Below are 144,179 nucleotides of genomic sequence, written 5' to 3' on the forward strand. Positions count from 1 at the left end.
TATTATTATTACCTGCTGTTCCAGTAACTAGCGCGCATTGCTTTGGTGAACAGGATCCCACGTTCGACGAGCCTTAAAAACTTTGAGCATATGACGATGGCTCAGATTCTACCTTCAAGTATGGATCCAAATCTCATATATCCTCGGTGCTGAGAGGAACGCAAACTCCAAAACAACCAATCAACCAACTCGTATAATTGATATCTATTCACGTCACTTGTTAACATCTTTTTTCTTTTAGTTTGTGCAGCAAGTTAAGCCTTCTCCTCCATCAAACTTATTACCTCATTGACATGATAAGTTGAATAATGTCACTTGACGTTAAACTTCTTTAGTAATCTCTTAATATTTTTCGACATAACATCTAATAATATTTCTGTCTTCAACGAAAAAGTACAAATCTTCCCATGAAGGGTTGAATGAACTTGGGATTGGCGATTTAAGCTTGGTTTTACATAAGCGGTCTGGTCCACTGAAACCTTTCGATACGACGTCACGAATATCAAAGTGGAAATTGAATTGAATTGAATTGAATTGAATTTCTCTTTATTTCAGCGGGCGAGGTTCAGCCGGAGGCTGCTCTGCCACCTAACCCTTGTCATAATTACAAAGAAAAGAAAGGAAAAAAATAAAGACACAAATAAGATACAAGATACAAATAACAACATAAAATGATACATTCAATAATACTAATGATAAATAAAACACTCAGTAAATGTAAATGAAAAAAAAAAAAAACTATACTCATACTGCTAGTCCAATTTCAAACTGTAGTAAACTTGTCATGTGTGCCAATGCTTTGTCTCTGATCTCTAAATAATAATGTTTGGAGTGATGATTTAAATAAATTATACGGTTTGTCAGTGATTGACTTTGGTAGGGAGTTCCAGATTCTTACTGCCGAGATTGAAAATGCCTTCTCTGTTATTTTTAAAGAATGCCGGGGCATATTCAGCTTATTACTTCCTCGGGTATTGTAACGGTGAATTTCTGATCTACATGTTAATTTATGATGCAAGTAAGATGGTGCTTTATGTGAATTTATTTTGTATAGTAAACAACAGTATCGGAGATATCGTCTTCGGGACATGGTTAGGATATTGTTTTCATTAAGTACCGGCAGAATATGCTGAGACTTCCTGTAATTGAGAGAGAAGCGTATAGAGTAATTCTGTATTTTCTGAATTGCTCTAGTATTTTGAGTGGAGAGAGAGCTACCATATATTGAATCGCAGTAATCGAACAGAGGCAAAATCAGAGTGTTAACAAGGTATAGTCTTGTTTCTTGCGATAAATAGCCTTTCAATTTATAAAGCTGTCGTAAGATGCGCTTAGCTTTAATACACTGTTCAGAAATGTGTTTATTCCAGCTAAGCCCTTGGTCTATTATTAAGCCTAGATCTTTTACAAAGGGAGAAAATGGAATACTGGAATTCACTACAGTTACTTTTAGGTCATCAGGGTTGATTTTGCTCAACTGATGTGATGTTCCCAATACAGTGAAAACACATTTTAATGGATTAAGTAAAAGACCATTCTTAAGGCACCAGTTGCTAACAGCTGAAAGATCCGTATTAAGTAACCCTATTGTGTCCATAATATTTTCAGGCGTACTACTGATGAAGATCTGGGTATCATCCGCATAGAAGTGAACTGATGAATGTTTTATGACTGTAGAAAGATCTGCTGAAAAGAGTGAAAATAATAGGGGACCTAATATTGAACCTTGCGGAACTCCTGCCTTTATCAGGGATGGGGTAGATACCTGAGTCTTTTCTCCTCTTAATATTACTTGTTGCTGTCTACAAGAGAGATAGCTGTGGAACCATTTAATACCTGATTCCGAGAAGTTGTAATATTTCATTTTGGCCAGTAGGAGTTCATGATTTACTAGATCAAAAGCCTTCGAAAGATCCAACAAGACCAAAACTGTTACCATTGAATTTTCTATTGAATTCAAAATTGAATCTGTAATTTCTAAAAGGGCTGTGGTTGTGCTATGTTCTTTACACTGATGTTACTTTGGCGCTTGTCTAATAAGAACCTTTGGCAGCTGGGTGAGCAAATCGACTCAAGAGACTCTTTCAGACGAACAGAATTCTGAAGCTATATGTAATAGGTAAATGAAGACTTACTAACTGATCAACGCCTACGCCAAATTTCCTAAGCTCGAAACTTCAAATTTAGACAGTGTATAGGGTTTGTGACACAAAATACTACTAAGGAAGACCATTTTGGAAATTCTATGTAGAACAAGGGCAAATGGAAGTTGCAATTAATATATGTTTATATCGGAATCCCTTAAGTTTAGAGATATAAAATTTGGTATTTAAATTTTTCATTTTTCATAAAATAGTTAAACCCATATTTAAGAGCTTTTTGATATTTGATCTTGAAGGAAGGAAAAGAGATGGAATGAAGAGGAATTGGGACTACAATTCTTATATAAAGATGTACATATCTTGGAACCCCTTAAGTTTAGAGACATGAAATTTCATATTTAGACTTTTCATTTAAAAAAAAAAAAAGTTAAACATGTGCTTCACCTTTTTTTTTTACATTTTACGTAGAAGAAATAAAAGGAATGGAAAGAAAACCAAAAGAGTGGCTCACTTATTTAAATCAAGTATAAACATCGTTGAAACACGTGTTTAATTATATTCTAATAGAAAAGACGAAATTGCAAATTTTACGTCTCTAAACTTAAGATATTACAAGGTATGGACGTTTTATTATTGGAATTTTGACTTGGAAGGGAGTGAAATGAAAATTGCAGTTATTATGATAAGATGTCATTATCTCAGAATCTTTTAAGTTTAGAGATATATAATTCCGTATATAAACTTTCCATTTAAAATAGTTAAACACATGTTTGAGCGTTTATTATTATTTAACCTAGATGGAAGTAAAGGAGTTGGATGGTTCTCTGAGATGCTCATATCTATTAATTCTTTAGGTTTAGAGAAATGAAATTTGGTATTTAGATTTTTCATTTAAAATAAATAAACAGTACCTAAGTAAATATGCATTTCTTGTATATGTTATAGAAGGTTTAATTTCTAAATGAATTCAACGTAGTATATTGCCTTTGCACGAGAATACAGGTGAACGTTTAAAATGGATTTTTGAACATGGTTCGTACTTTAATCGAGCTGTTTTCCTTTCACTTTCATTAAAATAAGAAGGAAAAATGAGATTCAAATAAGTCTTTCATTGCTCTTTTTTGGGTGGGGGGAGGTAAAGCTTATTCTCAGTGTGTCGAGAACCGATTTTTTTTTTTTTTTTTTTTTTTAGCTAGTCTGATAAAGCTATCTGTAATTAAGGAAATCGGTTACAAAGCACACACGAATAACAGGTAAGAAAAAACAAGTTTATACACTTATCCAGCATGTCATCTGTATTATTATTATTATTATTATTATTATTATTATTATTATTATTATTATTATTATTATTATTATTATTATTATTATTATTAAAGAAAAGTTTTTAAAGTTGAAAGTCACTTAAATGGTTAGTCTGCAATGATCGAAACTTGAGAAGATTATTGCCAAATATACAGAAGTTGGAAACCAGCTAGATGTTGCAATATAGCATTATCTGCTATATCATTTTAATACAGTTATCAGAAATCATATCATGGTTTGTTCAGGAATATTCTGAGAGATACCTCAAGTTGTGAATTAGTAACATGAAGAAATTGTCCCTGTTCTTCTTCGAAAAGTTAAGTGATATTTTACTGAATTTCTATTTTCTATTGTATTTTCTATTGTAAGGTGCTCACAGAACTTTCTTTGTATTGAAGATACTGTAAAAGACGGAAAATAAAGATATCATCGTACATAAACAGCTACTAAGTTTTATTTATTTATTTATTTATTACTTTAACATCCTACAATTACGCACCAAGGCTGAGAGAAATATCGATGATAACAATGAATGAAATGATATGAGGAAGGTGGGAGGAAACGTGAGAACCTCCAGAAATCTTACATATACCAAGATTATCCGTTTGTCCACCATAAATAACACTTGGTCACTAAATTGGAATATTTAAACGATGAGACATGTGAAAAATAGGAAAATATTTTTGCTAATGGAATAATGAACGAAAATTATTTACGTTATTATTACAATAAATATGAGTGGATCCGTGCTTTTAGGTATTAAACAAAAGAAACATACAAAATGTATTATTCAAATATAAAGACATTTCATGTCCTTAGTTTATACTGTTCGTTTTCAAGATTCAGAGTGGTTTGTTTTATACGGAACGAGGATTTCGGAATTTTGTCTATATCTGTAACTTTCACTATTTTCTTTACAATAGACAAATGTGAATATCTTCCTTAGAACAGATTTTTAAGTGGTTCTCGTATGTCATATTCCTCTCCGGAAGAATGTTCATAGAATTAGATAAACCTGAAATAGACTTAAATCTATGATTAGCTGCCTTTTCTTTCTTTCTTTTCAGTAAGGCAATCCCGTAGAAGAACATCAAGACAGTGTTAACTTTTTTCTTTCTTTTTAAGCAGGGAATTCTATGAACTACCGTGTTGACTTGGCCCCACAGCTGTTACGTTGTTTGGGAAGGAAGTCACAAGTAGTGTTTCAGACGTTGGTTCACATTCATCACTTTGTTTCATGAAACCATTTCATGTGTTTGTTTCGAGGAAGTGTGAGGAAGGATCCAGTGTTAAGAACATGCTTTCATTCAACTGTTACAAAGTACATCTTTTACAATAGGTTAGTAGATAATTGATTGATGATATACTAATCCTTAATATACCTACTCTAAATACAATAATTTGTGTATTTTTGTCAGAATTTTATTTAAGTTTGAATAGTCTAATCTTGCTAGAATTAATCTCTCAATAGATCACTCTTTGTAGAATCAATGAGCAGTGTGATATTTTGCCACTGGGCATAGATCTAGTGCCTGTAAATTTGTCAAACTTGTGGTATAGTGTTCTTAGTTACTACTTTTATAATGTTATCTCTATCTAGTTGATCATGACTATTCGTTGGAATTGATCTGTTTGTAAATCTGGAAAACTTACAATGATGGCAAATATACTGTAAGTCAAGATTAAATAATGTCATAAAGTATATTTAATATGGATTTAAAGAACGATTTGACTTGATTTGGTTTGAGTTGAGAGACTCTTTCAGCAGCAAGGCTGTATGAGACGTGCTGATCGAACCACACGTGCTCCCGCCGGTAATTGAACCAGGGTCTGCCACGCCATGAGTATCGAAATGAGTTAGTGAGACGCTACTATCTTATTTGGATGACTCTTGTGATGCTCTGCTTCTACTTCCCGTGCACTTATTTGAACAGCATGAAGGAGCACCATTTGAGCTTTTCCTGCATTGAATAAGTTTCATTTTCAGAAAACACACGTAGCAATAGAACAAAAGCACGGTACACTAAATTGTTCCACAGAGATAGTAGCATCAGAGATGGCATGGAGAGATAGCCGGTTTGCACAGGCACACAACTCCGATTCTTACGTAATTTTCCCACCACTGTATTCTAATGATAACGATCAAGATCAATAAGACACCTAACCTTTGTACACATTGCGACCTTTCCTACTTTTAGTGTGGGCGCACCAGCTGAAGATAAGGGTCTACCTAGAAGTAATTGGTATAAAGCCAGGACCAGTTCTAGACATTTGTTAAGTGTAAGCAAACAATATTTCGGCACCCCCACCTAAACGATAATAAAAGAGTAGAAAGTTGTAATGGACAAACATTTTTCAAATAATTGTTACAATGCAAATTTCTTCAATATCTGTAATCTTCCTGTGAATATTAACGAAAAATGGCGAAATTATAACTAATTGACTATGGATGAATACTGAACAAAGTTCTAATTGTAATAATTAATAGTATTTTCTTTTAATTAAATTAACACACAAATAAGACACGAATATAGACACAAATATATATTAAGACACAAATAAGATATACATATACCCAAGATATATTTTGACAAGTACAATTGAAGTACAAAAGTGAAAACAAAATAAAACATGAGCTTCAAGACTAACATTAACGCAGATTTGATTTTGACAGAGTGGTATGCCCTTATGCTTCATTAAAAGTATATATTTACATAGTGTTTTTTGGTGATACGATTATGATAATTAGCCTAATTTCTCGTTTTCTTTGTTGCTGAAATTTCATGTTATAAAGACAATTTCCTGGCTTTAATTTGGCAAAATCTCTTTATTCCATCCGTATCCATTTCATTGGCTATATATCATTTTCAATGGCATTCAAAGCTAGTCTATTTAATAGTTCTTGAGATATAGTTTATCTCAAATAATTATTTATTAATCTTTTTGTACTTGTTTAATGCACGACAAATGACAAAAGTGTGTACTTTAATCTATATTTAATTTGCTTTCGATCTAGTGGCGGAACTTCAAAATCAGGTCCCCTCGCAAAAATTCTTTTCAGAGCCCCCTTAGGGCTATAAAACAATTCAGTCCTTTCATGTCTCTTTCGGACATAGGCATTCGAAACTCGGCAATGAGTACCACAATGTAAACACAAGCAGTGGTGCACCCAAGATTTCTCTTTTGGATCCGAAGATTTTTCGGAATAGCCCACAAAATGCACATAATTTTGTGTATTTCCCCCCTAAAATTGTGCTATTTTCTTAAAAATTAAAAGTTCTAGGGGATCCAGACTCTCGGACTCTCCGTCGGTGCATCAATGAACACAAGAAACTAATAATCAAAACTCTACTTTGCGTTACTATTACCAAATGCTTAAAAATATAGCTTCATCTGAATTTAATACGAAAGAGTGGATTGACGATGTTTGTTACACTTTTATAACACAACGAGCATATGGATACGCCGCTGTGATCGACAGTGAGAGTTTTGAAAAAGAGGCAATCCAACGACCAATTTCCAGGTCAAAGGTTGCTGACAAAATTTATTTATTTTTTATTTCTTTTGTTTACCTAAGATTGTACCACATTCAGGGAGTTGCAAACGAGTATTCATTTATTTTTTAACCGCGCAGGTTTGTTTGTGGCGGTCATTTTGTATAGGAGCGTGTGCGTATTTTGCACTTTCAGAGGATTCCGTTAAACGCTGTAACTTTTTAGGTTTTACAGATAATGAGTTCAAACTAAAACCATATGAAATATGATGGAACGGACAACATTCTGTGTTCTGTGGACATTGAGACGTACTTTATACTGCTTGTAGACGATCCAAGAAAGCTTGAACAAGACTCTTGTTCAAGACCATTCAAGACTATTTGATGGAAAAGACGTCAGCACTGACGTCATTTTTCTCTTGAATTCAATAGTTTCGTTCAAGAAATTTCGTTTCGGTCCTGTTCTAAACAATCCAATTCAAGAGCATTCAATAGCCAATCAGCGTTTTACTTTCAGTGCAGGAAAATACAAAACATGTATGATGGCGTCGTGAGACAGAGCTCTAGTTGAATAAATATCTTTTCGTTACTCTTTTCCATAATTATCTGATATTCCAAGTGTATATTATAATAAAAAAGCTAATATTTGCGCCGGAAGATATTGTTAGTATTTTTTGTTGATAATATTCACGATTTATGTCATTACAGTGCTTGCAGGAGCATTGAAGGGGGTCCACGGGAGAGTAGTCCGTACGGCCCAGGCGCGTCATCGACGGAGATTGTAGTACAAAAATAAGAATCATGTATAAATTAGAATAGCGCAACAAACCCTTGACATCGTATTCACTTATTTGAACTGAACTATAGCTCTTGTAATGATTTGATACTGGTAACATTAAACTTCTAAATATAAAATACTGGTTTCCTACATTATGCAGGCATGTTTCGACAGTGGGAATTATTACGGTATCTCAGATAATTCTCCTTCATACACACTCACACATTTTAACAGTAAAATTACTATTCGTTTGACGGATTATTCTTAACCAGTACCAAAACAGGGATAGATTTGTGAAGAAAGTATGATGCAGATATGGGCGGTAAGTCCTGTAGCTGAAAAATATTATTTCATTTCATTTCATTTATTTGCCTGTTTCATTAGCTTACAAAGCATGAGAAATTCTCATGTAAGCATTACAGTTGTCAGAAAGAAAGAAAAAAAAAACATACAATATTGTCAAGTACCAGAAGTATACATCATGCAATCTTTCTAAAAATACAAAACCACATAATTAGGTAACTGTTTCTACCACACCAGGCATGTACTCACGGGTAAGTATCTGTTTCCAACTCTTCAGTTAATGAGTCATTTAAATATTCTTTAATTGTATAATAGCACTTTTCAGTGAGTAGATTATATAAAGTCTTACCAAGAATGGAAACATTGGTCATATTTTTCAAGTACAGAGGAAGTTTATTATACAATCTGACACAATTCATGTACACGGTTTTGCTTATATTAGCATATTTTTGATGCATCACAAATATGTCACTACCTTGTCTTGTATTATGGCTATGAACATTTTTATTAAAGATAAAAAGATGCTTGTTTTTCACAGTAAAAAGAATAGATTTATAGATGTATAAGCTGGGGAGTGTTAAAATTTTTGCTTCTATGAAAACCTTTTTACATGACGATTTTGTGGGTAACCCAAAAATTATTCTAATCGCTTTCTTTTGCAATCGGAAAGTGCTTAAACTATTTTCAGCAGATCCCCAGTGTATTATGCCGAAGTTAATTAATGAATTAAACTTGGCGTAGTAAAAGCTAAGAAGTGCTTCTCTCGATACAGTACCTTGAAGTTTGTATAAGGCAAAACACACGCTACTTAGTTTCTTGTTTAAAGTGGAGATATGAGCAGACCATGAAAGATCATCACTTATGATTACACCTAAAAGCTTTGTTATGCAAGAATATTGGAGTAAGTTAGAAGATATTTTTATTCTAGGTGATATACGCGGTTTTCCTGGAAAATGAAAATGTAAGAGAATCGATTTATCATGATTTATAATTAACCTATTCGCTGTTATCCATTTTACTAATTTGTCCGTAAAAATGTCAGATTTCCTCTCAACTTCTTCTATTGATTTTCCTGATATTATCATACTGATGTCATCAGCATATAGAATACATTTCGCTGGATGCATAAATTCTAACAAGTCATTTATATATATCAGGAAGAGAATAGGACCCAAAATGGAACCTTGAGGAACACCTCTGACTACAGTTGATAAAGACGAACAAGTTGTTTGAAACCCATCTGCAGCTAATTTTGATATTTGTACCGCTTGTTGCCTACTGGATAAATAAGAGAGAAACCAGTTGTAAGCTACTCCTCTAATACCATAAGCATACAACTTGCTTAAAAGAATAGCATGATCAATTGTATCAAAAGCTTTGGATAAGTCGATGAATAGGCCAACAACATATTTACTGTTTTTTAATTCAAGAGCTATATTGGACATGTAATCAAACAAGGCTGTTTCAATACTTTTCTTATTTTGGAAGCCATGTTGTGATGGTGATAGTAAGTTACATGACTTCAAAAAATTGCAGAGTCGTGACTTCATTACATATTCAAAAATTTTTGAAAACGTGGAAAGAATGGAGACTGGGCGATAATTTCTTACATCATGCATACTCCCCTTTTTATGGAGAGGAATTACTTTTGCCACTTTTAACACTGATGGAAAACATCCTTTCTCAAGAGATAGGTTAATTAAATAACAGAGATGATTTACAATGAAAGGAAAACAAAATTTAATAACAGTCACTGGAACTTCATCAAAACCTGAAGATCCCGAATTAGACATCTTACTCAATATTTTCCATAACTCCTCTACTGTTGCTGGAATTAAAAAGATCGTATGTGAATGCATTGGAAATTTCATCGAGTCGTCATAACTCGCTTGTATGGGGTCAGGTAATGGTACACTGTCTAGAAAATAATCATTGAAGACATCTGCAATCCGCTTAGGTTCTTTAATAATTTCGTCCCCAACTTTAACATACTCAAAGTCGCTCTTTTTGTTGTTTGTTCTACCATTTAAGATTTTCCACATAGTTTTAGCTTTATTAGTAGAATTAAGTATTGTGGAGCTATTTGATAGTAATTTAGCTGTTTTAATTACTCTTCTGTATATTCTCCTGTACTTAAAAATATAATCTCGAAAGCTGTGAGGAAGTGATGTATTTATTTTGAGTAATCTATTATATCTAAATAGGTTACTTTTAGAAATTTTAATGCCTTTAGTTAACCACGATTTAGTGGACGACGTCCGGATTTTACGAGTAACTTTTGGAAACGCCATATTGAAGTAATGTAAGAAAGTTTCAAAGAAGTATTTAAACTTATATTCAGTGTTAGACGTATTGTATATGCCATTCCAAGACTCGTGAGAAAGCAAGAAATTTAGATATTCCATATTATGACTGGAGAAAATTCTCTTTGTAACTGTGTATACTTTAGACTTAAGAACAGTGGTATTGTTTAAAGTGATTTTTAAAATAATCGCATCATGATCAGAGAAACCGGGATCAAATACTTCAAGGTTATAGGCAAATTGATTTTTACTAATGATGAACTGATCTAGAGCACTTTTATTATGAAGTGTCGGTACATCCACTAGCGCTTGGAGATTGTACACATTCAGCAGATCTCGTAGATCGGATTTCTTTTTTGCTTCCACTATCCAATTTACATTAATATCACCACAGATGATCATTTTTTCAAAGTCTTTTCGTATGAAGTCCAAAAGACTTTCGAGTTTCTTTAAGAAAACAGTAAATATGCCGGATGGCGACCTATAAATGCATGTAATACAAATGTTAACACTTGGTAATTTAATGGCTACAGCTTCAAAGTCAAATTCACAGGTAAATTTTGTAATATCTATTTCAGAAGCTTTTAAACTGTTGTGAACAAAGATGCATACACCTCCACGTTCGTGTGAAACACGAGAGAATTTAGTGATAAGATTAAAGTTTTCAAAATTGACCTCCTTAATAAGTGTATCATTTAGCCAGTGTTCACCAAGACAAATAACCTTACATTCTTTCAAATCATCAGCTAAAAGTACATCAAAGTATTCGAGTTTATTCTGGATCCCTTGTACATTCTGATGAAAAATACTTATTGTATTAGCTATCTTGGGTTCGGATTTTCCATCTGCTGTGCTAAAAAAGTTACATTTTTTACGTTATTTTGTCCGGCTGCAAACGATACTGTATTATCATTGCTTAGACCTGTACGGGGGAAAGTAAGAGGAATGGGATCCCTGTTCCTGTTCTGAGCCTTAATCATATTACTTAAATTTTCACATACATGACGCTTTCCTAGATTATTCAAATGTAAACCATGATGGGTATGAAATTCTCGTGGAAGACTACTTACATCTAATAACTGTACATTTTTAAATCGACTACAAACTTTACTAATGATGCTATTTGTTTTATGTACTTCTGAGTTAACACAAGAACTCTTCAATAGATCATGCCGGTGTGGCAGATTAACTACTATTACATTTGTATGAGTAAGAGTGCTGAGTGTAGTCTTCAAAACACGGACAGCATCTTCAGACTCATTTTTTGACACATCATTAGTGCCTCCTATAAGTACAACAGTATCAGTATCTGAGAATGATTTCTGGTCCACACATGAATTTACAACGTTATTTAGTTTTGCACCAGGCTTAACAATACCTACTACGTTCATATCATCACACTCCTGCATTAATCTGGAAGCAAGACCACGACCGTGACTATCTCCTACAATGAACACCTTCCCTTGCACTTTTTTTACCCGATTTACTGAAATTGAGTTTCCATTTTCAACACCAAAACATGACTTACTGCTTGAATCCTGTGACGGAAATCTTGGGCGATCCTGCTGGTTTAAACGATCTACACGTCGCACTTGAATAGGCCTATTTCCTAGGCTAACTTGCTTTACACTATCACACTGGCCACTTAACTCACTGAATCTGTTTTTTGTTTCAATATTATAATCGTATTGTAGACCTGATACTTTATTACCCAGTAGTTTACCCTTAGTATTTGAGTTGCACACAGTGTCGTGTCTCTCTGCAGCTTTGACACTCCATTGGCAATTTGCTTTTGCACTTGCGTTGTGGATAGGGCTACAAATGATTTTCGGAGGGCTAGAATTTCCACTATATTGTGATTTCCAACTGGAAAAAGATGGTATCTTCGCGCTGTTTCGTTTGGTTTGGTTTTCTGTGAATTCAGCCTTTTCTTTAAACAGTCTTCGATGCCAAAGCATAAATAACATCAAAAGGCAGTCATTGCCTCGTGATACACAATTTTAGGAAACAGTTCGATTTTTTCTTTCTGAGTGTGGTTCTGTCATCAGTACGCCATCTGAAGAATCAGATTTTTTTTTTTTTAAAAAAAAGCTTAGTATAGGGAACGATTTTATACCTAAGCAGCACTTTATTTTTTTAACGTCACCTAACCTAACTCGGATTAATGGAAAAGGGACAAACTACTTAGTGAAAATTCGATGGGATTGCTCCAAAATCAATTGACCTGTTTTCTAAATTATTTAATAAATAAGTAATCTATTAAATTACAAATGCCTGCAGAAAGTTACGAAAAATATGCTAATATTATAGCTATCCATGCGCAGGTCTGAACTAAATCACTACGCAGTTTCGCTTTCCTTTGTTTTCATAGTTACAGTCTTGTTTTGGACTGCCATCTATTAACAAGAATATAAAACAGATTCAATACCTCTATGATCGTGTAAAAGTTGTTTCAAGCCCGTTCGAGACTCTTGTTCAAGTGTCGCGAACAATACTTCTTTGAACGTGTAAATTTGAGGTATTGAATGGTCTTGTTCAAGCTTTCTTGGATCATCTACAAACAGCATTAGAACGTCGGGAAAAAAGCTCTGAACATTGATGTTGGAAACCTAAAAATAACCGTTTTGGAATGTATATTTTGAAACAAAATACTTAAATCAGACTCACCTTTAATTTTTTGTCTACGTAGAGACTAGATAATAGACAACGTTCCAAACAAATTTCAGATTTGAGAACCATATACTTTATTTTTTGGAAACTTTTAAACATTGCGAATTTTCGAAAATCATGTATTTTCACCATCAGATATCTCAGGAAGGACGCAAGTGAAAAACAAATTTGCACAAAATTGACTATAGTTGGGCAGTAACATGTGGGTAAAATTGCGTCACTGAGACTTGAGTAGCTTCTGAGTTATAAGTTGTTGCAATGATGTGAAATTTGAAATTTTAACAGCTGAACAGCTGTTCGGGTTTTGTGTTGATAGTATCTCAGACATGTAATTTATCTATATTTCATCAGAAGTAGTGCAGTCAAACAGGAAGAACCATATGACTACAAACTACGGAATGATAACCAATATTTTCATAACATTTTCTTGCCCCTTTTTTGTGTGTCGATTCAAGCGCCATCTGTGAAGACCTGTCTTCAATTCCGGGTCAATCATTGACCATTTTTTCTGGAAAATCCAAATTTGCAATAAGAAATGTGGGTTCCCATTTAAAATTTTAAAGTTACCCCCTGGACCCCCGAAGGAGGTAGGGATAGGGGTTGCATTTAGTATCATTGGATAGCCCTTTCATAACTACTTAACGCACTGTTGTTTTGGTTTTGCTCATCTGTGTATTTCGCGAGATATTTGACCGTTCTCGGACTGTCAAGACACACACACACATTATCTATCTATCTATCTATCTATCTATCTATCTATCTATCTATCTATCTATCTATCTATCTATCTATCTATCTATCTATCTATCTATCTATCTATCTATATCTATATATATATTTAATAATTTTGTCAATTTACAAAATGTTTTCAAATACAAAATTTCTTTTCCCAATATGGATTTAAATCGCAATACTAAAATCAATATAGTCCGGCTTTCTAATATATTTTTACTTATTATAACTATTTTCTGATATAACCGTACCGATACAAGATTTCGGATAAAGAAAACACGCTATGACTGTCATTGGTTTGAATCGGGGTTCGGGAGTGGATCTTTAAAATTATGTTTTTCTAACGTGTTGTAATAAAAGCATACAGGTGTAGAAATGTCAAAGCAAACATAAGGCCAAGGAGCAAATATATCGAATGATATTTTCAAAAATTATTAGCATCCTCGTCTTTGGTGCGAGACAGCTGAGTTTGAATCTGAAAGTAAATCCAATTGCTGAATGTGAAAGCACATATGGTTTATTCTAAAGAAAGATATTTTACTGGGAATTTTCTAGATGGTGTAAGACCAACTGACTTTGACTTGTAGATTTTAAACCGGGCCGCGTTCCTCAGTGGTAGAGCGTTCTCCGCTGGCATGGGCTCTTTGGATCCATTCCAGCTTGCGCCAAGTGAACTTTGTGATGGACAAACACTGTGTACGTGGGTTCTCCCAGTTTCTTCATTCCACCCTTTCATTCATTTCTCAGCATCACCATCTCATTTAGCCTAGCCGTCGGACTTAAAGATTTTATTTCATTGTAGAGTTTAATGTCCCGTTCAGTAGTAAGGCTGTACGGGACTTACTGATTAACGTGGAATCCGAACCACATGATCTCCCGCCGGGAATAGAAGACCAACTGAGTACGTAACAAGTAATGTTGCCACGAGACGAGACATTTCTCGTGTCTCGTCTCGTTTCGCAAACGAGACGAGACACGAGACGAGACGAGACGTCTCGTGAAATGTCTCGTCTCGTCTCGTGTCTCGAAAATGAAAACGCTGGCGGAAATGGCCAAGATTGAAATTGCCAGTGGTCATATAGGTTGCAAAAGGAAAATCCCCTTTGTGAGAAAACATGTTGAAGAGCCTTCATACAAAAGTGTCCTCTGTGTATTGAATGAAACAATCGTGATACATGAGCTTCCAGGAATATCATCCTTAATGTCTTGTCCCCAATTCCCCTTGCTGTAAACTGAGGAATTCTCATTTTTTTCATTTCTGGCTAGAATGGTGACAAACAAAATCAAAGACAGGGAAGATTTTTACAAGGTCAAGAAACCGAACTACCACCACAAGCTATTCAATTGGAAAACTGGGTAAGGGCTACACTCATCACGGGCTGTAGTTGCGGTATTCTTTTTGCTATATGAACCGAAAACGGCAATTGAAGTATGTCATCTTGCAACTAAAATTTTGTCTTCTCTCTCTCTCTCTCTCACACACACACACACATACACATAAAACACACTTATACCATTTTACCAATCGCTCGCTTATTATACAGCAGTCATGTTGTAAAATTCACCTCTTTGTTTGGAAGCCGGTCGAAGGACAAAGGAAAGCAAAGATACTGTCGACGAACCCTTCAAATTGTTTGCTTTCAGCAAATTTATGGTACTAACAATACCACTGGAGGTGAAGAGGTTTTACAGGGGGGCCTTCCTTTTGTTGCGCGGAAATGTTTGATCTGGCCAGAGTGCGAAATTGCCCTCTGCTTCCATGTTGAGAGGACTGGAATACTTCCCTTTCCTAGTGAATAATATTCATTAGGACCTGAATTATCTTCAAAAATGGTTTCTTACAGGCGCATAAAACCTTTCGAACTTGATAAGTGTAAAGAACATTTGGTATAATGATCATGGAACTCCATTGAAAGCAGAAAATATCATGAGAATGATCAAAATTCGAACATTGAAGAACATAATTAACAGAAAAGAAATAGGATACCCAAACCATATTTTTAAACCTGCTATAAAATGTATATCCTATATTTTTTACTAATTCCTTACTCCCATGAAAGTATCTTGGGGGAGGATATTCTCTCCAATTTTTTCAGACTGAAATCCTTTTATCCCGTATGACTGCCCCCCCTGACACAATACGAAAAAACAAATGCTGTTAAAATCCATACACATGACCCTTCCGGCACTCAACTCGGGGACTTCAAGCCGATGGTCTATCGCCGCAGACCGCTCGGCTTGGTATGAAGATGTACGTTGTATGATTGCGAATAGATCACGACAATATAAGAAACTTTAATCCAAAATGGCCACCCAAAAATCAACTTTTTTTAAAAAAACCACTAGCTAATCTGGGTGTACTGTCATGAGTTTGTTACACAAACGGGGCAACCACCATATAGTATCACACATCCCGCGGTTATGGGAACAGATTTGAACCATGGAGGTGAAGACTGGCTCCAAGCATTCTTTCGTCCGATGTGTCGTTCAGCTCCCATTACTATGGCACTTTAAGTAGAGCTTACTGTGCAGTAACATATAAAATTTCAATCAAATACTTTCCATTACTCAATAAAATTATTTGGTTCCGAGCTTTTTTTAAAAAAAAAAAATAATTGCAACAAATCTAAACATGCTAAAATGGAAAGTAGTTTTTTGATTGGTATGGGTTAACACTGTGAAACCTAAAGGCTGGAATATATGGAATCAAAGTGTACACACATATCTATCTCTCTATTTATCTATATACCGTATTTACGCGTGTATAACGCGTCCCCGTGTAAGCCGCGCACCCCCAATTTCTGGAACGTTAAAATTGAAAAATAAATGAATGAATAAATAAATAAACTCATGTAAGCAGCGCACACCAATTTTCTGAAAGAAAAAAAAGTACAATGTATTTTTCATCTTACTTTTAATCATTAAAATTGTTATACACAGAGACAATCCAACAATATTGTGATTATTAACAGAAATCACTCCCATGCCTAGCTTTTTTCGTCGCCGAGGAGCTGGAGCACGTATCACCATCGGACTAAATAAAGTCTTCGCTCCCATCGCTGGCATTGGAAATGCAGCATTTTTTAAAGCTGCGGACGACAAGATCCTCTGGAATTGAATTCCATGCTTCAATAATCCATTCGCACAAAAGGCGAAGTGCAGGTTTCTTAATTCGGCCAGTTGGCGTAGTTTCGTGTACTGCAGTTGCCATCCATTCAGTGTACAGTCGCCGCACGTAGTTCTTGAAAGGTCGGTTGATACAAAGAGGAAAGATGAGCTGCAACTTGTCATTTTATATTAAAACTTTTCTACTTTTGTAAAATTACTCACAATATTCCAGTATTAGGTTAATAAAAACTCCCCGTGATTTTAAATGCTTGGTGGCTCAGTCAATTCTACATTTCCTCGTGTATGCCGCGCACCCTGTTTTTTGACTTCGTTTTTGTGCAGAAAAGGTGCACGGCATACACGGATAAATATGGTATTTTTCCATCTCTCTCTCTCTGATACATATATATATATATATATATACAGACACTATAAAGCAAGTGGGTTGATAGTATACGGTAGTGTCGGGGATGGTGACACCTTTACATCGAACTATGCTTGTCGTGTAAACATTTTTTGACATTAGTGTCTTCATCGACGTACCTATGAGCATTTTACTGTATATTCGTGTATTGAAACTGGTGAAACAAATTTCAGTTTCAGAATGTAAAAAAAAAAAAAAAAAAAAAAAGCCAAGGTCGAAAAGCCTCAGACAACTGACAGCAGAGATATATTATCTTGTAAACTATTTGTCCTTGCCTTGTGAGTTTATTTGAATTTATTTTAAAGACCTTTAGGCAACTTTGGCCAAAGGGATGATGATGGGGAAATTAGTGGAATGAAGAAAGTATTTGGTCTAGGAATTAATTCGTGCGGTTGGTACGCACACATTGAAGCTGTAGTACAAACACAAAATACATAAATACCTTAAGAAAAATATTGTCCATCGCTAGCCACCACTTTCGCCCATATGTCAGGCAATGTACGGATTCCGTGGCGAAAGAAGTCCTCATCCTTGGAAGCGATCCAGTCAGAGACCCATGTTTCGATATCTTCTGAAGAAGTAAACCGCTGTCCAATCAAATCGTTGTTCATGCAATCGAACAAGTAGTAGTCCGAAGGAGCAACGTCTGGTGAATACGGCGGGTGGGGTAAAACTTCCCATCCGACATTTTCTAAATAGGTTTTGACCGGTTTTGCGACATGTGGGCGAGCGTTATCATGTTGAACAATAAGTTTATCATGTCTGTTCTCCCATTCTGGTCGTGTTCTGGCCAGAGCTTGCTTCAAACGCATTAATTGTCGTCGATAACGTTCTCCATTCATAGTTTCACCCGGTTGCAGCAGCTCATAGTACACCACACGTTTCATATCCCACCATATGCACAGCATAACCTTTGCACAGTGAATATCTCGTTTTGGTTATGATGGACCTGGTTCACCTGGTTTCACCCAGGCCTTTTTTAGTTTAGGGTTCTCGTAATGGATCCACTTCTTATCACCCGTAATAATTCGATGCAGAAACCCCTTTCTGCTCTGTCGTTGAAGCAGCAATTCGCAAATGGTTTTTCGTCTTTCAACGTCTCTGTCTTTCAATTCATGTGGAACCCAATGTGACATCTTTTAAATCATTCCCATGGCTTTCAAGCGTTTGGAGACTGTTGTTTGATCAACGCCTAATGCTGCTGCAAGTTGTTCCTGCGTTTGACACGAATCCTGCTCGAGCAATGCTGTCAATTCTTCGTCTTGAAATTTTTTTGGCTGTCCAGCTCGCTCTTGGTCTGCCAAGCCGAAATCACCACTTCTAAACCGTGCAAACCACTTCTGACACGTTCGCTCAGCTAGAGCATGGTCACCATACACTTCCACCAAAATACGATGACTTTCAGTCGCACTTTTCTGCATGTTAAAGTAATGCAGCAGGACACCCCGCAAAAACACTTTATCAGGCACAAATTGCGCCATGTTCACTTAACTACAAACTGGTGTTGTTGACGCTTTAATCCACTGCCCTATACTACGAACGATACGCGATGACAGGGGTTTGCAACACATGTGTGGATACACGGAACTGTGGGACGCTCCGTTCGATGCGCCATCTCTTGTCCACCCGCACGAATTAATTCCTAGACCAAATAGTAGAATACTAGACAACTTCGAGAAAACACACACATTCAAAAAATGAAATCTTTGAGTTTTACGTCCCACGGTTATGCCGGTTAGGCTAAAGGACACAGTGATGATGAGTAATAAATGAAATGGTGGAATGAAGAAAGTGGGAGGAAACGGGAAAACCCCGAGAAAACCCACGCACACGGTGTTTGTCCACCACAAAGTTCACTTGGCGGGGCTATGATCGAACCCGAGACCCCAAGCATCAGAGGTGAACGCTCTACCACTGAGCCACCGCGGTCCCCACACACATTCAATGTTTGTCCACCACAAAGCTCACATGGCGCTAACCGAGATCGAACCTACTACCACATACACTAGAGGTGAAGGCTTCACGGTGTAGCTACCGTGACATTTCTTGTCTTGTGTGTTCTGGGTAATAACTTAGTTGTATCTTGATTAGCATGGGGCAGCCTGCTACATTTTACTTTCGTTCCCATGGTATGCTGCTATATTTTTACGAGACAAAACGAGACAAACGAGACGAGACACGAGACGGAACGGGCACATTTTTTCGAGACGATACACGAGACGAGACATGCTTTGCACGAGACGGGACGAGACACCCTAAAGTCTCGTCTCGTCTCGTCTCGTGGCAACACTAGTAACAAGTAGTGACTATTTTCGTGAATACATGTATCATATAAAGATCTCTTAAAGTCTCATACTAAATTATTATTATTATTATTATTATTATTATTATTATTATTATTATTATTATTATTATTATTATTATTATTAATTATGTTACATATTACTTAAGATGCAAACTGTAGTTGCAGTATGGTAGAAGGAATATTGCCTAACTGATAGTTCTTATGAGAATTGTTAGGTTTCTAGAGGGGTGTTCCCACCTTGGGGAAGCAAAAATTACGTAAATTCCTCTTCCACTCTACAAATAAAGCACTGTTTAGCACATATAGCACTGGAAAAAATATTAAATTTTAAATCGGAAAGTAGAACTTTACATATTGTTTTTTCTGTGAAATAGATGATTGTTAAGCTTTACTGGAAAATATTTTTTGGTCAAAAACATTAACGTTGCAAAAAAAAAAAAAAAAAAAAGCAATGGAACAAATTAAGTTTTTTACACGAGCCAATACGAAAAGTTATTTCTAAAGGAAGCAGGGGTATGGCAGAAACATAGAAAATAAACATAAATCGAAACCTATCTTGAGCTAAGAGTCACAGAACAGTATATGTCAAAAATATTTAATTGATTTTGTCTTATGCCTAGAGGCTCTTACAAGGTCAGTACAATATTGTCTGTTAACGTGTAAGAAATGCCTGAAGGAAAGCAGAACAGAATACTACATCAGATCTTATCGCTTACTAAACAGCTCTGCAGTTCTCGCTTTAAGTCAACTTAAAGTGACACTTAAAGATTACGCAAACTATATTTCATATGCAACCATTATTATACATTTCATTTTCATATACTTGCTCTTTTGATAACAATACAGATTTCCTAATTAAATACAATGTATAGATAATTGTTGAGTTGAGTTGATTTTGAGTTTAGCGTTCCTTTCAGCAGCGAGGCTATATGAGACGGGACCTACTGGTTAACGTGGAACCCGAACCACATGAGCTCCCGCCGGGAATCGAACCAGGGTCTTCCACGCCAAAGGTATAGATAATTGTGTCTTACAGCAGTTAATACTCTTGCTATAAAGTATAAAATACCTAAACATTTGATGTAAATAAATGAGAAATATGAGATATTACAGATTAATGAAATTGCGATTTAATTTAATTTTAAGCTGTATACATACATGTATATGATTGTTCAAGTTGCTTTATCAAGATGCAGATTATGAATTATACTAATTTTTTCAATGAAATGAAATTCGATCTTTAAGTTTGTCGTTCCACGTTTATGTCGGCTAGGTAAAGGAGACTGTGATGATGAGAAATGAATGAAAATCGTGGAACGAAAAAAGTGGAAGGAAACGGGAGAACGCTGATAAAAACCACGCACACGGTGTTTCTCCATCATATATATATATATATATATATATATATATATATATATATATATATATATATATATATATATATATATATATATATCACTTTGTGCAAGCCGAGATAAAACCAGGAACCCCATGCACCAGAGGTGAACGCTCTACCACTAAGTCGCCGCTTCCCTATGAAAAAAACAATCATATTTATTCTCTCTCTCTCTCTCTCTCTCTCTCTCTCTCTCTCTCTGTATGTATGTATATATATAGGATTTGGAGTTTAACGTCTCTTTCAACAGCAAGGCTATGAAACATGTACATATTGATTAACGTAAAAACCGAACCACGTAAGCTCCCGCCGGGAATCAAAATCTGTTCTCATTATAAGAATGTTAACGTTCCTTATTTTAACATCTTCGTATAATTCGATGGACATGCCGAATAAATACGACTGAGCTTTGAAATGTGACAGTTCATCTGAGTTTTTTTTTCAAGCACTTCAAAATAGAACTTTATATTTTTTAAAAAGGCCATTTCTATATTGAAATAAAAAAAAATGAACTTACTGTACTCAGGCTCGAACCGCCGCTCTTTGTTTCTAGAAATTCAACAGCATTATTAAAAACACTTGACCACAGAGGCAACTTACGAAAATTTATTGTGATATTGCTAATAGAATCGCTCCAAGTGCAGGTTTACACTTGGAGTTTTAAATAGCCATTTTCTGTCTTTTTCAGTAATTTCAACTGAAGATATTGATTGATTTCGCATATTGGAACTTTGCGTGAAATGTGAATTCTGAATTGTGTGTTCATCTCAAAAATACATTATTTTCTGTTCTTTCAATTTCATGTATTTGTGAGTGTCCCTAATACCTGTGCAGTGTGTGCAGTCATTTTCCCCTCAAATTTCCCTTGGAATATTCTTCGCGTAATTATCTGACAGACTAGTTTCATAACAATCAAAGTTTTTTTGCTTATAATTTTCTTATTTTGCTTTATTTTTTCTCAAAAATCATAAATAATTATTCATTACTATACTGCTTTGTTAAGGAAAGCACAAAGAAGCGATAACATATTAAGAAAACTGAGTTATTAATAAAAATGTGGAAGTTACAGTATATGCGAACTTTTTATTGCGGATGACGACACAAATGTACGAAATATTCTTGCTTACTACAGAAATCAGTACGGACATCATTATCCGTATTCTACCTAGGCACTGCCCTTAGATGTTACATCATGGCGTTGCAGGATGTCTGATATCTAACATTCTTCCTTATATTACATGCATATATGTATGTTACATTCGTGAGCTATCTGTTATATACATCCATTTGTATGTGAGATCTTGACCGCCTACATTGTTTCATACGGAAAGTACGTACAGATGGAACACTTACACAAAAGTATTATAAAACATGCGTTTTCAGTTATACGTTTGCTGTACGTCCATAAACTACAGGATTTACAAACGTAACATACGATTTTGCGTACGTCACATACAATTTGTTTTCTCAATGTAATTGATGAAAGATTTTGATGGTATTTTATTCAAAGATAGACCTCAAACCGGGGAAGATTCCTATTATTTCGCTTTAGTGAATCAATTATTATGAGCTGAGATTGTTTGATTTTGAGTTTAGCGTCCCTTTCAGCTACGAGGCTGTATGAGACGTGGAACTATAGTTTAACGTGAGCTCCTGCCTGAAGTTGAATTCGGATATCCCATGCCAAAAGCGTACACTAACTGCTTAGTTACGAGGTTGTAAGGTGAGATAATTAATTACCAAAATATCCGTACAGTTCCTATCTTCAATAAATCTTAACGTCTTAATAACTGACAATTTGGCAACTCGTAGTCTAAAAATGAATTGTTGATGCGATGAACATTCTAACTAAAATTACCATTCGATTGAGATATTGAATTTGAAGTAAACTACCTAAATAGAACCAGCAGTGTTGCCAACAATTCAGCAGATCCCACCAGATCAAAGACCAGAATACTACTAAAAAGCTTTGGAAGCAACTAGAAATCCCACTAGACAAGAAAATGAAACACACACATAAAAAAGAAACACATTAAATTCACGCACTGGACCCTTTGGATCGTTTGGACTCCAGTCATCATAGTAAACATCTTAGTGCATATGTTGGTTGACGCAAACCGTGTAGAGGTTCCCATAATTAGAAAACTCTTAATAGGTATTCATTTATTGTAGCAGATGCTGAAAATAGAATGGAATAACAAACGCTAACGTTACACATGTCAAATGTGGTACGTCTCTTTCATATTTGATACACACTATTATTGTTTCCCAATAATACAAAGTATGGAGGGAAATGTAGGGATAAAAATTTACAAAATATTTCCTAACCGAATTTTAATTTTTCTTGAAGCTGGCATAGCCATTGCCACATGGGTCCAAGTCATCTCAAAAAATTCTTTGGTCTGTTGACAATGCACATTGAAACCTTGAAGTCCTTTGGCTACCCTACAAAGACTGAAAACTAAAAATTCTCTTACATCGTACGCACGGTTTTGACACTTTTTCCGCATCAGAAGCAAAAATCAAAGGTTATGCAGGTACTGCAGCTTTCCTAATTATTCTATTGAAACTTTCTATAATGTGTTGTATAGGTCAAAGAGGAGGCTTTCAGATATTGGTACGTTTATTCCAATATAGCCAATAAGAAGGAAATTGTAGTGATAAATGTTTTTTTTTTTTTCGAATTTTCAACTTAAAATCGGGAATTTAATTTTTTATGGCAGAAAACACTGCCACCAGACAGACGCAAACCATCATTAAATAAACTTCGGTATACTATTAATATGTCCTAGAAGTATCATGTCGATATCTAATAAACTAAGGATGTAATTTAAAAAATACCTTATTCTACCTAAGAAAATTACAATTTTCTCTCCACTTAGAGAACAAAGTCTACCGTAAACCTCAACCATAGCGAATAGAAGAAAAAGTGCGCTTTCTCTGGCTTTTAACCATTAGAAGCGGTGGACCTTCGCAATAATGGCGCTGCGATCGGGGTGTTTGAGAAGTAGCGGGTTTTTTTGTTTTGTATTATTTCCAGTGCTATTTGTTTCTAGTGAACATGTGTCTGTGTTCAAGTGCTTTTTATGGGTCTTCAGTGTGTGGTGCTTTTTTCTTTCTTTTTTTTCTTTTTTTTTTGTGTGTGTGTTGATCGTATTCTGTAAAATATGCCTACGTGTTTTGTTCCTGGTTGCCGGTCAGGTTATCGCGGCGTCAGCGAACATAAACACTTCTTTACACCTCCCAGGGACGAGGCATTATTTGATAAGTGGGTCAGTGCAATCCCACGGAAAGACAGGAAACTAACCAGTAACAGTAGGATCTGTGACTTACATTTCGCGAGAGAACTTATTATTAAAGCATATTCTTTCGTAATAAAAGGAGAAAAAGTTGAACTCGCGAGGGAAAAGTGGAAATTAATACCTGGCACGGTCCCACATATATTTCATAATCTTCCCAAATATTTAACCACCCCTATCAAATGTCGGAAGCCCTCAAAGAAAGGCAACTAGAAAACGTAGTAAAGAAGACCAAAGTAAGGGAATTAGACCTAGTGGGTTCTTTGATAAGTTCTAGATCCCCTCAAACTTCACCTGTTTTCTCTGTTGAAAACTAACGCTTCAGATGCTCGTAAGACAATTGTGTCTCTCAAAAGAGAAATTAAATATCTAAACCGAAAATTAGCTACAGCAAAGCGTAATTTATCCTCCGCTAGAGCAAGGATTAATTCTTTAGAGCGTCATTTTGGAATATTGAGATCCTTAAGCTGCGGTGACCATCCATCCACAATAGATTTTCTGCAATTACACTTGCTGCAGTATATATATGTTTCTACTAAGCAAGCATTAACATTAAAATGAAATTGTGAGTCAAAAAGTGAAGCTCCTCTTACGTCTTTCGTCAATCAAATGCGTCTTTTAGCCAATGAAATAGAACAAATAAACAAATCTACTAAATCTGCAGTTAAAGCTTCCATGAAAAAAAATTGTTTTCGGACAACACGGAACACAGTTCCTTCACTGGGAAAGTGGAGTAATAGAAGGTGAAGGAAACGGTGCTGTTAAGTCGTGCTTGGTCTATCACTTACTTGGCTATAATATTAAACACTCTTCAAAATTCATCTCGTGCGTACTTTTCAACAGATCCCTCCGCAGTGAAACTCAGTTGTTCAAATTGGTCTAAAAAAAATAGGTATCCATTTCTGACAAATCCTAAGCAAATCAATCTAAAAAGAAGTTAAAATTGAAAAAACTAAAAATTCGAAATTCGAAAATTCTCGAATTACTTTGGACTCAAATTTGAGAGGGAAATTTGACACTCTGGAAAAAAGATACCATAAGGATAAACTATGGTCCAACCATATATGGACCATGGAAAAAATCACCCCGATATCTTAATTAGTGTTCACACAGCAGAGGATTAAGTAAGTGACACATTCGTGTGCGTCACTTTCCCGATCATGTCTCGAAAGGGTTAAGGTCAAACTTTAATTTGCTTACATCAAGCGAGATTTTCAAAAAGAATTACATAATTTGGCTATATTAGTGATGTGATATCTCTAGATAATGTTAGAATAGTTTACAGTTGTTTGTCGAAAAAAGCGAAGAGTGATCTATGAGCAAGATCAGTTCCTTATTAAAAATCATTAGATTTCCATTGAAAAAGTTCATAACTTACTACACCACTAACTACACTACACCCACTACCACTTACTACATAACCCACTAACAAAAAAGACTAAAAAAATCCCCATCCAACATTCAAACCCTCAGATTTGGTGGGAGAACCACATTGAGAAATAGAGCATATCCAGTATGGCGTTGAATTCGTTGTATATACAAAAGAAGAGGGATGATTCCTGAGGTTTAAAAAAAAGTTTCAACAAACATAGGACGATAAGCACGTCGTTTACGTATTAAGGATTCAAAAAGACTGCCGAAAACGTGGGGAAACAAGCTTTAGAGTTAAATATTGCACGAACTACCGAGCATAGACGTGATACGGCATGATATTGTCCTGCTGTATCCAAATTTGCAGTTTTCAGATTTGTGCAATGACGGCGCAAGGGATTCCCGGCCATTTTATGACGTAAATTATGTGAACAAGAGCATGTAGAACACGTCTCACTGCCTAGAAATAACACTACATGGCAGGTAATATTCATACACGCAGATAAAAGATAGAGGATGAAGTAATAATCATTGTACATGGTTGCATACCTCCTCAAAAAGTACTAGTAAAGACGTTGTATACAAACAGTCTCAACTTGAATGATTTCCAAACAGCACTAATGTCAAAGCATATTAATTACTTAAGGACATTGCACTTTGTATCTGCTGAAAACTTAACAAGACAAAGGATATTTTGAAGTATACACAAGAAAGTTTTGTTTATCCTGTTTTGGATGTTCGTCTATTTCTTCATTTTTGTATTTGTATTCAAATGTTAATGTGACACTTTCCTTTGATATGTGAGTACTTTACTCTTAAAGACTCAGGAGTTGATAACAGAACAACATAACTACAAAACGTACACAGTTTGCAGATGCTTAAGAATGTAACTGGTTCATTCCTGTGCTAAATGGTAAGTAATTAGTTATGAATCCAGTAAATAATTTAAATTTGTATACAATTTTTGATTGCCTCGTTTATCTTACATGTTGTTTAACGTCTTAGTATTTCTTGGCAAGAAGGTGTGGAAACAATATTCGAAGATGTTTGATGTAGTTTCATAAGTTAATAAAACTCACATAGAAAAATCCATATAGGGTCTACTCCAGTTCATGTAGATAGGAGTAATTAAGTAATAAATATTTTAAGTATCAAGTAAGATTCACAATCATTTAAATTTTTAAATCAATTATGGCCAAACACCAACCCAAAATGATCTTTAGGAACTGAACTGCACTAGGAGTGCGGTTTGATCATCACCAAGAACATAATAATCAACTTATTTTTAAAATTATCAGTAGTGTTTCGACATATTATCTATACCTAGAGACTATAAATCTTAAAAATGGCGTCGGTTCTGTTTCTTTAGTTTAATTTATTTCTTATATTGAAATCATGTGTATAATGCATCAAATGCCAACACTAGTTTGTTAGAAAGGACAAGTCGCACCATCACATTTAGTACAGCTTGGGTACGTTTTTTGTTATATTAATGTTTTCTCATCTTTTTTCCTTATGAGCAAAAAAGAACGCTTAAAAGCACGTAAATAACTATAATTGTTAAAATGGATTAATTGTGCTGTTAATCCATGATAACTCTGTAATTTGAAGTAGAAGTTCATACACAAGTTGATCTGTTTTCATTCGAACAACTTGCTGACAACGAATCAAACCGGGTTTCACAGTGCAACAAAATTATACACACATGTGTACGAGTCTCTCAGCTGTTTTGTAGCAGAATGGGGTGTTGTGTGCAAAATAACACACCTAACCTAACCTAACCTAACCTAACCTTTCTGTACTTGCAGCATAGCATAAATTTATCAATAACACAGCATAGCACACCAAAACGTTATTTCCTTTAAGTATTATACTATTAATTTAAATTCGTATAGTAGCCAACCTATTATTATTATTATTATTATTATTATTATTATTATTATTATTATTATTATTATTATTATTATTATTATTATTATTATTATTATTGAATAGAAATCGAATTGTGCCTTTATTAATAAATTATAAATTAAAAAATATTAATCTTAAGGGTCAGTGGTGTGATATTGTTTTAAATGTATATGACCCAAGAGAAAATAAAGATGACGATATAAAAGACAGTTTATATGAAGTAGAGCGGGTGTTTGACCCAACTTCTGCGATACGATGTGAAAATTCTATTAAAGGATTTCAATGTGAAGGTAGTTACGCGAGAATATTTTCAAATCAATTATATGGAATGAAAGTCCTGCATAAGGAAAGTAATGACAACGAATTTAGAATCATGAACTTTGCAACATCCAAAACCTTAATGTGAAGTGTATAAAATTCCCATATCGCGACGTTCATAAATATACTTAGACCTCACCAGATGGAAAAAACATAAAATCAAATTGATTACGTTTTAATAGATAGAAGAAGACGGTCTAGCATAAATGATGTTCGGTCGTTCGGAGGAGCTTATTGTGACATTGATCACTACCATGTTGCAGCGGTAATAAGAGAGGTATCATCGTTGATTAAAGGAAATAACATCTGAAAATGGAGAGGTTTAATTTAAAGAAGTTAGAGGAGAGCCAGATGAGAAGGAATACCAGATTGAAGTGTCGAATAGATTCTTGGTTTTAGAAGCTTCGGAGTGCACTAGTGTTGAAGATACTTGGGTTAGAGTTAGGTTCAGCAACTTCAGCAAAAGGAAAATTGGGGCACGCTGAAATATGGTAACAAACCATGGTTCGACCAGGAATTCACTAAACTAGTGCAGAAGACAAAACATGCAAAACTGCCAAAATCAAAACGATATAACTGCACAAAATTTCGCTGACATCAGGCTGGAAATTTCTAAAACTTAGAACAAACATGAATTTTGAAAGCTAAAATTAATGAACATGAAGATAATAGTAAAAACAGAAATATTCGGGACATGAATAATGGCATAAACGATTTTAAGAAAAGCTATCAATCTCGTATTTATATATCGAGGCATTTCACTTCTGTCAACATCCTATAAAATCATCTCAAACATCCTGTTAGCAAGATTGATCCTATACGCAAATGAAATTATCGGAGATTATCAGTGCGGATTTAATGAAATCGCTGAACAATAAACCAGATATTTTACCATTCATCAAATATTCGAAAAGAAATGATAATACAATACTCTGATACATCAACTATTTATTTACTTTAGATAGGACTACAACTCGGTTAGGAGGGAAACATTGTTCAACATTCTTACAGAATTTGGAATACCGAAAAAGATACCGGTAGTCAGATTAATTAAGATGTTTAAATGAATCCTAGAATAAGGCCCGAGTAGGAAAATTCTTGTTCACCAGCTTCCATGTCGAGAATGGCCGGGAGATGCGTTGTCGGCATTATTATTCAACTTCGTTCTGGAAACGTTATAAGGAAAATCAAAGATAGCAAACAGGCCCTAGTGTTGAATGGTATTCACCAAGTCATGGAGTATGCTGAAGATGTAAATAAAACAGGGCACAGTGGCGTATCGGGCTCAATCCCCCACCCCCGAAATAACTTTGTTATATGGAAAACTGCATTAAAATTTGTTGGCACCAAAAGCAAAAATATAAGTGCTTATTCACGTGATGTGCATAGCTCCTTCCGAAACAAGATCCTAAATACCCACTGACAGGGCATGTTAGGAGAATAATAGAAAGCAATGCAGAGGTCTTATTAAACGGTTGTAGTGACAGAATTTAGAAGTAAATGCAAAGAAAACTAAACACATGGAGATCGTAATATTGCAAATTATGAATGGATCAAAATTTCAAATAATACTTTTGACAAAGTAGATACTTTCAAATATCTAGGATCAATGACAACAGATGTAAAGCATATCCACGAAGAAATTAATTGTCAACTGAAAGAAGGAAATTCCTGTTATTATTCAGTTCAAAATCTTTTATCGTCTCGGATTCTTTCAAGGTATTTGAAGCTTAAAATATATAAAACGATAATCATCTGTGATGTGCTGTGTGGTTGCGAAACATGGTCACTTATTCTGACTGAAGAACGTAGACAAAGTATTTGAGAAAAAAAATCCTGAGACGAATATTCGAAATCAAGAGAAACAGGAATGGTGAATGGCGGAAACTTTATAACGAGGAACTGCATAGTTTACACCGTTTATCAAATATTGTTAGCTTCATCAAATCTAGGAGGTTCTGGTGGGCAGGTCACGTCGACAGAATGGAAGAAAGTAGGAACGCTTTCAAAGTTTTAGCTGGAAATCCAATCGGAAAATGACCATTAGAAGACCTAGGTGCAGATGGGAGACAATATTAAGATTGACCTCGTATGAATAGGAATACAAAGTAGAAACTGGATCTAGTTGGCTAAGGACAGAAGTTCAGATATAGCCATTATGAACGCAGCATTTAACCTACGGATTACATATGCCATAGAGTTAGTTAGTACTTGTTCAATATTTAATTTAACACCTCTTTGTAATTACGGATGTAGTTTACGCCTACTTCTTCGCTCTTCATGCTTCGCCAGCGGAGGCAGGTTGGGAATCACTGATTTAAAACATTAGAATGTAAGTAGATTTAATTGTTCAGCAGTAGGTGTATATTTCGATTTGGTTTGAACTTACTCTGAATTTTTGCTTTCTTTAATTTCCAGATTCCTCTATCATCCATGGATACAAGGTTTCATCTTACTGTCTTGATTTATTTAATAACCTTATCATCGATAGGAGATCAAGAGATTAAGCACGAGGCACATTTATCCAGAAAGAAACGGTTTCTAGAGTTTCCGGAAGGAACAGCGATCACTGTAAGTTAATATGCAATACTAAACAGAAATCAAAGAATTTCTTTGAAGAATATCATATATTCAGTAACATTTTTTTCAGACAACATATTTCAAATATTGAAGAAAAAAGGTTCTGAAGCTGTATCATACACTTCGTTGTGTCAATGAAATATTTTTGTTCTTTCAATTTTAAAATAAATTTTAATATATACTTATAACAGATATCAATGTCAAGTGTACTCCATACGAGAGAGATTGTTTGTATTCCTGTTATTTTCTCAACTAACATTGAAAGCAGACGTTTTAGTAGATTTCTACTTTATCCAATTTTAGTGCAAAGGTTAGAGTGGAAAGAAATATATTCTTGAGGCGTTTATTGATTGCAGAAAACCACATCTCACTATCTGCTGTCGTTTCTACTGTATAGTGATTAACGTTAAAAGTGGAAGTGGTTGCTTTCTGCCAATGATTTGATTAGTTGTTTTGAATAGAGGGTTAAGGAATACGGTACATTTCTTAGAATGTTATAGAAAGAAAAACACTTCTCACCATCTATTACCGTTTCTGCTCTATGCTGATCAAAGTTGAAACCTGAAATGTTTAATTTGTACCACTTTCTGTTTGAATATCAGCTCCATCTACGAGCTCGATTTCCAACTTTTGACCTTTTACATCCTGGTCAAAATTGATGGAGATCCATCAAATAGTTCTTGAGTTTCTTTTTGTCTCCTGGATGGATGAACACACGGACAGACAGGATAATGCACATAAAGGAGTTTTGGTAAACCAACCTCCTTAAAAATGGATGTACCCCCTCTATGTATGTGTACTGTTACGGTATGCATGTATGTAGCAGCATGAGTTTGCAACACCACTTCGTACACATATAAAATCTTAAAATAATAATAATACTGTGAGGGCAAGACATTCCTAGGGGTGGAAAGGGCTGACATGTAAAAAAAAAATTGAGATCGACCGAGATTACTGTCCGCTCCATAGTTTTAGGGGTCGCTGAGATAAATAGAGACATTTCCGATACGGCTTAAGTCCAAATTCAGTCCTTATCGGAATGGAATGACATCCTGGAGGTAGGAATAGGAAGAAATTGACGTAAAACTAATAGGAAACCGACCGATATTACTATCGAATACATTGTTTTAGGTGTTGCTGAGATGAATAGTGAAACTGTCGATTCAATTTAAGATCAAATTCAGCCCACATGGACAGAAGGTCTGAAATCATGGTTAAAAAGTAAAATGTTCAAAAATGACCGACATAAATGACTGTTCGATAAACGCTTAAATTTCCAAACTTTTTTTTTAATTATCTGGTATAGTCCGCGAGCAATTGTAAATATATATATCAAGTCCCGTGGGCTACTTGATGATACAAGTGTAGGAAATATCGTAATCTCTTCCTTGTGTGGTGTAGAATAGAACATTTGTGGTAATAAACCAAACTTTTGCCAGGATTCCCAAAAATAAGATGTCGGTCAAAATGCCTGAAAATAATAATAAAAAAAGAAATTGTAGCTGGTGTATTTGAAAGATTTTAAGGTTAGAGATTGAAAAAAAAATCATAGAAATGTTTAAGGTTCACATAGAAAGATATTCAAAATGTGTCAGAAATGGCGTCTTGAGAATCAATATTGCGTACATTAAATTATGAGGTGTCAAACTACACGTTTCTTAAGGTTTAGGATTCAAATGTGTACTCAGAAATGATATCCAGGCCTTACTTCTACTCAGGCCGGTAGCCAGCCCAAAAATGTAGGGGGGAACGGTAGAAGTTAGGGGGGCGATCCAACTATATTATAGTTTTTCACCGTATTATAGTTCATTTGCAAGCCTACCGTGAAAATTTTAGAGGGGCAATGAAAATTTAGGGGGCCCTAGACCCCCTGGATACGGGCTTGCTTCTACTTTTGGAAAGCACAATTTTGCTTTTAGTTCTTTGATAAGGGATAGAGATAAATGACCGTTAAAACAAAACTATTGCTAGTTATTTAAGAACAATGTATCGAGTTCAGATTACATATTCAGCACAGATTAAACACTTTTCATCACTTTCAAAAATTATCTTGGTATTCCTCTTTATACATATCATTGTCACAAAATTGAGGGTCTTCACCACACTGACATTTCTGTACATTCCATTTTATTCATTCCACAAGTACAGTTTACGATACAACTTGTTACGTATACCACAGCTGATCAACTCTTTAATAGAAGATTGGAGCTGTAGATTTCTTGCATGATGTGGATTCAAAATAATCATTTCTTTTTTCTTAGGTGTGTTCTGAAGGAGGGGTTAGTGTTGGGTCTCGTATCAAATTCTGTTGTCAGCTAATAGCCTGCAAATTAGCTTTTTGGATTGCTGGATGAAAGGCTGCCCTGGTTGGTGGTAAAAGCTCTCACGTAAAGCTGGTCCCCATCATTTCGGCACATTTTAAAACCCAGTTCAAGATGTGCTTTCAAAATCAATAATTATTTTTTTAAAATGCGCTATCACGGAAAGCTCCAAAATAAAGGGCTTTTGTGGCTGGGGACAGAATCACGCTCAGCCCGCTATCACAATTAATTGATTTCCAACCTACTCCCTAAAAGTGTGCTAATAGTGTGTTCTTCGATAAAAATATTAATTAAAAATGTGCTATCACCCAAACTCCCAAAAAAAGGGATTTTTCGAGGGTTATTTTCCACTTCGACACATTTTTCAAAACCGAATCCCCAAATATGTGCTATTCAAAATTAATAATTACAAAAAATAAAGAAAAGAAAAAATAAAATGTCCTATTACGAAAAGCCCCTGAACTAAGTGCTTCTAGTTAGTGTGATTTTCTTTTAATGATTAAGATTAGTGTGACACACAGACTGAGGTATTTGACTGTTTATTATTACGATTTAAGTATTTTCCCTTCGGATTTTCTTGCGAGTTTATTTCTCACTTTAAACTTTACAACTTTTTAATACCTGGCCTTCCCCTAACTAGGTATTTCAATTGGAAATTCATTTTATGCGCTACAAGATGCGATTTAATAAGATATCAACCCACATAGAACGTTCGCATCTCCGTTCATCGAATGAAGATTTCTTGGTCTTGTGACAAATTGATGACTTGATATTTTGTAGCCCCCTTTGTTCTAATATTTTTTTCAGATTACGATATTTTAAGGTTGAGGTCTAATTGCAGCAATATATGTATAAAGAAAAATTTAGAGTTCTTTGCGTTAATTGATGACTCGTGATTCGAGAATTGAGTTTCTAATTGAAATTATAGAATTCAGTTTTTAAACTGTCCTGTATACTACTAACTACTACAACTGCTGCTAATAAAATAATAATAATAATAATAATAATAGATTTTCATTTCACAGTATGGAACTATGGTAGATTTTTAAACTACGCGCATTCAACACTCAAAGTAATAGTATATCTATAACTACTGGTTGCAATAGAGGTAAAAGATTAAAGATACTAAATCCTCGGACACAAAATCCATGTCAAAAAGCCATTACTCACTATCTCTTACTGATTTTGCTCTATGAAGATTAATGATGAAACCGAAAGTGTTAATTGACGTTTATCGCTTACGCTTCCAGTTACATTAGAATTAGAGAGGACATATTCTTGCGGTACTGAGTCTATATCTGAAAACTGATTGTCGATATATATATCCGTTTTATCCATTATGCAATCAGTGTTCTAACGGGATAAAAGTCACAGAAGTAGAGACAAAACTCATTTTCAGATTGGTGAACTTGTGTCAAAAAATGGGTGTTCGATATCTCTTACCATTTTTGTTTTATGGACAAAAGCATTGAAAACGAAATTGCTAATAAATTTTAACCACTTTCGGTTTTAGTAGAACGTTGTAGCTGGTGATAGTATGCTATCTTGAGACGCTGAGTCGATTTCTCCTTTCCTTGAAAAAAATGTTTCCCTTGAAGCTATCTTTTACTGTTTTTGTTCTATGGCGGTAAACGTTGAAACCGGAAATAGATTTCTACCATTTCCGGTTTGAATAGAGAGTTAATACAAGAGTTCGTAATTTGTATACAAATGTTACATCATTGTAATTTCCTGTGTAGATAAATTAATTAATGAATCTAATTTATTGAATTTTTAAAGTATTATTTAAGGGTTAACTCGACTAAATCTAGTTGTTTCACAAAATGTGAATAAATTGTGCTTATTTTGTCCTTAGGTAGAATGTGGACTAGAAATTCCACTTCATGTGCCAGAGTCTGTGGCCCTGACAGTTGGTTTTGAGGTGGACTTTGAATTATCAGAAAACGACAAAAATGATGGTGAAGATTCACCCAAGACTAATGAAGAAGGTGAAACTATTTTACAAAAATCAAAGGAAGATTTGAAAACAATAAATACAGATCGAATGGCCATATACCAAAAAATAGAGAAAACATTGGATAGGTGAGTTACGGAATTATCTATCTGCAAATCTAATATAAAAATTGTTAAGTTCTATAATGGGATTATTTCCAAACTACCCTCTATTAATGTTTCGAGCATAGCTGCAGTATATTCTTTTTAAAAATTTAACAAAAGAATCTACTTTTCTTTCGGTATAGGCTAAGTTAAGCCATCATAGTGTATTTATAGTATTGGATTGAAAAGTTACTTAGTATATTTTCGTATGTATCTGAACCAAGGCCTATCTTATATTTTCTTACGACTGTGAATTTCGCCAAATAATGATTCAAAATAAATATGCTGTCTAAAATTTATATTGTCTATGATATTATTTGCTGCTGATTGCTTGCCTATGCGATTTGCAACTATGAGTTTTATGTTTTATTAAAGTGAACATATTTGTCTTGCCTAAAAATTTGATCATGTTTGTAACATATTTCTGCAGTATAGTTTGTATCACAAAATTGACTGAGCACTTTTGTACGCTACAGATTTCATTATGTCAATAATTTGTAACGAAAGGTTTTTCATTTTCACTTTGTAGGGAACTAACATAAGAACAATGTTAAACTAAATTTGTGCATACCTGCAAAAGTGCCTCACAGATTATACTTACACAGGAGGGTTCCACAAGTTGTCGCTAAAATCTGATTGCCACTTAGCACATCTGATAGAACATCATGAGAAATGAACTTGAGCAAAATTTAAGGTGCTATGGACCAGAAGGATAGGACCTACTGAGCTTCAAAATTTGAATGTTCAAAAAAATTATATCATGGAATTATGTACGTTTAAAGTAAATATCTTGAACACCGTTAAAGCAATCAAAACAAAAGTTGCACAATATAATGAGAACAAAATGCCCTATCGAAAACCACAAACAGTGTTGCCATAGGTGAAGCAGTATTGCCAACTCAGCATACAAATATTTTGTTTGAGATAGCACCATGTACAAATATGCACTGATTTAAAATGCACTGTTATAACAAAACATACTCGGTGGTAGCTCGGTGGTAGAGCGTTAATTTCCGGTGCTTGGGACCCTGGTTCGATCCCCGCTCGCGCTGTGTGGACTTTGTGGTGGACAAACACCATGATCGTGGGTTTTCTCGGGGGTTCTCCCGTTTCCTCCCACTTTCTTCATTCCACCATTTCATTCATTTCTCATCGTCACCGTCTCCTTTAGCCTAACCGGTATAAACGTGGGACGTAAAACTTAAAGATTCCATTTCATTTCTTTGAAACTATGTATACGTGTGAGCTCATGCTGGTTTTGTCACCTACGTTTCCATACGTGAAAAAAAAATTCCAATGAAAGGAAAGACAGCGAAGATAGTTTTCGCATCCATTGTAGAATGAAGACAAAGGAGAAGGAACAATAAATATGAATGTAATTGCATTGGAAATTCAGGTATATTCCTTCAGAAGAAATTTGGTAGGGGTATTCATGTTAGCTCTGTGAAAAGGCGCGGGAATTCTAATTGTACGATTGTGAGTCTATTCCTGGTTAGAAGAAACTATTTAGTATGTAATGATGTATTCATCAATGCATAAATAGTTAAATAATTAATTTCATGCAAATAAACGAGTTTTACATTATTCATGCAATCGTTTGAAGACATAAGTGATTAATATGTTTAAAATATAATATCTGAGATGTGGTGAATATTAAAGAACGTCAGTATATATGTGAATGTTAAATACAAATTATGTAAATTGTGTAATAGCAATGTATAAGTGTGTGCAGTGTATTTGTCTGCAGCTATATGTTATACAGTAGTTACTTCTCAGTATTCTCATTACAGCGTGGGATTTACGTTCTTGAAATATAGTCAAAGGTATAAAAAACATTCAGGTTTAAACATAGAATATTCAAAATCTGACCGTGGTTGCACACATCGAGTTCACTATCCCCTAAACCATCTCCACAGCAAATTCACCATTACCGCTAGCAACTTTAAGAGATAAATTGTGGTTTATTAAGGAAGGCAGAACTTCTTCCCATAGGTTTTTAGTTCAATGCGGTAAAATACCTTTTAATATAGAAGTGGTAAGGTTTTAGCCGCACCCTCTCTTTCTCTCTCTCTTTCGCTTTCTCTCTATTATCTTTATATGTATAAGAATGTACGTATGTATGAATGTGTGTATGTGTTCCAGCATAACTTTGGAACACCTGAAGCAATATTAACCTGATTTTGTACCTTCCGCATCAAAAAATTGTGACAGCTAACGCCGAGCAGTTAGGCCACCCAATATACACCTTCGTATCCCATAACCGCGTCAGGTCAAGAGACCCCCTCTCTCTCCTTCTTTCTTCTCTCCCATACTAAAATTAGCTAACAACATGAGCGCAATTCTAATTTCAAACTACACATGTATTAGTTTCGATAAAATAAAATAACAAAACTGAGACGAAACAAAATGAAATGAAATGAAATCTTTGAGTTTTACGTCCCACGGTTATGCCGGTTAGGCTAAAGGAGACGGTGAAGATGAGTAATGAATGAAATGATGGAACGAAGAAAGTGGGAGGAAACGGGAGAACCCCGAGAAAACCCACGCACACGGTGTTTGTCCACCACAAAGTTCACTTGGCGGGGGCTTGAGACGAAACAAGATTCATAGGTTGATGTAGGGAGAAACTGGAACACACACAATGAAAAATTGAAACCAGTGAATATCTATTACACAGAAATTCAGAAAGGGAGAGGGAGAGAGAGAGGAGAGGAGAGGAAAAGAAGAAAGAGAAAAGGGAGAACAGATAAAACTGTGGAATTCAAACGTAGTAAGAAAAAAGCCTAACATTATAAAGTTCCGTTTCTAGAAATCCAACAGTAATATAGAAATAACGTTTTTTTTTTTTTTTACATATTTTCAATACTATTCGAATATATAGAGGATGCTTTAAACATTCATTATGTCACTTTCATAATGGATAGCATACTTAATTTCCAGTAGAACTGTATATCTCAGAGACACATCTACGATAATGACAAAAGTTTAACATACATGCTTTGTTTCCGTATGGTTCGATTGCAAATTCGGTAGTTTTCATTGGACGTACTGATTCAAAATACATTCTAACACACCCAGTAGATAGCGTTGGTCATATCCTCCCTTTCAGACCACTAAAGCAAACTGAACAAAAAAAAAAAAAAAAAAAAAAACGGAACGAAAAGAAAAAGAAAAAAGAATGAGAAAATTGAAGAGTGCTAATTTTATTGCTAAATTTCTATCAGAAATACCCTATATTAAAAGTCCAAACTGTATCGTAATGAAAAGTTGCAAATGTTTGAAAGAAGAAGTTTATGTTCCTCATAGATGTAGCATGTTTCGAATTTCAACGTGAACAAAACACACTGAATTATAGGATGGAAACAAATTTTCTGTCCAACTAGTATAAATAAAATTTTGTTTTCAAATAACCAAAGAGGTTACTATTTTCTAGTCTTTTCCGAAGTTGTATCTGTTCCAAACACCCAACATTGATTTAATCTCTTCCGGATATAACGTAATTTGCACAGATAGAATGAACACGCTAAGAGCTCAAACGGATCATCGTATCAGTCGGATGATGTTGGTTAGGTTATAGATCACCACTGGGTCGAGGATTCAAATCCGTAGTGACCCGGTAATTCGACTGAGACTCGGTAACCCAGACGATAAAAAATAGATTTTTCTTATTCTCTTGCGTTTAAACAGTATTTTTGTCAGGGATGACCAGGACTGGTTATGTTATCCCCAGAGCACGAAAAACGCAACGCCGAAGTTCCCAGTTAATTAGATTCTCCAAACGAGGTATATCGCGCTCTTGCTCCGTCTTAACTTTAGAACATGAAGTGTGTGTGGAGGGAAAGAGAGAGAGGGGGAGAAGTGAAAGATGCAAAGACAGGATAGGAAAACCTCAAGAAAGAGCGAGGGGGAGGCGAATATAAATATGAAACATACTTATCATTGTAGTGTGTGATGTAGAACGCACACACTGTTGACTCGAATTATCGCCAGTGATGCTTTGTAAGTTCTCCATCAGAAGATAAATCTCTGTTTGCAGCCATTACTTTATGCGAAAAAATCATACCACCTGATGGGGAATCGAACCAAGATTTTCCATTTTGAAGTCTAGCACCCTACCACTACACCACCGATTGCTATAGCCAAACTTTGTTTAACAAATGGTGTAGTGTTTCTTTCTGAGAACGATAACACGAAAAGTGTATACTGCAGATCAATGATGTCTTTGGAATGTCCTGGTAATTCCCTTGCCTAGGGATGCACACGAGACGCGAGAAGTCTCGTCTCGTCTCGCATTTGCGAGACGAGGCTGAAAATTTTATGCGAGACTCGAGACGAAACTAAACCATGCGAGACGAGACGCTAGAGGAGACTCCGTTAAGTCTTGCACGAGAAGTCTCGCGAGACTTCTCGCAGTCTCGCAACATTTATGAGTTACATTTAATTGTTTATTTACTGATTTTACATATATTGAGTTTTCTAAGTTGAGCGTTGATGCCTCCAGGAACAAAAAAGTGATTGGGGCAATAGACATTTTATGAGATTTATTATTATTCAAGGTTGATTTTCACAATTAAAGGCTTCTTTAGTTTCAAAATATCATTAAAAAAGAAAAACTTTGTAAATTGGACATTTATTACAGCATCGATTTAAGACTTTATTTTGCGACACAAACACATACACGCTGGCGCACACGAATACATAAACTTCTGTTTTTCATCTGAAAAGCGAATAAGACTCCCTATTGCTTCGAAATGTGATATTTCTGTTGTTTCTGTCTTTTCACATTACTACTACTGATTAATGTTGGGGGATGGCGGGGAAATCCCCTCTCGTCAAAGTTTATCCCCGGCCCGGCTCGCAGAAATAACATGATATTTTTACATGGAATAAGTATTTTCTTTCCATATGTTTATCAAAACATCCCCCTCTAGTTCTGAAGTTTAATTCAAACACTGGTTTGGTAGGATGGCCCTATAGGTTTGGTGGAGATAGTAGGAATGGTCCTATATCTGTCAGTAAATTTATTTTCTAGATCTGGCAACACTACATAAGTTGAAAGCGAAAGTTGATAAAATGCGAATTCTGGCAATAGTGCAGTTAGTTCAACTGTATGATCTGGAAATTAATCCAGAAAGCTTTTTTTCGTATCAAGCATAGTTTGCTGGATATTTGGATTCTCGCAATTGTTAACATATTGCGTTATCCATAAGTCCGTTGACACAAGTAATGTTATTCCTTGGTGGTTGGTGTAAAGGGAGATAGGCGACAATAGAAGGCAGGACTGTTCTACACAAGTAACGTATTATTATATTTTCTCTGCTGCTTCCACAAATTTAATGTTAGAGAGTTTAACCTTTCTGAAAAGAAAGTTCAAACCTATTCTAAGGGAACAATCCGTGTTAATTTTGGATATTGTGACGTTAGAGCATTCCTCGGACTAGAAGCAGGCAAAGACAAGGTTGAAATCCTGTTAAATAGAGACGAAGCAATTTACATATAGATATAGTAAAATGATCCGGGTTTGGTTCAATGAGTTCAGAAAAACATATACGGAAACGTTATATTCTTTATATCCTAATTACATTGGCGAATTTTTTTTCGGGGCAAAAATGTGCCCGCATGGCATACTGGAAAATATTGCTGGAAACCTCTAAGCTAGAAAACAATGTTGGATCCAGTAACAATTTATGCTGGTTTTGCTGTAAATTATGCTATTAATTTGAGGAAAATTAATGATCCTGCATTTAAATTCCGGCACAACTTTTCTTTTAATTTGGAGCCGAGGGGACACAAGTTCGGAAACCATGTTGAACTCTAGGTTCCGATCCTCAGAATGTTATGAACATTCATCCCATGGAAACCAATAGCAAACCACCATGGATTCATCTTGCCAAGGGACTTTTAGGTCAAATACCTGCCTTCGGACAGAATATCACATCATTCATTAACATTCATTAACAGCCATAGAATAACACATTGCAAAATTTTGACCCAGAATATATGCGAGAGTGCGAGATCATGCGAGAAAGTCTCGCGCGAGACGCGAGATGAGACTCAAAATTTTATGCGAGACGCGAGACGAGGCTTCACATTTGCGAGACGAGACAAGACCAACATTTGAGGCTGCGAGACGAGACGAGACTTTTCCGTTTCTCGTCTCGTCTCGTCTCGCGTGCATCCCTACCCTTGCCCTTTCGCAATCAACATTCGTACATCGTTTCTATCATGATACAGGTGTTTGCTTCCAAATTCTTACGTATTGCTTGTCCAGTATGATAAGTCGATTCTTCACAATCACTTCGCAAAAAAATTAACTCTGGCGTGAACAGGACTTGAACCCATGTTAGATAGCTGTATTATTCATAAGGCCATTACGTTACCCCTACACTATCACCCGAAATTACAAGCCAAATATTTACTTACTTTGGAACGAACCGGCTTCTCCTTGTAACGTTATTTGCACCACAGTGCACAACGAAATTCATTTATTCGACGGCCTAGAGAGAAATTAGTGCTCACTAATAAAGAAGAAACAAACAATCCAGGAAAAAATGGAGATATAAAATATATTTTGCAGTAATTTCACCGTGCAAGTTCAAAAGTACGATAATAATAATAATAATAATAATAATACTGAAAAATGTTCACCTTCACAGTATAGTTGTCTATTATTATTATTATTATTATTATTATTATTATTATTATTGTTATTATTATTATTATTATTATTATTATTATTATTATTATTATTATTATTATTAACTAACTAACTAACTCTATGGCCTATGGAACCCGGAGGTTCAATACCGCGTTCACAAAAGCTCTTCACTGACTTCTATCCTTAGCTAACTGCATCCAGTTTCTACTTTGTATTCCAATCTCTGTGAGATCCATCTTAATATTTTCCTCCCATCAGCGCCTAGGTCTTCCTAATGGTCGTTTTCCGATTGGTCTTCCTGTCAAGACTTTGAAAGCTACATGACCCGCCCACCTAAGCCTCCTAGACTTCACGACCCTAACAACATTATTATTATTATTATTATTATTATTATTATTATTATTATTATTATTATTATTATTATTATTATTATTATTATTATTATTATTATTATTATTATCAATTACCGACTGTTAAGTATTACTAAAGCGCTGTTTGATATCGGTCATTTTCGATGAGTTTTATATATCCTCTTCCCACCCTATGTTATGGGACACGGCATCTGTAGTGGCATTGTTCATCTCAGCGATCCTAAAAACGATGAATTCGAAACTGATATTATTTATTTCAATCATTTTTATATGTGTCCTCCTCCTCCTAGTTGCGGGGCTGAATTTGGATTTAACCAGCATGAGATGTGTCACTGTTAATCTCAGCGACCCCAAAAATTATAGATTCGCCACTAATACAGGTCATTTTTTTGTTCTTTTTTAAATGTCGCTCCCCCTTCCCATCTCTTAAGTTATACCGTCAAGGTGATATGACAGAAACCGTCTCAGGTTCGAATTTCATCTAGGTTGAAAATTTGATCGAGATTGGTTTGGTGTTTAAAGAGTCATTGATTTTTATATATCTCCCTCTTCCATGCCTCTCCGCAAGTTCTCCCGTCAAAGAGAAATGATTAAAACCATCTCTAGTCCGAACCTCACCTATGTTAAAAATTTGATCGAGATTGATCCTTTGTTTTACGAGTTATCATGTTTTATTCATTCTTTTTAACCCCTCCCTCCCCTCAACCCTAAGTTATATCATCAAAGTAACAAGATAAATACTATCTTAGGCCTGAACCTCATCTATGTTGAACATTTAATCGAGATCGTTCGGTGGTTCAAGAGTGCTGAAGTCACAAGAACAGTCACTTTCATTTTCATTTTTTTACATATAGGGGAAACTGTTGTACCTTGAGCATAGTGTACCTTGGAACACTCGCATGTTTCTGAGTTGCTATACTATCTTGTGGTGATTCAATGAACCATATGATGCTTTGACATTATCAGACAGTCCCAACATAGCTTTCGTTGTGCTCAGAAGCATATGTGATTTATGAATGTGAAATTGTTTTTTTCAGGGATAAAACGAACTATTTAGAAATTGAAATATTGTTTTTTAGTGCCATTACTGTTTGTTGTTTGTATAATCTGTAATAATCTATTAGTTCAGGGGGATTAGGTGAGCATTTTTGTGACTTGTTTTTCTACGCTGAATGTAGCGTTATCATTATTGCGGCATTTTAGTAATTGTCTACAGCCTCTTGTACCATGAAACAGAAACACATCTTGTACCTTGGAACATGTTCCAAGGTACATGAACTCGTTGTCAAGTGTATTTTTGAACATTCTTTTATTATCGTTGCAGGAATCGAAATGCCAAGAGGCAAGATAGGAAAGAAAAGGCTTGCCATTAACCCAAATTCAATCAAGAACACAATTAAAGCAGTCATTTCCGAGCCTGGAAGCGTATTTCCATTCGTGAAGTTTGCAAAGTTTACCAAGTGTCTTTAGCTATTTTATCCCGACATCTGAAATATTTTAGACAGTCAGAGGAAGAAACATTTGAGTATAGTGTGAAATGTGAGGACGGAGAGGAGAGATTAACTACATACATAACAAATGTGGCCAATGGCGATATCGATAACCATGAAACGCACTTATCTCTCGAGGCTGTTGAGATGACTGCTGAAGCTAAGGTTGTCATGCTGACTCCCCATTCGCATACTTCAGGACTACAATCACTGGATGTGGCTGTTTACGGTCCTTTTAAATGTTTTTTTTATAACCAAACTGTGGAAGAATGTTTACATAATAATCTGGGGAAACATTTTGATATTTATGCTGTGGCCGAAGTGTTGGGAATTATTTATTCGCGCGTCCTTTAGCATATCAAATATCACCAGTGGTTTTCGTTGTTCAGGGATTTATCCTATAGGTACTATCATTTTCTTGGAGTTAGACTTTTTACCAGCTTCACTAAGAGGCCATCGGCCGGATTGTCATCTAAATGATATATGTGAAAAGGACAACACTCTGTTGCATTGTGCAACTCTTGCAAGTTTTGCCTTCTACATCAGTCTTTAAAGAGGAAATACATTCAAACCAGAAAGCACAAACTCTGTAAAGTACAAAATGTCGAAGAAAGACTCCCACAGGTAGAAGTAGAGTAGTAAGAAACACACTTGCAAAGCAAGAATTGAAAGATAAGAAAGAGCACAGAGCCACACAGAAAGGAAATAAGAAGCAAGAACATCAAAGAAAAGGAAAGAACAAATCCAATAGAAAAATTAGTTTCGAAACATCTGATGAAGAAACTGAGAACATAAGCCTGTATGAAAATTATGATAGTGATGTTATGCTTGCAGAGCTGATGAACACAGAAGTTGAATTAGACGAAAGCATTGAAGTCATAATGTCAATCCGGATGACTATGTGTTGGTGCAGTTTAAGAAAAAACGAAGCATTGAATTTTATGCAGGAAAGATTTGTTCAGTTGAATCTAATTACAACGAATTTAAAATCAAGTTATTTAATCATATTTCATTTACTGTAAATAAATTTTATGAAGAGTTTGCAGGACAGTCTGAAGTGAATGCATCTGATATAGTGGAACTGCTACCACCCGTTCGGCCAATAGGCTCCAGTAGAATGTCTGAACAATTCTGGTTTCAAGTGGATTTGGTTCGTATAATTGAGCAACATTGAGGTACATAAGTACGCAGGCCGAGACCGTTTCCACGAATAAGTCAATATTTTCTAATTTAGTAATTCCTTATGTTATCTTCTGATAGGCCTGTCTACTTTACGTGCAAAGAATTAGAAAATAGTATGCTCAACATAGATCAATTTTGTAACTGTTTTAGAGCCTTTGTTCTTTGTTTTTTTTTTCTTAAGGATTTTAAGAATAGACTAACAAATAGAATATTGTTATAGTGTCCTTTTCATACTTTAGTTATTGCTAAGCTTACGAATCTTTCAATAAATAAATAAGGTTAACCTTCCGATTAACATTAGGTTCAATATGAAGGTAAAAGCCTGATTAGAGTAAGTATTAAAATTTCCATTCTTTTCTTTCATACGCTTCTGTATATCAAAAACAACAAATCTGGATGTACAAAATAAATCTTAGAATACTTATTTGTGACTTTATTTCTGTGAATTACCATATTAGAAATATATGTTTCAAGGTACATGAGGCTGTGTTCCAAGGTACATGAGCATTTGTACCATGGAACACTTTCTTGGGAATTTTTGAAAGCTTAAAAACATAACGAAGAACGGAAATAAAAACTTAAATAATGACACAATTTCATTCAGAAAACATCCAAGTTTAAATGCACTGCAATAGAATTGCAGAAATATCTGTTGGTAAGATTATATCTTGGAAAACGCAAGAAGTGTTCCATGGTACAACAGTTTCCCCTATATTTCTTCCTCTCTCCGGCCCCTACGTCCCACCTTCAAATTGAAATGATAAAAGTCGTCCCAGATCCGAAACTTATCTATGTTGAAATTTTAATAGACATTGGTTTGGAGGTTCAAAAATTATTACGTTTTATTCATTTTTATAAATCAATCCTCCTGCCCTCCTTCTCCCTCTAAGTTCTACCGTTAAAATGAAATGATAAAAAAGCTTCCCAGGCCCAAACCTTATCAATCCATATTATAAAATTTGATCGAGATCGGTTGGGTGGTTCAAGAGGATAAGAGCCACAAATATAGTTACTTTCAATTTTATAATATGGATTATTATTATTATTATTATTATTATTATTAACGTACTTTCGAACTTGCACGGCGAAATTACTGCAAAATGTGCTTTATTTATTTTCTCCTGGGTTGTATGTTTTTCCTTTATTAGTAGCACTAATTTTTCTCTAGGCCGTCGAATAAATGAATTTCGTTGTGCACTGTGGTGCAAATAACGTTACAGGAAGAAGCCGGTTCGTTCCAAAGTAAGTAAATATTTGGCTTATAATTTCGGGTGGCATGATAGTGTAGGTGTAACGTAATGGCCTTATGAATAATGCAGCTATCTAACATGGGTTCAAGTCTTGTTCACGCCAGGGTTAATTATTTTACAAAGTGATTGTGAAGAATCGACTTATCATACTGGATAAGCAATACGTAAGAATTTGGAAGCAAACACCTGTATCATGATAGAAACGATTTACGAATTTAGGTTGTGAAGGGGCAAGGAAATTACCAGGACATTCCAAAGACATCATTGATCTGCAGTATACACTTTTCGTGTTATCGTTCTCAGAAAGAAACACTACACCATTTGTTAAACAAAGTTTGGCTATAGCAATCGGTGGTGTAGTGGTAGGGTGCTAGACTTCAAAATGGAAAATCTTGGTTCGATTCCCCATCAGGTGGTATGATTTTTTCGCATAAAGTAATGGCTGCAAACAGAGATTTATCTTCTGATGGAGAACTTACAAAGCATCACTGGCGATAATTCGAGTCAACAGTGTGTGCGTTCTACATCACACACTACAATGATAAGTATGTTTCATATTTATATTCGCCTCCCCCTCGCTCTTTCTTGAGGTTTTCCTATCCTGTCTTTGCATCTTTCACTTCTCCCCCTCTCTCTCTTTCCCTCCACACACACTTCATGTTCTAAAGTTAAGACGGAGCAAGAGCGCGATATACCTCGTTTGGAGAATCTAATTAATTGGGAACTTCGGCGTCGCGTTTTTCGTGCTCTGGGGATAACATAACCAGTCCTGGTCATCCCTGACAAAAATACTGTTTAAACGCAAGAGAATAAGAAAAATCTATTTTTTATCGTCTGGGTTACCGAGTCTCAGTCGAATTACCGGGTCACTACGGATTTGAATCCTCGACCCAGTGGTGATCTATAACCTAACCAACATCATCCGACTGATACGATGATCCGTTTGAGCTCTTAGCGTGTTCATTCTATCTGTGCAAATTGCGTTATATCCGGAAGAGATTAAATCAATGTTGGGTGTTTGGAACAGACACAACTTCGGAAAAGACTAGAAAATAGTAACCTCTTTGGTTATTTGAAAACAAAATTTTATTTATACTAGTTGGACAGAAAATTTGTTTCCATCCTATAATTCAGTGTGTTTTGTTCACGTTGAAATTCGAAACATGCTACATCTATGAGGAACATAAACTTCTTCTTTGAAACATTTGCAACTTTTCATTGCGATACAGTTTGGACTTTTAATATAGGGTATTTCTGATAGAAATTTAGCAATAAAATAGCACTCTTCAATTTTCTCATTGTTTTTTCTTTTTCTTTTCGTTTCTTTTCTTTTTGTTCAGTTTGCGTTAGTGGTCTGAAGTGGAGGATATGACCAACGCTATCTAAACTAACTAACTAACTAACTCTATGGCCTATGGAACCCGGAGATTCAATGCCGCGTTCACAAAAGCTCTCCACTGACTTCTATCCTTAGCTAACTGCATCCAGTTTCTACTCTGTATTCCAATCTCTGCGAGATCCATCTTAATATTGTCCTGCCATCTGCGCGTAGGTCTTCCTAATGGTCGTTTTCCGATTGGCCTTCCAGTCAAGACTTTGAAAGCGTCTCTACTTTCTTCCATTCTAGCTACATGACCCGCCCATCTAAGCCTCCTAGACTTGACGACCCTAAGAATGTTGGGTAAACCATATAAATTATGTAGTTCCTCGTTATGAAGTTTCCGCCATTCCCCATTCCCGTTCCTCTCGGGTCCGAATATTTGTCTCAGGATCTTGTTCTCAAATACTTTCAGTCTATGTTCTTCCCTCAGAGTAAGTGACCATGTTTCGCAGCCATACAGAACTACAGGCATGATTATCGTTTTGTATATTTTAAGTTTCAAATTCCTCGACAGAATTCGCGACGATATGAGATTTTGAACCGAATAGTAACACGAATTCGCTGCTTTTAGTCGACATTTAATTTCTCCATGAATATGATTTTCCTCTGTTAATATTGATCCTAGATATTTGAAAGTATCCACTTTATCAAAAGTATTATTTAGTATTTTAACGCATCCATAATTTGCTGTATTCCGGTCCCGACGCACTTCCATGTATTTAGTTTTCTCTGCATTTACTTCTAAACCCATGTCCCTGCCAGCGTTTAATAAGATCTCTGCATTTCTTTCTATTGTTCTCCTATCATCTCCTCTTAAATTTACATCATCAGCATATGCCATAACCTGGTGAATACCGTTCAACTGTAAGCCCTGGTTGCTATCTTTGATTTTCCTTATAGCGTATTCCAAAACGAAGTTAAATAATAATGGCGACAACGCATCTCCTTGTTTCAGGCCATTTTCGACGTGAAAGCTCGTGGACAAAAGTTTTCCTACCCGGACTTTACTTTGGGATTCATTTAAACATATCTTAATTAATCTAATTAGCTTTCTCGGTATTCCAAGTTCTGCAAGAACGTTGTATAATGTTTCTCTCCGAACCGAGTCGTACGCCTTTCTAAAATCAATAAATAGTTGATGTACCGGGGTATTGTATTCCCACTTTTTTTCGAGTATTTGCCGAATGGTAAATATTTGGTCGATAGTTGATCGATTTCGTCTAAATCCGCACTGATAATCTCCGATAATTTCATCTGCGTATGGGGTCAGTCTTGCTAACAGAATATTTGAAAGGATTTTATAGGATGATGACAGAAGAGAAATGCCTCGATAATTATTACAGTCAGTTTTGTCGCCTTTCTTGTGGATTGGAACAATGATTGATTCTTTCCACTCTTGTGGCAATTCTTCCTTGTTCCAGATAAGGAGATGAGTTTGTGTATCTTGTTCCACAATTTTTCGCCTCCAGCTAAAATTAACTCAGCTGGAATTTCATCTACACCCGGAGATTTGTGTTTCTTTAATTTCTTTATAGCGGTTTCTACTTCTATTCGGTTGGGTTCTGGAATATACGGTTCTGCGGTGTGTATCTCCTTTTCTCCACGAACACTAGTTTTTTGTTGCGTGTTAAGCAAATCGTCAAAGAAATCTTTCCATCTGTTTAAGATGCTATCCGTGTCAGTGAGAACTGTACCGTCAGATTTCTTTAATATATAAGCACGAGGTTGATAGCCTTTCTTAAATTCGTTGATTCCCTTATACATGTCCCGTTGTTTATATTTTTACAATTATCTTCAAGTTCCTTAATTTTAGCTTTCAGAAAATCGCGTTTTTTTGTTCTAAAAGTTTTGGAAGTTTCCCGCCTGATATCTGCGAAATTTTGTGTAGTCATTTCATTCGGATTTTGTAGCCAGCGTAATTTTGCCTGTTTTCTCTTCTCTGCTAGTTTTATGCATTCCTGATCGAACCATGGTTTGTTCCTACGTATTTCCGCGTGTCCCAGTTTTTCTTTTGCTGAAATTTTAATGCTATCTCTAATTTCAATCCAGGTATCCTCAACACTAGTGCACTCCGAATCTTCTAAAGCCGAAAATCTATTCGAAACTTCAATCTGGTATTCCTCTCTTACCTGGCTTTCTTCTAATTTCTTTAAATTGAATCTCTCCGTTTTCGGACAATGAATATTACCCTTATTCAACGATAACCTCTCTCGTATTATCGCTGCTACCAGGTAGTGGTCAGTGTCACAATCAGCCCCTCTAAACGACCGGACATCAATTATGCTAAATTTCCTTCTTCTATCTACTAAAACGTGATCAATTTGATTATGTGTTTTCCCGTTTGGTGATGTCCAAGTGTATTTATGACCGTCGCGATGTGGGAATTTTGTACTCTTCACGATTAGGTTTTTGGATGTTGCAAAGTTCACGAGTCTAACACCGTTGTCATTGCTTTCCTTATGCAGACTTTCGTTCCCTATAATCGGTTTGAAAATATCCTCTCGTCCTACCTTCGCATTGAAATCCCCTAATAGAATTTTCATATGGTATCGCGGGAGTTGGTCAAATATCCGTTCCACTTCTTCGTAAAAACTGTCTTTTATATCGTCATCCTTATCTTCAGTTGGGGCATATACATTTAGAACAATAATATCACACCACCGTCCCTTAAGAGTAATAAAAGAAAGTCTGTCAGTAACAAATTCAACCCGTTTAATTGCTGGTAATATACGTTTATGAACGAAAAACCCTGTTCCTAACTGGTGATTTTTATTTCCTTCCCTGTAAAAGAACGTAACGCTATCTACTGGGTGTATTAGAATGTATTTTGAATCAGTACGTCCAATGAACACTACCGAATTTGCAATCGAACCATACGGAAACAAAGCATGTATGTTAAACTTTTCATTATCATAGATGTGTCTCTGAGATATACAGTTCTACTGGAAATTAAGTATGCTATCCATTATGAAAGTGACATAATGAATGTTTAAAGCATCCTCTATATATTCGAATAGTATTGAAAATATGTAAAAAAAAAAAAAAAAAAAAAAAAAACGTTATTTCTATATTACTGTTGGATTTCTGGAAACGGAACTTTATAATGTTAGGTTCTTTTCTTACTACGTTTGAATTCCAGAGTTTTATCTGTTCTCCCTTTTCTCTTTCTTCTTTCCCTCTCGTCTCCTTTCTCTCAATCTCTCTCTCTCTGGCTCATTTCTGAATTTCTGTGTAATAGAAATCCATTGGTTTCAATTTTCCATTATGTGTGTTTCAGTTTCTCCCTACATCAACTTATGAATCTTGTTTCGTCTTGGTTTTGTTATTTCATTTTATCGAAACTAATACATGTGTAGTTTGAAATTAGAATTGCGCTCATGTTGTTAGCTAATTTTAGTATGGGAGAGAAGAAAGAAGGAGAGAGAGGGGGTCTGTTTACCTGACACGATTATGGGATAAGGTGTATATTGGGTGGCCTAACTGCTTGGCCTTAGCTGTCGCAATTTTTTTGATGCGGAGTGTACACATAGTACTTACAGTCTGGAAAAGAGTACTGTTGAAGTGAGACTCCCTAGTACATTTATGGGGAAGTTAGAGGGGGGAGACATAAAAATGATCTAAAACAGCCGATATGAGTGTCGAATTCGTACTTTTCGGGATCGCTGAAATGGATAGTCACTTCGGATGAAGTTTAATCAAAATTTAGCCTCCATTAGTATTACTGAAGGGAGATGATGACATGTAAGAGTAATTGAAAATGGCCGATATTAGTTGCATAGTTTTGCAACTAATATCGATGCATAGTTTTCGGTGTTTCTAAGATCGATGACAGTTCTCATGCCCTAGTATAAGACCAAGGTCTGATTTCAGTTAGCGTAAGACCCGCCTAGCACTCCTAAGAGAGCGGTGAGGCAGGAGATAGTTAAAAATGATCGAAAGCGACCGATGTTAGTTTGGAATACATAGTTTTGTGCAATCACTGCTTGTATTATATTTTTGTGTAGTTCTACTAATAAAGAAAAAACTCTGTAGGATTCGAACTCAAGACCTGACGATTTGCAATCTTGCGTTCTACCAGTGAGCGAACAAGAAAACACTTAACAAACCCCTTCTGAAGAGACATGAATTTCAATTTCCGGGGTTCGAGACAGTGATACTCATATCCGTTGAAAATGTTGTATTGAAATTTAAATATTCCGAAACAACGGAGTCTCGATGTAGCAAAAGTTTCAACACACTTAAACAACAAATAGCAATGAAAATATCTTAATTAATATCTATTATTCAATTACTGAAAATGTGAATTTATATGGTTTCTTTTCTAGAATCCTCTCAAGTTTCTATGTCATGTTTTATATTTTAATTAAGGAATTTTTGACGTTGTAAACTTGCGGAATTCTAAAATTTCAAACTTTCAACATTCTGGAATTTGAAGATGCAATAAATGACTTCCGAGTGCCACTTATTCGACCACCGCTATTTTGTATACAAGATATGTCACAAAACATCAGGCGGAAGCATTTAACAAATTACAATCACGTATGTTTCAATCTCTCGCGTAAAATATGAGGAGAAATGCTAGTACTTTCGAATGAGTAGGGTAAACCACTTTACTCAAATTATACAATACACAGTTGATTGTATGCTGCATAATTATGATCATGCATTAGACGAATAAACTATATTAGATAGCTTTAGCAGTGAATGAAATAAACGCCAGAAGCAAATGTCTCGTATTTAACCTCCTCAGACCTGGGGTATCATTGGATTTTGCGTTGTGTTTTGAAACGTTCTCAACGAAGAAAGTTGCGCCTGTGGTATCACCAACTATACGGCGTGCGCTCTGTTCTGTTGGTTTTGTGTGGTTGTGAATCCTGCAAAAGGCATAAGAATGGCAGGAATCTCTGTACGAACACATATGAAGAGTTCTCGTGGTACGTTTCACTTATTTCATTATTTGTAGTTGATATTACTGAATAATATTTACGTTCTCTTGTCTTACAAGAAATGTCATGTATTTTTTATGAAATGTCGTATAAGTTATTACATCATAATAGTAACGAACAGTGAAAGTATAGAATATGATACCTTAGGTCACAACCGATACAAATGTAGTTACAGGAGGGTGTTTTATAGTTACAAATGTAGTTACAGAATCCAACTGAGTATTTCAGTAGACACTTCAGAGATTACTTTTTTCAAGATGTAACGAAGTATTGGACATGCGAGGTGTCCGAGATTTTGGTAAATCTTTCAATATAACGCTACAAGAGATCAAAACTCTAATTTGTTGTTCTATTGCAATGAACCTATTCGGACTACCAAGCATCAGAATGTTCTGGGACAGTTGAACTAAGATACCGCCTGTGTTCGACAATATTAGCAGAGACAGTTTTTTCCAGCTCAGAAAAAAATCTCAAAGCTGTGGATGATGATTTAGTTACACCTCACTAACGTGAAGAGAACAGGTTATGGAAAATACGCCCAATTGTGTCCCAAATGCGAATACGTGTAGAGAAAACACAAGATCTAAACAGGTTTCGATTGACGATTAAATGATTTCTTTTCATGCGAATGTAGCTATGAAACAATACATAAGAGGAAAGCCAAATCCAGTTAGACTAAAGGTATTTGCCGTCTGTTCACGCAATGGTTAGCCCTTCGATCTGTATTGTATGAGTGAAAAATATTGTTTCTAATATTTTACAAAATCCGGAGACACTTGATGTTGGTGGACGTGTTGTTCTTAAATTGTGAGATAATTTATCATATAACACAGAATTACCCACCGACCGATACTTTACATTCACCCCTTTATTAGACATGTTATATGACAGAAATATTCTGGCAACAGGAACAATAATGAAATCTCGCATTCCAAAATATGTGCACTTGAAGACCGGCTTGGAACTAAAATCCGGGGTAGAGGCATTTACGATCAGGTGGTTCGAAACGATGATAAAGTAGTAATAGTAAATTGGTTCGACAATCGATCTGTGCTCTTTGCTTCTTCGAATATTGGGGTGAATCCTGTAGATGAATGTCACCGTTGATGTAAAAAGAAGAAAGAGTATGCGCAGGTTCCAAGACCAGCAATTATCAGGAAGTACAACCTTTATTTGGGCAGTGTTGATATGTTAGATCGTGTAATATCCAACTATCGCATCAAATCAAGGACAAAAAATGGATTATAAGATGTATTTTCACTTCGATTTTGTGGCAGCAGCAGCGTGGATTGAATACCATGAAGAGGTTAAACACAACCAAATGTCAAGAAAAGACATTTTTGATTACTATGAGTTCAAGTTATCAATTGCGCAAGATCTGATATTTGATACTGATTCTGCCGCTGAAGCAAGTTCAACAAAGGATTCCAATGGTGAAAAAGAGGTTAGGGGGAAAAGAAAACAGAGGCAAATTCTTCCTGTGCCTGCTCAGAAAGCAAGAATACGCCATGCAGAACATATGGTAGAATATAATCCCGAAACACAGACTAGTAGATCAAAATGAGGCTGGAAAATTGCAAGGGGTTAACATTTGTACGATGCTCATCTTGTCACAAATACCTCTATTTTACCAGTGGAAGAAATTGCTTTGCTGTATTTCACAAAATGTAAAACAACATACGAAGACAACTTGAAATTATAACTAAGACAACAGTTAATAATATTCAGTGTAACGTTTTGGAAATAAGAAAACTGCTTAATTTTCTGGATTTATTATTGGAATACTATTACAATAAATGCATATTGTAATATTTAACTTATTTATTTTATTTATTTAGAATGTAATCGAAATTTAAATATTGTATAGACGTGTAACCATAACATTGTTTCTTACTATTTTCACCATTTATATGCACAACTGCCCATCTAACTTGGAGGCAAGGAATTCATGTATTTGCTTGGTTAAGACCTAAGGTATCAAATATGATACCTTCTGTGTGATGCACCCACAGTGTTGATACACCAAATGGCCACATTTTCTTACTTTTTGATCATGAATGGCCAATTTCATTACAGTCGTGTAAATTTGTACCTGCTATCGCAGCCTTAGGTCTGAGAAGGTTAGCATAATATTTAATAATGTTAATCCCATGCTATAGTGAGAATATTGAGAAGTAACTTTCGTATGGCAAATAACTGCAGACAAATATACTACACACGCTTATGCATTGCTATTACATGTTTTATTTGTGTTTAACATTCACATATAATATACCTACGTTCTGTCAACATCCTCTATATCTCAGATGTTATATTTAAATATAACAATTTCTTAGTCTTGAAATGATTGTATGAATTTATACACGATTGATTTATTTTCATGTAATAATTTTAAACAATTATTTATGCATTGAGAAATGTATCATTACATACCAAAAAAGTTTGACCTAATTGAGAATTGATCTCACGACCTTATAATTTGAAGTCCCACGTTTATCACTGAGCTAACATGAATACCCCTTCCAAGCTTTTTCTAAATTAATATACCTGAATTTTCAAGGCAATGATATTTATATCTGTTGTATTTTCTTCTTTGTCTTTTTCATATTACTATGGATGTGATAACTATGTTCGCTGCCTTTCCTTTCATTGGAAATATTCTTTCACGTACGGTAACGTAGTGAAAAAACTAGCATTTGCTCACATCTATACATAGTTTCGAAATTCTTTATCATTACGTATTTCAATGAATGTTACTTTTACCTACACTTAATAACACTTCAACATGTCTTATTACACTTAAAAGAAAAAACACATCTGCACATTTTTTTTCTGGTTGCAAAGGAGCTCTAACTTTTCATCTTACGTTTACTATTTCCGAAGATACCCGAAGTTGGACTTAGAAATTTTAAAAATCAAAATAGCCATAATCAATGGGGTCATCCTGTTTGGACTAGGGTGTTCAAACAAAAATTGAAGGAAAATCCGATCTTAATATAAATCACTAAGAATAATTTATGAATCTATAAGTCGATTTACTCCTTACAGAGTACTTCGTAAACTGTGGTCAAAATATTGTAGGTATTGCTTATTTTTATAAATGTGTCATCTACATATGTATGACAATAATAAGAAACTAGTTCTAAACAATGCATAGTAATTGGAACACAATAGTAGTACTTCTTAGAAATTTAAAGAAGAAAGATACAACTAAGAATGCCTTTGTAATATATCAGAACAAACTAAAATTTCCAAATCCGAGAAGAATATGATAAAAGTCTTCATAATCCCATGAAGTTTTCTTCCATGATACTCTGTGTTTTCAAAAGATTTTTAAATTATACTTTCATTATTTTCTGAATTTGATTTATGTGTTTGACTTATTGAGGAATTTGTGTTGATTTCCTTACTTCTTGTTTTCATAGATTTGGCATGGATGGTCACTCATGTGTGTTAAGAACTATTTGCGAAACAAAACAGAAACCTTTCCGGAAAAGAGGGCTATTCGGTGAGATATTAAATCTTATTTTTAGGTAAGTTTTACTAGTTGTAAATTGTAAATCTCAATAAAGTTTAGTTAACTTTGACATACTGTCATACGCAGAGGGAGTGCTAAGGCTTCAGTACTTTGTTTCCCTACGAAGTCGAACTGCACGCTTGCTGTGCTTTTTGTTGCATTCTTAGTTGAAATCATATTATACTACGTTTCTAACATGGTTTTGTTGATTTGAAGTTTTAATTTTTTGTTTCACTGCTCATATTTAATTTGCTACCAACTGCAGTTTCTTGCCGTCTGTCTGTGTATTATTGAGCCAGTTTTCTTTTTAATTAAGTTGTTGTGGATCGCTTAGACCAAATAGTAGTGAACTCAGAGATGTTATACGAGATATTATTGATGAAATAAGTGACTGTGGCAATTGTTAAGGCTTGATTAAAGTTGAAGATAGCATTGTAATAAATCCGCCGAAATTCAGTTGAGAATAATAGAATATATCATATTTATATTCTTAAAAAATACATAAAGTTACTTAACTACTGCCAATAATTGTGCTTCTAACAGTCTCGATAATTTCAAAACATCATATTTGATTTGAAATTAAAAACATTTCTGCTAAATTTAGTCATACAAATATTAAGTAGTCAGGGTCATCAACATCCTATCTGTGTAAAGTTATTAAATTTTCCGATTTCAATAATGATCTCCATAGAGCAAAATCAGCAAGAGAGCGACAAGTTGCGTTTGGAATCAACACAAAGTCCCACCAATAGGCTCTAGCTACTAAGTTAAACCTCTATTTAAGACGGAAGTTGTAGAAATTAATCACTCCCACAATAGTATGTTTCATAGCTGGGTCAATCCATACGAAGTGGTCCAGAGGTGGTTGCTCAACCATCTTCGAAAATTATAAAACCTTGAGTGTGGCGAGCCTTGTGTATGAGAAGATCAATAACACTATTCACGTTCTCGTATGTACACTCATGTCCAAAATGATTGTCGCATATCTATAACTGTCTTCTTGTAAGAATATAATTTGATAATGATTCTGCAGGGTATTTTTAATACTGATACTACGTGTATAATCGAGAAATGTATATTTGTGATAAATTTCATAGGAAAATAATTATAAATTCGAAAATTAGAATGAGTAAAACAAAATGTTGCTAAATGGACAACAAAGTTTTATTTTCGTTTTATTGTTCTTATTTACTGCTCTTTTGACATGATATTTGCCACATACATGTCTTTGCCAATTATACACATACTAACATTATAAGAAATACCGGGTGAATTCGTTATCAAATTACATTCCTAAAACAACATATTTATAGACATGCGACAATAATTTTGGACATGAGTGTACATGTGTTCCTGAATGGCGGCCATCTTTGTTGTCGGTGGAGTGCCATTTTTTGCATTTGCAAGCGTTTACAAAAACTACAGTTGCTCAGGATGTACAAATCAGACGAACACCAAACAAACACGAATGTTTAGAGGAGAGACTGAGGTACACGGAGAACATATAATCTTGCTTCTAAATAAATATGCAGGGTTGCAAACCAATACATGAAATCACTAGAGAAAGTACAGAAAATTACAATTTTAAAGGTGCTGTATTTTGGAATGACATAAAGTGGTGGGTTCATAAGTTTTGTGCTGAATACTATTGCATGTAAAGAGTCTGTAGAAGTATCCGCATCTATGATACTATTGGCATCGTAGATTTATGGGGGTCCGAAAGTTGAAGTTTGTGATTTTGATGTCATGTTTGGAGCGTAATATCTCAGGAGGGCAAAGTGCTAAAAAATTGCTGCTTAGGCCACAAAGTAATTCTGTATGTGAATAAACTAAAGTCATGATTGATATTACATGGAGAAAAAAGTGAAGACATGGTAAAAACGCAAAAAGAAAGCACCTGCGTAATGATGGTCATAGCCCGGAAAAATTTAAATGTTTTGATATGTTTCATGCTAGATCTCAAAAACTACGCGTGGTTCAGCAATTAGGCTCGATTTTGTTTGTGTTCAGTTGTGCAAAAGCTTGAGAGTGGCGTTTGTTCCATCTTTCTAGCTCCATGATCATTTCACGTCTACAGATTGGACAATTTATCTTGAAATCCGCTATAACGGACAAACCAAAAGAAAGAGAAAAGCGAAACTTTGTACGAAGCAACTATAAGAAGGGGGATATCTTTGTATGTATTAAACAGAAAGACTCAACAAACAGTGTTGCCAACCCAATATGAATTTATATTTTTTGAAATTGCACTACCGCAGATTATTAAATATTTCAAATTAACGTGTCAAACATAATCTTAAAATACAACTTTTATTATTCAGTGTTGGAAACCAATGATGTTATAATATCACAAACATCCAAAGTTTGGAAGCTTCTAACTCAAATACAGCATAACGGAGATGCACAGGATAATGTACATCGAAAGTACTTTAGTGTTGGATATCATGGTCATGGTATGACTTGTTTCTAACGAATAGAAACGAAGTTACCAGAGCTTAGGAAAAAAATGAAAGCAATTATTTCGAAAAAATGCTGAGGTAAGTATCCTATCTAGTCACTTGTGTGGTTTGTAATGGATATCTAAATTATTTTGCCGTTTACAGCACTTCGATATCACAAACCGTTCCGGAGATATGATAAACATTGAAGTTTGCAACACTGCTTAAATAGTGTAATTGTGAGAACTTGTAATTATAGCTACTAAAAGCTATTGCTGTAATGCTATATAAGAGAAGAAAAAACAACAATTATTTTAAATATTTCCCACAAATACGCTATTTTCAGCAGAATAGGATAGATAGGTGTAACGCAACCTTGTGAACGCATTAACTTCCGTAGCTGGGATTGGATTTCAATGATACTTTGCTGATACATTAAGTGCCTTAATACTGCGGTCCAGTTCGACGATGGGTGTTGTGGGTGCAAGGGGGAGCTAACCCCCTTACCATATAGACGTGGCAATGATCATGGAGCTAGAAAGATGGAACAAACGCCACTCTAGAGCTTTTGCACAACTGAACACAAACAAAAGCGGGCCTAATTGCTGAACCATGCGTAGTTTTTGAGATCTAGCATGAACCATATCAAAACATTAAAATTTTTCCGGGCTATGACCTTCGTCACGCGCGTGCTTTCTTCGCGTTTTTACCATGTCCTCACTGTTTTCTCCATATGATATCAATCATGACTTTTTGCAATAATTTATTCACATACAGAATTACTTTGTGGCCTAAGCAGCAATTTTTTAGCACTTTGCCCTCCTGAGATATTACGCTCCAAACATGACATCAAAATCACAAACTTCAACTTTCGGACCCCCATAAATCTACGATGCCAATAGTATCATAGATGCGGATACTTCTACAGACTCTTTACATGCAATAGTATTCAGCACAAAACTTATGATCCCCCCCACTTTGTGTCATTTCAAAATACAGCACCTTAAAAAGTATAATTTTCTGTACTTTCTCTAGTGATTTCATTTATTGGTTTGCAACCCTGCATATTTATTTAAAAGCAAGAGTATATGTTCTCCGTGTACCTCAGTCTCTCCTCTAAACATTCGTGTTTGTTTGGTGTTCGTCTGATTCGTACATCCTGAGCAACTGTAGTTTTCGTAAACGCTTCCAAATGCAAAAAATGGCACTCCACCGACAACAAAGATGGCCGCGATTCAGGAACATATGCATATACGACAACGTGAATAGTGTTATTGACATTGTCATACACAAGACTCGTCACACTCAAAGTTTTATAATTTTCGGAGATGGTCGAGCAACCATTTTTGCCATTTTTGGACCACTTCATAGGCATTGACCCAGCTGACTTTGTTGCAACTGTATGTGACAGGTATGAACTGACACTTCTAGTTTTAAGATTAATCTCTTTAGAAAGAAATCAGCAAGAAATAGGGAGTAATGGTCTTTTTATATGGATTCAGAGTTCGAGGTACAAGTTATATTCTTGATCTTATTCCTGTATTGCAACCTGGAGGAAATTACTCTTCCAGTTCAAGTGTTGAATTTGCGTAGTTTGGAGGTCTACCGCAATTTCACACTGTGATACGAAACTCACTTGTTCTATTTTGATGTTTCTTCAAAAATTACATGAAAACTGACAAGTGATTTTTAAATTGTGTCCAGGATGAAAGATAAAAGATCCAACTTTTGCCTTGGATCCGTCACTAGCACAGCACAATATAATCAGTTGATGAGCCGGTAGTGTTGACGATTTTGTTCCTAACACTTTGAAGAGCAAGCAAAATTATCCGATCTGTAGAAGTCCTCTCCATTTTGGTATCTAAGTTCTATATAGTCCCTTCTATTCTGTCAATGATCATATTTACACATACAGCAGGCGGAAGTGTTACATATTTAGCTCTTCTTAATTTCTTAAGACACTTTCGTAACCTTCTACCGCATATTGTGTAATTTCCGGCACATGCAGATATTTTGTTTCAAACATTGCATCCATTTCCTGGCAGGTCCTTTTTCCCATCCGCGAGGAACTAGCCTAGTTGTTCAGTTTCTGATTGCTAATACTACATTGCACAAATCTGTAAATTAAAGAGCAGAAAGCAACCGGTGCCAGAAGAAATTTTGCTTAATGCACAATAGTAGAAACCTCTTGTGGTTTTGTACAAGAAGTGGTAATTTCTGATAAAGAATAATAATATTCCTATTGTTAATGTACTATTTAGTTCAATGTACAATAGTTTGTTGTAATTATTTGCAAGTTCCAGTGGAAAAGAATCTTGCACTAAATGAACGAGTATGAGTTGTCAAAGGACGAAATCTTCTAGAACAATATAATGAAAGAGAAATCAATTTGTTGTTTACTTCAAACATAAAATAAATAATTCCTACACTTCCACTCCATCTAGATCTTTTGCATTTTTGTCTTTCATCAGTTATTCTGGCCAATGACCTATCTCGTTCATTCTTACATTTGTCACAAGTAAAGGTGCTCTTAACATAGTAGCTAAGTGCATGTTATACCCTATATGGCACATTCTATCCTACATTCAAATGACTGTTTGTGACTTATAATAACATAGTTTCAATTTATATTAAGAATATTAATAAAAATTTAAAAAGTACGGAATTCATTTCACGTTTTAAGGAATTTCTAATCATTTTTTAAATTTAACCTCTCTTTTTCACTTAGTCACTTTAGCACTTTGTCACTTTAGCATTATCAATCTAGGCTAGTTTTCAATTTTAGGGAATTTTTCGCATTCCCGGGGTTGAATTGTATGTGGTGGAGCGTGCCCCACTTTTTTTTTTTTTTTTTTTTGCAACCACTTTAAACCAGTTTCTTAATTGTTTCAATCTTCTAATCTTTTTGGAAAGTGCCCTTATTTCCTCTACACAAATCTTTTCTTCTACGTCCACTTCCTCCGAACCACTGCCGATATCATCCTGTATTCTAATTGAATTTTCATCTTGTTTGATGCTCTGAAGATCCAAATTTACTAGCAAATTTTACACCACAAGATTAAGTACATGGGCCGTACATATAAAATGCTTTTCACTCTCGAACCTGAGAAGCGTAAGTTTCAGCTTCTGCATAAAGATAGAGTTCACAGCTGCATTGTCGACAATAATCCCCTGATCGTTGGAGTCTATTTCATGGGTGATTAGTTCAATTAAAAACAACTTTGCTATGTTCGTTCCAGTGTATTATCTAAACGACGACATAAAATCAATGGCAAAAGACTTAAGATTCCAATTCTCATCAACCAAATGAACCGTTATGCCATAATAATATCTACCATTTAGAGCCGTCCATTGATCAGTAGTAAATGATATATTAAATTAATTGCTTTGCAACGTTTCTATCACTTCCTTCTGCATGTTGTTGAAGAAAGATTACATTATTTTCTTTCAAGATTTTCTTTCTGTTATCTTCATTGATGAATTCAAGTGCCGAAAAAAATTCCGTTTGGTGTCATCGTCAAAAAAACGAAATAGGGAGATATTTCTTTTCTCTCTAATGTCTATTTATGGCAGTACAATTGTGCGAGGTGACAAGTCTCCCGGAACTATCCTTAAATCTTGTCTCCCTTCTCTTCACGAAACTTCTCCCGTTCTCGATGTCTCGTGTCCATCTCTAACCATTGTTGTCTATTCGTAACACAAAATTGTTCCGCAAGATTTTCTTAACAAATAGAATATTTCTGAAAAGGCAAAAAAAGAAGAAAAAAGAAAAAAGTACTAAGCTCGCTCTGTAACAAACGAGATGCATGGAGTTAAGTCGTGAGTGGGAACCCTTCACCCCTGGTGGGGATTATTTATGAAGCTATCAGCTTATGTCTAATTATATTGGAATATATTATCCATTTCTTAATTTCGAACATACTAGGTTCGATCGAAATGAGAAAACTTTTTATCGGGCTTCTGAGGAAAATAAAATAAAATAAATAAATACATGACCGTGTTTATTATATGAGGAATTCCCAGTCACGACCCCCTTTTCAGTTTTATTCACAATAGGAGAAGAAGATGAAGAAAGGAAAAGAAAGATAGGATAGAAGAGAAAAGAGGGAAAGTAAGAAGGTGAGAAAGAGGAAAACTGTTACTGGATATTTTTGAGAAATATGGTAAAGGAAAGTGAATAATTATCGAATTGGGATCATTTCCAATAGCTATTGGGTAAATATTTGGTATTAAGGTGATCAAAGGCAGACACATGTCAACCCATACTTCCCAGACCTAGATCCATGTAACCCCAACTACCGAATTATCCCAATCTAGATCTGAGATAGATGAGAAAGTTTGATTTAACAGTTTATTCAATATTTCCGAAAGTTCTCGACTAGTATCCAACATTTGAAAGATAAATGTCAAAGTTGATGGCATGTTAGAATCGACCCCAGAAAAAAAATCAGAGTAACACATCTATTTGTCGAAAAATTTTGACTTTCGAAGTTCTCCTATGATGATCATTCGTTCAGGTTACTTCGGTCCTTTTCGCTTCCTTCATAGAGCCAACTTAAATTAAGTTAGTATTGACATTCAAAGACTTTAATTGCCAACTACCATTGATTGTAGTAAGTCACACATATATGTCAAAATAATTGGTGTGCTTAATACTAAACCTACATTCCACTCACACTCACATTCATACAGGACAATGTATACTTTAGGTTGTATTTAGTTGAATTAAACTAACCTAACTACATTTCTATAGACATTTATTACATTTCAAGAAAAGAAAACTTAGTTTGACATAACAGAAAAAGTTTGATACATGAATTTAAAAAAATTATATTAATAATAATACATAGGCATGCACAGAAATCTGTTACTTTCAACAATATCAAATAACACATTTCTCTTTTAGAGATATTAAAAAATTGGATTACATTTAAAAAATCGACAAAGGAAAGACAAAGAGAGAAGGAAAAAATCAAAGTTAAACATTAAACATATTTCAGATTCAGTACAATGAATACATATCATGGTGAAAAAGAAAAGAAAAAAATATAATTGGTTAATTAATCTTTAAAAAAAAACTTTGGTAGCATTTTATTGAGTCTCTGTCCCAAGAGGAGAAAATTTCGACAATTTTATGAGTCTTTGTTCTTACGTCGATAGTAACTCCTTTTTCAACTCTCTTTACGCACTGTGATTGGTGTCCATGAGAGTATTTAGTCGTTTGTCTTAACGACAGACAAAAAATTTAGTTTCTTCATATTATATATAAAATTTTCATTTCGTCACTTGACGCACTTGGTATAAAATTTCAAAGTTAATTCAGATTAAAGAAAAATTATCGAATCCCGTCACAGACAATGGGGACATATTTCCATAATACTATATGATATTTCAATGGAATTAGGTCTTTGGACCTATCTAGGTCCCGTATTCACATTACTAAATTATTAACCAAAATCAGTTCAAATTAAGATCACTGAATTTATATTTCTAGTATAGCTCGTGGGGTCAAGAGATTTTAGTCACTAAACTGACGAACGACAAATAGTTAGGTTTCCAATCGTAGGGGAAGGATTTTTTTCATAGTTTACTGATAGAAGGATTTGTTGCCGGGGCGCACTGTTTCCTAGTTTACTGATTTCACTATGATCTCGCAAAATAACTTTGGATAAGGATTAGGGTTTTGTTTTCTTACGACCTGCTACTTATTCCATTTACATGCAACATTTGACATAGTATTAAAAAATTGAATAGTTACAAACATTACTAACAAATCAGTACGGTGTCATTAATTATAAGTTACGCGGTAATACTTTACATAACAAATAATTGGTGAATGTCGGGTGTCAAAAATCTATGGCAACCTAAAACAACCAGGGTAAATACCGAGCCCTTTACATACATACTCGCATATATATATATATATATATATATATATATATATATATATATATATATATATATATATATATATTCATATTACTCAATATAATAAATTTCACTTTAATATTCATCTTAGTATTTCGTCGACGTTTAAATTCTACATAATCTTTTTATATTCAACAAGTATTCACGCTTGCTTGGCTCAAAAATAAACAAAAACCCTGACTAACAAAAACTCTTTTTCTTGTCATAAGGTTGCAACATTGAACTTTATATGTAAACCCGATAACAATAATAATTCTCAATTTACTAAAATCCGCGTATAAAGAAATAGTTGGTGTTATTTAATAAGTTGACATAAGAGGTGGAAATACAACAAATAGAGCAGGCACGTAACTTCAAACTATGTAAGTACATATATGTATATACAGAGAAAGAAAAAAATCAAGGTTATTCGAAACTAATGGGCCCAAACGACTAATACATACACCATATAACCAATCAATAGAAAGAAAACCAAAAATCAGTAGTCAATGGATATAATTTGTACGATCGATGAATAAGAAGTAAGTTTCTGGGAATCTGAAATCATAGTGTACCTTCTCGTCAGTTTCTCCCGTGGTGGATTGAGTATCGTGAAAATGGTCCTGAGTTGTGCTGAAATACCTCCACGAATTGTATTCCTCGATGTCTCAGTTAACACATACGATCAAAATAATTGATATGAACATTGTATGTTGTCATGAGTTTCAAAACCGGGGGGGAAGGTTTAACAAATAAAAAAAAACTTTAGAGAAGGGATAGAAGAAGGATAAGTAAAAAGAGAGGAGACAGAACACTACAACTACGAAAGATAAATGGTCGAATTTATGTATATAACAACTCACAGCCAAAAAGTTCACATATGCCGAAAGAGGGTGGTTTACTTAAATACGTAAACTCAAAAGTTATCTCCAAAAACACAACTAGTCTGTGCCCGCAAGGGAATTTTCAGAAAGACGAAAGCTTTAAGGAAATTCCCCTCCTCGCTGTATCCGGTTGAGTCCTTGGAAACCCCGGCCATGCCGGAAGGATAGAGAAGGCGCTAATTTAGAATTTCAAAAAAGGAAAAAAATCATTCGACCTCTTAGAAACTAAGAAAGTCCAGAATAGTAATGAAACTAGAGTAAAATAATAGCTAAGATATCCCTAATTAGTGATTTGCCAAAATAAAAATAAAAAATAAACTGAATTTTAGATCGGTGATTTCAGTGACAAAACATCACCGATGGCTACCCTGCGCAGACATGCCAAAGTCTGGGACGTCGTTAATTTCCATCATCTAATTAAACTAAGAAAAGAAACGAAAATACTTAAGGGGACTAGGGTCGACGTCCGGGTACGCGATGGACATAAATATTAATTTAGTAGCGGTTGATTTAACCAGATAGTCCGATCTAAGTTGCTATATGAACACTCCACAGTAAATAAGGTAAGCAACAAAAAAAATCTCGGAAAGTCAATGAGTGTTAAAGGTACGAATGACCAAACTTGTACTTTTCGTTGATCACCGGATATAGCAGTTATTTTTCTTAATTATCATTTCTGTCAACCTTTAAAAGTACTTCCCACATGATGCTACCCTATCTGTTGAAAGGCTTAAGATCCGGGGCTGTTAATATGAGGTCCTTAAATGCGAAGTAACACACAATTCCCAACTACACTTTACTATCCAAATAGCAAACTCGGTTGGATGAATGTACTGGTGTAGAAGTCAAAACACGAGAGATTTTTAGTAAACATATTCATATTCTCACTATATAATATACACTAGGCCTATCCATTTAAATATAGGTGTCATATCATCTCGTTCATTTCACATTATAATCGTATTATTATTATATCATTACATTTAATTATTATTTACTCATTTCCACACGAAGTAATATTTTACAGACACCCTATTTCATACATTTTACACGCAGGCCATACACATACTTATATTACGCACTAATAAATATATAACTATCACAATCTGTCGCGCTTAAACTACTACACGATAGCATTCATCGAACCACGGACTCTTTGTTTCAAAGCACCCAAATTATATTTACTTCGCAGTTAAAAAAAATCATACGTGTATTCACTGAAAGTTCAATTGTCAACGATTAATTTATTTCTGATTTGCTGATAAAACTAAAGCAACAATGGAATTTTTCTACAGCCACGGGAAAAGAGAATTTAAAATTACATTTTGAAACAAACAGTAACAGCATATGGGCTTTACTTCTATTAAGAAAATAGGCATTCTTGATTTCAGTGGATATTTCGATTGCTACTTGACCTAGCAAGCTGTAATTTTCAGAACTACGAGATCTCATGCTATTTCATCAAAACGTACACTCATTTGAACCGAAAACCATGTCCACGGGATGTAATTTAGAAATAAGAGGCCAAAATCAAACAATCTAGGTCACTAACTTGGGCGATGACGTAATGTCAACAAACAATTGATTAGCGAAAACGGACACGATGGCGCTGTAGTGGAGACATAATTTACCGTGTACTGAAATATATATACTTGTACTTATTAATCAGAAATCTAATATTTACTCTCGTTTAGTGTGCTTTGAGTTAGACAAATGGTATTAAACTAACGCATGTGAACTACACTGTCCTAACAGTAGAAATCACGCACTCACACAGAACTACTAACTACACACACCACTATAAATACTACACATAAAAACTACTAACTAAACAAGCACCATTTAATTACATGCATATTGAGGAAAAGTACTCCCTTGTTGGTATATAGAGTTGGCTCTATTAAACTTTAGGGGGCAAAACGAGAAGAGTTAACCCTAGGTCCAATTGACCTGACCAATTGTTTACAAAATGATTACTAAAGATTGATGCCCTGGGGGCACCTTAACGAGGTTTATTGAGGGACCCTTCCCCTGAGAGGGGAAAAGGCCCTAAAACAAACAATAACTAACCCATCCCCCGCTAGAACTGGTTCAATTTGGAAAGAGAAATAGGATCTCTTTTAGTTAAATTAAGCTGCCATTCTGATGATTAATATCACACTACGAAACCTACCATGTACATGCACTTACTGAATAATAATAAAAAAATCACATCTATCAGATACACGAATAAAATACTCAAAACCAGGTCGTATTTTCCCTAATCCCTAACTGATTTTGAAAGGATCAAAAATCACTCTCCCATTTCGTCTATTCTAGCTTGATTGGATGACGAGCAATATGGCGTCTGATGAACTGGTTCCTATTTCCCCTTGGTTTTACTGAATTATTAACTGTCCTTTTAGAAAAAAAAAAACAGATTCTTGAGTTCCTAAATAATCATACGGCGTTTATTATATGATTAGATTAACTTTTACCTTGCTTCTCCTCGAATTTCCACCATAAAAATGGTAATCAATTTTTACAGGTCGTACACACAAATCGTCCTAGTTAAGAATGATAATATTGCACCGAAAACGACAGGGGTTGGAGAATTCCTCTAATCAGGGCGAAACCTTTAGCAGCGAAAATTACAAAACAAATAGAAATTTGTCAAATCCAGATATAACCGGATCTGAAAGTGACTATGGACTAGTGAGAGGGGGTGAGGGAAAGTTTAGGTACCTGGCCAAAATCTACATTGGTCTGAAATTAAGAAAATTTACATCCAATGGCAGAACTATATTTCGGTATGACGTCAGAATGGTAAACCTTGTAACTATTCAACTTGTATATGCGAAAATGGGATTTACAATTAATCAAAATATAAATAAATATATTATTCAGTTAAAATATGATTACTAATGAGACCTTTCGATTCATTACATTTAATTTGAAGTAAGGAGAATAAATAAATTGTGTAATTAAACCGAAATCGAAGTAAAAAAAATTACTAGGTACAGGGTGCGTAAAAAAATTGCCATTACTTTCAACTGTAATCGTACATTACATTTCATTTGTTTCTAGTTATACATTTTGAAATGGGAACTGAATGAAGAAATATTTACGTTGCTCCAGTTATAACTACCGTGTAAAACAGCAGTTTTCGTCGGGGAAGTGCTTAACTCGGAGTACAACTCAAGTAATGCTTCGTACTGCACTTTCAAATAAGTTCCCTATTACATAAAAATGGTGTTGGAAACACATTAAATCCAAATTAATTAAGCAATCAATCAAGCACTTCTTCATATTACGTTTTCCAGCCATAGCGTATCGCTTCGAGTCTCAAGAAGGAGGTGTCTTTTGTTTGTTTATATTTTGATACGAAATCTTTATTACAAAACCCAATATATGGTTGTCAGAAAATATACACTATTTTTAAACTGAGAAATGCTACATTTTGAAACAATTTGCAAGAAAACATTCCCTCAGTAATTTTTGTGGTCAATTTCTTTGATGTTATTGATATATATAAATTTTTAGCTGGCGATCATTGTTCAGTAGGAATGGTTTCTACCTAAACTCATACTACTTCGCAATTTCAGTGAAAAAGTGGACCTTGTCTTAGCAGAGTGGACAGAAGATAAACTTGTTTTCTTCATCAATGTTGAATCAGACACTGAAAAATATTTACAGTGAAAACTTCATTACGAAATTGCCAAATTTGCTTCCAATTGTCAGATTTTGTGCAGTTTTACCTGTGAGTACTGCTTCGTATAAGAGAAGCTTCAATAGTCTCAATAGAGTTTAGACTGCCTACAGGAATTCACTGAAGACTGACACATGGGATGATTTACTGACAATTTCCATCAATGGTCCTTCACTTAAGAACTTTGATCCGAAAACTGCAATCGACAACTGGTACTTTACTGGAGAAAGAGAGTGTCACACGAACGTGAAGTCTTAAGGTACGATATTTTGTAACATGTATAGGAATTGTTCAATTCAAAATTGATTATCCTGAATCTAATTGTCTTGTTTGGAAATTTTATACCCTGATGTAATATCTTTCTTTGTCAAACCAAAGACCGTGGGAGAGGGGGGAGGAGTAGACTTCTCGTAATTTGTACGTGACAGCTACTGACGACTATCATTTTTGGATTGTATATAAACAATTAACTGGCGACTATATATAAACAATTAATTATCATTTCTAAATTATTTGCTTTGACCATCTCTAGATGAAGTATAAAATTGGTGTCTAGTACATTTTACTTTTCTTTTTCTTTTCTTTCTGTCACGTGGCTGTTAGGAGTATTCTTGAATTGAAAAGAAATCAAATATCCTATTAAATTTGACAAAATCAGCAAGTTCAAGAGAAAACCGGCAAATTATGTGATTTATTTTTATCCTGGACAGTTATCTACAAATAAATGTAGTTTTGTAACTTCGGGAAATACACGTTTCAAAATTTAAGCAGCAATTTAAAACTAAGACAATCTCGTTAGAACCATCGTAAGGTTTCCACATGGTAAATATAATAATGTGCGAGGTCTTTATTGATATGGTAAATACTAGATACATATATTAATTTTCAATTGTTTCACCCCTCAAAAAACAAATCTTAGGCAATTTTGGGAGCCTAATGTTTTCTATGAAGTTGAGAACTAAAATTAAGAACTTGTTTTGGAAAGTTTCGAGATTCATTTATTACTTGTTTGAACTTTTTAAGTTCTTCTTTTGTCGATCATAAGTTCTGCAGCTTTTGCTTTCTTGTTATTCTCACAATGTTTTAATTTTGATTTAGGTATATTTCAACATTGATTTAACACTGAAACTCAGGAGAGAGATATTTTACCACACACTGAAAGAACTGTGCCTATTTTACAGGAAATTTACTGGTATGAAATCACTGATATGACAACCAATGAGGTCGTTTTATACAACAAATTTCAAATTTAAAACTGTATGTCATAAATAGGGCCCGGAAGTTGAGGAAAAATCCTCTTTTTTGCGAGTGCCCGAAGACGAGGCTTAACATAATATATGTTCATTTTGGGCCATCGTAGGCCAGAAAATACTGGATTTTATTTGTCCTTTTTTGCCTTTTTTGGCGTTTTTTGGCTATTAGTCTTTTTTTAAGCTTTTAATAAGTCCAAACGTCTTTTTTTTCTTCATCTTTCGCATGGTGGAAAGACTACAAGGTGGATGCAATGCAGTGCTACATTCTTGTCGCTCTGGCGCATGACGTCATTTTGGTCGCAGACGTGGCCAGCGAGAGTCAGATGAACTTTTAACAAGCGTTTGCTTGCTGGTATCTTACACGCAAACTTCTCTTCAATAGTGATCAATCAATTTATAGTGATTTCAACGAAGTAAAAATTTTAGTACAAACAATAATTATATAAACGTAATGCAATCAATGCTTAAGCTAAGTGAATTCAAAGGAAGATATTTACAATAGCAAAAGAAACGGTAATATCAGTTCATAAATTTATTAAACAACTTTATAGCTTGAACAAGCCAATATTACTCACTACATTTTCTGCTTTTTCTTTCTTTTCTTTTCTTTCTTTTTGTTTTTTAAACATCTGAAGTAATACACTCGAGTATGTATAGGCCTGAATAATCTATAACACAGTGTGTCGTTAATGCATTTCATTATTATGTATTTATGTATGCTCAAGTATATTTTCGTAACACATTGATCGGTTTTGATTTACTAATATTATTATTTTGCTTGAAAGAGAATTCTTTACTGATGACCCCATATAAATTTTGAGAATATCTCAAGGGACAATTCATGGTTTTTGTAAACAGAAATGCACGTACGTATATTTTCGTTATGCTTGGACAGTTTTATTTTTTTTTTTTTAAGAGGTTGCTCAAACGTAAGTTTCATAAGAATCTCAGGGGAGGTTAAAAACTTTATTGAGCAGGGACGCACGTATTTAATATTTTAAACATAGTTTCTATTTTTTATTTATAAAAAAAAATCATTTTATTTGAAGACGCTGATCGCTTATTTATAGAATTTGTATTTAAACAAAAGGTTTGGTGAAACTGACAGTTCTCTGAATATTAGTGTCAAAATTTACGCCATAACAAACTGTATTATTAAACATTTGTACGAAATAAAACGTTACATATACTACTGTGTTCTAAAAATATATATAAATAAATATGTATATACAAAGCACCTCAAACAAAGAAATTGCAACTTGACTATTTCAAGCAAGAAACAAAGTACTAGGCGTAGGTGAAGACGATGTAGGGGTGTTACAGCTAGACTAGAAAACATATAAACCATAAAATTACATAACTTTCTTAATTTTCTTCATAAGTTTTCTCTTTTCTGTCCCGTGGACTAAAGAAGACAAAAGATAAATGGAAGTGAATGATTATGTGGAATTTGGTGGAATGAGAATGCAGGAGTACCCCGAGAAACTCACGGATACGATGTTGTCCACCACAAACTCACTTGATCGAGAAGCGGACCAGTATCCCTTGCACCAGAGGTAAGCCTTCTGCCACTGAGCCACCGTGCTTCCTTGATTGGTTGAGAATCTACCATATTTTTCAATTTACTGCAGTCATTCTTAATTTTGTAATTCTGGAGGGGGCCCCTAAATATGTATATGTAATTATCCAAAGTTATGATTAAAATGAACAAAAATTTCAAAATCTGAGTGTAAAAATGTCCCGACAATGCCTCCCTGACATGGTAGGTGGATACTTTATTCTCTTGATCTAATACATTGTTATATATCTTTGTAACCGTTCATCGTTATTACGAACCTTCCATTCGTTAGTTAATTTGAAGTGCAATGTCCCGTTTTAGCACCGAGGCTACAGGGAATGCAGACCTCCAGAATGAAATGGGACCCGAACTACTTTAACGCGTTCAATGCTCTCCATTTGCGTAACTCGAGGGAGGTAAGTCTCCTAGATCATCGTGCCTCCCTTTTCGAGTTACATGCCTGCCTCTGTGGGGAAAATTTTGTCTCAATATCTTATGTAGAAGGAAATGATGATAGAAATGATAACCTCTGTCGGTTCCCCTCCCTCGTGATTTCGAATCCGGGTCTTGCCTCAAAGTTCTTTTTAAATCGTACAATTGGATTTTTGTATGCAGAATCAACACAAGCTACTGTAGCCCTATATACTATGTTGTATGGGGGACTAACGTATGTATTATTACATACTATTAATACTAAAAAGAAACTACATAATGAAATCGCTTTTTTATAATTTCATTTAACATTGCATTTATTTACTACTTTTATGTAAAACTTACCATGTTTTAGGTTTATTTTGTCCTGTCGCCTGCAAGCTAAAATCCATTTCTGGAGACATTCCCCCTCTTTTTGAGGAAATTAAAGTATTTTTATATTAGTTCCCTTAGTTTTTCTGTAATAATTACTACAGCCGTATACTGCACAGTTAGGCGTTCTCGGTATCATTTAACAGAACAAAGTAACAAAGAATTTCCACTTGTCACTTAAAGCCGCGCCTTTTCTCGTTGTTTCTTGCAAACCAGATGACGTCACAACCACGACAGCGCTCCAGGCGACATGCGCATGCAACCACCTTGTAGTCTTTCCACCATGATCTTTCGATAGTAAATTTACTGGTCATTAACACGAATCACCACCACCTCTTAAGCATCTTTTCTTTAGTAAAGAAAATTCAAAAGATAAGAAATTCTTCAACGACTGGACTGATAAGATCAGATCTGCAACAATTAGATAAGGAGGCATAACAATGTCCTCCAGCGAGGGGAAGTGAGAGAGGGGAAGTTTTCTTATTTTAGTTTGTACTTTAGTTTATAGAGGAAGGACAGACCGTTAACCTACCAGAACCTTGTATTTCTTGAGCATTATACCCATTAAATATGTAATTCTAATTAAATTGGATCTTATTTTTACGTCCTTTTTTCCAGTTTTTAGGTCCTTTTTAAGATATTTTTAGGTCTTTTTATAGGTCCTTTTTAGGCAATGTTTAGGTCTTCAACTTCCGAGCACTAGTCATAAAATATGAAGCAGTTCTAGTAGGATCGGTAATAGGGTAAATATTAATTTATGTGCGAAAATGCATTCATCTATTTCCGAGATTTTAATCGTGGAAATCAAGTGTCTTCAATATTAAATAGTAAATGTATCGTTCAACATTGAATAATAAAATCTCGAGTAATCTTAAATTTACAGAGCCTTTTGCATAAGAGATAACGTTAGTGACCCAAATCCCAGGGTACAGCGTCCCCGCAGGAACTAACTTCATTTGGGCAGGTGACAGTTGAAGTCAGTAGATGTACCACCATGAGTTGAAATTCTTATAATCAAACGTAAGGGATTACTTGAAATTAAGTGCCGTGAAAATGAGTGAGTTTGATGGCAAAATAACGAAAGTTAATCGAACAAAATGGTGAATATGTGATTTTAGATTGTTATTTTGAAATAACAGTAAATATCTTACAAATTTTGAATTCTAAAGGAACAGGAGTTTTTAGACAACTAGATATTACCCAATTTTAACTTATACTCGATATTACCTTTTGCAACGTACTGTCATATTTGTCACTGTGTTGGATTGATTAATCGATTAATTAATTGAGATTTAATTTCCCTTTCCAGCACCATTTTTATATAAAAGACTTACTTGAAAGTGCAATGCGAAAAAAATACTCGTGTTTTAATTCGAGTTAACACGATCCTCCGGCTTAAACCATTATCATACACAGTAATTATAATAGAAACAAGATAAATACTTCTTCATTAATTTCTTCATTAAGTAATGATTTTATCAATGTAATGTGTGTAATGAGAAAGAAATGAAATATTCTATAGAATATCGTCTCATCCTTATATCAGTGAATTCACTTGGCTGGCCTATATTCTAAAACTCCCTTCTCACCACCGATGATGCTTAATATGGTAGCCCATGCTATGACAAACTTCACAGCATTGGAAGAAGTTTTTATTCAGCACACTCCAGAGTCATTTCCGGAGTCCCTCAAGTTTTGTGGCTCACTGTTTTGTGATGTTCCCTTTTAATAGATCAATGGAAGGAAAGTACACGAGTTATGCATCTGGCAACTTAATATGATCTGTCTAAAGGGAATAGCCTTGATAACCATGTATTATCTCTCACAAAAGTAAATGCATGTTAAATTACAAAATTAAAGATTTGAAAAACCAATCCCTAATAAATAGTGGGGGTATTGTGTAATACCGTGTGCATTTCTTGTTAAAATTGAATTAACGCTTGATTTTTATTCTTTCGGTGATGCTTTGAAATTCTGACAAGGTTACCATTTTTTTTCGTTCATTCGAATCCAATATGGCGGCTATCAAAGATGGCCGCCTTCGCGAATGCACAGCGCTGTCTTTAAAAGCCTATATCTCCCAAACTAATTGACCAATCTTCATGCAACGAACACCAAACGACGTAGAAAATAATACATTTTAAAAATTTTACAAGAATTATTACTTATCAATACAATTAATAACGTGAGAAAGAATTTTATTTCAAATTTTGCACATTTTATGAGTGTTTTCTTTATATTATTTAAATAACAAGTAAACGGCAAATAATTGAGAACAACGTTCTGTACCTTTTAAAAGAGTAGTAAATTATCTTTAAATTGTCATGTATATCATTCAGTTTGGTTAAGAAACAACGAAATTATAACAAATTAATATTTTCTTTTTGCTTGATTTTCCCACATGAATAGAGGGGGCTAAGAGTAATAAAATAACCAAAGAGTCACTTTGCTGAAATCTTTCCAGTTGTATGTGTTGATATTATGATACGATGAAAGAGGAATTTGAAGTAATCCTAGTCTGACAGGTTGGACGAATCCAATATGGCGGCCATCAAAATGGCTGTCATAGCGAAAACATTGTTCTCGCTTACACCCGGTAAGCACCTATTATATTTTTCCGTGGGTAATATTTCTGATGAGCGAAAATTGGTAATCTAGTTATTGCTTTTACCTCTGACAACCGAATTCAGAGCGTGCAAGCACATGTAAATAAATTATCCTCTATTCCTACGCCCTGCTCATGTTTTTGGATCACTATTACTTTCAGTGATCGAATCTGATGTTCTATCCCATGATCTGAGCCAAGCTTGTCCAATGTTGGATATATTTCTGTCTTCTTCTCTGGATATTTCTGCCATATGTAAAAGGGTGACCGGACTTGTTGAAGCAAAAGTTTCCTTCTTTTCGGGTTTTCAAATACTTCAGGCTTGCTTTTCTGCAGATCTCACATTTCTGCACAATACAGAGTGGTCAATCTGGCGTAGCTTAGTTGATCATTTGCAACGAATATTTTATGAGGTCTTCTTGAGCAGAAAGATGAAGGGACCAGTTGACCTCCCTTGTGGCTCAAATGTAGCGCAGCATAGCTTCAAATTGCTTCATATAGTTCCTTACAAACTTAACCATATCACTCAATTGTCCATCTTCCTCTTTCAGAATGCTTCCAAATTTTTCCTTCTGAATAGTGCACATAACATTATGTTCTTCTCTAATTTCCTGTGCGCATGTTGGATCAGATGATACCGCAGTAAGAAGCTTGTCCAATGTTGGATATATTTCTGTCTTCTTCTCTGGATATTTCTGCCATATGCAATCCAGATATAGGGAATAGAGAGCGAGCACCATAGACGTGTGTGCTTCTATTCCTCTGTATAAATGTTAACCCTGAATAATTTGACGGACGGTAGTGGAATTGTAAATTCCAGCAGCAACCCAACAGTCATCAAGCCCACTAACTTCAATATAGGATCCTAGAGAACGCAAGCATGCCAAGACTGTGTGGGGTTCACCCAAATGCAGTACGAATTTTGTCTCGTATTCTCGCGGACCATGAGTTTCTGTGGTTTCTCGTACAAATGCATATCAAGGGTTACAACACATGGCGATTTGAAGCCAATAACTAAATGACACATGCGTCGTGCATTCATCAGGGCGCTAAATAGTCCTGAATATTCTTTGGCTGGAATTCTTAAAATGGGTACAATAACGGAAACGTTGGTCTTGTTAACTGATTCGGACAGAAAAGCATTGTACGATGTCCAAGGAATCATGAACTTCGCAACAGATTTTGGCTCACAACGTTTATTTTCTTCGTGCTTGAATTTGCTATGCCTGCACATGATGACATAATCTACACAATGTCGTTGTCATTGCACATCTGTAGTTAGTCACTTGGTTTAGAAATACAATAACCTTTGTGAGTCTGTGGCTGAGGAACTGCAGCTGAAAACTGACGAATGCACACACTTGGAGCAAGTTTTTCGTGACTGATATTACCTTCAGGATTGAAGCGCAACTTCTGAACAATTGTTATTTCATTGGAATACTGCTTTTGATACATTACGGTGCAAGTTCCGTGTAAAGTGTCTTTTCCTGTGGCTGTATCTTCATTAAAGTCGATGTTATCAATAGCAAACCACACTGGCTTCTCTTTAACTGTGAATGGAGGTATATGAACATTATCATACTGTCTCACTTCTGTCTGCATTGCATGGGCAAATCTAACTTCAATGTCCTCTATTTCCTTATAATTAACTCCAATTCCATAGTTCTCCAATGCATTTACGAACTGTTTGTTTCTTGTTTTATGATGAATGTGTAGCGGAAGCGAAATGGTTAATGGTGTAACAGCTTGTTGTCGAAAATTATTATCGTCCTGTTTTGGATGATAGTTAATTTGACGATCAGATCTACAGCCAGCGACAACCAATTGGCATAAGTTGTTCACGGCTTTATTAACTTCTTTAGCTCGTCGTGTTGTCTGAATCTCTGATTTACAGCCTTGTATCAGCCAACGCATGAACTGTTAGAGGATTGGCGGAGAGCTATATCCGTCAAAAGATCCATCAAATTTGCAGTTCACTGGCAAGAATTTCGTCACAAATTATTTGTGATGCTTTGAGTACTGCAGTTGCGTCAGCATGAGAAATGTTTTCGAAGCTATAAACGAGCTTTACAATCGTCTTGGAAGCGCATTGATTCTCAGGAGCGTTCATTTGTGGTGGACGGACAAAGTTCACATTTGGTAACTTCTTCTGTATTTGTGATTTCAGATGACGCTTATTGTTGCCATCAACTATCTTTCCACTTTTCTCAGAGAGAAGATTGAGATAAGTTGTATTGATATCCCGCATACTTATTATAGCATCTTTATCCCGATAAAATGTGCATTGCAAGATATTTAGTAATTCGATGTCAGCCAAAACGTCTGCCGAAGATGTTAACAATCCAGTTTCATGTGGTTCTGATAAAGATTTTCTTCTTTCAGCATACACCAAGCATTTTAAGTGGTATTTCATGTCATATGCAATTGAGTCCCGGGTTCGTTCAACAAGGCGAGAAGGCGGCACTTCAATTCATCAGAGCTATTTTCAACAACGTTCTTAATTTTTTGCCTCATGGACAACGTCTGCACTAAATGAAGTTCACCCTCACTTCTTGACAAAATATGGATTTGTTTTTGTCAAATGGAAAGGTAGAAGACCTTGTTGAACTTGGAGCATCCACTGTTGTCTCCGAACTTGCACTATTCACTGTTAATTTCGATGGACGTCCTCTTTTCGCAACCGTAGGCAATATGGATAATGTTTTAAAGCCTCCTCACATCTACGCTTCGATTTATCATAGTGCCCTTTGTGAACTAAACTATAGTAACACATTTTGTGGAAGAATGCTGCCTTTTCCTGCAGATGCTCAGGAGATAACGGTTTAAGGAGAGATGTGACCGCTGAATACTGAAGATTACCAAATTTGCTTCTGTTCACTGCAATTGTTATTAGATTTTCTAGTGATTCAAGAGGGGTTTCGAGTTACGTCTCCTCTTTTCTGATCCTGGTACACGATACGGAAATTATAATCAAATTCTTTCAGATTTGGTGACTCCATCTTGTAAGTTAATTACACAGTTTCATTTCTGAAAATACAAGAAATATTTGAACTTTAGAAACGAAGAGTAAGTCACAAGAGGACTAAAGGTAACGTAAAGAAAGTGATAAGATACAATACTTAAGTTACAATTGAAATTCGGCAAGTAACCGCACAGTTTCCCCTGATAACTGGGAGTAGTTCCACTTTCCGCCGCACTTATACACTTTGTCCGAGTACTAGAAAGTTCCAGAAACTTCCATTGAATTCTAATGGAACGTTCTAAAACCCCATTGAATTCAAATGGAAAGTTCTAGAATGTTCGAGAAAATTTTCAACAAAGTTTTAAAATGTTCTTGAATTTTCGGGTAAGTACTAGAATGCTCGGACAAGTTTTAGAAAGTTCTATAATGTTAGAAAAAATACAGAAAGTTCTAGAACGTTTTAATAAAATGCCATGGAAGCCTCTAGAGCCTCCTAGAACTTTCCATTAAAATTTTATGGCTATTTCTGGAACTTTCTAGAAGTTTTGCATAAATGGTGATATACTTGAGGTGCACTAAACGAGGTGTCAAGGTATAGCATGCGACATATTAAACTACTTGTTTGGAAAGTAGATCACAGATTCATGGTTTGTTTTCCTATAGGCCTCGGTCTCCTCTACTCATGTGGGAAAATCAAGCAAAATAGGAAATATTAATTTGTTATAATTTCGTTGTTTCTTAACCAAACTGAATGATATACATGACAATTTAAAGGCAATTTATTACTCTTTTAAAAGGTACACAACGTTGTTCTCAATTACTTGTTATTTACTTGTTATTTTTTTTAAAAAATATGAAGAAAACACATCATAAAATGTGCAAAATTTGAAATAAAATTATATCTCACGTTATTAACTGCATTGATAAGTAATAATTCTTGTCAAATTTTTTTAAAAATGTATTATTTTCTACGTCGTTTGGTGTTTCTTGCATGAAGATTGGTCAATTAGTTTGGGAGATATAGGCTTTTAAAAACAGCGCTGTGCATTCGCTAAGGCGGCCATCTTTGATAGTCGCCATATTGGATTTAAATGAACGAAAAAAATGGCAACCATGTCAGAATTTTAAAGCATCACCGAAAGGACAAAAATCAAGTGTTAATTCAATTTTAACAAGAAATACACACGGATGTGTAATTTCAGACATAGCACACCCCACTAAAAAATCGATAAATGCATAATATTTCTCTTTTCTTTTCACACAAGACATTATAGATATATATCGTAAACTTATTAAAAAGAAGAAAATAAAACTACCTTTTCTTGCAGCTTGAAACTTACGGCTTTAACCACATATTTACAGAGTACATTAATTCTACCTTATTCCGTGGCTTATTAGATTCGTACAAGACTCCTATCCATACGACAGGTTTTCGAATCCTCGTTGCTCTTTGCTTTTCTCATTGATCAGGTAGAACAACAGCAGAAAGAAAAAAATGATTACAATTTTAGGTGTGATTCGACATTCTGAAATCCCCTCCTTTTTTTGTCAAGTGAAGAGGTTGAGTTGAGTTGATTTTAGTTTAGCGTCCCTTTCAGCAGCGAGGCTATATGAGACGTGGACCTACTGATTAACGTGGAATCCGAACCACAGGAGCTCCCGCCGGGAATCGAACCCGGGTCTCCCACACCGAAGGCGCGTACGCTAACCGCTTAGCCGCGGAGGAGCTCGTCAAGTGAAGAGGATAACGTAGGATTTTACAAGCATAAAGACCGTTCTAGATGTTCCTATTAATAAAAACCATGAATAGCTTCACAGCTGAAAAGGATTTTGACAGACATTATAAACAATTCTGTGATAAATTAAGCAACGTTTTGTACTTAAATAAATTGCACTGAAGTGTAACATATTGGAAGTTAGGAAAATATTCTTCCTTATACATGTATACTAAACACAAGTTTCTTGAATAGTTAAGGACACTTCAACTTGACTTGAATTGGATTTTTGACAGACTTTGAAATATGTTAAGAACCTTAAACTTTGGTTAACTCAGCATAAATTCGACGCCCCATGGCTATAATGTTGTGTTTACAAACTGATTAAAGTAGCAATAAATCCAGGGAGTGAATTACTGAATCACCACCTCTTTCCCGATTTGTTTATAATCCACATAACTAATTACATTATTACTACATATCGGTGAGAGGACAAAACCTATTTTTGGCCAATATCACGGGAACGGTAAGCCATAGACAGATGATATTGGTGTTAGTCAATACCTAAGAGTATGGTAAATATTTTGGTACCGATAATAATTGGTGACCATTGGCCAAACCAGTGGCCAGTTGGACAGTGACCACCGGTTACTATTTGGTTCTAAAATATTTACCATCCTCTTAGGTATTGCTCAACATCAATATTATATCTCTACAATTTATGGTTCTCAAGCTATGGCTCGTTAAATATCTAGAAATTGGTCATTTTTTGGTCAATATCACGGGAACGTTAAACCATAGAGAGATGATATTGGTGTTAGTCAATACCTAAGAATATGGTAAATATTTTGGTACCGATAATAATTGGTGGCCATTGGCCAAACCAGTGGCCAGTTGGACAGTGGCCACCGGTTAATATTTGATACAAAATATTTTCCATCCATTTAGATATTGATCAACACCAATATGATCTCTCTATGTCTTAGGTTCTCGAGATATGGCTCCTTAAATCTCTGTAAGTCGGCCATTTTTTGGCCAAAATCTCGGAAACGGTAAGAATGACGCGAAAATTTTAATCATTTTCTCTGATAGTTTTTGATGCTCTATCGAATGCAGGATTCAAAATTGAAAAAAAAAATCGCATATAACAGATAGACGAACGGACAGACAGTCACACAGACATAAATTTAGAGAATTCAGTAATGAACTTTTTAAGTTCGTTGAATATATTGAAGAAAATATTTAACCAAATCTGATAAAGTTGACAAAAGAAGTAATATAAGAAAAATAAATTATTATATTAAACATAACAACTCATTATTGATATCAATAAATAATGCACACGTAGAAGAAAGAAGCAATACTTTTAATTTATATCTACAGTATATTATACAAATGAAAAAGATGTTGTCTATCACAACGAAAAATAGCTGAACTGTTTGAAATGCACTATTTAACATTGTTAACACCTATACTTCGAACTGGGTTGTTGTTGCGTCATTTTTATTAAAATGTGTGACTATCGGGATTTAAAATGTATACCAAAAATAGAGTATCTCACATTAGGGGCACGTGCGTTGTTACGATAAAGTAGATAGTTTCAAATATCTAGGATCTACATTAACAGACGAAAACATATTCACGAAGAAATTAAATGTCGACTAAAATCAGGGAATTCGTCTTATTATTCAGTTCAAAATCTTGTGGCGTCGCAAATTCTGTCGAGGAATTTGAAGCTTAAAATATATGAAACATAATCATCCCTGTTGTTCTATATGGTTGCGAAACATGATCGCTTATTCTGAAGGAAGAACGTAGATTAAAAGTATTTGACAACAAGATCCGAAGACGAATATTCAGATCCAAGAGGAACGGAATGGGGAATGGTGGAAACTTTAATTGTTAAATTTAGGAGGCTCAGGTGGACAGGTCATGCAGCCAGAATGGAAAAAGATAGGAACGCTTTCAAAGTTTTAACTAGATATCCAATCGGAAAACAACCATTAGGAAGACCTAGGCCAATATTAAGGACAATACTAAGACAGATCTTGCAGAAATAGGAATACAAAGTACCAGAACAGTTCTTGGATCCAGATGGCTAAGGGTAGGAGTCAATGGAGAGTAACGCGGCATTGAACCTCCGGGTTCCATAGACCATAGAATTAGTTAGTTCAGTTATTTAGACGCACGAGTGCAAGTGCTCCTAGAACTTTCGATATTAAGTGGGGAAGAAGCACTTCTTTATAACTTTCGCACAATATTTAAGAATGATGACATTCAGATTGTGTCTTATTAAAGCAAGACGAATGAACGGCTTGAAATATATTTTTAAACCATACTGTATTTATTATTTGCCTTCAGTTGGATTTTTGGCATGTTGCATTCATTAACATGTAGAGGAAAGTCACCAAAGTCGGAGCGCTCTTTGGTTTTGGACAGTATCTTTAAATTTTATGGTGTTTTTTTTTATTTGCATTTCATTTTTATTTATTTGCGCATCTTTGGTATGTTGTCAAACATTATACATTAGTCAGTTCAGCATTCAGCTCACAAGATTTTGTTAAGGAATTATTTAATGAAAAGTGACGAAAATGGAGTTTAGCAAAAAGGTCTCCAAAGTCGGACCCCAGTAATAACTGACATGAAAGTCACAAATAAAGTATGAAAATAGCGGAAAACTTTATTTTACAAATGTGATACACATCTCTGAACAATAGAAAAAGTACACGATACACTAAGTCAAATGAAAAACAAAAACAAAATCAAACCTCATTAATCATCCCTTTTACAACAGAAATCGCAAATGTGTATCTCACGGTAATTTCCCATGCATGCAACGTGTATCCACATACCACACATTGCACATTATATCCAAATTCAATCCTATAATCCATAAAGAACTTCTCCCCACGAAACAAGCACTCAGCATAATTGTCGTTTGGCACTCCTGCTTGTGGAAGATCCAAATCGTTGTCTCCGCTAAAAATGAACGAAACGTGACCACTTTCTGAACTGTCGTCTTCCCGATCACGAATTGTGCAACTAAGATCTCTAGTTCAGATGCTACATACTTGTTCCTGTAGTGCGTTGTCTTGAGAAGTGTTGTTCTCTTAGGCGAAGGAAACTTTACCTTTCTCTTTCAGCTCGCCACAGATTGAAGTAGATCATGTGTTCTATGGAGAGGATGTTATGACAAAGGATGATTTTGCCTTCTGAAACAATATGTACAGTGGATTCAGTAACAGGATGCAATCCTTCCTTGATAATAAGGCATGTTTTGTACAAAGAAATGATGGATCTCCCTTCGAATATGACAAGAGGTCCGACTTAGGCAACCTTGTTGTTTGCATTTCACTCGACATTTAACCAGTTTCAACTGTATGTGCTACCGAACAAACAGCACAGTTACAAAGAATAGTACTTCCTAAAGATTAAACTGTACAAAGTCTGTCCATTAACCTCATAAAAATTTCCAAAATGACAGGTTTTTGCACGGGCGTCAAAACTTCTCTCCACATTAAAACAAAGAATGCCTCAATTTTGCGGGTGTTAATTGCTTTTTGGTGCTCAATCCTTCATAACGTAAAGATTATGACTTTGTCTTTTCATTCCAATCCATTCCAACAGGCAGAAAAACTTGTCTTGCGAAATAAATGGGGGGTCCGACTTAGGGGACGGTTTCCGATTATGATGACTTTCCTCTATATTATAAGAGGGAGATGTATTTAAAACGTGTGTCAAAGATAGAGTATCTCTCGAGCCCTTTATGTTAGAGAGATAAAACTAGGTATACAAGTTCTTATTTTTAAATGCTGAACATATTTATCCACCGTCTTCAAAAATCCGATTTTAAGGGGAAAGGGGGCCAAGTTCCAAATACTTAGTCAACATATATAAGTGACCTCGTTGTTATGTCATCATCATAGGAAAACGAATGAACCATTTGAAACGAATTTTTGAAGACATTTAGTACAAGAAAATGGTTAGCTGTCGCTCACTGGGAATTCGACAAAACTTGGACACAATTTATAGGATAACCAACTATGCCTAAATATAAAATATCAGGTAGAAGTGGACACGAGGAAAGAAGTAATAAGGTTTTGAAATTAAGCATTGCAAGGGCGCCAATCCTGGGGAGCCGAGGGGACCCGAGCCCCCCAAAGCTGATGTGGGCCCCCTAATGTATTCGTAAATTTACAATATTTGCCATAATTTGAATGCAATTTGTCTTAAAATCCTCATATATGCCTTCTGTATCTGAATGCTCCCCCCCCCCCTCAAATTTACAGAGAAATCGGCGCCGTTGTTGGAAGTCATTAAGAAACAGAACTTGATGTGCGAGAAGGAAAAATAAAACTTGTTACAGGGTTTGAACACATAAACATCTAATTAAGTGATTACTTAGGGCAACCTTTCAGCTATTTGTTACTGAATATACAACATGTGTATATTGTTTAGCTGCGCTCTAATTGATGCTGATGTATTACATCTGCTTTAAAATCTGTTTTTTATTGAGTTAAATGCTAAACTTTAATTCAACCCCGATAGCTTCTTCCCGTGTGCACTTCCACCTGAAATTTTGTATTTAAGTATAATTAATCATTCTCTAAATAGTGTTCAAGTTTGACAGTGAGCGCCAGCTGATCATTTCTTAGTTAGCTTTTTTCATTTTACTTTCATTACAAAGGTAGCTCATGTGGTTCGGATCCCACGTTACGCTGTACGTCCTCGTCTCATATAGCCTCGCTGCTGAACGGGACGCTAAATTAAAATCATCATAATCACTTTCATTACAATGCACATCCTAAGCGGGAAAGGAGGTTAAAATTATGTCAAAAAATGGATTGGCGAACCTCTAATCATAGAAGATGAAACTCTGCATATAAACCCCTCATTAGAAATATGTGACCACACGCTTCACCACTTTCGAAACTTCCAATTCTAAACCAGGAAATTCGTGTTATTATTCAGTTCAAAATCTTTTGGGAACGCGAATTCCGTCGAAGAATTTGAAGCTTATATAAAACAATAATCATGCCCGTTGCTCTTTATGGTTACGAAGCATAGTCACTTACTTTGATGGAAGAATGTGGTTTAAAAGTATTTGAGAACAAGATCCTGAAACGAATATTAGGACCGAAGAGGAAAAGGAATGGGAAATAGCAGAAACTTCATAACGAGGAACTGCATAATTTAGTCTATACCGTTTACTAAACATTGTTAACTAACTAACTATGGAACCCGGAAGTTCAATGCCGCGATCACAAGAGCTCTTCACCCACTTCTATCCTTAGTCTACTGGATCCAGTTTCTACTTTGAATTCCTATTTCTGCGAGATCCATCTTAATATTGTCTTCTCAACTGTGCCTAGGTCTTCCTAATGGTCGTTCTCCAATTGGTCTTCCAGTTAAGACTTTGAAAGCGATTCTACTTTTTTCCATTCTGGCTACACCTAAGCCTGCCCACCTAAGCCTCCTAGATTTGATGACCCTAACAATGTTTGGTAAACCGTATAAATTATGTCGTTCCTTGTTATATGAAGTTTCCACAATTCCCCATTCCCGTTTCTCTTGGGTCCGAATATTCGTCTCAGGGTCTTGTTATCAAATAATTTCAGTATATGTTCTTTCCTCAGAGTAAGCGACTATGTTGCGCAACCATACAAAACAAGAGGCATGATTATCGTTTTATATATTTTAAGCTTCAAATTCCTCGATAAAATTCGGGACGACAAGAGATTTTGAACTGAAAAATAACAAACTCCCTGTTTTTAGTCGACATTTAATTTCTTCGTGAATATGGTTTTCGTACGTTAATATTGATCCTAGATATTTGAAAATATCCACTTTGTCAAAAGTATTATTTGATATTTTAACGCATTCATAATTTGCCGTGTTACGATCCCGACCAACTTCCGTGTGTTAAGTTTTCTTTGCATTTACTTTTAACACATGTCCCTGCAAGCGTTTAATAAGACCTCTGCATTTCTTTCTATTGTTCTATCATCCTCTATTAAATTTACGTCATCAGCATACGCCATAACCTGGTGAATACCATTCAACTCTAGACCTTGGTTGCTGTCTTTCATTTTCCTTATAGTGTATTCCAGGACGAAGTTCAATAACAATGACAACGCATCTCCTTGTTTCAGGCTATTCTCGGCGTGAAAGTTCGTGGACAAAAATTTTTCTACCAAGACTTTACTTTGGATTCATTTAAACATATCCTGATTAATCTAATTAGCTTTTTTCGATATTCCAAATTCTGTAAGGATGTTGTAAAATGTTTCCTAACCGGGTCGTAAGCCTTTCTAAAGTCAATAAATAGTTGATGTATCGAGGTACTGTATTTCTACTTCTTCTCGAGTATTTGTCGAATGGTAAATATTTGGCCGATAGTTGATTGATTTCGTCTAAACCCGCACTGATAATCTCCAATAATTTCATCTGAGTATGGGGTCAATCTTGCTAATAGAATGTTTGAAAGAAATTTATAGGATGTTGACAGAATAGAAATGCCTCGATAATTATTACAGTCAGTTTTGTCGCCTTTCTTGTGAATTGGAACAATAATTGATTCTTTCCACTGTTGTGGCAATTCCTCCTTATTCCAGATAAGGAGAATGAATTCATGTATCTTGTTCCAGTTTTTCGCCTTAGCTAAAATTAGTTCAGCCGTAATTTCGTCTACACCCAGAGATTTGTGTTTCTTTAATTTCTTTATAGCGATTTCTACTTCTATTCGGCTAGCTTGTGGAATATACGGTTTGCGGTGTCCCCTTTCTCCATTTTCTCTAGTTTTTGGCTGCGTGTTAAGAAAATTGTCAAAGAAATCTTTCCATCTATTTAAATTGTTATCTGTATCAGTAAGAATGGTTCCGTCAGTTTTCTTCAATATATAAGCACGAGGTTGATAGCCTGTCTTAAATTCGTTGATCTCCTTATATTATCTGACCAGGATAGCAGTGTGGTTTTGGGAGGATGGCGCTGCTGTTGTGTTTACATCACTTTCTTGGCAAGCGCGGTGGGACAGGGGAGCGGAGAGTTTCACTCTGCAGTGTATCCAACGGTTTTTAAAAGTTGCAGTTTGGATGTTATGCATAGCCTAATCTCTATCAGCTTAATAAAGAACGCCGTAAGTTATGTGGTTGTAGTGAACCATTCCTGCAGTAATGCAGATGTATTGTGAATAGTGATATATGAATGGAAATTACCAATTATGAACAACATAACACAATTGACAATTCAGAGAGCTTCTACCGTGTATTAATCAGATTGTATAAGAAATGATTATGTTTTATTCGATGTCATTATAAAACAGGAGCAGCTTGTAAAACACTGATGGCTAGTTTGTTTGCAAGTTAATATGGAGGGTGTATATTTGTTGTAGTTTTTTTTTTTTTTTTTTTATTTGCTTGTTACTTAAGATGTTCTGCAAATAACTTCAATAACTTTTGAAACTGTTTGTTTTAACTTGAGCCAGGGTCGGATCCAGGCTGTATGTTTGGGGGACGGTCGTTCGAAGTCAAATCAAGATAAGAGAGTATTGCAAAAAAAAAAAAAAAAAAAGTAAAACAACTTTAGAAAATTAGAAGTAGCTATTGTCTGCAATTTCTAGAACAGAAATGGCCACCTGCGATTTCGAAGGTGGACTTTTTTTTTTTTTTTTTTTGACCAAGAACGCCAATGTAAGTAATTTCTTGCAATTTATTGCTTTGACTTCTGCAACGTAAAATAAAAAAGTAAGGCCTACCTATTTTAGGTTTTATTTTACATTTATAATACAAAGGTGAAAATTCTTAGGTTTTATTTTTAAAATAAAAAGTATGCTATTCTGAGGGAGGGGAAATCTGCCCCTGACTTGAGCATATCCGTGAAGTTGTTTATTACGACCAAGACAAAAAGAACTGTGATAAATTGATTACAAGTAATTCGGTTAGAAACACTGCTGCTTGCATTTTAATTTCAAAACCGGCCGCCCGCACTCATTCGCTGGTCAGGTAATACATGTTCCGAATGTTTTTGTTTTTACTATTAAAGTTTCCGAATGTTTTTATTTTTACTATTTTACTACTCTTTACGTTCCTTAATTTTAGCTTTCAAAAAATCGCGTTTCTTAGTTCTAAAAGTTTTGAAAGTTTCCGCCTGATGTTTACGAAATTTTGTGTAGTTATTTCATTCGGATTTTGTAGCCAACGTAATTTTGCCTGTTTTCTCTTCTCTGCTAGTTTAATGCATTAATGATCGAACTGTTTTTTGTTCCTACGTATTTCCGCGTGTCCCAGTTATTCTTTTGCTGAAATTTTAATACTATCTCTAATTTCAATCCAAGTATCCTTAACGCTGGTGCACTCCGAATCTTCTAAAACCGAGAAACTATTCGAAATATCAATCTGGTATTTCTCTCTTACCTGATTCTCTTCTAATTTCTTTAGAGCTCCTCCGTGGCTAAGCGGTTAGCGTACGCGCCTTTCGCGTGGGAGATCCGGGTTCGATTCCCGGCGGGAGCTCATGTGGTTCGGATTCCGCGTTAATTAGTAGGTCCACGTCTCATATAGCCTCGCTGCTGAACGGGACGTTAAACCCAAAATCAACTCAACTCTTTAATTTCTTTAAATTAAATCTCTCCGTTTTCACACATTAAATATTTACTTTATTCAACGATAATCTCTCTCATTATCGCTGCTACAATGTAGAGGTAATCGTCACAATCAGACCCTCTAAACGACCGAACATCAATTATGCTAGATTGTCTTCTATGTACTAAAACGTAATCATGTGTCTTTTCCGTCTGGTGAGGTCCAAGTATATTTATAACGTCGCGATGTGGAAATTTTGTACTCTTTACGATAAGGTTTTTGGATGTTGCAAAGTTCACGAAATAACACCATTGCCATTACTTTTCTTATGCAGACTTTCGTTCCCTATAATCAGTTTGAAGATATCCTCTGCTCCTATCTTCGCATTAAAATCCCCTAACAGGATTTTCATATGATATCGCGAGAGTTGGTCAAATATCCGTTCCACTTCTTCGTAAAAACTGTCTTTTATATTGTCATCTATATCCTCTGTTGGAGCATGTACATTTAAAACAATATCATCACACCATCAACTCTTAAGAGAAATAAAAGAAAGTCTATCATTAACAAATTCAACCCGCTTAATTACTGATATTATTCGTTTGTGAACAAAAAAAACTGATTCTAATTGGTGATTTTTATTTCCTTACCCGTAAAAGAATGTAAAATTTCCGGAATTCACAGTTCCATTTTCTTCCCACCTAACGTAATGAACTCCTACTAGGTCCATCCTGTATTTCTCTAACTCACTCGTTACGGATTTTAACGTGCCTGCCCTATAAAAACTTCTAATATTCCATGTTCCAAATCTCATGTCCATTTTCTTTTGCTGAGATCGTGCTAAGTTATCAGTTCTGGTCCGAGGCTTCTGTGAATGTTTTTGAACAAGTACAGATGATGATCAGAAAAATGGAAACACCTGAACGAAATTGCAACTTACCAGATTAATATGGTATCGGGCCACCTTTCGCCTTCAGAACAGCCTTGATGCGACGTAGAATGGAGGCATAGAAGTCGTGAATGGTAGCAAGTGGAATTTTACACCATTCCTCGTGCAGGGCATCGGCCAGTTCTGTGAGAGAGGATGGAGGTGGAAATCGTCGCCGGAGTCGTGTTTCCAAGACGGACCACAGATGTTCAATTATGTTGAGATCTGGGGATTGTTGAGGGCAGGGGAGGTGTTGAACTTCATCCCGATGTTCCTCAAACCACGCTGCAACAACGCCAGCTGTGTGAATGGGTGCATTATCATCCTGGAAGATGGCGTCATTGTCCGGGAACAACATCCGGACCATAGGATGCAAGTGGTCTCCTAAAATTGCGACATAATCGTTGGCAGTGATTCGTCCGCTAAGTGTGACCACAGGACCCAATGAAAACCATGATATGGCGGCCCACAGCATCACCGAGCCGCCGCCATGTTTCACAGTTGGGCGGAGACACTGCAGATCATAAGCTTCTTTGGGCGTTCTCCACACATAAACACGGTCCATGGTTGGGAAAAGGGTGAAGGATGACTCATCCGTCCATATCACACGTTTCCAGTCATCAACGGTCCAAGTTGCATGGTCGCGGCACCATTTGCGGCGCGCGAAAGCGTTATGGTCCCTGTTGAGCGCTTTGGCCCGTGCAACACGACCCCGTAAGTTCATGTCATGTAATTCTTGGCGGACTGTGATTGTTGTAACAGGATGGGGGAGGTGCTGATTGAGTTCCTCCGTCACTTGTTCTGCAGTGGCACGACGGTTCTGCGTGACAATGCGCTTTAATATCCGGTGTGATTTGTCACTCATGATTTTCTTCCGCCCACTGTTCCGCTTCCCCGATGTGGTTTTCTCGTGTGTTGTGTAGGCCGTCATCACCTTCGACACTGTCCCACGCGACACACCTAACACAGTAGCCACTGCCGTCACACTCACTCCACATAACTGCGTACCAACAATTTGCTCTCTTTGAAAATCTGAGAGGTATCCCATTTTACACTACCTCCGTCTGCTGCAGCCACAGGACACTGCTGTTCCACTGCACCTGACGTAGTATGGAGACCGACCTAACACACCACTACCAGCGGTCCGGCACTGCGGGCGCCATGACACCATTGCCAACCCATACATCTGACGTGTTGCCAACTACAGGTGTTTCCATTTTTCTGATCACCATCTGTACCTGTTTTTACAGAATGAGGTCGTTAGCCTCACCAAAACCCCAAGATGGAGGACCACTCCTTGTCGTCTGTTCGCGACTGCTTATTCAGTATATTCGCAGCTAACCTCTATATCTAGAGACTTTCTCCTCGATCCGCAACCTGCAGACGCGCCATGCCGTAGTGACAGGAACCCACATTAGTAAACATTGTTAGGGTCATCAAGTCTAGCAGCTCAGATGGGCAGGTCATGTAGCTAGAATGGACGAACGTAGGAACACTTTCAAGGCTTTAACTGGAAGTTCAATCGGAAAACGTCCATTAGGAACACCTAGGCGCAGATGGAGGAAAATATTAAGATCGCTCTTGTAGAAATAGGAATACAAATTAGAAGCTGGATCCGATTGGCTAAGGACGAAAGTCAGCAGAGAGCTTTTGTGAACACGGCATTGAACCTCCTGGTTCCTAAGACCATAGAGTTAGTTACTTATTCTGATTAAATAGTGATTATGATTTTTTTTTCAACATACTGAAAGATGTAATAATCAAAACAGAATATACTAATGTTTTCTTTTCTAATCTCTTTATGTTTTGAGACACAGACCAGTATTTCTTCGAACAATATTTAGTTAAAAAGTGTCTTCAATTCACAGTTAAGACAGACATGTCGAAGAACGACTGAGGTTCATTGCTTTGCTATTTCGCCCTCTAGAGTTCAGTGGTGACTCACTGAATAGTAGTTGTTTGCTACTACATCACGCTTGTATTTTTTAAAAGAGTAAAACATGTAATTATATTTGTATACATGAATAGTAATTGTATCTTTAAGAAAATAAAAATTAACTGCACCGACAGTAATGAAACATGATTCAATAAATAAATCCATACGAAATCTTAATCTAATCTTTAATACACGCCCTCACATTCATTCATTCAGTTGGGTATTTCATCTCTGGTTTAATTTGTATCAGCAAATACCTAAAACTAGATGCTCCTTTAAAATTGTCAGAATTTTAAATTGCAAAAACGACATGCACATGAAGCAGGGGTCTGTAAACCTCTCATTTCCAGGTTGCATTAGGAATAGAACTCCGTAACCCGTGTACCACAAACACATGTGCTAGTCACTAGATCAGCGGGAATGATTATATTGGTCTCGTCATTTTAACGAGACAGTGTGAAGAATTGCTTTCATCATTTACATTTTAAATAATACTTACGGAACACTACGTTCATTTTTGCTTAAAACAGGGCTTTTAGGGACCCCGTTTGAGAATAAGAAACAAGACAACAGCTAAAATGGGACTCTGGTCATCCTGCTGCTCAGAAAGGTAATATTATTGATCATGCTCCTAATGGTAAGAAGTTGTCTCACATTGCTAGACATTTTGGTTTGATGCTAGAACTGTAAGGAAACGGCTGGATGTCACGCGTAGCAGGGAGATGGAGAATGGGGTTAGCTCAAAATCCAGGAATAAAGAACCGCAGACAACAACAGCGGTCCAATATCAAGTTCTCGTTCAAGATGTACGGAACTATTCCATGTGATATTGATCTGTATTCAAAGACAAAACGAGTTCAAATATACTATGAAAACAAAACTATTTTTACCAAAGCTATAGTAAGACATATTTTCCAAGCTGCAAAGAGGGAGTTAAATTCATTATTCCATCGTCGACTTATTCTATATCCAAACGTTGGGGGATGACTGGGTAAAACCTCAGATACACGTATCCTATATTCCCCCAAAACCGAATACTTAGTTACGAATTTTATCGTGGAACATTTTTTGGTCGGTAAAGTAAACCCATTGTTTCTTTTTAGTGACTTTAACTGTATCCAGGCGAGTCATTGAAAACTTCAAAACAAATACGCGCAGTGTTACTACAAAATGAAATATATAGACATATATTTCATTGGAAACTCACTCTTTAATTCTAGACAGACGGTTTATTTTCATGTAGTTTTGTAATTGGGAATCCTAAAAGAAAGTACAGGTATCTGCGACATTGTTTCAAAATTGAATCATTGTTGTAGTTTTCAAAGAAAATTATTTTCTTAGTATATTATTTTAATAATGAAACTTCGGAGTTCGGGGAACTTACATCTTTTACGAACTTACCCTTCACCGGTTTCAAATCGCAATCAATGGGGAATAATTAGGATACTCTAAAGAAAGTGTGAACTGCGTTTTATCGAATTCAAGTCATGCTTACATTCTTCCTATCACAAAATGGTTTTCTTTATGTGAAAACTTGCAGCACGAGGAGGATTTTATTCTCTTATTTTTGATAAATTCTTTGATAGATCAAACAATAAATTTGTTTTCAAAGATTAGAGGAAGGCATATACCAAGCATCATTAAAATCAAATACGATTTACGTGGGTTATGGTGAAAGAGACAGACGGACGGACAGACACTTCGTTTCAATTACGTTTATACTTATTTTCGAATATAAGCTTATTTATATATGTTATTCTGAAAAATCTAGAACACCCTTACTTTTGATCTAGAATCACACTTGTAGCCTTATGTTATTACACTAGGAAAAAAATATAACGAAATTACACCACATCTAAAACTTTAATAATACATTAAATAGTTGTTTCTTAGACAAAAAGAAAAATGTGTACTTAGATGAAGATTCGAACATAAATTAGTTGATTGGTAGGCAAGAACGGCTCGCTACACCATATACTCATGTGCTATATTTCTGCTATAAACTTTAAATATGCAAGTGATTTTTATGTTTGTGTTGTGGAACTTACCATGTTTTTTTTTCTGTTTCCTGCTTGTTACACTATTTGTATTATTTGCAAACTTAATATTTTATTATTCTACCGGGATCCACAGCGTTAGAAGTTTTAATACGGTCAATACGTTACTAAGCGAACTAATTTTCTCTTATCTTCCATTCCTTCAGCGCAAAAGATACTATCTGCGTAAAACGTGCATTTTCTTTTATGGCAGATAATACGGCACAGTTGTTTTGGCTGTGTGACTGTTGGTCTTGTTTCGGTGGATGTGGACTTTGGCAGTCTCGTTGCCGTAGAAAAACAGGAGTATGTTGGTAGTATATGGAATTTGGATGTCCTGTATACAGTACACAGTATTTGCATTTGCACTAACTGCCACTTTGTGTATAGGAAGCTTCCTTTAATACAGAAGCTTGCCACTACCATAAACTCTTTGATAAAACTTTCCTTGCACGCGGAATCCGCTGTATGTTTTTCATTCCATGGACAGGATGTAATATGCCATTACAGTCTAATGTGATAATGTTTTAATAGGAGGGTGCCCGAAATTTTTTGCACCGACTATACTTGACGTTTAACAAAAAATTTCTGGCTGTTCATATAATTCGTAATTTTGTTTGTTATTCTATTTCAAGTTAACATGGAAAACTGTAAAAAAAATTTATTAGGAATTATAGTTTTGGGAGTCAATACCTTTATTTATATTTTAAATTAGTTATAAGTCTTGTATATGGATGTGTAAATGGATTATTACAATTCTTACGGTGTCAGTGCTATCTGAAAACATAGGTCCACTATTGGACGGAACTTTTCAGATCAAATAACCAATCTAAAATTCGACAGAATTTTCAGGACCACCCTTCACCTCTCTTTTAGATACCTAGATCCTTCTAAAATCTAGTTTAATCCAGATTTTACCAAATTTTATTCGTTTCAAAGCCCCACCGCCAAAATGCTTTGTTTTGATTGGAGGATAAACCCACGCTATGATATTAGGGCGCGATTATTCCCATTCCCTGCAAGAATTTCACTGAAGACGCCAGATTCGGATCTTCTAGCTCAGAAAGTCGAAAATGAGCTAGAAAAGCTGCAAATAAAGGTAACATTTGGATTTTATTAACATGTAAAATCGCTGGAGGTCTCAAGGAGCCAAAAACTATTAAACTTCATAGTAAAAAACTGGACTAAAAAGCTGAAATAGTAAGTGCAATATAGTGACGCCATGATTTCATCTACCGATCGCTATGGACAGGATTCAGAAGTAGTGTGATTTCCGTTTTTCTTTTCCTAAAACCGGTTCTGAAGATCAGTGTTTCCCCTGATATTTTCACCTTCCAATTTTCCTGCTAATTGAGGGTTATAAGACCTGTCCATATATAGATTTGTTTATGTAGGTAGCGAGTGATTCTTTTTTTTAACATATATGGCGGTATTTAATTTCTTTATAGTTAGGATAGTAATCATAATGCACGTGTAAATTTACAGTAAGGGCTCCTATCTGACTCCCAAATTGGGAGTACGGCTTCCAGCGGGATGAGTTGAACATGTAGCTTGTTCCGGGTTCCTGCCCCTTCAGGACAGGGGTCCTATTGTTAGCTAATACTTCGATATGTCCCCTCGGGGCATTGATTAAACAGGTTGATTTTAAGAATGTGATTTAGTAAATACAAGGGCCAGTTGGCCCTGTTCCTTTCTTTCCCTTTCCTTTCGAGCCGATTTAAAATGGTAAAATCTGAATGTTGTCTGTGTATATTTATTAGTATAACATGTATTAATGATAGTGATGATTGGTGTGTATTGGCATGATGTGTCTTGTAGTTTAAGTAGTATGTGTATATTTGTAATGTAGTATCAGTGGTAGTGGTAGTCAAGTGATGAAAGAGTGTGTGAGATAATTAAATATGGACAGTGTAGTATTTGCTATGCGATAATTTTTTTATTATTCCGTCATTAAGTGAACTCATACACAATATTTAAAAGTGAACGTAATATAGCACAATAATTCCGTGTACAAGGTCACATTCAGTTGTTCAAGGGTTGATTATATCGTCGCTAGCCCCTAGTGTCAAAAGTCAGTACTAACCGCCATTCGTATGTCGATGTTCTTAGTGATTTAGTTTTCATGGAATTGACCTTTCTTTTCGAAATAAAACCTAGAAGGTATAATTCACAGCCCATATGGATGTACAGTTAGGTCAAGTGACCCAAAATTAATATATCCTGAAAATTACAACATTCTGCTTAGTCTAGAAATCGAAATATTTAAGTAAATAAACAATACGTAATTTTTTAACAGAAGTCGGGCGATATGATGCTAGTTCTTCGCTTTGAAATTATATTAAATGTTCATTTCTTTCTTTGTGGCTGCAGAATAATTTCATTGTTGTCAGAATTTCGTAAACATTAAATATTATCGCAGATAATTCTATTTTCAGTGAACATACGTAGGATTTTTTTTCGTTTTTAATAAAGCTACCAGGTATTACATAGTATTGTGTGTGTGGTGAAAGAGTCTTGAGTTCGAGTGAGGTTGTCGTGCGGTGATCGGAATGGGAAATGTTTGTAGTGATTATAGATTTTAAAGTGTTATGATGAAATGTGTATATAGGCTGGGCGTAGATAGAGGAGACAGGGTGTTTGTAAAATATAGCGTCGTAGTAAATGAAAAGAATGATGATATGAATATTATATGAATATTAATATGAATATGAATATGAAAGTATATGAATATTGTAGTAAATGAATATAGAAGATAGGACACCCATATAGTTAAATATATATAGTAGCCCAGTGAATACTTCGCCACGTGTGGATATATATATATATATTGAATAGATACGTGTAGCTACAAACATCTCGGGTTCTGACCCCTGCACCATAATATCACGCGGACCGGAGGGCGATATATAGTCGGACTATGGTAATACTTTGTAGTTTAATGGGTTATAGTAATAATCAACCATAGTAATACCATCTGATAGAATGGGTAGCATCATATAATTGCTGACTAGACATATTGAATAATAAATTATGAAAAGACAGTAGTAGTTATACAACAGGGCTGTAGTGAATTATATTTTCTGGTCGGTTTTAAAAATAGAATATCCTGCTCCGTGAGATTTTTTTTCTTCACGTCACCTACTCGGGCTAGCTTACAATGTTCATGGAGGCGACAGCTCTGACAGGGTTACAGAATCAAAACAATTAGTTATTAAAATTTATTATACCGTACCCGGGCATCGACCTCTCCCCCCTTGAGTACTTTCGTTTTCTTTTCTTAGTTTCCAAACTAGATAGTGATGGAAATTAATCGATGCCTCAGAATTTAGCGCATTCTGCGAAGGGGAGCTATCGGTGAGGTTTGGCCATAGAAATCACCGATCCGAAATTCAGTTTATTTATTTTTTTTATTTTGGCAAATCACTAATTAGGGATATCTTAGCTATTATTCTAATTTCATTACTATTCTGGAATCTTCTAGTTTCCAAGAGGTCGGATGATTTTTTTTCTCTTTTGAAATTCTAAATTAACGCCGTCTCTAACCTTCCGGAGGATTCCGGGATTATGCTGGTTTGGGGCGGATACGGGGCTCAGATTTCAATCTTACAAGCAAACTCTTGTGGGATTGGGATCTGATGGACACAGACTTGCATCCTTGGCAGCAGGGCGCCCCCTAGGTTACGTATTTAGTAGACCACCCTTTTGGCATATTAAGAATATTTTGGCTATGGATTTGTTGAGAGCGAAATTCGACTTCTATCTTTGTAGCGTTAGTTATTTCTCACTTAAGTCTTTGGCGCCCCTATTCTTCGTCTTCCTTCTTTTCTATATCTCTCTCTGTCTTCATTTCTTCAAGTTTTTTTTAATTTCAACCTTCCCGCCCCCCCGATTTTGAACTTGTCGCTTACGATTTATTTAACGTACAACTCTGAACTGAAATTACCAGCTGAGACGTTGCAATACACAATTCATGGATAGAGTAGATAATGATTGGGTCCTCCATCACATTTTGACCTATCGCCGAAATGAACAAAGACTTCATATTTGACGACACTTCAATTACGTTCTTTCGCCGTCGTCCCCTTAAGTTTTTTTTAATCCATTGGTCACTTTCCTTTTCTGTTTTGGTTTTCGATTATCTTGTAGTTGATCTGGGCCCAGAAATTGTATTTTAGGTTATCTAGTTATATCTTTAGGAATGTTCTATGTTACGTGCCTGCCTCACAAAGTTTTTTTTAAAAATTATTTAAGCACTAATTGAATATATGAAAGTTAAAATTTATAGATGCGCGGTATCAGGTAAAATCATTTTTTTTTCATATGTAATGTCGGAAGTCATTTGTTTTCTTGGACAATGTTTGCAACCTTTTCAAAAATTATTGTTGGGGTGATTAATTTAAATGTGTGCGCATTTATAATAAATATATATATAGAGAGAAATGAATACGTCGAAATGTATATGTACTTAGTATGTGAATATGATTTTAAAGTAAAAGTATGATATTAAATGTATTATATGAATATATGTGAGAGCGCTCGTGTCTGTCCCCCCAAACGTGTATTGGTTGCTATAGTTTACCAGTAAGTTTTCCGACGAATATAAGAATATAGATTTTGTCAAGAATACCGCCGTGCACTCAAGTAATTTTCCTTTTCTTTTGAATACATGTAAATGATAACCTATGTAATTATTTAATGGCATGTATTAAAAGTAACGGCAGGTCTAAACGTAACCCACATCATGATGAATATTATCCCTGAACTACCAACCTAAAACCATTGTGGAAAGTGCACCTTGAATCCTTCTCACCTGCATATGTATCCTGTGACTTGACCAGTTTTTTTTTATCCTCCGTATTTAAACCACACTCCGTACACCTGTGGAAGATCGTTTTAAATCCGAACCATGTATACATATATACAAAAGTGATCTAAAGGAAAGGTCTCATGACGTGTCCCAGTGTTGAACAAATAACTTGAAATTATCCAATTAATAAGTTTGGAAATGGACTGTCTAAGAGGAGAAACATCCTCTGGCGAAAGTGATTTTTTCGAAATCCCTAGATGGGTATAAACGTCGCAGTGTGCGAGTGCAGATATAAACTGCTAAGAGTTACAAACTAAATATAGTCAATGAATGGTTTTTATAAACCAATAGTTATATATATATAGATATATATATAAACACAAACTAAGTTATATGGAGCGAAATGTTTTGGACACTACGAGTAGTGCGTGATTTGTGATTTGAACGCTCAGAATTATTAATATTTTATTTCTCAATGTGAGGTAGAGACTCATAAGTCCTAATACATCTAAAAGTTTTTTTTCTTTTCTTTCCTCTTTGTCCATATTTTTTTAAGTGAAATAAGTGTCTCTTTGCGTATGTCGCAAATCATAATTTTGTTTTAGCATGCCTAAGATATAATACATGTAATTATTTTTTTCTTTTTCCATTTGTCAAGATGATTGAATATATAAAAATTTACTAAAATATAACTCTATGTATTTTATTAATATATAACCAAGAACTTGTGCTTTTAAGATTTTCTTTGTAATTATTTTTCTTTTTTTTCACTATGAATGTAATAAACTATTTGTATCTTTGTAGTTAGTTGGTTTCCTTTAAACATATATACACTGTCCTGAGTGAGTGAGCGAGTGAATGCATGATAGATTTAATTTAAGTAATTTTAGTGATATCATTTGTCATATTAACATCTGTAATATATGTGTCATGTTTTAATATATGTGTTAAGGTAAATAACCTAGGTCATGAAGGACCGCTACTAATGGTTTAAATCGGCTCTAGGAGTGAAACAAAAATAGCAGGATGAGCCTAAATACATTTTTCTTCCAGAAAGTTGAGACTCTTATTGATACGATACATAAATTTATATTGAGTTTATAAGTTTGATTTTTTTTCTTTCTTTCTTGGCTAATTCATATGTGTGGTCGATCCTAGAGAACAGAGTTCAGATGCTGGATGGTTATCAATCACCGGTTGGAATAACAGTACGAAGAATGATTTCACTTTTCTCATTTCCAGGTCTAGGTCTGGGCATCCCCACGATCGTGGTGCTTGGAGCTAGGTCTGGGTGGTATGAGGGAACATGTGTCTATTCCGAAGCATTCCAAAATTGATTAGTCGTTAATAACATTTAGAATGATTCATCTTTCAAGGACTTTCTCGAATTCTTACTATATTTCCGGAATTATCCAGTAATCTGTTTCTTATTACAATACCCTATTTCTTTTTCTATCTTCTTTTTCTACCTCCTTCTTTTACCCTTCTACTTTCTTCTCTTTCTTTTCTATTTCTGAATGAAAGAAAACGGATTCATGACTGAGAGTAGTCGCTATTGGCACGGTCAATAAGTTGTTTCGATGAGTTTTCTTCGGGAGTCCGATATGGGATAATTAACAATGAGATGAGTATGCATTGAGGGACGAACAATAACAAGAAAGTTTATTGGAATTTACTTTATTGGAGAATAATCTGGATTTCAATTAGTAGGTGATGTTTCGTAATCGCCCTCGTTCAAAGAGAATTAATTTTAGCGACTCCTCTACATTGCTCTTTTCTTCGTTTACTACTATTTTTTTTACGTTTTCTTTCAATTGGCTAACCGTGACAGGACCTGTTGCCCTGGAAACGGCGGTTTCTAGGGCAACGGACAACGTTTTCTTTCAATTGGCGACGTTGACATTACATCGGATAGTTACCATGGAAACAATTGTTTTTCCTGGTAACGGATCTGAAATTATTTATTAAACACTGTTTAGGATCGAGCACATATTGACTTGGCCACAAAAGGTGAATAATTAAAAAAGGTCACAGTGAGATTAAATAATTATAGTCATTGGCTGTTCTGCTATCTTTGTCTCTCTCTGTAGAAAGGGGGAAATGAAGGAATTTGTCAAAGTGAATTCTAAAATTTGAAAATGCTGGAAGTTGACCCAAGGAGGGAATTAGATAGGAGTCCTTTAATTTATGAACAGTACCTGAATAATAAGTATTGTTAGTCTATAAGTATATAATTGCATGTGTTTATATTGTGTCTATTTGTATGGAAGCTATGGCAACCAACAGAGAAGTTGTATCACACGAGAACGTGGAAGTTTCATGTACACAATGTACATTAGAAAGTAATGAGAAAAGAGCTCGCGTCTCCCGTAGGCTAGTGAGGTGTCACGAGTGTGGGCTGAAATGGATTCATTTCAGTTGTATCAATTTAGAGGATACTGCTGAAAATGCAGAAAAGGTCCGGGCTGGTGAGATAATTAAATACTGTAAAGAATGTGAGGGGAAGCTCCACCAGTCGCGTGAACCCATGAGTCTATCCTCTGAGAAAGAAAATGAATATCCCGATTCAGACGGTGAGCGAGGGTATAGTACCCCGAAGAACCGAGGCCAAATATCTCCAGTGGAGATATCTGACCTCGATGATGATGAAAGAGATGGGGATTCAATTGGTGATAAAACCAAAGAAGAGCAACGGAAGACTGTGTCATCTAATAATGGCGCTCTCCTCCTTTCATTGCAACAAATGCTACAAAAAATAGATGAGAAAATAGATAATAAAAGCCTGGAGATGAGACGTGAAATAAATGAAAATAGCTTGGAGATGAGACGTGAAATAAATGAAAATAGCTTGGAGATGAGACGTGAAATAAACGAAAATAGCCTGGAGATGAGACGCGAAATAAATGAAAAAATAGACAAGAATAGCCGGGAGATGAGACGCGAAATAAATGAGAAATTTGACACCTCGAACCGAGAAACTGAATCTCGATTTGAGGTACTAACCAAGAAAATCGACAACATATGTTCGGACTTTGCTTCCTCAATAACCACATTGAGGGAGCAAATGTCTACTGAAATTGATTTGGTCAGATGCGAGGCTCAGCAATCCCTAAAGCAACTTCAGCAGGAGACTGAGGGTAAATTTGATCATGTAAATTCTGAATTTGAACAAATAGATACCAAATTGCATAAGATCAACAATAAACTAGAAACACAGCAGGCCGAAATTGATAGTTTAAAGTCAACCTTGTCAGATTTATTACTGGAAACCAAACTGGAAGTAACTGACCAAAAAATTTCGAAAATTCAGAACGAAATAGTAAATATTCAAAAAGAAATAACGAAACCTAGTCGCGGAAAATCAGAGGTAACCTATCCTTTCCCCGGTAGCGATTCCTCAGAAATATTACCTGCTATAACAACTACCTGTAGCGCAGGAAAAGAAAATTTAATGTCAGTTGATGCACGGGATATTGCGACGCACTACCCCATGCATCGGTCAGAACTAAAGTCGTGGTTCAATTCCAATAGTGTGCCGAATCAGTCGAGTGTTGTGACGACTACGGTCACTAGCGTGAGTGCTCCCTCCTTACATGGAGGTATACAATCACATAGCGTGTTGCCGGGAAGAGGAGATGGGTACCATTCTGAGTCGTTGTTCACGGGTGCGATTGGTCCGGGGATGGAGCCCAACATATTTAATACGACTAATAGAATCCCTTTTAATTATATGGGTAATTATAACACCGCTACGACGTCGTCGGTGGCAAATCCGGTGACTACTCCGATTGTGCAGGATAATATGTTAATTCCCAGTAACTATTCCCCTGCTTATGTTAGCATGAGTTCCAAGGTTTCACTGAGAGACATCGAACGTTTTCCCACGTTTGATGGGAATATCACTAATGGACAGCCTCGTGTTTTCCTGCGTAGATTGCAGCAGTGCTTAGAAATGTATCGGCTGACCGATAGAGAACGTTTGCAAATAGTTGAGAAACTTTTAATTGCAGCATCAGGCGCGTGGTTTGCTTCTATTAAATATAGAATCCATACGTTTGACGATTTCCTGATCCTTTTTAATGAAGAATACTGCAATGAACATATAGAGAGGCTTCAGAAACGCAACCTCCAATCTTTAAGATATGATCGAGCCAAGTATGGGTCCCTTTTGGACTATGCTTGGAAGATCATAGAATTGTACTACCAGATCGCAGAAAATCCATCGCAAGCCGAACTAGTAGACATCATAGTGAACGCTCTTCCACCAGATGAGTCGCGGGCTATTGCTTCCCACTTGTGCCAAACGGTGCGAGAAGTTACATCACGCCTAGCTGCCCTGTGTGGGAAAGAAACTGGAGGCCCGCCAAAGAGGTATTTCGCCCGACAAGCAAAAGTTGTGAAACCCGTGAAAAGCAAGGCAACGGCTAGTTGCCAAACGGACTAGTTGCCGAGAGTTATACCCAAGCTGGATCTCGTTATCCGAGTGGGTGTGGCTCGGAAAGCAATCAATATAATGGTCGACGTCTGTACCGTTACCGACCGATGTTTAACAATCGCCGGGGTTATCGCCCCTATGACCGCACAATAGGGGAATCGAACCCGAATAGGGACGATAATAGGAGGAACTTTAACGGGGCGTACCGGAGAAGAGAAAACGGTAATGGTCAAAGCGGTAATGTTACTAATAACAGTGCAAATAGATCTCAGAATTCTGCCCCTTCGCAAATACAAACTAATGGCGGAAATGGAGTTCTAACAAATGAAGGGAGTGATAGTCGAGAAACTAGATCTTAATGTCATTCGATATGCCAGTTTGCGAGTGAAACCCTATGAGTTGTCTCTTTCAATATCTCAGCTGGAACTCCTGTCCGTCCTGTTCCTTTGTGATCGTTTTTAGCAGTATTATTATTGAAAAATTGCGCTGTATTACACAATCTAAAAGGTGAAAGTATCGGAACTCACAATTTCCAGAGTCTTAAGCTTTTTAACTGTACCGAGGAAAAAAACGGGAACTTCTATCTCAATACCCAAAGTGAATGTTACACTGTCTCATTTGAGTGTATGAGAGTATGAGTGAGTAGTTAGTTTATTAGTATTAATACATGTTAATTCTATTCAACAAAATTTTGTTATTCAAACAAAATTTTTTTAACGACGCCGGGGAACTGTAATATGCCATTACAGTCTAATGTGATGATGTTTTAATAGGAGGGTGCCCGAAATTTTTTGCACCGACTGTACTTGACGTTTAACAAAAAATTTCTGGCTGTTCATATAATTCGTAATTTTGTTTGTTATTCTATTTCAAGTTAACATGGAAAACTGTAAAAAAAATTTATTAGGAATTATAGTTTTGGGAGTCAATACCTTTATTTATATGTTAAATTAGTTATAAGTCTTGTATATGGATGTGTAAATGGATTATTACAATTCTTACGGTGTCAGTGCTATCTGAAAACATAGGTCCACTATTGGACGGAACTTTTCAGATCAAATAACCAATCTAAAATTCGACAGAATTTTCAGGACCACCCTTCACCTCCCTTTTAGATACCTAGGTCCTTCTAAAATCTAGTTTAATCCAGATTTTACCAAATTTTATTCGTTTCAAAGCCCCACCGCCAAAATGCTTTGTTTTGATTGGAGGATAAACCCACGCTATGATATTAGGGCGCGATTATTCCCATTCCCTGCAAGAATTTCACTGAAGACGCCAGATTCGGATCTTCTAGCTCAGAAAGTCAAAAATGAGCTAGAAAAGCTGCAAATAAAGGTAACATTTGGATTTTATTAACATGTAAAATCGCTGGAGGTCTCAAGGAGCCAAAAACTATTAAACTTCATAGTAAAAAACTGGACTAAAAAGCTGAAATAGTAAGTGCAATATAGTGACGCCATGATTTCATCTACCGATCGCTATGGACAGGATTCAGAAGTAGTGTGATTTCCGTTTTTCTTTTCCTAAAACCGGTTCTGAAGATCAGTGTTTCCCCTGATATTTTCACCTTCCAATTTTCCTGCTAATTGAGGGTTATAAGACCTGTCCATATATAGATTTGTTTATGTAGGTAGCGAGTGATTCTTTTTTTTAACATATATGGCGGTATTTAATTTCTTTATAGTTAGGATAGTAATCATAATGCACGTGTAAATTTACAGTAAGGGCTCCTATCTGACTCCCAAATTGGGAGTACGGCTTCCAGCGGGATGAGTTGAACATGTAGCTTGTTCCGGGTTCCTGCCCCTTCAGGGCAGGGGTCCTATTGTTAGCTAATACTTCGATATGTCCCCTCGGGGCATTGATTAAACAGGTTGATTTTAAGAATGTGATTTAGTAAATACAAGGGCCAGTTGGCCCTGTTCCTTTCTTTCCCTTTCCTTTCGAGCCGATTTAAAATGGTAAAATCTGAATGTTGTCTGTGTATATTTATTAGTATAACATGTATTAATGATAGTGATGATTGGTGTGTATTGGCATGATGTGTCTTGTAGTTTAAGTAGTATGTGTATATTTGTAATGTAGTATCAGTGGTAGTGGTAGTCAAGTGATGAAAGAGTGTGTGAGATAATTAAATATGGACAGTGTAGTATTTGCTATGCGATAATTTTTTTTATTATTCCGTCATTAAGTGAACTCATACACAATATTTAAAAGTGAACGTAATATAGCACAATAATTCCGTGTACAAGGTCACATTCAGTTGTTCAAGGGTTGATTATATCGTCGCTAGCCCCTAGTGTCAAAAGTCAGTACTAACCGCCATTCGTATGTCGATGTTCTTAGTGATTTAGTTTTCATGGAATTGACCTTTCTTTTCGAAATAAAACCTAGAAGGTATAATTCACAGCCCATATGGATGTACAGTTAGGTCAAGTGACCCAAAATTAATATATCCTGAAAATTACAACATTCTGCTTAGTCTAGAAATCGAAATATTTAAGTAAATAAACAATACGTAATTTTTTAACAGAAGTCGGGCGATATGATGCTAGTTCTTCGCTTTGAAATTATATTAAATGTTCATTTCTTTCTTTGTGGCTGCAGAATAATTTCATTGTTGTCAGAATTTCGTAAACATTAAATATTATCGCAGATAATTCTATTTTCAGTGAACATACGTAGGATTTTTTTCGTTCTTAATAAAGCTACCAGGTATTACATAGTATTGTGTGTGTGGTGAAAGAGTCTTGAGTTCGAGTGAGGTTGTCGTGCGGTGATCGGAATGGGAAATGTTTGTAGTGATTATAGATTTTAAAGTGTTATGATGAAATGTGTATATAGGCTGGGCGTAGATAGAGGAGACAGGGTGTTTGTAAAATATAGCGTCGTAGTAAATGAAAAGAATGATGATATGAATATTATATGAATATTAATATGAATATGAATATGAAAGTATATGAATATTGTAGTAAATGAATATAGAAGATAGGACACCCATATAGTTAAATATATATAGTAGCCCAGTGAATACTTCGCCACGTGTGGATATATATATATATATATTGAATAGATACGTGTAGCTACAAACATCTCGGGTTCTGACCCCTGCACCATAATATCACGCGGACCGGAGGGCGATATATAGTTGGACTATGGTAATACTTTGTAGTTTAATGGGTTATAGTAATAATCAACCATAGTAATACCATCTGATAGAATGGGTAGCATCATATAATCGCTGACTAGACATATTGAATAATAAATTATGAAAAGACAGTAGTAGTTATACAACAGGGCTGTAGTGAATTATATTTTCTGGTCGGTTTTAAAAATAGAATATCCTGCTCCGTGAGATTTTTTTTCTTCACGTCACCTACTCGGGCTAGCTTACAATGTTCATGGAGGCGACAGCTCTGACAGGGTTACAGAATCAAAACAATTAGTTATTAAAATTTATTATACCGTACCCGGGCATCGACCTCTTCCCCCTTGAGTACTTTCGTTTTCTTTTCTTAGTTTCCAAACTAGATAGTGATGGAAATTAATCGATGCCTCAGAATTTAGCGCATTCTGCGAAGGGGAGCTATCGGTGAGGTTTGGCCATAGAAATCACCGATCCGAAATTCAGTTTATTTATTTTTTTTATTTTGGCAAATCACTAATTAGTGATATCTTAGCTATTATTCTAATTTCATTACTATTCTGGAATCTTCTAGTTTCCAAGAGGTCGGATGATTTTTTTTTCTCTTTTGAAATTCTAAATTAACGCCGTCTCTAACCTTCCGGAGGATTCCGGGATCCTGCTGGTTTGGGCCGGATACGGGGCTCAGATTTCAATCTTACAAGCAAACTCTTGTGGGATTGGGATCTGATGGACACAGACTTGCATCCTTGGCAGCAGGGCGCCCCCTAGGTTACGTATTTAGTAGACCACCCTTTTGGCATATTAAGAATATTTTGGCTATGGATTTGTTGAGAGCGAAATTCGACTTCTATCTTTGTAGCGTTAGTTATTTCTCACTTAAGTCTTTGGCGCCCCTATTCTTCGTCTTCCTTCTTTTCTATATCTCTCTCTGTCTTCATTTCTTCAAGTTTTTTTTTAATTTCAACCTTCCCGCCCCCCCCCCCGATTTTGAACTTGTCGCTTACGATTTATTTAACGTACAACTCTGAACTGAAATTACCAGCTGAGACGTTGCAATACACAATTCATGGATAGAGTAGATAATGATTGGGTCCTCCATCACATTTTGACCTATCGCCGAAATGAACAAAGACTTCATATTTGACGACACTTCAATTACGTTCTTTCGCCGTCGTCCCCTTAAGTTTTTTTTAAATCCATTGGTCACTTTCCTTTTCTGTTTTGGTTTTCGATTATCTTGTAGTTGATCTGGGCCCAGAAATTGTATTTTAGGTTATCTAGTTATATCTTTAGGAATGTTCTATGTTACGTGCCTGCCTCACAAAGTTTTTTTTAAATTATTTAAGCACTAATTGAATATATGAAAGTTAAAATTTATAGATGCGCGGTATCAGGTAAAATCATTTTTTTTTCATATGTAATGTCGGAAGTCATTTGTTTTCTTGGACAATGTTTGCAACCTTTTCAAAAATTATTGTTGGGGTGAATAATTTAAATGTGTGCGCATTTATAATAAATATATATATATAGAGAGAAATGAATACGTCGAAATGTATATGTACTTAGTATGTGAATATGATTTTAAAGTAAAAGTATGATATTAATTGTATTATATGAATATATGTGAGAGCGCTCGTGTCTGTCCCCCCAAACGTGTATTGGTTGCTATAGTTTACCAGTAAGTTTTCCGACGAATATAAGAATATAGATTTTGTCAAGAATACCGCCGTGCACTCAAGTAATTTTCCTTTTCTTTTGAATACATGTAAATGATAACCTATGTAATTATTTAATGGCATGTATTAAAAGTAACGGCAGGTCTAAACGTAACCCACATCATGATGAATATTATCCCTGAACTACCAACCTAAAACCATTGTGGAAAGTGCACCTTGAATCCTTCTCACCTGCATATGTATCCTGTGACTTGACCAGTTTTTTTTATCCTCAATTTAAACCATCACACTCCGTACACCTGTGGAAGATCGTTTTAAATCCGAACCATGTATACATATATACAAAAGTGATCTAAAGGAAAGGTCTCATGACGTGTCCCAGTGTTGAACAAATAACTTGAAATTATCCAATTAATAAGTTTGGAAATGGACTGTCTAAGAGGAGAAACATCCTCTGGCGAAAGTGATTTTTTCGAAATCCCTAGATGGGTATAAACGTCGCAGTGTGCGAGTGCAGATATAAACTGCTAAGAGTTACAAACTAAATATAGTCAATGAATGTTTTTTATAAACCAATAGTTATATATATATAGATATATATATAAACACAAACTAAGTTATATGGAGCGAAATGTTTTGGACACTACGAGTAGTGCGTGATTTGTGATTTGAACGCTCAGAATTATTAATATTTTATTTCTCAATGTGAGGTAGAGACTCATAAGTCCTAATACATCTAAAAGTTTTTTTCTTTTCTTTCCTCTTTGTCCATATTTTTTTTAAGTGAAATAAGTGTCTCTTTGCGTATGTCGCAAATCATAATTTTGTTTTAGCATGCCTAAGATATAATACATGTAATTATTTTTTTCTTTTTCCATTTGTCAAGATGATTGAATATATAAAAATTTACTAAAATATAACTCTATGAATTTTATTAATATATAACCAAGAACTTGTGCTTTTAAGATTTTCTTTGTAATTATTTTTCTTTTTTTTCACTATGAATGTAATAAACTATTTGTATCTTTGTAGTTAGTTGGTTTCCTTTAAACATATATACACTGTCCTGAGTGAGTGAGCGAGTGAATGCATGATAGATTTAATTTAAGTAATTTTAGTGATATCATTTGTCATATTGACATCTGTAATATATGTGTCATGTTTTAATATATGTGTTAAGGTAAATAACCTAGGTCATGAAGGACCGCTACTAATGGTTTAAATCGGCTCTAGGAGTGAAACAAAAATAGCAGGATGAGCCTAAATACATTTTTCTTCCAGAAAGTTGAGACTCTTATTGATACGATACATAAATTTATATTGAGTTTATAAGTTTGATTTTTTTTTCTTTCTTTCTTGGCTAATTCATATGTGTGGTCGATCCTAGAGAACAGAGTTCAGATGCTGGATGGTTATCAATCACCGGTTGGAATAACAGTACGAAGAATGATTTCACTTTTCTCATTTCCAGGTCTAGGTCTGGGCAACCCCACGATCGTGGTGCCTGGAGCTAGGTCTGGGTGGTATGAGGGAACATGTGTCTATTCCGAAGCATTCCAAAATTGATTAGTCGTTAATAACATTTAGAATGATTCATCTTTCAAGGACTTTCTCGAATTCTTACTATATTTCCGGAATTATCCAGTAATCTGTTTCTTATTACAATACCCTATTTCTTTTTCTTTCTTCTTTTTCTACCTCCTTCTTTTACCCTTCTACTTTCTTCTCTTTCTTTTCTATTTCTGAATGAAAGAAAACGGATTCATGACTGAGAGTAGTCGCTATTGGCACGGTCAATAAGTTGTTTCGATGAGTTTTCTTCGGGAGTCCGATATGGGATAATTAACATTGAGATGAGTATGCATTGAGGGACGAACAATAACAAGAAAGTTTATTGGAATTTACTTTATTGGAGAATAATCTGGATTTCAATTAGTAGGTGATGTTTCGTAATCGCCCTCGTTCAAAGAGAATTAATTTTAGCGACTCCTCTACATTGCTCTTTTCTTCATTTACTACTATTTTTTTTTTTTTACGTTTTCTTTCAAGGACGGTAGTAAATTGGGCGCACCTGCTTTTGTTGATCAAATAGATCCATGTCTCATCTAGGATGATGATAGAATGCCATTTATCATCTGTTTTGCAACGCTTATCCAGACGTTTGAATGAAACTCTCCGTTGAGTGATCGTTTGTGCCGGTCCAGTTACAACACACAGCCGTTTTACTGCTACAGCCTGTGTGATTTCCCTCTTCAAGCCGCCACTAACAACAAGAAGAAACGGAAGGGGAGACACGTTTTATTCTATCATCGTGGTTTCCTTCATGACATAAATTGTTGACTCAATGTTAATATTACTTTCAAAGTAAAGGGGAAAAACGAAAGCAAAAGATGATTTTGCAGCTTTTATTATACCTATCCATTATGCCTCATGACCTGCTTGAATACCATGATCACACTATTCCTTAGACGACAAACGACAATCTGTGCAATACTAATTTCTTACCTAATGCTTTAAACCACGTTTTGTTAACAGGCTCCCTTGTACAATTGAAAATCATAAATTCATCCAAACATGAAATGTTTAAGGGGCTGAAATCGTTGATTTTTCAAAATGGAAGAAAAAGTCGGTTTTAATGAACCTAAGAAACACATGGCCACAAAAATATTTTACTAGGGGTCACGATGTCTTGTGAAAATAGATTAAAAGCATGTTGTTGCATTACACACATAAATAACTACGATTTTGTTCAAGCATTTTCAGGATTTTGCACCTATCAGATTAACTAAATCACGTAAATGCTACAAATGGTAGCTTAAGTCGCCTGTGCTCCTCGTGGTTCCAAAGGTAAACATACGTGTGAGTTATTTGGGATTAGCATGTGACACTGACCTCAAAACTAGCGTGAGAAAATTTCAGCTCATATGAAAATTAATGAGTTAAATTAATTTTCCATTTCATGTCATCTGATATCAACGACGAAAGAAATGATACAAAATAATTAAAATTTCTAGAGAAGTCACTACTAACTGGGCCACGCATTGCATAGGAGCATGCTTTTACGATCTGAGAAAGCAGAGAGTAATACAATGAGAAAAGGATTGCAGATGAGCACATGTAGGCAGTGTGCTCGTAGTAATGAATGCATGATCAACATGCTTGAGAAACCATTAACTACGAAGTTCCAGTTTGTTAGCACTTTTTTTTTTTTTTTAAACCAACACTAGTTTAGCTGCCAACTTCTTCTCCTCTAGGTGAAAAGATTAGCAGCAAACAGTAGTGTTACAGAACATTCCAGTTAGAAATTACTCTTCTAGAGTTAAATAATTTTGACTTAATGTGTATAACAGCGGTTTTCGAAAGTTAAGATATGAGGAGCGTGTTCTAATTTGCTAGAAATCATAGTGTATTATCAGAGTTAACGTATATTGCCAACCCCCCTTTTCTTACACACACCAAACAGTAACGATACTGTCTGTAATGTAACAATGTGATTTGATACTGACTAAAAGAAATAGTGTTTACATATCTTCTAGTCTAGATTAATTATAAACTACAGTAGTTGACACATACTCTCTAGTCTATAGGCTAGTTGATTAGTTGTTTTGCCTAGAGATCATCTTAACTAGAATACATGTATTCTAGTTTAGTCAAATAGACAACCTCTGCCAAATATTGCGTAAGGTTGTTTGTTTGCGAAAATGAATTTTAAAAGAAGAAATAAAATATTCACAACATAGATAAATGACTTTGACTAAATTATTTTGAATAAATATTTAGGTTCCTCCATCATATTAATATAATCACCTAATATGTTATAATCTTTTTATTTTAGCATTCCCTGGTCAGAAAACACTGTACTGACTAATGACGAAGAAGAGTATATGACTGCCAGATGGTTTGGATCACAAGGAAAAGACTGCAGAATTGTATTTCCAAGTTGTCAAAACTCGCTATTTGAAATAACATAAAATACTGATTATGTAGACTGACAGGTGTTGAAGTTTGAAGTTTTGGAAATGAAGAGTTTGGAAATGAAGTTTTGGAAACTTGCAGTGTTGTTTTACTTACTTTTTTTTTCTAATTTTACTGTAATTATATGGTGTGTATATTCAACACGCTAGAAAAAGTATTTCTTTTTATTGTGCAACCGAAACGAATGTTTAGGTTAAGAAAAAGATTTGAGATGATATAGGCCTACTTGCAAAAGTAACACTTCTGGATTAACCATTTTAATTTATTTCTCAACAACATTAAAGTCTCAAGGAGAAAACATCCCCTTAAAGGAAGTCCACTCACACCTTGTTGGGGAAGTCCACTCTGCATTATCGGATTTTAAGGAAAGTCTGCCTTGGCTTGTCTTTACCTATACCATTGTTTGACAGATGGAATATAGGACAAATAAACTAAGTAACGCTGATATGTTTCTCTGATGTTTATGTCAGGCAAGACTAGTATTGTAAAATTTCCGGAAATTTTGAACTGGCTGGCAAAAAACCGTTTTTTCCGGTTTCTTTCCGGAAAAATAACAAAAATTGTTGTATTAGGTTAATTTTACTAGTAATGGAACCTTTTTTGTTCTTTTTTTTTTTTTTTTTTTTTTTTTGCCGAACGCGTGAAAAATGTAAATTGAGAAATTCCAATATTGTGGATACACAAGAAAGAAGCATTCGAAAATAAAACTGTTATAATTATTCGTGAAAATTAATAATCTGCACTCATTTCCTTTATGTGCCTTTTAGTCGTTTATTCCTGCTTTAGTCGTTTAGTCGTTTTAGCCTGTGCATTAATTACAGAACTTTTACAGTTGCATACAAGTTTATCATCATGAAGCGATTCTGCTGCAATAAATAGGGCTCTTGAATGGACCTGGGTTCTTAATATGCTCTTCGATCTGGTGAAATTTCCTTAAGTTTAACCAAATTAATTCTTAAAAGAAAGAGCAGTAAACAAATTTCACCAGTACTCATGTATATACAAAGACATATAATTACTATTTAATATTCAAATACAGACTTTAATATAAACTTTAAGTACAAAATTTTGTATGTAAACAAATACCTGTTTTATAGTGCGACAAATTATCTACATATATGAAAATGAAAGTGACTATGTTTGTAACTTAACAACTCTTGAATCCCACCAGACTGATCTCGATAAAAATTTTCAACACAGGTGAGGTTCGGGCCTGGGATGAACTTTACCATTTCACTTTGAAGGTGCAACTTGGAGGAAGGAAGTGCGGATATATATACAGTATATATTGAAAATTACCAATCTTAGTTTTCGGGGTTGCTGAGATAAACAGTGACATTTCCAATGAAGATTAAATTCAAATTCAGGCCCGCAACTTAAGGGAGGGGGAAGGGGGTGATATATAAAAAATGATCGAAAATGACCTATATTAGTGTCGAATCCAAAGTTTTCGTGGTCGCTGAGATGAACAGTGATACTTCTAATGCCGTTTAAATCCAAATTAAGGGCCGTGAACTGGGGACGGGGAAGAGAGAAGATATACAAATGATCGAAAATGACCAATATTAGTGTCAAATCCATAGATTTTGGGATTGCTGTGATGAACAGTAACTTTTCCGATGCCGTTTAAATCCAAATTCAGGCCCGCAACTTGGGTAGGAAAATATATACAAAAATGACCGAGAACAGGAGCGTCATTTCAGCTGTTACTTGGGGGGAGGGGGGCAAGATCCCTTGATATAAGTAAAATTTCGCACTTTTCACTGATTTACTACTATTCTATTGATAAATCTCAAACTCAGGTTAGAGCAATTGCCCCTCCCTATCCCCCCTAAATGACGCCCCTGACTGAAAATGGCCGATATTAGTGTTAAATCCATAGTTTGTGGGGTCACTGAAATGAATAATAACACTTCCGATGCCGTTTAAATCAAAATTCATCCTCGTAACTTGGGGGCGGGGAAGAGAGGATATATATATATATATAAATGATTAAAAATAACCTATATTAGTGTCGAATCCATAGTTTTCGGGGTGGATGAGATGAACAGTGACATTTCCAATGCCGTTTAAATCCAAATCCAAATTAGATACTCCTAAGCAGGGAGGGTGACATGTAAAAGTAATTGAAAATGACTGATACTAGTATCGAATTTATATTTTTGGGAGTTCCTAAACTCATTGGTGACAGTTTTGGTGCCCTTCATACCCAAAATGAAACGTATTCTCCTTTTACGAAGAACGGGTATTCTGCTAGTCTTTAATAATAGCGAACGGAAATTTCACATGTTAAATTTTTTTTGTCGCTGCTCAAATTTACGCACTTGTGCGGTGTGTGTGTGTGTGTAGCTCTATATGTAAATAAGATCATCTCTCTTTTTGAGTTGTTCGAAAAATATAATTATAAATAACTAGCAGCGTTCACCCCGCTTCGCTGCGGTCACCCCGGAACGCAATAAACTTTGTTACTTAGATAATTTTTACTTTTTCGCTTTCAAGTGATATGATAAAAACCATAGAAGATTGCACTAATGTTAACATTATATCGCCTGTCATTTATGTTAACCCGCCCCGCTTCGCTGCGGTCACCCCAACCCGCCCCGCTTCGCTGCGGTCATCCCGGAACGCAATAAACTTTGTTACTTAGATAATTTTTACTTTTTCGCTTTCAAGTGATTTATAGCGCCTGTCAGTTATGTTAACCCGCCGAGTCACAGGGTCATGCGGGTTGCATATAAATACGTTTATTTTTATACCTATGATGAACTAATAACAAAGGATTTGTACGTATGGACACCTGAATGGTCAATTATCTCAAGACACTGGTAATTGAAAATTAAAGTGATATGATAAAAAACATCTAGGGTCCACATCCTAACAACCCCCCAAAAATGAAAGAAATCGGTTCAGCCGTATTAGCGTGATGAGCGGACAAAGGATTTTTTGTACGTATGGACACCTGATTGGTCAATTATCTCAAGACACTGTTAATTGAAAATTAAAGTGATATGATAAAAACCATCTAGGGTCCAAATCCTAACAACCCCCCAAAAATGAAAGAAATCGGTTCAGCCGTATTAGCGTGATGAGCGGACAAAGGATTTTGTGCGTTCTCTTTTATATATATAGATAAAGAGGGATTTTTATCAGAAATCAGAAAACTAAAAAGTAAAATTAAAAGCTGTTGCTTTAAGTATTTTTCCTACTAGCGAAATACGTTGTATGTATGCTGCAGACACGCTACAGCAAATAAGATTAGCATCAGGCGAAGAAACAGTTTTTAAATTATATTTTCCGGGTTTTGCCAATATTTCCAAACAAATGATTTTTTTCTAATGGATTGAAAATTTCCGGAAATTTTATACAGCACAAGGAAGATACGTATCTCCATAAAATATATATTTGATTTTAACATACTGGTATTACCTAAAATGATTCTGGCCCTGTTATTTTAACATTTCCCTGCCATAAAACGTTAACCTTATAAGATTACTTAAGATAATTTAAATGCGCCTATATTAATTAATCTAATTAAGATTACATTTTAGGATCTTTTGTAGCCGTAACTCCATTCTATCACGGTGCTAAATTTAAAGGAGATGTACAAATATATTTGTTGCCACAAAATTTCCCTGTTCTAATACAAGAAACATAACTACTCAATGATCTTAACTGTAAACTAGTAAATATAAAATAGTTTTAATTTTATAAGCATAATTTAGTAAAATATTCGAAAATTTCAATTTTTTCACAATTTTTCCGTTTTTCCAAGCTCGGGAAAAAACGGTAAAAGACTGTTTTTTTACTCAAAATTTCCGTTTTTTTCAGGCCTTTTCGTTTCTATTCATATATTAATGTACAACTTTGCTAAACGAATGCAAGGAAGAAAGAAGTCACATGTAAATAATATAGTCTCTAGCAATGTTATAGTTAACGTCAGTCATCGCCGACTACGCTTCAATAAACGATAAACATGTGCGAATAAATGACAATATTGACCAACAGAATTGAAGTTTATCTACTACAAGAGAAATAATGGGTAATTGCTATTGACCTTTTCTTGCTGATTTTAAATATTTTTACAGAACTTTTCCATCAGCTGCTGATATTATATAATCGTAAGAAAAAAATATTTTTCAACTGAATATTATAATAATTTTAGTTGGTGTTACATTTACGTAGTATCTCTCAAACAATTACATGTACACCTATTTGTGAGTTTTGTTCCCCGCAACGACTGGTGTAAAGAAACGAAAATTAAATCAGTCAAATCTGTAGTGTGATGGGGAGATGTAATTAAAGTATGAAGCAGACGTTTAAGACAGACAGAAATTGTAAATGAATGCATGTTATAGATAACTGATAACAAAAGAGGAAACACGAAAGACTCTAGCTAACAAAGAAAAACGGCATAGAAAATTAGAAGTAGTGGCAGTGATTGGAATTGCATGAAAAGATGTCAATGACAATGCATGCAGGGCAAAATGGTCGTAGTCGCATGCTTAAGGCAACACAGTACCAATCTAAAAAGCAGCAATTGGAATCCATAGAAGTAACATTTTTAATTTATAATTTTTGCGGCACTTGATGAGTGATGCCAAAAAGTGTTTTATTCAAGCAATATTTTACGGTAAGGGAAAGTATACCGGTGGAAATTAACCCTTACGGGTCAGAGTAAAACAAAGAGAAGTAGAAGTGGTCGATAATTTCCAGTATCTGGGAATTATTTTGACGAGAAACGCTTACTGCACTGGACAGATCAGGTCAAGAATTGTCATAGCAAAGAGGCATTCAACAAGAAAGATCACTCTGAACTAGCAGTTTAAACCCTTTTGGGATCTTATGGTACAATTTGTACCATACGGGTGTTTCATGGTACATTGCGTTATACAGGGTGCGGCACGTAAAACCGGCCCGTCGTAATATTCTGGCATATTGTGTTTTTGGCAACACTTAAATAATCTACCTTCCTACCAAGAGATGACGTGTCGAGGTCGGGTCGACTTACGTGACCTGCAGCAGTCACGTGCAGCCTCAGCCAGTGAAACTTGTCGAAACCAGTTGAGAAAAAGGCCTCGTTGTGTTAAGCCGGGTGAGTATCAGTGTGTGATAATACCGTATTCGATACCCGAGCGTGTTGCCATTGTTGAAGGGTTCATTCTCACTGGATCTTTTGTGAAAACAAAGAATTTGTTTCGGGAGAAATTTCCAGGACGTTCTGTGCCAGCAAAAAGCACCATTCAGGAATTGATTGAAAAATGGCGGCGTACAGGATCGGTTCAAAATGCTCCCAGGAACAGACGACCATCTGTCTGCACACCTGAATTGAAGATGCAGGTGGAGGAGATAACGACAAGAAGTCCTCGAAAGTCAACCAGGAAGGTGAATAGTCATATTCAATACATTACATTTCATTTATGTGTTGTAGTTAATCATATTCAATACATTACATTTCATTTTATGTGTTCACTTTACGGGCCGGTTTTACGTGCCGCACCCTGTAAATCTCCTATTTGAGCCTTTGGACTGAGGAAGAAGTTGGTCAAGTGCTATATATGTAGGGTGACTATAAAATATTTAGCTGAAAACCGGACAGGTTTCGGCTTTTTAAAAATCATGAGAAATGAGAAACAGGCCAGTGAGTAAATTAGTTCCTATTTACCTTAGCAATACCCAATATATTTGCATTGTAATATAACGTAATATATATAAGCTGTAATATATAAACAGCATTTAACTTACAATATAGTAGGGCATGATCTGCCTACATTTGCTCCTTTGCCCTAGCTCGAATCCTTGACATTACACTGGATAAGTTGACTCTTGAACTGAAGAATGACAGACATATTTCTCAGAAGAACCTATCCTGGAATTTTAGTCCTACCTTTGTTCTTATCAGCACCCTGTTATCAGAGCTTCCTCTCCTCTCTCTCCCTCTCTCTCTCTCTCTCTCTCTCTCTCTCTCTCTCTTTGTTACAGGGCAGGATCAAATAACTTAATGAAAAAGAAAACACACGTTGAAGTTTGTTCAACGAACAAGCAACTGCTATAACCTCTGCTGCCTTTCGAGCAGTACTGTGAACTATAGATCATGTTTAATGTAGGAAATTTCAGTTCAATTCTTGCCTCTTTGTTTTTATTAATTATTAATAGTATCTACAAGGAGTAAATGGTATTGAATTTGTTATTTACTTCTTTCATTTGCATAAAACGGGACAAATACTACGTTTTTCTCTCTACTGACGGGACGGCCGGGACTGTCTCGGTCAAAACGGGACATATGGTCGCCCTATATATATGTAGTATTGGACTATATGGTTTTAGCCAGCATCCTTCGTAGGAAGGCCAAGTGGGGTGGACATATCTTGCGTGGAAGTTGTCATCTTCATACCGTCGTAGAGGGAAAGATGGAAGGAAAGCGAGAAGTAAGAAGAAGAACACAACTGATCAACGTTTTAAAAAATAGGAAAATAATATAGGAATTAAAAAGGAAGCTGGAGATTGAGAAATGTGGATAAAGCTTTGAACAGCTTCTTGTCAATACCCATTCATGCATCAAGATGGCACTCGAAGGGTTATTTCAGTTCAAAATGCCTCTGGTAACTTTACACGTTTACGTGTTACGGACCTACTCCTTGAATTTGATGTCAGTTTTCTCAATTCTGTTCTCAGTAACTATCGTAGTGTGAAAAAGATAGAAAATGAACAGTGGTTTCACAAGTACAGCTTTCCTGTACTAAATAGAGTACGTATACTGTTTATGTAATTAAAGAAGCATTCCTTCGAAATTAATCATGCAAGATACGCACGAGTGTTATATATTCTGTTCATCCTCCTACTTATTTTGCATGCAACCAGATGGACCATATAATAAACGCTTGTCCCGAACATCTACAGTGATCCAATTATTTTGATACAGCTCATTGGACGCCTAATATGTCCCAATTATCTGCAAGTACTCTCCCTAAAACTCCTTATCGCTCAATCGATTAGCATTTCCACTAACTACTAACTCATTTGACTCATGCCCCAGTGCCCAGAATGCTCCGTCGCTAAACGACCCCAATGAGTTTCCTGTGCTGGCTGTGCCTATTCCCATAGACCAATCCAGGAATGCCGAGACACAGTAATCAATATCTATTGCTTCTCCTCAAGTTTTAAGAGATCTGCTCACGATATCTGAGTCAATAATCCATTCAATTAGTGTTTCTATACTAGAGAAAGCATTGAACATGGTTACTTTCGAGCCTCAACGTCCTTCAGTAATTCACGACACCCAACCTTCATTCTATGAGCCCTTCGATGTGGAAAACAGCAAGGCCGTGAAAACGGCATATATAACTGAAGTAGCACATAAGATTGGTTTGTCAACACAAGAAAATCAAAACAAATTCAAGTAAAGGGAAAGCTGTAGTGGCATATGAATCAAGTGAGTCTGGTGTTGAGTACTTTGATTATATCATAACAACCTAGTTTCTTGATCGTCCTTGACAATACCGCAAACAGAAAGTGTGAAAAATCAAACTGCTTAGTGTTGTTTTCCTGTTCGTCACGCCTCAATATGCAGTTCGTATTACAGCTCTAGTAACATTATTTACTTTATATTAGCTGTTCATGTCTTATCCTATTGAAACTAATCGTAATGTGAGTACCTTAAATTTTAATAGTATTATTAGTCCTACTAAACAATGCTTGTTACGATACTTTATAAGGTTATAATTTTGATATCCTTAACTTGCAAGAAGTAGCCCTGTCAGATTTTAGTTTCATTGATCGGTACAATTGTTTTGTCAATCTTGGACACATTAGTCGATATACTAAAGAAGATAGATATATATGTGCAGCAATTTAGCCGTTTAATGTCTAGGAATAGCTTCAGTGTTATCCAAGATAACATTCTCTATATTCATGTACACAATTTTGTTTCGTGATGCTATTTTAATAAATACCAGCAATTAAAATTAAAATTAATACCACTGATACTTTAATAAATGGTTAGCATCAGAAAGATTGGTCCAAGGATTACGATTAGCTGACCTATGGTGGTCCAAATGAACTGATACAGTCTACATTATTTCTACACTAATAAAATTATACATTGACAGAATCTACGAATCATTAAATCTAGTACCTCGTGTATGACCACCGTTCTTATGGTCCGTTTAGTAATCACAGTACTGTGTCTATGTTGCTTAAAATTCCAGCTGGTTTGAACCCAATATTCGGTCACTCCTACTGGAAACCCAATCCCCAGCTTCTGAAATCTGACAATATTAAAGAATTGTTTCCAGACAAATGAAATTATTGGTGTAGACAACAAATCCATTTTCTCACTTCAAATATGTGATAGATTCAATATACTTAACAACAATTAAATGATTTTTTTTTCAATAGATGTCCTTCAAACACCATCCTTACCGTAAAACTACCATTGACTACTTCTATAAAGTTTTACATGAATTGTCGCAACAGACTAGATTCTAATTCTAGCAACATTAATCAGGTTAGAAATAGATTATTTCATTCAAAACTTTTGTTGTCAAATATTTTTTTAATCTGATGGAGAAATGTAATACCAGGCGAACTAATGTTATGGCTTAATTTGTCTTGGAAAATGGCTAAGCTGTAACTGTACTACCAAATATTTGCATAATCTGACAGCATTATGAATCCTCGTCGCCAAAAGTGCCTTTACATCGCCGTGACGGGTATGTGACGGCGCAGTACACCAAGGAAGGGATGGTTGCATAAGAAATTGTGATTAATTTTGAAGAGTTTTTATTTTGACTAGGGAAATAACGTAGGTATAGGGAGTAAAGACACAGATTTGAACCGTCAGTACACTGCCATCTCTGAAAAGATTCGTATTCTCAGTTTTTCAATTTATTGTCTTATATGTTAAATTAATAACTGCTAACAATTGCTACTAGCGCTTTTTACTCTTCAGAAATTTCCTACCACATGTTCGCAGGACACTTTTCTAAGTCCTAAATTTGTGCGTGAATTATTTCATTCGCTTCACTGGCCTTATTTGAGAATGGAATCTAATTACACTGAGCATGAATATGTTTCGCTGTTGTCAAGCAAGGGCCGTAATAAACATAAATAAGGTTATTATTATTAAATAAAACACAGAAGTATTTATTGTGTGTATAGCACAATATAATACAGTAGCTAAGCAACATGATAATCACTAACACCAGCAGAATTTTTTGCAACGGGAGGGAGGGGCAAAAGGCCCACATAGAGTTTTTCGATTTATTGCCCTATATATATTGTTCAAATTCATAACATTTATAATTGGTAGCATATATCTTCTTACTTTTTAAAATCGCCGCTGTAGCCTATTAGTCAGAACATTCATCTCCAGACACGATGTAGAGAGAAGAGAAAGAAAGAGATATGACCAGTAGCGTAACTAATTTTACTGCGCCAGGGATCGATTAATAATCAATTTACTCATACCCGCCGCCTGCCCCAGGAATTTCAGATGCTGCGTTATATATATGGTTCTATGTCAAAAGGGCCAGACAAAAGGGCGAGGAAAGGGCTCAAGGCAAAACGGGCCCACGTCAAAAGGGCCCTGCGTTAAATGGACCCGTGTCAAAACGAGACCCGCTACAAAAGAGCGCGAGTCAAAAGGGACCTGGTCGAAAGATCTCCGCAACAAAAGTGAACGAGTCAAAACGGCCCCGCGTCAAATGGATCCGGCTCAAAAGGGTCCTGCGACAAAAAAAGACCCGAGTCAAAAGGATCCTGCGTCAAACTTTCCCGAGTAAACACGGCCCCGCGTGAAAAGAGCCCAGGTCAAAAGGTATCCGGTCAAAAGAACCCGAGTAAATGTCCACCCGCGACAAAAGGCCCCGACTAAAACGGCCCCGGGTCATGAGACCTTCACGACAAAAGGCCCTGTGCTAAAAGGGCCCGAGTCCAAACTGCCCCGCGTCAAAAGGAGCCGGGTCAAAAGGGCCCGCGACAAAGTGGCCCTGGGTCAAAAGAGGCCCGGTCAAGAGGGCCCGCTCAAAAGGGCCCGAGTGAGAACGGCTCCGCGTCAAAAAGGCATGGGTCAAAATGTCTCCGCGACAAAAGGCACGAGTCAAAACAACTCCTGGTTAAAATGATCCGGCTCAAAAGGTCTCGAGTTTAAAGGGCACTGCGTCAAAAGAGCCCGGGTCAAATGGACCCCGCCTCAAAAGGTCCCGTTTCAAAACAGCCCAGCGTGAAAAAGGCCTTGGTCCAATGTTCTCCGCTACAAAATGACCAGATTCAAAAGGGCCCCGTGTTAAGAGGGGTAGAGTCAAAAAGGCCCTACCTCAAATGGGCCGTACCAAAAGGGGTACGCTACAAAAAGGCCCGAGTCAAAAAGGCTCGGGTCAGAAGGTCCCGCGGCAAAAAGACCCGAGTCAAAACGGCCCTGCATCAAACGGGCCCGAGTAAAAACGGCTCTGGGTGAAAAGAGCCCTGGTCAAAAGGGCCCGGATAAAAGGACTCCACGACAAAAGTGCCTGAGTCTAAACGGCCCGGGGTCAAAAGATCTCGACGACCAAAGGGCTCGAGTCTAAAGGGCCCGGGTGAAAGGGTCTCCGCGAAAAAAGGGCCCCCCGTTTAAACGGCCCCCATCAAAAGGGCCGGGTCAAAAGGACTCTAGTTAAAAGGGCCCTGCGTCGAAAGATTCCGAGTCAAAAGGACCCAGACTCAAAAGGGCCTTACGTCAAATGGACCCATGTCAAAACGGGTCCCGCTACAAGAAGGCCTTAGCCAAAAGGTCCGGGTCAAAAGTCTCCGCAACAAAAGTGTCCGAGTCAAACCGGCCCTGCGTCAAAGGGTCCCGGGTGAAAAGGGTCCTGCGAGAAAAAAGACAAGAGTCAAAAGGGCCCTGCGTCAAACGGACCCGAGTAGAAACGGCTCCGAGTTACAAGAGCGCAGGTCAAAAGGACTCGGATAAAAGGGCTTCGCGACAAAAGGCCCTGAGTAGAAACGGCCCCGCGTCAAAATTGCCCGGGTCAAAAGGGCTCTAGTTAAAAGGGCCCTGAGTCAAAAGAGTCAGGGTCAAAAGGACCCCGCCTCAAAAGGGCCTGAGTCAAAATGGCCCAGCGTGGAAGAGCTCCGGGCGAAAGGGCCCCGCGACAAAAAGACACGAGTCAAAAGGGCCCAGCGTCAAAATTGCCCGGTAAATACGGTCCACGTGTAAAAAGCCTGAGATGAAAGCAACAGTGGAAATCAGGCATGCACAAGGGGAAAGTATCCCCTTAGTAAGTTGAAGTGTTTGTGCAAAAGAAGGAAAAATATCTGTAGTTATTAGTAACAAATAGGAAATTTGAATGGTGAAATTAGTTTTGTTTGGCTGTTGATTGTTCTGCAACAATCGCTATTGCTTAAGTCGTTCTCCATTAAAGTTTGTTTGCACTTCCGACTGTCTGAGTTTGTATTCTTGATACATAGCCTAATCAAACTCTATCTATTATTGACTTTACCCTTAGTTCTAAAATTTCATTTCTACCCCTGGATCAAAGTATAGAATGAAAAATATTCTGTGGAAAAGATTAGTATAATGTTGCTGTGAGAAGACATATGTGGATCTGTATACAGGTCATTGGGACAGAACAATAATAACGACATGCTTAGACGCACTGATTTGGAGTGGATGTTTCCTTCTGAGTACTCATATCTTTATAGGGAATATATACTTGACACAGCGTACCATTTAAATCTGCGCAGTACATGAATTCCGCCATATTGCATGTCACACAATATTGTTTTAAATGTAAAAGGTTATGATTTTACACTTCAACCTAGGCTTGAATATTCTCCCAAATGAGAATGTGAACTCATTTTTTACACATCATCTATTTGGGACAGGGAATTCTATGTTTGACATATGTATCTAATAGAAAAAATGTATTGTGACAGGACAGTAACAAAGAGACGCATGAATGGAGTAAACGAAAATGTTACAATTTGGCATTGGTGTAGAAACAGCGTTAAATGATTTAGTGTACATCATGGCAGCCATCTTGAATTCCGTATATTGTATACCACACAGTGGGTGATATCAATAAAACGGAGAAGTTACTCATTATTCCCTAATTTGTAGTAGTTACTCGCATTGGTATCAATAAAAAGAGAACTGAGCACTATTCATCTCGGCTCACCTCGGAGAAGCCCCGCCCTTCTGGAGAAACCACACCTCTATTCTCGAGCCGAGTAACTATTTCGCGTTTGATATCAATAAAAATCAAAGACTCCTCTGTGATGCTAGTAACTTCTCCAAATTTGTGGAGCAAGCTAAATAGGTGACTCCGTGCGAAATATGGCAGAGAATATGATTGTTTTACTACGTAGAAAAACTTATAAACTGCATAGAAATGTTAGAAATGGAGATTACAAAAAGCATTATAAGTTTATGAAAGAAAATGTAGAGTGGTTAGCATATTTTTTAAGGAGAATCAACCGAAATTCGGGGTGGTGCACTCCGTAATGATGAAAAGATGCGGGTTTTCTTCAAGGGCGCCGATCCTGTTGGGGCCAGGGGGCCCGGGCCCCCCAAAGCTCATGTGGGCCCCCGATTGTATTTATGAATATACAATATTTGGCATAATTAGAGTGCAATTTGTCTTAAAATTCTGATATATATACCTTCTGCATCTGAATGCCCCCCCCCCAAATTTACAGAGAAATCGGTGCCCTTGGTTTTCTTGCGTTACGTGAGTGATCCGGGATTCCAGGTCGGAATGTCAGGGGATTCTGGTGTGGCTCAAAGTACTGTCTATGACTACCTGAAAATGGATTGTTTCCGGAAGTGTGCGTAATATGCAAAAAGCAAAGGCAGAGTGGCAAGAACAATATACATTTCCTGGTGCTATCGGAGCACTTGACTATACACAAATGGCATTAAAGAAACCTAGTATTTTGGAGAGTAATACGTTAATAGGAAGAGCTATTTCGTGGCTAAGCGGTTAGCGTACATGCCTATGGCATAGGAGACCCGCGTTCGATTCCCGGCAGGAGCTCATGTGGTTCGGATTCCACGTTAATCACTGGGTTCCGCCTCATATAGGCACGCTACTGAAAAGGACGTTAAACTAATAATCAACTCAACTCAACGTTGATAGAAAGGGTGTATACATGAGAATGTATTTGTTTATGTCAAGGCGAAAGGGGACAGGTATGGTGTGGAAAACGCAATCTGATGGACGTGATTTATGACGTGAGTGGCTGGACTTTTTTAAAAAGAAAACAAAGGAGTCAAGTGTCTGATTTCGTTCTTAAAGCCAAACAATCTACAAAGACCTTGGACAACACGTGATATGCGCTTGTCGTGTTAATCTTGATATTACTGGATTCGAATCAATATCCATCAGCTCAAATAGGTTCATTCCTTCCCATGGTTTCAGTATTACTTTCTTCTATCCCGTTTGTTTTATTTTTTCTTCTTTTTTATTTTTGTTTTATTCTCGCTCGAATATTAAAGATTCTCTTTTGAATTTGTATCTCAGTCTTAGATGTATTTGGTATTTCGTTGCATTTCACTGTAATTACCTTCAAAGTTTCGGCTTTTCTTCGTTTACTTTTTGGTAGCTGTGACTTTGAAGGTACCATTGGAAACTCTTTTATAATACAAATGCACTTTGACTGAAACTGTTGTTGCTACCTGCCCGTTCCATGGCGTTTAGGATACTACGCCATAGGTTAAAAAGAACGAAATTACCGCGCGACGGATGGAGGAAATGAGTAATCACTTCTTTTATTGATACGACTCACTACTACGCGCAGAAGAAACGCGAGTGAACGTTCATAAATCTGGAGCAGTCTAGACCTGAGTAGTGGCTGGTTTTATTGATACGAAATTGGGTGATATCAATAAAAATAAGTAACTACTCCTGAGAAGTCCTGCTCGAGAATCGGAGTAACTACATCCGGAGTATTCTCCTCCTTCAATTTCGTATCAATAAAACAAGGCACTACTCAGGTCTAGTCTGCTCCAGATTTATGAACGTTTACTCGCGCTTCCTCTGCACGTAGCGCTGAGTCGTATCAATAAAAGAAGTGATTACGCATTTCTCCCATTCATCAAGCAGTCATTTCGTTGTTTTTAACCTATGGCATAGTATCTTAAAGGAGCAGTTCGAATTAAAAACAAGTTTGGTGCAATAGAAAGAGAAACAAAAAACAAGAGACCCGTATTTTTTTATATCTCGATAGGCCGTCTCGTTAAGCTTTTACAGGCATTTTTTTTTATGAATCGTAAATGGTGACGTCATTGGTGGGACGCGAGAAACTCAATGTGAGTCAGCAACCACTTCCTTGTACGCAGCTGATAAACCTTTAATAGTGCATTGGATTTAATAGATTGTGTTTTGGATTTGTTAGCAGTCTTGCTCTGTGTTGAATTTTTGAGGGAAGTTTTTGTTAGTTGTTTTTCCTATAGCATTAGTATAAAAAAGAGTAGAGAGAGAGAGCAGAAATTACGTTTGTTGTGCGAAACAGTGTTTCTTCCAGACATGTTTTTAGGGTGGCACTGTCTCCCGGAGCTCTGAGAGACTCCCCCGGAGGAGACCAAAATAATACGTCTATAATATAATAGTACTGTGTAAAAATAATATTTTTTTTTTTCTGAAAGAAACATTAATGTGAATTAGAAAACACGTGTTAGTACAGCGCGTGCTGTGTCTGTGAAGTGAAGTAGAAATGCCTAACACCTGCTGTGTTTTCATTGTAATTCTTGTGCAATTGAAGCCGAGGACGTAAAGTATCTTTTCTTACGTTTCTAAGTCGTGAGAAATCACCAGATCGATATAAATTATGGCCCAAGAAAATTAATGGGAAAAAATGTACCACATAAAATCACTCGTGTTCCAAACATCTTGAAGAGCCTGCCTTCGAGAAGTCAAGTTTACCGAAAGAAAAGTTAATGCCAGTGGCGGATCTAGGCTGGGGCCGGGGGCCTAGGCTCCCCCAGTTTTTGAGTGACAAATTTGATTTAAGCTATTATTTAGATATTTTTGAAAGTCTTTAGTAAACATGATATATATATCATAGTCTGGGTTCTGACTCCCCCCCCCTGAGTTTTTACCGTCTAGATCCACTTCTGGCAAATGCCAGAATTTTTTACACGCAAACTGAGAAAGAATGCTGTTCCAAGTATATTATTGAAAGGTTTAAAATCCGAGCCATTAAACAAGCACCGATCTATGTCCAGTTACCAACGTACAAATATCTTACAATACGCAATTGATGGTTGTAGTCAAGACGAGGCATTAGAGGGTAATAAAGACGATGTCACTCATGATTCTGAAGATACTGCTTTAGAAATAAGCTATACAATGTGAATTAGGGAGTGAAATATACCGGCTTGTAGAAGGAATCAGTGACGATGATTGTTCCTCAAGACATTGATCCATCGTTTAATTTCTCTGTATCATGTGACAATGATGATGAAACGGGTGATGAGAGTTGTTCCGCGGACAGCTATGAGAATAAAAGAAATTTAACCGGTAAAGTGTTTTTGTATTCTGGCAAACTTTACAGATGTTATTTCATTTTTGCCTCATATCTTACGCTCCTGTACATACCTTGAAGCACAAAATTATAGGGTCAGCGTTAAAAATTGCAACAAAACGTGAAAATGAACATACTTATGTTTGGGAATCGGAAGAATGATTAAAGAAAAGGTACTTAGGTGTTGCAGCAATCTCGTCCGCCATCTATTTACATATTGGTTTCGGTTTTTTTTTTTTTTTTTTTTTTTTTTGGAAACGCTGAACTCATGCTTTATAGAATACGTTTTATAATATTATAAAAACGTTTGTACAGCCCAACATCAGATATCATTTTCTACTTGCAGATGATATTTGTAAGTCTTTGCAATCAATACTGGAAAAGAAAACCACACTTACAACGTGCCACCGCACCTCTCACAAACGAAATGCCTGGCACTGTGTAGTATGTAAGCCTACTCTCGCTCCTTGCCCACCTATGACGTCATAACAAAATCTTTCTTCCTCTGTTACTCGCTAACGACTGAACGTATCGCGATCAAACAAACACCATTCTTAATCCAATGTTCTCGGGATTGCTGCCAGAGTAGATGTTGCTGTGCTGAGCTTTCGTTACCATACAGCGGCAACATCTTCAGAGCTATGTGTTGAAGTGTGCTGGTCGTACAGATTATATAGTGGTCTTTAAGAATCGCTGTGTTCCTATTGGTTGTTTTTGTTGGCCAATGGCGTGCTCTGATTTTGCTGGTGGAAATTGCTCTCTGATTGGCTGATAGTTCTTTTCGTACTGAGAAGCTGGAACCAGATGTCAGGTAGATGATAACCTTCGTCTCTGTTGATGGATGGCTTGTATGTACGGATGAATAAAGATTCATGTATTTTCCTGTCCCAGAACTGTTTACTTTTCTTTAGTACTTCAATTTGGTCCCACATGGCCGTATGATTGTATTGTATGCAGTGTTCAGCTATTGCAGATTTTTCGGGTTGATTAAGTCTGGTGTGTCGCTGGTGTTCTTTCATTCTGTCTTCAATGTTTCTTCCTGTTTCACCTATGTAAGTGGCGTTACATTCACAGGTGATCCTATAGATGCCTGGTGTCTTTAATCCCAATGAGTCTTTTGCACTTGGTAGTAAACTCCTGATCTTCGGTGGAGGGCAGTGTACCGTCTTGATGATGAATTTCTTCAATAATAGTACGAAATAACTCTTCCTATTAACGTATTACTCTCCAAAATACTAGGTTTCTTTAATGCCACTTGTGTATAGTCAAGTGCTCCGATAGCACCAGGAAATGTATATTGTTCTTGCCACTTTGCCTTTTCTGTTTGCATATTACGCACACTTCCGGAAACAATCCATTTTCAGGTAGTCATAGACAGTACTTTGAGCCACACCAGAATCTCCTAACATTCCGACCTGAAATCCCGGATCACTCACGTAACGCAAGAAAACCAAAGGCACCGATTTCTCTGTAAATTTGGGGGGGGCATTCAGATGCAGAAGGTATATATATCAGGATTTTAAGACAAATTGCACTCTAATTATGCCAAATATTGTATATTCATAAATACAATCGGGGGCCCACATGAGCTTTGGGGGCCCGGGCCCCCTGACCCCAACAGGATCGGCGCCCTTGCAGAAAACCCGCATCTTTTCATCATTACGTAGTCCACCACCCCGAATTTCGGTTGATTCTCCTTAAAAAATGTTGTGCTAACCACTCTACATTCGGTGGTATCAATAAAAATAAGTAACTACTCCTGAGAAGTCCTGCTCGAGAATTGGAGTAACTACACCTGGAGCAATCTCCTCCCTCAATTTCATATCAATAAAACAAGCCACTACTCAGGTCTAGTCTATTCCAGATTTATGAACGTTTACTCGCGCTTCCTCTGCACGTAGCACTGAGTCGCATAGTAGTAATGGCCCCACTTGGTCTCACTTTGGACTTTGACCCCGACCTTTGTGACGTCATAGGTCAAAGGTCAATGACCTTGGCCCGGGGTCAATGACCTAGGGGTACCTAGGACCACCCCCTCTAAATTTTGGCAGGGGTACCTTGGCCCACCCCCTAAATTTTGGCAGGGGTACATAGGACCACCCCCCTTAAATTTTGGAAATTGCCAAATCTAAAAATTTGGTATGGTAGCCTAGGACCATAGTATGTACCTCTATCAGTATTGGGTGTCTATGTCGTTCCCTTTCATGGGTAAAAAATTGCCAAAAAGTCAAATTTCGGGGGTTTTTGACCTAATTTATCCCCTTGGATGAGGTGTTATTACCCTATATGGTTATATGGGCGTATACAGGGGTCCATTCCCTTTCATAAGACATGGGTATATTAATGCACCCCTTGAAAAATTTGGGAGGGGTACCTTGGCCCACCCCTTAAATTTTGGAAATTGCCAAATCTAAAACTTTGGTATGGTAGCCTAGGACCACAGTATGTACCTCTATCAGTATTGGGGGTCAATGTTGTTCCCTTTCATGGGTAAAAAAATTGCCTAAAATTCACATTTCGGAGGTTTTTGACCTAATTTATCCCCTTGGATGAGGTGTTATTACCCTATATGGTTATATGGGCGTATACAGGGATTCATTACCTATCATAAGACATGGGTATATTAATGCACCCCTTGAAATTTTTGGGAGGGGTACCTTGGCCCACCCCTTCAATTTTGGAAATTGCCCAATTTCAACATTGGGTATTATAGTACAGGACCCTAATATGTATTATGATAAATTTGGGTGGTCCACCTCATTCCCTTTTAGGGGTAAAAAATTGCCAAAAATTCAAATTTCGGGGGATTTTGACCTAATTTATCCCCTTGGATGAGGTGTTATTACCCTATATAGTTATATGGTCATGTATAGGGGTCCATTACCTTTCATAAGACATGGGTATATTAATGCACCCCTTGAAAAATTTGGGAGGGGTACCATGGCCCACCCCTTAAATTTTGGAAATTGACCAATTTAAACATTTGGTATTATAGTACCGGATCCTAATATGTATCGTGATAAATTTGGGCGGTCCACCTCGTTTCCTTCTAGGGGTACAAAATTGCCAAAATATAAACGTAAGCAATACGTTATACCACGTGTTTGGTTTTTGATCGATTTTATCCCCTTTGATGAGGTGTTATTATCCTATATAGTTATATGGTCATGTATAGGGGTCCATTACCTTTCATAAGATATGGGTATATTTGTGCACCCGGGAGGGGTACTTTGGCCCACCCCTTTAATTTTGGAAATTGCCCCTTTTACATGTTTGGTATTATAGTATAGAACCCTAATATATATTACTATAAATTTGGGTGGTTCACCACGTTTCCTTTCATGGGTACGAAATTGCCAAATTTTAGTACAACCACGTGTTTGGTTTTGGCTCAATTTATCCCCTTGGATGAGGTCCTATTACCTTATATGGTTATATGATCATGTATAGGGGTCCATTCCATATCCCCTTAAATTTTGGAAATTTTCCAATTTAAGCATTCGGTATCATAGTACATGACCTCAACATGTTTCATGAAAAATTTGGGTGATCCATCTTGTTCCCTTTCATGGGTAAAAATTACTAAAATATAAACATAAGCAATATGTTGTACCATGCGTTTGGTTTTTGGCCCAATTTCTTCCCTTTGATGGGGTTCTATTACCTTATATGGTTATATGGTCATGTATATGGGTTCATTTCCTATCATAAGACATGGGTACATTGACGCACCCCTTGAAAAATTTGGGAGGGGTATTTTGGCTCATCCAGTCGGTTTTAGAAATTGTTTTAATATAAGCATTTGGTATCATAGTACAGGACTTCAATATGTACCACTATAAATTTGGATGGTCCACATCGTTCCCTTTCATGGGTAAAGAACTACCAAAAATCGAATTTCGGAGGTTATTGACACCTATTTAGCACGTTATATGGTTTATTACCTTTATATGTTTATGTTCCCTTTTAAATTTGGGAATTATCAAATAACAAAATTCGGTAAACGTTTTCTAGGACCCATTGGTGTTCCTCTTATGGCCAAATATTCAAAATTTAAATGTTATTGACCGGTTTTATTATTGAATAAGTACAGGATTTATTACTTTTTTTTCATAAGACACAGGTGTATTTGTGTACCAATCTTAAATTTTGGGAGGGGGTACATTTCTTATTGTCGTATCAATAATTGGTAATTGGATAGTATATCATTCATTGGGTAAATCATTGTCAAATATGAGTATGATCACGTGATCAGTTATTAACCTATGATGGGATTAGGAGTCCAGGACATTGGTACATTAAAACTTTGTAGTATAATTTAAGAATTGTCAAATGAAATTACGTCATTGGTTTTGATTATTCACGCCAAATATAAACGTAAGCAAGACGTTGTACCACGTGATTGTCCTTGATGAGGTAGTGTACAGGGATTCATTTCCTTTGTTGTGGTACTTCTTAAGTTTGAGTACACACACTTCTAGAAAACAGTTGGTTCTACTCAGGTAAACAATTGACGGACATTATTGACCTTATTGAACATATAATAATATGATTAACTCTAAGACTTAGGTATATCAGGAGAAGTATTCTTTAAATTTGGGAATGGTGATAAACAGAATTTTAACATAAGGCGCGAAATTAGAAACAATACATTGAACTTTAGTCACAGCTCATAGTCTAAGATCATTGGTGGTGATTGATTTGAAATCTGATAGCTATCCTTATTGAATCTTATGACTCATAGACGAAAGGCAATACATGCTACAACACTGGCAAAGTTATTGTTAATGCAATTTGATTGGTTGATCACTATCTTTCCTGCAATCTGATTGGTTGATCACTATCTTTCGTGCAATCTGATTGGCTGATGATTTTCAAATCTTTGCTGTATTCAGTTTTAAGTTTTGTTTAACATTTAAAAATCTTGGTTTCGTTCAACATTTTGCACTCACTGATAAATATGATCAAAACCGTTTATTTGTTAATCGAATAGTTAAAAACCGGATAAAGTTTGACGGTTAACCGTGAAACGTAAAATTTTTTTAGTTTGAAATTTTTTTGTTTGAAAATTTTTTCGTTTCCAAATTTTTTTGTTTCAAAATTTTGTTTGAGATTTTTTCGTTTGAAATTTTTTGTTTGAAAATTTTTGTTTGAAAATTTTGTTTAAAATTTTTCGTTTCCAAATTTTTTGTTTGAAATTTTTTGTTTCAAAATTTTGTTTGAAATTTTTTTCGCTTCAAAATTTTGTTTGAATTTTTTTTGGTTTGAAATTTTTTGTTTGAATTTTTTTTCGTTTCAAAATTTTGTTTCAAAGATTTTTGTTTGAAATTTTTGTTTCAAAGTTTGAGTTGACATTTTTAAAAGTTTGTGCACTCATTAGTAAAGAACCGGAACTGTTTAGAACAAAAACCTTTGACAACATTGTGGTGCAATAGTACACGTCAGAACCTGGGGTTGTACTTGAAATGAAAAAACACAATTCATTGAAATGGATCATTTTATTACACTCCACATACATCCATACCAGATATATGATCTGGATATTGTCGATACAATGTATTTTGAACTTCTTGCACTAGTTTGTCTTTAGCATATAATTTTAATTCCAGTTCAAGTCTTTTAAGGTCTAATGCAATATCAATTGGTGGAAACTCAATGTCCATTTGATCACAAATAAACTGTTTATCAATACAGGTATGCACCCACGAACGATGTTGACAACCATCACAATATCTAGATACATGTTGTACAATATACATAACACATTTTTCAAAATAGTACTTTTTCAGGAATATACTAGTTTTGTTGCACACTTCCACTGCATGTTTCACACACTGAAATACGCTGATGAATTTGTTCCATTCTGTTTCCGTTAGATACACCATGTTGCGAGGGACATGGAATGTACTCTTTTTACGTAACAGCACCATCTTCTCTTCGAGGACTGTACGCAGCACCACTTCATGATTTGAGCCTAATGATTTGACTATGGTCACATTTAGCTCATCATGAAAATAATCGTTCATTTGGTCGATTCGTGCCATTCTTCACAGGTCAGTTGTACACCAAATTGTTCTGCTTTGCCCAATTGAATCACAGGTTCAAATCTTCTAGCACTGATACCAATCATTACATGTTTTGTTTGAAATATATTTATTGGATAATAGCTTGCGAAGATGAACTCTTTATCGTTAGAAGTACACATCTTTCCTCCTGAAAAGCACTTGCTCAAATGATTTCGTGGGATGACAGTGTATTGGTTAATTTATAGAACTACGGCTGACGTCATAGGAAGGAATGTGCTGACGTTTGAATTCATGGTTTCATCACAGTTGCTGACGTCATGCCGACCAACCACATTCATACAACTATGTCTGACGTCAAAGGAATGTGCTGACGTTTGAATTCATGATTTCATCACAATGGCTGACGAATCTGGCTGTGTACTAAATTCAAGTTGATGACTTCGACCCAAGAATCCTTTGTAACATAAAGATACAGATCCAGTATTTAAGAAACGCAGCAGTTCTTCTTGTTTTGATGGTTCCATGGGTAAATATCTTGCTGGTAAAATTATATTCTTATCATTTTCAAGCTTCACTACGATTCTTAATCCAAACTTTGTAGGGATCATTTGGCTAGCTAAGATTCTATAAGGTACATTCTGTTGTAAATCAGTAATCTTGGTAAATGATTTCATCACATCACGTGTGTTTAGAAACTGCAGACAAGTAGCCATGATGACGTTATCATGAATACTAACTCGAACGATACTTATATATGATGCAAAACTGATGACGTTGCATTATTATGTTCTGACGTGTACTATTGCACCATGATAAACAACGTTGCCAGATGTTTTTTTTCTAAACAGTTCCGGCTAGTGCATACCTGTATTGATAAACAGTTTATTTGTGATCAAATGGACATTGAGTTTCCACCAATTGATATTGCATTAGACCTTAAAAGACTTGAACTGGAATTAAAATTATATGCTAAAGACAAACTAGTGCAAGAAGTTCAAAATACATTGTATCGACAATATCCAGATCATATATCTGGTATGGATGTATGTGGAGTGTAATAAAATGATCCATTTCAATGAATTGTGTTTTTTCATTTCAAGTACAACCCCAGGTTCTGACGTGTACTATTGCACCACAATGTTGTCAAAGGTTTTTGTTCTAAACAGTTCCGGTTCTTTACTAATAGGTGCACAAACTTTTAAAAATGTCAACTCAAACTTTGAAACAAAAATTTCAAACAAAAATCTTTGAAACAAAATTTTGAAACGAAAAAAAAATTCAAACAAAAAATTTCAAACCAAAAAAAATTCAAACAAAATTTTGAAGCGAAAAAAATTTCAAACGAAAAAATTTCAAACAAAAAATTTGGAAACGAAAAATTTTAAACAAAAAATTTTAAACAAAATTTTCGAACAAAAATTTTCAAACAAAAAATTTCAAACGAAAAAATTTTCAAACCAAAAATTTCAAACAAAAAATTTGGAAACGAAAAATTTTAAACAAAATTTTCGAACAAAAATTTTCAAACAAAAAATTTCAAACGAAAAAATCTCAAACAAAATTTTGAAACAAAAAAATTTGGAAACGAAAAAATTTTCAAACAAAAAAATTTCAAACTAAAAAAAATTTACGTTTCACGGTTAACCGTCAAACTTTATCCGGTTTTTAACTATTCGATTAACAAATAAACGGTTTTGATCATATTTATCAGTGAGTGCAAAATGTTGAACGAAACCAAGATTTTTAAATGTTAAACAAAACTTAAAACTGAATACAGCAAAGATTTGAAAATCATCAGCCAATCAGATTGCACGAAAGATAGTGATCAACCAATCAGATTGCAGGAAAGATAGTGATCAACCAATCAAATTGCATTAACAATAACTTTGCCAGTGTTGTAGCATGTATTGCCTTTCGTCTATGAGTCATAAGATTCAATAAGGATAGCTATCAGATTTCAAATCAATCACCACCAATGATCTTAGACTATGAGCTGTGACTAAAGTTCAATGTATTGTTTCTAATTTCGCGCCTTATGTTAAAATTCTGTTTATCACCATTCCCAAATTTAAAGAATACTTCTCCTGATATACCTAAGTCTTAGAGTTAATCATATTATTATATGTTCAATAAGGTCAATAATGTCCGTCAATTGTTTACCTGAGTAGAACCAACTGTTTTCTAGAAGTGTGTGTACTCAAACTTAAGAAGTACCACAACAAAGGAAATGAATCCCTGTACACTACCTCATCAAGGACAATCACGTGGTACAACGTCTTGCTTACGTTTATATTTGGCGTGAATAATCAAAACCAATGACGTAATTTCATTTGACAATTCTTAAATTATACTACAAAGTTTTAATGTACCAATGTCCTGGACTCCTAATCCCATCATAGGTTAATAACTGATCACGTGATCATACTCATATTTGACAATGATTTACCCAATGAATGATATACTATCCAATTACCAATTATTGATACGACAATAAGAAATGTACCCCCTCCCAAAATTTAAGATTGGTACACAAATACACCTGTGTCTTATGAAAAAAAAGTAATAAATCCTGTACTTATTCAATAATAAAACCGGTCAATAACATTTAAATTTTGAATATTTGGCCATAAGAGGAACACCAATGGGTCCTAGAAAACGTTTACCGAATTTTGTTATTTGATAATTCCCAAATTTAAAAGGGAACATAAACATATAAAGGTAATAAACCATATAACGTGCTAAATAGGTGTCAATAACCTCCGAAATTCGATTTTTGGTAGTTCTTTACCCATGAAAGGGAACGATGTGGACCATCCAAATTTATAGTGGTACATATTGAAGTCCTGTACTATGATACCAAATGCTTATATTAAAACAATTTCTAAAACCGACTGGATGAGCCAAAATACCCCTCCCAAATTTTTCAAGGGGTGCGTCAATGTACCCATGTCTTATGATAGGAAATGAACCCATATACATGACCATATAACCATATAAGGTAATAGAACCCCATCAAAGGGAAGAAATTGGGCCAAAAACCAAACGCATGGTACAACATATTGCTTATGTTTATATTTTAGTAATTTTTACCCATGAAAGGGAACAAGATGGATCACCCAAATTTATCATGATACATGTTGAGGTCATGTACTATGATACCGAATGCTTAAATTGGAAAATTTCCAAAATTTAAGGGGATATGGTATGGACCCCTATACATGATCATATAACCATATAAGGTAATAGGACCTCATCCAAGGGGATAAATTGAGCCAAAACCAAACACGTGGTTGTACTAAAATTTGGCAATTTCGTACCCATGAAAGGAAACGTGGTGAACCACCCAAATTTATAGTAATATATATTAGGGTTCTATACTATAATACCAAACATGTAAAAGGGGCAATTTCCAAAATTAAAGGGGTGGGCCAAAGTACCCCTCCCGGGTGCACAAATATACCCATATCTTATGAAAGGTAATGGACCCCTATACATGACCATATAACTATATAGGATAATAACACCTCATCAAAGGGGATAAAATCGATCAAAAACCAAACACGTGGTATAACGTATTGCTTACGTTTATATTTTGGCAATTTTGTACCCCTAGAAGGAAACGAGGTGGACCGCCCAAATTTATCACGATACATATTAGGATCCGGTACTATAATACCAAATGTTTAAATTGGTCAATTTCCAAAATTTAAGGGGTGGGCCATGGTACCCCTCCCAAATTTTTCAAGGGGTGCATTAATATACCCATGTCTTATGAAAGGTAATGGACCCCTATACATGACCATATAACTATATAGGGTAATAACACCTCATCCAAGGGGATAAATTAGGTCAAAATCCCCCGAAATTTGAATTTTTGGCAATTTTTTACCCCTAAAAGGGAATGAGGTGGACCACCCAAATTTATCATAATACATATTAGGGTCCTGTACTATAATACCCAATGTTGAAATTGGGCAATTTCCAAATTGAAGGGGTGGGCCAAGGTACCCCTCCCAAAAATTTCAAGGGGTGCATTAATATACCCATGTCTTATGATAGGTAATGAACCCCTGTATACGCCCATATAACCATATAGGGTAATAACACCTCATCCAAGGGGATAAATTAGGTCAAAAACCTCCGAAATGTGAATTTTAGGCAATTTTTTTACCCATGAAAGGGAACAACATTGACCCCAATACTGATAGAGGTACATACTGTGGTCCTAGGCTACCATACCAAATTTTTAGATTTGGCAATTTCCAAAATTTAAGGGGTGGGCCAAGGTACCCCTCCCAAATTTTTCAAGGGGTGCATTAATATACCCATGTCTTATGAAAGGGAATGGACCCCTGTATACGCCCATATAACCATATAGGGTAATAACACCTCATCCAAGGGGATAAATTAGGTCAAAAACCCCCGAAATTTGACTTTTTGGCAATTTTTTACCCATGAAAGGGAACGACATAGACACCCAATACTGATAGAGGTACATACTATGGTCCTAGGCTACCATACCAAATTTTTAGATTTGGCAATTTCCAAAATTTAAGGGGGGTGGTCCTATGTACCCCTGCCAAAATTTAGGGGGTGGGCCAAGGTACCCCTGCCAAAATTTAGAGGGGGTGGTCCTAGGTACCCCTAGGTCATTGACCCCCGGGCCAAGGTCATTGACCTTTGACCTATGACGTCACAAAGGTCGGGGTCAAAGTCCAAAGTGAGACCAAGTGGGGCCATTACTACTCGCATGAATAAAAGAAGTGTTTACTCATTTCTCCCATCTGTTGGGCGGTCATTTCGTTGTGGGTAACTTATAGCGCAGTATCCTAAACGCCATGGAAGGGACAAGTAGTAACGACAGCTTCAATCAAAGTGCATTTGTGGATATTATAAAGAGTTTTCAGTGGTACTTTCAAAGTCACAGTTACCAGAAAGTAAACGAAGGAAAGCCGAAGCTTTGAAGGCAAGTACAGTGAAATGCAACGAAATATGAAATACATCTACAAATGAGACACAAATCCAAAAGAGAATCTTTAATATCTGAGCGAGCATTAAAAAAAAAAAAATACTGAAACCACGAACCTCTTGGAACTGATGGATGTTGATTGGAATCCAGTAATATCAAGATTAGCACGATAAGTGCATATCACGTGTTGTCCAAGATTGTTTGGCTTTAAGAACGAAATCAGACACTTGGTCCCTTTGTTTCCTTTTTTAAATAGTCCAGCCAGTCACGTCATAAAACACGTTCATCTGATTGCGTTTTCCACGCCATACGTGTCCCCTTTCACCTTGGCCTAAAAAATATACATTCTCATGTATACACCCTTCCTATCAGCGTTGAGTTGAGTTGATTTTGAGTTTAATGTCCTTTTCAGTAGCGAGGCTATATGAGACGGGGCCCACTGATCAACTTGGAATCCGAACCATAGGAGCTCCCGCCGAGAATCGAACGCGGGCCTCTCATGTCAAAGGCATGTACGCTATGCGTTTAGCCACGAAGGAGCTCTTCCTATTAGCGTATTCGTCTTCTATATACTAGGTTTCTTTATTGCCACGTGTGTATAGTCAAGTGCTTCGATAGCACCCGGAAATGTATATTGTTCTTGCCACTCTGCCTTTGCTGTTTGAATATTACACACACCTCCGGAAACAATCAATTTTCATATTTCGCAATAATCGCATCCATTACACTTGTAGTAGTCAAAGACACAGTACTTTGAGCCACAACAGAATCCCCTAACATTCAGACCTGGAATCCCGGATCACTCACGTAAAGCAAGAAAACCCGCATCTTTTCGTCATTACGTAGTGCACCATCTCAAATTTCCGTTGATTCTCCTAAAAAATGTTGTGCTAACTACTCTACATTTTCTTTCATGAACCTGTTTTTTGTAATCTCCATTTGCAACATTTCTATGCAATTTATAAGTTTTGCTACATAGCAAAACAATCATATACTCTGCCATATTTCGCACGGAGTCACCTATTTAGCTTGCTCCACAAATTTGGAGAAGTTACTAGCATCACAGAGGAGTCTTTGATTTTTATTGATATCAAACGCGGAGTAGTTACTCGGTTCGAAAATAGAGGTGTGGTTACTTCAAAAGGGCGGGGCTTCTCCGAGGTCAGCCGAGACGACTAGTGCTCAGTTCTCTTTTTTTTTTATACCAATGCGAGTAACTACTTCAAAATTGGGCGTAATGAGTAACTTCTCCGTTTTATTGATATCACCCATTTTCTTTCATAAACTTATAATGCTTTTTGTAATCTCCATTTCCAACATTTCTATGCAGTTTATAAGTTTTTCTACGTAGTAAAACAATCATATACTCTGCCATATTTCGCACGGAGTCACCTATTTAGCTTGCTCCACAAATTTGGAGAAGTTACTAGCATCACAGAGGAGTCTTTGATTTTTATTGATAACAAACGCGGAGTAGTTTCTCGGCTCGAGAATAGAGGTGTGGTTACTTCAAAAGGGCGGGGCTTCTCCGAGGTCAGCCGAGACGACTAGTGCTCAGTTCTCTTTTTATTGATACTAATGCTAGTAACTACTTCAAAATTGGGCGTAATGAGTAACTTCTCCGTTTTATTGATATCACCCATTGAAGGAGGAGATTACTCCAGCTGTAGTTACTCCGATTCACGAGCAGGACTTCTCAGGAGTAGTTACTTATTTTTATTGATATCACCCAGTATTTCGAAATAGATATAGGTAGATGCGTGTCACATAAATTGATGCTAGAATCTTCCTACAAATTACCTTCATTGTCCGTTTCAAAAGCATCGGAGTCTACATTACTTATTATTTCCGTAATTCTTCGGGCGCGAAAATACGCCACTATCATAACCACGAGTTGTCCCGGTGTTATTCATACCCAAAGGTTAACTAAAAAGACGAAGTGAATCCTAACTAATTACAAGAAGGGTGTTCAAACAGCCATACACGCTTCCACTGGCTAATAGAAAAAGGAGAACAAAAATAGCTACATGTTTTTTTCCTTCTCAGTACTCATATCTTTATAGGGAATATATTCTTGACAAACATATAATTTAAATCTACGCAGTACGTGACCCGTACCCACGAAGGTGACAAATATTCGTGAAAAAAAGTAAACAGAAGGGAGTAGTTTTATGTTGCTGTTGTTTCCTTCCGCCACAGGAGCTGACGTTGGTAGGTGCGAGGCAACCAAGACCAAAGTTGTCTCCCTGACTGAACGCCTTGTAACAAGAGAGCAACTATAGTTGTCCATGGGTCTCACGTCTCATAGTTCTAAGTATTTGCAGCTATACAGCGAGCTGTGTGCGTTCTGTGCACTCTATGTCCCCAGCTGTGGCTGTTTGCGAAAATATTGTTTGATTTTCATTGGGGTAAGGCAAGAAACCCTTCACCGTAGCGAGTGACGTCACACAAAGTAGTGATAGGCAGGCGCACAATGTGCTGGGTGGAGACACCTAGCTCAACACGAGAGTTTTTTTTAAAGAAACAAGCCGTTTTACAGACATTTTTGTAAATCATGATATATATACAGGATGTTTCAAAACAACACCGACAACGTTTGGAAGGCGATTCCTGACACCAAGATAAGACAAAAAGTATAGACCAACCTAGGTGCACAAATGCTTCCTTTCGGAGTTATAGGCTGTCGAAAACACGAAAAAATGAACTTTAATGGTCCATAGCCCCAAACCTATGGGACCTACTCGGGTCAAGACTTCACTTAGGAACTAGCGTGTACTCTATCCAAAAATACATGTTTCAGAATCGTGCGGTACTTCCGCAACAAATTTTATAGAAGGAATTTGGCTACGGGCATATAATTTGAAACACTCACTAACAACCTCTATAAAAAATGTCTCGGAAGTACCGCAGGATTCTGAAACATGGATATTTGGATAGTGCACATATTAGATCCTAAGTTAAGTCTTGACCCGACTACGGTAGGTCCCATAGTTTTGGACCTTTAAATTTCATTTTTTCGCGTTTTCGGCAGTCTATAACTCAAAGGAAGCATTTGTGCACACAGGTTGGTCTATACTTTTTGTCTTATATTAGTGTCAGGAAACAGGTCCCGAACGTTCTCGGTGTTGTTTTGAAACACCATGTATATAGTAATTTTGAATGATACGCACTAAGTGCTAAGAAGATATATATATATATAGAACTTAAATCCTATCACATTAAAATTGTTATTGTCCGCAGAATAATGGTAATAGAAAACATACGTATTATATATAAAAAAAATTCTTAGAAGTTATATTTCTGACAAAAATTTCAAGAGGATAATAGGTTAGTAGGATTTATAACTACGGGTTCTTCTAAAATCTTTGCATCATGCTAGATCCCATAGAGAATTTTTCGTTTAAATAAAACATATCTGATTAGAAAGAGATTATACTTCAAAGAGAAATATTTAAATTCAGTTTAACTTTTAAATATTTGATGAATAAAGCAAATGGAAACAAGTGGCATGAAAGGTAACTGAAAAATTTAGTATCTGGCGAAGCAAAAAAATAATGTGCAGGATACAGAAATTTCTAGCGTCGTCTCGGAAACGATGCGAAAAGTGAATGTTCTAATAAGAGTTAAGACAAGAAGTGTGTCTCCAAGTTAGAGACAAGACGAGAAACGACAATTCTTGTCTCATTTTCGAGACAAGATATTTATCGACTCATGGGCAACAATTCATTGCAGTCTTAGATACTAGTGTTTTAGGATTACATCATTCATAGTAAAAGTTCATAAATTATAACAGTTGTTGTACGAACACAATGAAGAGTAAAATGAAATCTTTCAGTTTTACGTCCCACGCTTATGCCGCTTAGGCTAGAGGAGACGGTGATGGTGAAAAATGAATGAAATCCTGGAATGAAAAAAGGGAGGAAACGGGAGAACCCCAAGAAAACCCAAGAGCACAGACAATGAAAAGTATTTATCAACATTTTAAAATACGTAAGTTATTACATTATATACTTCAATACTATATACGATTTAAATATTGATATATTACACTCTTAGTGGAACTCTCGTAACTCGGAAGCATTTTCATAATTTCTAGATAAAATTAAGAAGAAAGCCAAGGCATAAATTTATAAAACGAGAAGAGAAATAATTCTTCGAGAATCAAAACGAGACGAGAATCCAACACTTAATTTAAGAGACGACAGGAGAAAACTTTATTTCTCGTCTCGTCTCGTGCGGAACAGTACACAAACGTTCAAATCAAGTCTTCCGTGTCACTAAGGAGAAAGAAGATTGATGGCTCAGTAGTACAGCCTCTAAATGTGATGTGAGGACCATAATTCAATCCCAAATATAGTATGTTCCTCACGAGAAGGACGAGAAATAAGATTTTCTCGTCTCGTCAATTTTTATAGAATTCTCGTCTCGTCTCGATTTTCGAAGACGATTATTTCTCTTTCGTCTCGATAATCTAAAAAGTTTTTCCCGTCTCCTCTTGTCTCGTAAAGTAGTTTCTGGTCTCGATTCAGAAGAAATACTCTGCTAATTTTTATGTCGCTTGATGGCAATTGAAGAGAGTACTACAAATCTGTTTTGAGATCAGTCCTATGTAATTGGGAGAGAGACGAAAACAAATCGAACAAAACATGAATTTTAGCTTTCTTCTTGAGAACCGAGATCATGTGAGACGTAGATGGTAGATCTACAGTTTAAAGTGGAACTCGAACTCGAGCTCTCATACAGAAAAGGCTCATGCGCTAGTCGTTAGAGCAACAGTTACGGCTACGATAATAACATATATACACATATAATAACATATAATACATATAATAACATAATAACATAACGGAGTATGCAACGGAAGTTTTGGGCTTTAACTTCTCGTAAGATATTATGTAAAAATAAATATGTATTATGTTAGGATATATATTCAAAACTCATACTTTGTATTTCATTATTGAACTTACTGTAATATGAACTTCTAACTTTACTATATACAGTATGTTACCTGTCTCTCTTTTCCGTCTTACTCTTATAAGTTCCCCTAGTAGAAGTTGCATACTCAAATTTCGTTCGCGATGCCCTTCCACTTTTCATGCCCTAACACGTTTGTGATACCCCCAATGAAATGAAATGAAATCTTTGAGTTTTACGTCCCATGGTTATGCCAATTAGGCTAAAGGAGACTGTGGTGATGAATAATGAATGAAATGGTGGAATGAAGAAAGTGGGAGGAAAGGGCAGAACCCCCGAGAAAACCCACGCACACGGTGTTTGTCCACCACAAAGTTCACTTGGCGGGGTCTGGGATCGAACCTGGGACCCCAAGCACCAGAGGTGAACGCTCTACCACTGAGCCACCGCGGCCCCTTCGTGATATATATACTACTGCGTTATATTCAGCTGATGCGTTATATATATATACAAACAGTATACAAAGTTATTTTTATTAAGAAATCTAAGTTTTTACTTATCTTTTTCCTAAGTTATCACTACATACTTAACTCGTAACTACTATCGTGGGGTCAAATTTGACCTAGCACATTTCTAGCTGTGGACAAAATATATATATTTTGTTTCACTGAGGTTTCAGTCGGCTATTCTCAGTTGACGTTGCTAGGGGGCCGCGGTGGCTCAGTCATAGAGCGTTCACCTCTGGTGCATGAGGTCCTGGGTTCGATCCGAGCGCACGCAAAGTGAACCTTAGTAGATAATTTTCGTAGATCTCGTAGTAGTCTTTCCAGTTTTATGAGGGGGTGGGGTGAGACAATGTTACTGTTTACAATAGGTTTATTGTTTGATAGGAATGTTCTTTATCCTTGACAATATTTGTATACAATAGATGTTTGTTTTGGAATTTCTAAGAAAAGCTTATGTTTGTTTGGGGGAGATGTAGAATACAGGTGTACGTTAAAAGTTTTTATTGTATTCAGGAATGTAGTTTGACCTTGATTAGTCACGTAGGCAAAAGATTGTTTTGGAATTTCTAAGACAAGCTAATATTGTTTTGGGGGAGAGGTAGAACACAGGTGTGCGTTAAAATTTTTCTATTGTATTCAGGAATGTCGTTTGACCTTGATTAGTCACGTAGGCAGAAGATTCTTTTAGGATTTCTAAGAAAAGCCTGTTTGTTTGGGGAGAGGTAGAACACAGGTGTGCGTTAAAAAGTTTTCTATTGTGGACAGGAATTGCGTTAACCTTGACCATATACTTGAACAATAAATGTTTTTGGAGTTTCTAACAAAAGCCTGTTTGTTTGGGGAGAGGTAGAACACAGGTGTGCGTTAAAAGTTTTCTATTGTGGACAGGAATTGCGTTAACCTTGACCATATACGTGAACAATAGATGTTTTTGGAATTTCTAAGAAAAGCCTGTTTGTTTGGGGAGAGGTAGAACACAGGTTTGCGTTAAAATTTTTCTATTGTATTCAGGAATATCGTTTGACCTTGAATAGTCACGTAGGCACAAGTTTGTTTTGGGGGAGAGGTAGAACACAGGTGTGCGTTAAAATTTTTTTATTGTATTCAGGAATGTCGTTTGACCTTGAATAGTCACGTAGGCACATGTTTGTTTTGGAATTTCTAAGAAATGCTTATATTGTTTGGGGAGAGGTAGAACACAGGTGTGCGTTTAAATTATTCTATTGTATTCAGGAATGTCGTTTTACCTTGAATAGTCACGTAGGCATATTGAAGAATGTTTGGAGATTTCTGGAAAAGTGATTAAAAGGTAAATGAC

The 144,179-nt window shown here is 35.9% G+C and overlaps 1 protein-coding gene across 2 annotated transcripts; it reads left to right on the plus strand.

The window, feature by feature from the left end:
- The first annotated feature begins 4,591 nt into the window (after nucleotides 1-4,591).
- Nucleotides 4,592-111,490, plus strand: LOC145665758 (uncharacterized). Of its 2 annotated transcripts, none has more exons than XM_081732887.1 (5): nucleotides 4,592-4,746; nucleotides 30,237-30,389; nucleotides 34,575-34,801; nucleotides 55,520-55,627; nucleotides 110,809-111,490. In XM_081732887.1, exons 2-5 carry the CDS (start codon nucleotides 30,252-30,254, stop codon nucleotides 110,942-110,944), a joined length of 609 nt encoding a protein of 202 aa, XP_081589013.1. In that variant the 5' UTR covers nucleotides 4,592-4,746; nucleotides 30,237-30,251; the 3' UTR covers nucleotides 110,945-111,490. The 2 variants fall into 2 exon arrangements, with proteins under 2 accessions (XP_081589013.1, XP_081589012.1); XM_081732886.1 differs by lacking the exon at nucleotides 4,592-4,746 and adding an exon at nucleotides 26,354-26,502.
- The last annotated feature ends 32,689 nt before the right edge of the window (nucleotides 111,491-144,179 follow it).

This window comes from Thermobia domestica, chromosome 12, assembly GCF_964235325.1.
Source record: "Thermobia domestica chromosome 12, izTheDome1.hap1.1, whole genome shotgun sequence".
NCBI classification, from domain to species: domain Eukaryota; kingdom Metazoa; phylum Arthropoda; class Insecta; order Zygentoma; family Lepismatidae; genus Thermobia; species Thermobia domestica.

Bases quoted from the DNA above. Each gene is read 5' to 3' on its own strand.
- LOC145665758 (XM_081732886.1), top strand. The intron at 30,390-34,574 runs GTAAGTTAATAT...TTTTGTCCTTAG, and splicing joins CGGAAGGAACAGCGATCACT to GTAGAATGTGGACTAGAAAT. The intron at 55,628-110,808 runs GTAAGTTTTACT...TTTTTATTTTAG, and splicing joins ATATTAAATCTTATTTTTAG to CATTCCCTGGTCAGAAAACA.